This window comes from Balearica regulorum, chromosome 17, assembly GCF_011004875.1.
Source record: "Balearica regulorum gibbericeps isolate bBalReg1 chromosome 17, bBalReg1.pri, whole genome shotgun sequence".
In the NCBI taxonomy this organism is placed as follows: Eukaryota; Metazoa; Chordata; class Aves; order Gruiformes; family Gruidae; genus Balearica; species Balearica regulorum.
Genome location: NC_046200.1, coordinates 13283074 through 13422598, shown reverse-complemented (window position 1 = coordinate 13422598; position 139525 = coordinate 13283074). Strand labels below are relative to the sequence as shown.

Here is a 139525-nt window from a genome sequence, read left to right as displayed (position 1 = left end):
CTGGTAATCTGTGTTCGCGAAACGAGCAGCAGCCTCCTCCTGCTCCCGCGGGGAGTGAAGGTGTGTTTTCCCAGGGAGCGGGAAGCAGGAGATGCTCTCCTGCCTGTGCTGCCGCTTGCCAGGGATGGAGCAGAGGGCAGATTGCCCTGAGTCCAGGTCCTAGATTAGGGAGAGACCTTGATATATCATCTGTCCCTTTGAACAACCACAGGTTGGGCAGGCAGGTTCATTCATCTTCTCTTCCAGAGAAGGAAAGGAGCAAATTCTCTATGGTCTGGATTCCAGATGTCGGGAAGGAGGGCTTGTTTGTCGTGGCAGTACCTGGGGTGCAGAGACGATGTGTCTTATCAGAGCCCTCGATCTGGAGAGCACCGGGCGCTCCGTGTAACAGGAGCCAGCAGCAGCACGCACGCGTGTGTGGACGGGCAGCCGTACGCGTGCAGGTGGTGTGCACCGACAGACCGTGGGCTGTAGCGTGGAGGGGATCAGTCCTATCTCCTGGTGGGGTTACCACCCATCAGCCGAGCGGACATAAGTGGCTGCGCATGTGTTCCTTACCTGTTTGCAAATGTAAAGTATTATTTAAATGATTTCTCTGGCCGAAAGGCTTAAGCGGATGGAGTTAACTTCACAGCCTCGTCATGAAGGCTCAGCTACCAAGAGATGTCTCAGCTACTTTTAATTGTATGGACATTCCCTGAGCTCCCAGATGCCAGGCTTAGGCTTATTATGCTGCAGGAACTTGTTAGGCTGTCAGCCCTAAATGCTCAAATATCCCAGGTGAACCACCTCCCATATTAATTTAATTATATATCTATACTCGTATGTGTATATATCATCTTGTAGGTTAAAATAGATGACTTTGAAAGGAATGGATGTAAGAGTATGTTTACTTTGCCTTTTGTTCTTTAACCACAGATTTTTAAACCATAACCTACATTTTTAAATCATGTGCAGACAAAAAGTTTTAGGATTCAGTAACAGGCTCACGCATTTGCCGCTTGCAAGTCTGATCCATACAGGAGATGTGTTGAGCTAGTTAAAACGAGCGGGGTTTTTGCTCTGTTAATAAGTTTGATGTTGGGAAAGGAAACGTCATTCTGGTTCATAATTTCAGTGAAGGCTCTGGGAAGGGGATAAGGAGGAGTTGAGGGCACTGAACATCACCTGGTTTGGGCAAGGTGATATTTTTCACTGTCCTTCTCTGGAATTTATTGGGATTCTGCAATTAACACAAGGGAACTCTGCAGTTTTGTTCAAACCAAAAGCAAATGGAAATACTATTGTTAGAAAGCTTCAGAATGGCTTGGCTTGGGTTTTTTTTGTTTGCATGTACATGATGTAATCTTTTAAAACTTGTTTGTGTAAAGCACCGTATCTGCAGTCAGTGCGTTGCGGCCAAAGTGCTGTTCGGCTCGGTGGGTCCCCAGGTTGGTCCCTGCGAAGGAAAGATAAGGCCATGAGTTATGTTTCTACCTTTCAACTGTGTTTCCTGTTCACCCCAAATTAGCTGAAAACACCCGAGAAGACTTCTCTTGGGATTTTTTTCCTCCGGTTGCCTGTGAGCAGATACCCTGCCCAGACTTGAACGCTTAGAGCATCGTTGCTCATCGCTGTAAAGGCCAAGAGGTTCCCCCGGCTTTTACGGGGGACCGAGGGCTGGCTGGAGAAAGGGGGACTTGGAAACCAAGCACATTTCTTTTAACGCTGGCTGCCTCGGTCGCGGGTCGCTCCCTCCCAGCCCATCCTGTTTCAATCGCGCCAGCCCGGCAATGTTATTTCAGCAATCAGCTGCAAGACAAACCAGCTGGCCCCGTCAGCCGGCGTGCGGAGGTGTGGAAAGTCCACTGGGGGATTAAGCTGGTCTTACCATCAGTCCTCACTTGTGAAAATACAACCTACTAAGTTTTCCTAGATGATGCAGTTTTCAATTGCTTTTGTTTGCTTTTCAGACAGGTCTTAAATCAGGCTGTCAGTCAGCCTCCCTTCCTCCCCCCGCCTCGCCTCCAAGGCAGCTTCCAGGCACTTTCTGGGAGGACCTGTAATATCTTTCCTATCACCATTTATTTATGGGGCTTTCCCTTCCTCCCGGTAGGAAGGGAGGTGCTGCATCTCGCACGGCGAAGTGTGTGCTCTACAGCTTGTTGCTCGGAGCCCTCAAATCGCCGTCGGCCCCGGGGTACCCGGCAGCGATGCTGCATGGGGCAGGGGGGCAACATCTGTGGGAGGGACTAGGGGGGACCCTGCCCTGGTGCTCGGTCTCTTTGCATCGTAACTCCGACTGCTCTCCAACTTTCTGCTTTCGCGTTTGGGAGGCAGCAGACTTGAGAGGGTGGGGAGATTGTTATCGGTGTCCGACGAACCTCTCACCCCTCTCTTCACACCTGCGATGGGGGAATTCCAAAGAAGAGGTAGGGGAGAGGGTTTATCTGTGTTTCCTCTCCTCCCTCAGCTGTTACATCCATTTTCTTGGCTGCAAAAGATATTTGCACAGTGTCCCGTGTGTAGAGCAGAGCTGAAGACTTGCTAGAGCTCGTTGCTAGAGTTTCCTATCCTGGCCAAAAAGGGTGCCACGGCTGTTGGAGGATGAAGTACTGGCTGAGACATGGAGGAAGGTGGTCTGCAAGGTGCAAGGCTGCGAGTTCAGTGGGAGTCAGCTGCTCAGCTTGGCCCTGCAGCTCCGTCCCACCGGGCACATTTTTATATTTCTTTAGGTGCTTGAGTACAGTGCTGTCAACACATGGGAAAGGAGGTGGTCCTGTCTGCGTGTACGCAGCAAATCCAACACATCGCAGGCAGAGATTGACTCTGCTTGACATATGGAGCAGGTCGGTGCCTCCGGGACATGGCAGCCCCGCGGCAAATGTAACGCAGAGCTGCTCCGCGTGTGTTCAGGGGAGGTTGGTCCAGGGTTTCTCACCATCCGGAGCAAGCCCCGACCCAGGTCTCTGGGCATCAGGTTACTGCTCCAAGTCGTGGTGCAGAGGTCCCACTGGCAGAGGTGGCCGATCTCCAAGGACTTTTACAAATCTGGCCAAAATCTTTTAAGCAGCCATGGCAACATCTCTTCCCCCCACCCTGGCCTCAATGTTCCAGGTGTTTTCTTCCGCCTTTGTCTCATAACACAATACACAAAGGACAGACTTCTTCCAGATATGGGAATCTGTGCGCCAAGTCCACTCCCAGCAGCCCACTAAATCCTACCCCTCCACGTAATTTAAATCACAGCGGTTGTGCCTAGAGGAAGGTGGGGGAGGTTGCTGGATTTGAATGTCACCTGGTTAATGAACGTGCTGTGATACCTTTTTTCCTCCTGTATCTACAGCAAAAGTCAGGGGATGGAGGGGTTCTGATCAGCGCTGCTGGCTGATTCCTCTGGCAAAGCTGCTGTGGCTGGTATAACGCAGACCCGGTCTGCCGGCGGAGCCGGGATGACGATAGCAGACGGGGCTTGCAGCTCTCCCCAGGCTCCTGGGGGAGCACGGTGCTGAGCTGCTGGCAACTCTCATCTCAGATAAGGAGGAAGGCAGAGAAAACCCAGGGCACGTCCCTGTCCTGGAGGGGCTGAGGGCAAGCGGCAGGGTTTCTGCGTGGTGCAAGCAATGCAGGAGAACGGTCCCCTCCTGGCAGAGATGTGCCCTCCCACCTGAGCTATAGAAAAATGCAGGTGCTGGTCTAATATGCCCCATTGCAGCCACAGACACGCAAGGAATCATCCCCAAATATTTTGATTAGTGGAATGGATGGATATCTGTGCAGATCAGCAAGGCAAGGTACCCTGAAGATGTTTGAGGGTAGGGGAAGAGCTGGGTGTGCTTTGGGGGTGCATGACACCCAAGTGAGCGGTGATCCTCTCTGGCTGGCTGCAGGAAAGCAGCCGTGCTTGGCACTGCAGGATGAAGCAAGGGGCTTCACGGGCTTTCTTCCTGCTCTTGTTGGCTGATGTGCAAAAGTCTTGGGCAACTGGAGAGCCCTTGAGAGCCATTGAGCAGACGTGTGGTCCCCACAAGAAGGGGACAGAGGGTGCCTGCCTCTTTGACTTACGCAGCTCCTCGCTCCAAGCCTTGAACTGGTTTTACATCTGATTTTAGCCAAGCCAGAACAACATTGGCATCTAGATAAAGCTTTGTTTTCCTTTTCCTCTTTGCATCTCCTGCCAAGCAACCTGGAGATACTTGGAGAAAGCTGCATCGTCCAGTACTCTGGTGAGGTGAGAAGGACCCACATTCCTGGCCTTAATGTTACGTAGCCAGCCATAAATCAAACTGGTCTTGCTCCGGGCAGAAGGAATAAGGGTGAGCCAGGCTGAAATGTGAAAGTGTCTGGGCTGTTAAAGAGTCCAGCCCACGGAGAGAGGGGAAATGTGTTTTTACTTGGGCCAAAACAAGCTGAAGGACCGAAAAATCCCTCTCCTCGCAACCCTGATGTGAAATCCAGGTTGCCTCCCCTGCACACATCTGCAGCACTGTTTCTTCTGGTGCCTTCGGGAGAAAACAAGGCAGGAACAAGCCCTGCCAGGTGGTCTCCAGCACAGCGTGGTGCAAAGGCCTCAGGAGCTTTGCTGGTGAGGAAGGCAGGCTGTGGTGCACAGCACAGTTTGAAAGCCTTTGCGGGATGCTCTGGATGAGAGTCACCTTGCTGTCCTGCTAGCAGCATTGCTTGAATAGCTTCATCACTGGCAGCTTGAGTAGGGGCTTATCCAACAACGAAGCTCCCCAGGGCCATGGCTCACTCAGCTGTCTCAGCTCAAGGAAGGAAGAGCATCTGGCTGGTGTCAGGGCTGTTTGTGGCTGATAGAGCAATGAGAAATCACTGAAGTGTGCTTTGACTCAAGCTCTGCTGGATCTGGGACCTCCTGGATTCATTGACAGTCTGTCTGCTCTTGGACTGTGCTCCCAACCACTGCTGCCGGGCAAGGAGAGGGGATCAGAGGAAGTCCTTCAGGCTCTGGTGATGGGAGGCATGGGAAGCCATGGCCCTCCCTCATCCTGGCCTGGCTCTTTCCCCTTTGCATCTCGCCTCAGGGGGGTTTGAGGATGCCCAACTGGCAGCCTTTCAGCACATCCCTGCAGACAGGAGTGAGCTGCAGAGCAAGGCATCAGACCAAGAGCTTCCTGCAACCCCAGATCATGCACCAGCCTAATGATGAGGAACAGCATCCCCCCTTCTCCCAGGGCTCCCAGAGGAGGGATACACCGGCAGATGTCTGTCTGTCCATCTCTGGAGACTTCACTCCTGGCACTAGTGAAGCCCTGGCATTGGAGAGCATGGCCCAGAGCCTAAGTGGAAGATCTCACATCACCTGGAGCCATTTGGGTGCCTCTGCAAGATGCATGTTGCTGCTAACTTTGAAGCTTTTCCTGGTGAAGATAATGGCTGCTCTCTCTTGCTCTGCCCTGCCTAGGGAGAAAATGATGTTTGTAACTGGAAGTGGGGTTTTTTTGGCTTGTTTTGTCCTTTCCTCTTGCAGCCTAGGAAACAGAATAGCTGACTGATACCCTTGCAAAGCTGCTGGATTCATTAATGATATGTTACTTGGAAAATGCTGCTCAGGAGTCTTTATGTGTGAGCTTGGCTGTGGTTAAAATAGAAATTTCTCCAGTAAAAAATGGATTCCTCTAGGAACTCCAAAATATCTGCTGTGGGATGTTGAAGGGTTAATGTTTTAGCTGAACTCCTCCTCTTTCCATGCACCAGCCTCCCTGAGAAACAGGTTTTTAACCTGATACAGAAAAATTTAAAAAATGGCACACGTTTTATATTTGAGTGGGATTAACTTAGCTGGGAGCATCCGATGCCAGCACCATTTCTCAGAGGGGTCCTGTTGAGGAGAGCTGGAGGCAAACCAGGCTGTGATATGTACTACAGCTGGCATTGCTATCCTACTCGCTGGAGCAGGTCTTGCAAGGGGATTTTGGAGCAACTGAAAGCAGACCTGGTTGGGAATTGTTTTGATAAAACATGTGTTGGAGTTTCTTGCTCAGATGAAACTTCTCATAGCTATATGCGGTGCTGCCAAAGCTGGGAATGGCTTCCTCCATCAGCAAGGAAGAAAAAAACCCCTGGGTCCAGGAGAAGCAATGGCTTTGCGCGAGTGCATCCAGGCTGAGAGCGTTGGCCTCAGCTCTCTGCAGCAGTCAGAAGCACAAGACATAGCTGCCACTGACACTCCTTGCCCATCGACCTCTGTAAGACCTCTGACGCAGTGACGTGTACTGCTTGATGGCGTGTCCTTCTCAGCGATGTCATGTGTGCCAGAACTTCTTGTCCTGCACATGGTGTCTTGGATGAGCTGCCAGTTGGCAATGCTCCTTCAAATCCCCACCTGGAAGCAAACTCTTCAGTTTGGATGGTCCAACCCCCCTAAACTCTTCCTTCACCTTTCTCTTGTCAGAGCTAACAGAAAAATTTTGGAGGTAGCCCCTTCCATGTGGTGGTAAATAGGAAATTCTTGGAAATGTCCCTTTTCGGCAGGTGAGCAGCATTTCCGCTGCTCTCGGCATAGCAACACCGTCCGGGAAAGGCTGCGCTGATGGCGAGCTCCTTACAGCTGCTCCTCTGGTATAAATCTGATCCATGAGCTTACCCAATTCATTAGACACTGCCTGTTGAAAAGGCAGTAAATCAGCTAAAACCTCAGTCAGAACTGGCTTCGGCATGTTTTATGGTGGAATTAGAATAATGAATGAGGAGCTGGCTGTTTATGTTAGTTTTGGCTTGCAAGCTGAAGAAAAATGCTGGTGTTGAACTTCATGATAAACTCTCCGCACCAGTGGGATCTGAGATTGGAAACAACTTTTAAAAGCCTTGAGGGCCCAAGAGGGTGAGAGACTGGCACATCGCAAGCTGAATGAACACTAGGGCTTAGAGAAGAGGCATGGGCGTGTTTTGGGACATGGGGCAGGATAAGACCTTGCTGCTGGAGGGGGTCTCCAAAGTTTGGACACCTGCAGTCTTCTGCTCCTTGGGGTTGGTCTCCACACCACATGCTTGAGGAGCAAAGTGAATTAGCCAAACCTGCAAGTATCCAGTTATTTCCGTGCTCTGACTAGCTTATTTATACCTCGCTTGGATGCTTTGGGGTTCCTCCACACATTGTGGTGGGTCACCCATCATCTGTCCTTGGTGAGTTTCTTTCCAGCTTTGCTCTAATATCCTTAGTTGAGCTCAGCTATATAAAATGGACTTCGTGCTCTGAATCTGTTGGAGCTGCAGGAACTGGAGTGAACTTTGTGGTTTTCTCCAAGCTTTAACATGGGCCTGGATGGCTCATGGTGGAGCTGGTCCAGTTTTCATCTGACTAAGGAAAGATCCTCTGGAAAATGTGATGAGCGGTTAATGGGACCCAGTCCAGCTTGATGGATGGATAGAATTTCTGTATTAGTATTAATAATCCAATAATGCAGTTAAGATGCATTAGCCATAATCCAGGCATGCTGCAGCAAATTCCCGTTTTCTTGAGCACTCTGTGTCCGGGGAACCCTCTGAGGGTACTGGGAGGAGCGAGCACCCTGATGTGCTCCTTCCACCCCCGCAACTCAGTAGGGCTCTCCAAATAGCTGGCATAAGCTCCCTTTGCTGAATCCAGGTTTTCATTTCCTGGTGGACCTTTTTTTCCCCTCTGATGACTCTTGATGCTTGGCTCAGAGTGGGACACTCCTTTCACCGAAGTTTAGGACCCTTCTGTCACAATCCTTTTACCCCAGCCAGCAAACACTAAGCAGATGGAGCCGAATCTCTGTGGTTCCACATTTTTACCAATGGTCAAAACTTGGCAGTGCTCATGGTCTTATTTTTGCTTCAACAGTTAATTGACCTTTTTTCCAAGGGCACATCACCTTTCCAGCAGAGAAACCCAGCCCACCTGGCCTTATCATTGTTCATCTTGTGGCTTTTCCTGGATTTTTGAACTTTGCTTTCTCTTCTAAAAAGAAAGTGCACGGTTTTGTCACGGGAAATTACTTAGAGTTGCACAAAAGTCTCTTCCACCAGGTGGACTATGAAATGCAATTTGTAGAGCCTCCCCATTTACACACATTGCTTGGACAGGCAGGCTGAAGGCTTCATGGAGGGCTGCTTAGAGCATGGATTTTGAAGCATCTTCTGACTGAATTGATCTTACAAAATTTGTAAAGGGAGGAAATGTGTACAGTTTTTTGTGTACAGAAATGTGTGTACAGGAAATGTGTGCATCTTCTTTAAGTAATCCTGTGCAAAGAGTCCAGGCTTAGACTTTCACAACAGCAATCGCAAAATCTAAGGATGTGGTGGTTCTCTGCCGACCTATGACGTGACATGCCCTTTGCACATCCATTTTGTGCTCAGAAGCATAAGGCATGTACCATCTCAGTTCACCTCTCTCATCCATCCCTTGACTGTTGTCCCCAGGTAACAGAATGCCCCAAGGGCTTCAGATGAACTCAGCTGGAGACCATTGACTTCAGGGGACTGTGGATGAGGGTTGGTCCTGCAGGTCCAACCACAGCACGTCGTTGGCAGTCATGACTTTTTGTCCTCTTCTAAGCTGTTCTGAGCTCAAACTGTGCATACGCTTGCCTGGCAGGAGGAGCAGGGCTTGGAGGGAGAAGAACACAATGAGACTTTCCTTCATGTCACCCTCAGTCCCATTTGATATACGTTGGCCGTTGCGTATGCAGGTCAGGTAGCTTACAGGGAGAGCGGTCCTGGAGAAGGTGTGTCTGCGCTCGCCAGACATTTGAGTTCCACTTCATAGTAAGGTTTCAGTTATAAATAGTTTATCCAAGGCTAGTCGTTGGATGCGTAGGGAGTCTCGTCACAGATTCGAGCAGACGTCAGGGCTCAGATGGATGCCACCCCAAAGCACGGGGCTTTCCTAACAGCCCCACAAGTCATCACCCCCTGGATCCACCATATCCTTCTGCCCTCTCATTCCTCCTGTCCTACCATTCGCTGAACCCGACCGCGCTCAGTTCAGGTTGACCCTGGGTGTATTTTGTGGCTGGATTAAGCTCCCCGGGGCCGCGGCTGCCTCCTGGCGGAGTGGCTCGCTGGAGGGCAGCCACCCTCCTTTATCCCTTTGAAGATTAGGGGGCTTTAACATGTCTTTAAAGTGAATTTCTCCCCCCCCCCCACTCTCCTCTGTTTTATTATGATAATTGATGACCAGCAAACTTTTCTTTTCCTTTATCTCTTAAATATGTTTCTTTACCCTTAAAAATGCAATATTTCTTTTAACTCGGAATATGGATGGGTCTGCGCGTAGCAGGGCTGCCTTTGAATCATCTGTCAATTTGATTGTGTAAAGCCTCTGTTTTCAGCTGGCATCCAGTGCAGATTTCAAAGCTGTGACTCACCCGTTCTTGCAGAGTTAGGACTGAAAGAGAAGGTAAAATAATAAAAAAAAACCCCAACCAAAAACCCAAACATTTTTCAGGCAGTTAATTACTAAGTTTTATTTTGTGAGGTCTCTGTATCGAGGAGTTTTGCACGTGTGTGCACAGGAAGGATTAAAAGCGCTACAGGATTTCAGTAGTGAGGAGTGTAAAATGAATGGTTGCTCCTTGGAAAGAGTAGGTTGGAAGAAATAAAATGATCATAAATGAAGTTGCGAAGCCAAAATGCAAACTTTTTTTTCTTCTTTTGACAAAACTTAGGCGGGAAAGGGGGAAGGCACTTGAACAATTTTATATGTAGTCAAAACATTGCACTTATGTGTAATGTATGTATGCTTATGAGGCAAGTGCTCGAAACCGAAACTGCTTTTTCTCTCCATGCACGTCTGTATAAATAGCTAAAAAAAATCCACTTTCAGACAGAAAAGACCTGTTGAACTGAAAAACAGAACTTCCCTTTCCTCTGAAAATGTGAATATGCCTTTTTCTTTTAAGCAAAATTCCCCCCCCCAATTTACATAATTTTACCAAAAAAAAACTTTTCTTCCAAACGCCATTTTTATCGGCGTGATTGCTGCCCGATACACCACCCAGCTGGGAACCGGTCTGTATTTTCCGGGCTGGATCCCCGGGAGCAGGGCAGGCTGGGGTTGTGAAGCCCTGGGAGGTGACCGGGTGCTGTGCTCCGGCCGCCGGTGGCTTCTGTTACAGAATCCCAGGCTTTAACCCAGACGACTCTACAAATAGTGTCAAAAGAATATGCGCGTAGCAGCTCAATGTTTCCTCTGTTGTCAGATATTTTTATGACACCTTATCGTATGCATCTTAAATCCGCATGTAGAGAAAGCAGGCATTAAAAATGAACATTTGTAACCGACCGATGAGTGCCGGTGGTTCTCTGGGTCAGCAGCAGGATGCTAACAGCGGATGGGATGTTTCCTAAGGGCGATCCCTGCTCAGAGGTTGGGCAGGACTCGCCACGCTGTGAGTGACGGTGCCAGCTTCTAGCCCCGCTTAATTTAAAGCATCGTGCTGCAGGATAGGGCGAGCCCACCTCTCTGCAGGCTTTGCCCCGTTAGCTTTGGAGATGGAGGACGGGGTGATGTTGCTAGTGAGTGTGTGGCGTGGGTCCCACGGGTGTCTGCGCATCCAGCGTGCTCTGAGGGTCCCATTGGGACCACACTGCCATGGGAGCACCCGGGACCCATCAAGGCAGAGCCATCTCGTGGTTAAATACCACCTTATAACACCACTGGGGACCCCCGAGGGGCTGCGTGGGGCAGCGGGGCCGTGGGGGAACTGTGCTGTCAGAAGGTGGGCGGATCGCAGAGGTTCTCGGAGCACAGGCTGGTACCTTTGCATCTTTACAACGCTTTTGCCTGTGCTGCAGTGGAGCCCAGGAGAGGCTTGTGGTCAGTACGTCGTCTATCATTCTAGCTCCAGGCTTGGTGCTTCGTTCCTTCATTCCTCATTCCCAATGCTAATCTTAATGCTTATTTGGTGATCCCAGGCAAGCTGGGTTTGAGATAATGCCTGCTACATCATCTTCTGGAACACAACACAGTTTTAAAACAAAATTTGCAAGCAGCTGCTGATGCGGAGCGCTTAGTGGTGTCAAGCACTTGAAGAAGAACTGGGATCTGATGGTGGTTCATCCTTTGTAGTCAAGAGTAACACAGCAGCATAAGAGGAGTGTGAAGTGCATGGAGCTAGGTGCATGAAGCACAGAGCTCTCGTGTGTCCAACCTCATCTGCTGAGCTTACTTTTCATTGCAGCGGCCAGTTTCTGTAATCATTCCTTTCCTAAAGTGCTAATGTTCTCCAAAGCCTTTTCCTTATTGGCGCCTCCAGCCTCTCTTCTGGATCTGTGTGGGAAGTGCTACCTGACCAACTCTGCCCACCATTACCACGTGAAATGGGCCACATTGACTTTTCCCTTGCCGTTTCATTGCCAAAGGCTGTTTGGTCAAAACTTTCTTGGCACCAAGTTCCACTTGAAAGTGGCTTCAATGTTTTCTTAGCCAACAGCTGGCCACCAGGAAACATGTGCCAGGGGCTCTTAGACCATCCAACTATGGCCTTACAGGTCAGCCTAGAGCAATGAGGAGCTTAAAATTAGCACTTTCCAAAACCTCATTGTTCATCATGTGGTTGTGTCAGGCAACCCAAAACAAAGTAGGAAGTATGAGACAAGTTGGAAGGAGATGGTGGGGCAGACAGAGGAAGGAGGCCACTGGTGCTGGGTGGCCATTGACTATCTTCATCTCCAGAAATACAAGATTCATCCCAGAATACCCCAGAGTTAGGGTTGTTCTTCTGGCCTCAGGGTCTGACAACAAGAGCTTTGTGGTGACTCCAAGTTCTCCAGCTGCTACTGACACGTGATAGCGAACCGGCTGTGCCGACGTGGTCCTCCATGGCTTGGTCCTCTTGCGCACACCCATCTGCTCCTGGGAGAGGTGATGAAGATGGAAGGAGATGGTTTTAAAAGCAGACTCTGCGTCACTTGGAGCTGGGGAAAGGCTCTAAGCAGAGTAAGGAGGACTCAGCCATGCACCCACCACTATCGGGGGGCTTTTGGGGGCACCGCCAGCAGTAGCAACAACTGGCTCAGGCTGGATCTGAGCCTGTGAAGCAAGAGATGAAAAGCTGCATCACAGGTCCAGGGAGCCCACCCAGGGCCCTGCAGCCGGCCAAGCGCCAGGCGTGAGGATGGATATCGGGCCATTGAAAGACCTCATCCAGCGTATATTTGGTTTGCCTTGTGTGACACAGAGAACCTGAGTTATTATTTGATCCTGCTCTGAGTAATAACCAGATAAATGGGCCTGTGGATTTCCAAATAAACATTTTAATAAATGACGGGTGAATTAAAGGAGAGCTGCTCCCCTGCTCCCAATATTAATGTTCAAATGAAGGCAGGCAGTGTCTAACAGAGCCCCGTGTACTGTAAATACATTTCTTGCACTGTCACACATAAACACTGGAGAGACGGAGATCAAAAGGTCTTGCTGTGCCGAGCGGAGCGGTGTGATGAAGTGAACATGTTGCTTTGTGGCTGGGGTGGGGTGATGGGACGCCTGAGAATAACAGACTGGCTGGAGACGTAGGAGCCCAGAAGGCCTGGGGGGCCTCAAAGGGGGGAAAAAAAAAAAAAATCCCCACTAGCAGCAGGAAAAATAAATAATTCCGTTATCTCTGATGAATTTCTGCCTTTGATCTAGTTTTTCCTCTCCCTCGTGCTGCCTTTTCGTTCCCTCTTCTCCCCCCGTCTCGCAGCCCCCCCACCTCCCCCTCGGACACTTTTTTTCCCCCTTCCCCTCTTGCGGTTTGATTTATCCCACGGCCGGCTCGGGGAGCCTGACGGGCCCTGATGAATAGGCAGAGCTCGTCTGCCCGTAGCCCTGCCCCGGCGTCTGCCAGGACATCCCCGGCTTCTTTTCATTCCTCGAAACCCGGCGTCCCGCCGGGCAGCCTGGTGCAATATATTTGGTTCGTGGGTTCTGCTTTCCTCGGCCGCCTCGGGGAAGATGCTTTCTGCCTCTCCCGCTCGTACACGCACAAAGCCCAGCCTTCCCCATCCCGGGGTTATTCAGCTTAACCCTGACAGCTGCTAAATAATTGGGTGTTTCTTCCCCAGCCAGTACCTCCTTTCTGAGCCAGGGGAGGCCACATGGGTGCCTCTGATATTTCCCTGCAGCATTGCCAAAAAAAAAAAAAAAAAAAAAAAAAGTTAGGTTTTTGGAAACAGAGCAGAATGGAAGTGGTCCGAGTCGGGATGGTGGCACAGGAGGGGGAACAGCCCCCCGGGGGGATGGAGCGGGAGCGGTGATGGGAGGCGGTGGGTTTCCTCCTCCTCGGGGCTCGCAGAGCTGCTGGGCTGACCCTGGCAAGGAGAGGAGAGGGGGTAACACCAAAATGCTGCTCGCCTGCAGCTTGTGCTCGGCTGGGCTCTGAAATTCAGGTCCTGGAAAGGGCCCGAGCCATGGCACAGGTCAGCACTTCTGTTTCAGTGCCCGGATGAAGATGTTTTTTAAAAAAAACCCTGCTTTTTTGACTCTCCATGCTTGATAACACTATGAAAATCCATCAAAACCATACCATGGGCCTTTTGTCGACCACCGCTTTCTTCCTGCAGCTACGAAGTCTACAAAATTTTGTAGCTCAAGCTGGAAAAAGACGCCAGTGCGATGCTGTGTAACATCCCTCCCGGACCCGTCCCTGCCTGCTCCAGCGGTCCTCTGCGGTCCCGTTCCTCCGCTGGTGGTGGGACGGACCCTGGGTTGATGCGTCAACAGTTTCCCGTGGCTTGAAGCCAAAGCTCATGCAGTAGCTTGACCACTGGATTGTTAAAAAGTCCATTTAAAAAAAAAAAAAAGTCTTGTAACTTTGCTTTGAAATCTCCTCTCTCCCAGTCCAGCTGGTAAAAACTTTTGCTTCTATATGATGATTAATATTAACAATTTCCATTAAAATCACTGTGAAATATGTGCTTTTTCTGTCTGATTCAAGCCCACGAATCCAGCCCAGCTCCTTGGTCAGATTTTTTCCCCCCTCTCTATTTCTTTGTACCCACGGTGCTGTTCTGGTTGACCATTCCTGATTTTCCATCCCCTGGAGATGTCTCAGTAAGAACAACCTCCCCCTTTGGGCTTCTTGGCCCCAGCTGAACTCGTCCTTCTCCCAGAGGAGGTTAGCTTAAAAATTCATGCTCTGCTCTTGTTCCTACGTATTTGAAGCTGTTTTTTTATGTTGATAGAGAGGTCTGGTTTCTCCCATCTGTTTGCTGATCCACTTCTCTATCCTCTAATCCTTTTCTTTATATTCTTTCTATTTCTGTTTTAGATGAAACTAAGTTTTTTCATGGAATAATTTTAAGACTTTTTGTACAGTTGATATGTTTGTGAAGCCCGCTGGCCATGAATTACCTCCAGACTTCTTCTCCCCACCAAAAGGTACATAGCCCTTAAAAATTCATACATAAACAATATCTTAAAGCCCTAAAATCCAACCCACCCATCACGCTGAGCACGCTACGACCCATCGTGCAAGGTGTTCCTGCCCTAAACACTCACAGCCCGGATGAAGAACTGACAGCCAAAAAGCACCGAGAGATGAAATAACTCCGATATAAAGTTGCAGAGTGGGTCAGAGGCAGAGCTGGGAGGAGAAATTTGGTCTCTCAAGGTCTGCATTTCTTTTCCTCACCCGTTACGATGCCCACCCAGCCTGCGTCACTCACGGCTCTTGCTGAGAAGCCTGCCTCTGATAATTACGCATTTGCGTATTGAATAATCAGGAGCTCATACGCATCCCAGAAGTGTTTTTCTGGGGGCTGAGAGGTGAACGGTAGCAATCGCAGTGCCAGGGAAGGTCACATCCAGCCCCTGGGCTGGGTTTCAGGACAGGGCTCCCAGGGAGCATCCGGCCGCGCGCGGTTTGAAGACATCCAGAGATGGTGAATCCATCACTTCCCGTGGTGGGCTGTGCCAGCGGGTAATCACCCTCACTTAAACATGCGTGCCTCGTTTCTCACTGGAATTTGCAAGGCTTCAGCTTTGGAGTAGTCTTTCGCTTTCCCTTGCAGAACCGCAGACCCATCCACGGCTGGTGCACAGTGAGTTCGCAGCACTGGCTCAGCACCCTGATGTAGGACTCTGACAGTTTTTCTGGGTTTGCTGCCTGGGGTGCTTTATTAATTCACATTTTTCTATATGTCAATACCGAGCTCAGTCCTCATCTTGTGATCTCCTTTTATTAATAAGGAATAAACAATTGTGTTTCTATTATAAATAAATAGATATATGTCCTTATCCATGGATAGGAATTTAAAAAAAATATTCTGACTTAGAATGTATTTTTTTCCCCACTAAATATCCCTTAAATGATCATTTGCAAAAATCAATCAACAATCAAAAGGCTGCACAATAAGTAAGGTGTCCTCTGTGTTTCTGTAGCATTGTTTTGGTTCTTGGGGTTTCATTTGTCTATGCTATTTAAGTGTAATACATTATACTATATATGATAAATACTACATCATTTAAGGAAAATATTTTTAAGTATTATTTGACTTTCAGCCATACACTGCAGACCAGCTGTAGAGCTCCAACAAGACGACCTCCACTCTGATTTTAACAAAGAATGGGATGTACTGATCAGCACAGCTGGTAAAGACCCAGGAGTGAAGGAAAGAAGGATAATTAGCTGAACAACCTGCCGGTAATTAGAGAAAGGGCAGGACTTTCCCTCCCTGGGGTGGTAACTCCTATATAAGCCCCGGCACCACAGTCCCTGCTGTAATGCTGGAGGTGTTTGGGTGATGGCAAGGTGTGCTTTTGCCAAGGTATGTGAAATGGGTTTTATTTTTCCATCTTGGGAGAAGGATATATAGGGTGAGAAGGTGTTGTTTTGGGGGCAGCAAATGTTCTGCCCTGGGTGATGCTGGTGTCAAGGGAGCAATGTTTGGAGGGGATGTCCTGCTGTGCAACTGTGATGGGCTGGGCTGTGGCTGTGGACAAACGCTGGGGTGTGGAGCCCTGGGTGACCAAGGGGTGGGATTAAGTCATCCCCTCTTCTCTAGAGAAGATGATTACACTGAGTCCCTTCATCAGACAGAGGCTGTTTCATGCTTTTCAAAGGGAAGAGCTCCTGTTCCAGCTTTGGAGCTAACACTAGTGAATAATCTCTAAAAATCCTAAGAGCTGCTAGCTTGGGGCTTGGCTGTTTCCAGAAATGAAAGTAGGAAGGAGAAATAGATGTGTTGAGTTCTGGGTTTGGGTGTTTTCATTTCCTCTTTCTCCTAAAATGAGATGGAGAGACAGCTTTCAAGTGTTCTTAATGTAGAAGTGAGAGGTAAGGCAACTTCTCTGCTGGAGTGATGTTAAATGGAGAAAGGTAAGGGCTCAAGTGAGCCTGGTGTGGGTCATGCTCTGGTTGCTGGGTGCCTTGTGCCCTGGCTGCGGGCAGGAGGTGATGGACACCGGGGTAAAGGCTCATACCTTCCCTCCTGGCCTCCAGAGGGATGGAGGTTTTGGGGAAAGCTCTCAAATGCTTCAGATGGAGCAGCCCTTGGTGAGCAGAGCACTTGGAGTGAGGAGCAGGAATGGCAGCTACTGCCTGTTCTATGAAAATAAGTCCTCCACTGCAGTTTTCTTGGAGTTTTCAAGTTTTTAACTTGAAATATGTGAAGCTTTAACCCTGTAAACTTTTTGCTCTGTGCTTCAACTCTCTGCTCTTTAGCTGAGGGTTTGTTGCCTCCGATCTTGTCTGTCCAGGCTCCATCACGTGTTGCACAGCCTTGCACGTGGGGCGCAGATGGTGGGCGAAGGCTTTGGGACATGCTGGGGACCAGCTGAGCGGGCTGGAGCTCACCTCCCAGCACAGGGCGACTCGCTTGTAGCAGCAAGGTGAGGAGGAGGCCGTGGATCAAACACTTCTGGAAGACCAGATTTGTGTGTGCTTTGCTGAGTGACTTGCAGAAATAGCCCAGGCTGCCATCCCTCCCGGGGAGCGGCCGCGGCCGGCGATCGCGCCGTCGCCTTATCTTTCCCCCAAACATCAGAGAACTGATCTTGCTCCTGGGGCCAGGACCTGACAGCCTTGTACATTAGCACTTTTTTAAAGTGATGTCCACTTTTGAAATAGTACCTGTCCCGAGAGTGGTCACTTCGTTTGACAAATGCCAGTGATGACAGCTGGACGCCACTTTACAAACTCCAGCCTTCTGCTCGCCCTCGCTCCAGCCCTGCTTGTGGCTCGCCCGCTCCAAGGGAGGTGAGGGAAGAGAGCTGTGTTCCCCTTCGCCCTGCCGAGATATTTGTACATAGTGCCCTCTCTGAGCCTGCAGCCATGGGCTGAGGTCTGTTTGGACCTTGGGTGTGGGCTGTTCCCCCTGCGACGTGTGCCTGGACCCCACCGGCATCACCAAACAGGGCAGCTGAAGGCAGCGAGCGGGTAGATGGGGATTTTCTCGAAAGGACGGTGGGGTTTTGTCACCCTCTAATGTCTGCCCAGTGCAAGGAGAGAAGTGAGGCAGAGAAACCAGTTGTCTCCTCGCTATGCAGGAAGGTTTGGGCTGAAAACTTCTGGCTGAAGCTCCTGGACTCCTTGACTGTGCCAGTGCTTGGCTCAAAATCTGGACCTAGATGTGTGTTTTGCCCTGGAGAGACCTCGCTCTGGTGTCCGAAGGGACTTGCCCAGGCTGTCTCAGTGCCAAGCAGACAAGAGGAGATGGGGCTGAGGCTGCTGGTGACCACCAGCTGAGCAGAGCAGGTAGAGGAGAATTCACCCCCTTCTCTGCGGAGCCTGAGGGCTGTTGCTGGAACAAGTACAAGTCACCCCTAAAACCTGCTTCGAAACAACATTATTGAAGTGACAAATGAAGAAAAGCTGCGAAACACCAGAATTTGGGTTGCTTGATTAATTTTCCGCCTTTTATTTAAATAGGAGGCTAGATGTACCCATTGCCTTGGATATTGGGGTGCCCTGCTCAAGATTTCCCTGACACGTGCTGGATGGTGCCTGAGGGACGTTTGCATCGCACTTGCTGTGCGTGGGCAACTCGCAGCACCTACGCGAGGGGATGTGGGGAGCAGCTGAGATACGCGGGCAGCCTGCCTGCGCTTTGGGATGCCCACCCCGCTGCTGAAATGGTTGGTGGGCTGGAAAACTTAAATCACAGCCCTGAAATTCGATGGGAATAATCTGTGGGTGGGAAGAGCTGGAAAGGCACTGGCTGTGCTCATCGGGCTCTTCGCTGTTGTCTGTGGTTCAGCAAAGCTTTCGACTGTCTCATCGAAGCTTCCGACACCGGTCAGCAGGATTTCCTGGAGAGCAGCGTGTGCGTGTGGGCAGGTTGAACGCCGTGTTCTGGGCACGGGCAGCAAAGCTGGCATTTCCTAGTGTGCTTCGGTCTGATGCCTCTTGCGCACATCAGTGTGTTTGGATTGCAGCTGCCAGCGATGCTGTGGTTCGTGGGCAGTAAGAAGTCTCATTTGAGACCTCAGGGCAGCCAGAAACCCCTGAGCCTGGTAAAATTTTTCAGGCAGACACAGAGAAAATATATTTGGGGACTCAGGCATAGCTGAACTCTTCTCCTGCTGATGTATAGAGGAAAACGCACTAAGTGCTCTTTGGGTGGTATCTCCTCGGGCACTATTTCTACTCTATAGGTTAGTGTGTTAGCTTTCTTCTCGTAACTCTGCACTTCTCCATCATTAGGTCCCACCTCTCTGTGTGTTTCTACCCTCCTTCTCCTGCACGCCGCCTCTGCCAGTCCTCTCTCCCTCCCCGTAACATGAATCCTGTTGGACGGGGAAGACCTGGGTAGGCTGGCTTCACGGAGAGCCGGTACTGTGCAGAAGGATGGCTGTCTCTGCTTTTAAATGGCATGGGGAAGTGTTCCAGGCTCCTTCGTGCTCCTGGGAAATGGGGAGCCTCAGCAACTTGTTCCCAACTCATTGGCTTTTTGGCAATTGTGGGGTGGGACTAAACTAAGTAAATCAGCTGAATTCTCCTTTTTCTTCCCTGCCTGGGTCTTGAATGTTATCCCCAACCACCAACCTGCCTCCTCCTGGCCATCGCTCTGAGCCATCTCTCGGTGCCCACCTCTCCGTGGAGGTGACCCTCCCGTGCAGCTGCCATCTGTCCCTGCGTACGTCTCCCTCCACCTCCACGACTCCGCCGAGACCCAAGTTATGATGTGAAACTTGGACACGTATGGACAACTGGCACAGCCCAAGCTGAGCCTGCAATTTCCTGGCTCATAAAAACATGAGCTTCCTTCAGGCCCAGGTCTCCGCCAGGTCATACAGATCTGAGTCCTACACCTCTCCAAGACACCCCCCCCACCCTCAAAATATTTCGTGACACCAGCTAAGAGCTAGATGTTTTTATTGCTCCATATGTTGGAGACACATGGAAAAATGCATAGGAGAAATCCCCTTAGCGAGGGAGTGAAAAGCCACCGAGTTTACAGGGTGTTGCAAATAATCTGAGGCAAAACAAATGTTTAAGGCTGACTTGACTGCCAATTCTGAGTACATTGTTTTAAACCCGGAAAAACAGGCCAAGGGGCAGTTGTTAATGGGCCAGTAATTTTCTTCCTTTCTGGACACCTCAGAGCAACAAATATCAAATATTCCTTGGGAAAGAAATCAAGTGTGGGGGCTTTCTTATTTAACATATCAAAAGGCATCATTGGCTCTCCCTCATAGAGAGCTGCTCCTTCCAGCGAGGGACTTTAACAAGCAATAACCTGTTTGCGAAGCAAAGCAGCAAAGCCACGCAGCCAAGCTTGTGGCTTATTTTTGGTGCTGACTTTTATAAGACGCTGTGGGGGCTTACAACAGACGTGCTTTTTGTAAACCAGTCCATTAAACGACGCAACCAGAGTTAAACAGCGGTGGGGGACGGAGCCTTCGGGGACCTTGCTGAGCCGATCCCTCTGCTTCTGTAATAAACTCGGCAGCATCCCGCTTATGGCTCGAGCAGCAAAGAGCCTTTACAGAGAGGCTAATGTATTGCTGCAGAGAAGGTCAAGTATGAAAAGACCCAGGATGGGATTTTTCCAGAGCATTTGGTTGTTGCTACAGGGTCAGTTGGCCAAAATGCTGCTGGTCTATGTGGTTTTATTGCTGGTGGTGCTTCGAGGCTTCTGGGATCCCTGTTTCCCTTTCCAAGCGTTGCTGTGATCTCGTGGGCGTTACATTGGTCTGCGGCCCAGGAGAAGTGGCGATGTGCTGGGCAACGGTCCCCGAGCTGCCAGGGGACCACGGACTGTTTGTTGTAGCTTTGTGTTCCCATCTCTTGCAGGGCACGGCGTGGCTCTGGGTAGCTCTGCGTTACAATTTCTCCAGCTGCCGTACAGGGACAGAAGTTTTTCCTGGAAACTGCGCTCAAGCAGAGCCAGCATGAATTTTGATGATTAAATTATTTCTTTCTTGGGCTGCAGGAGAAGGAAGGACCTGTTGCCTTTCACTATTCAGTCAGGACTCGCGCTCCTCTGCGCTGCCTGCGTGCGGTGAGAGCGTGGCGGCACGGGAGCTCAGGCAGCAATGGTCAGGATCTCTGCTGGCACAGGGGAGGTTTCTGGATGCTCACTTGAACAGCATGGGTGGCAGCAGGGGCTAGCACAGATGATGCCATGGGGTTTGGATGAAAAATTCAGTTCTGAGAATGAAGTCTGAAATTTCAAAGCCAAAAGTCTCCGTGGTCTTGTTTGGACCAAGGAGACTGAGAACCCCCAAAGCTCGCTGCTGTCGGTACATCTTGTAGCACTTGGCGGCTCCTGAGCCGAAGAGGAAGGAGACAGGGAGGGCATTGCATGTATCACTTGTAACTGGCACTACTGAGCACGCTGCTGAGCTCGGCCTCCTCTGCCCCTCGCTGCCCGCAAGCCCCTGATGCAGCGTGTAGTGATGGTCCTGAGCGCAGCCCTGCCAGGGATTGTGTGGGTCCTGTTCCCTGGCTCAAGCTTCTCCGAAATCCCACGGCTCTTGGGCACTCCTCTTGGTCCTGGCACGGGCTCTGCCCGGGTGGGCTTTGGCCGCAAGGCAAAGCCTGTGTCTGCCTGCGTCTCTTTGGAAGAGCAGCGGCTGCTCTGGGAAAGCTGCAGCTCCGCGGGGTGCTGGGGTAAGGGGTGTTCTGGAGGGGTCGGAGGAGGGGGGGGACACTCACCTTCCTGGGGGGGGTCACAGGAAAGGGGCTGTGCTCACTGTCCAGGCGGGGACCACAGCCGGCAGCATGACACAGCTCTGCAGACCCTGGTGGCACGCGTTTGGGGACACCAGCTGCCGGATGTCCCAGGCTGGAGAGGGCAGCCAGTCCTTCGTTGAAATTCTCAAATCCTTTTGAGCTCTCAGTATCCATGGCTTGTGGCATGGTGTTCTCCAATGGGGTTGCAGGTTTAAAGGGAAAAATCTCTTTCCTGTTTAAAATCTGCTGCCTGCTCAGCACCTTGATGTCCTTTCCTTTGCACCTTGAGAAGGGTGAGCGGGTGCCCTGCCTGGCCTGGCTGCCCATGCTGTCGCTGGATGTGGATGAACAGCAAGAGCAGCTTTGGGTGAAAACGTGATGCTCTGAAAGCTGGGGATCTGCGGCGGGGGGGGAGGTTCAGGCTCCACGTTTGAATGCTGAGCTGCAAAACCAGGCTCGGTGATTGTGAGGTGGGAAATAACCATCCGGCGTCCCTGCCTGTCTGTTTTTGCTACAGACAAAGGGGAGAAGAAGGGATTAAGCACTCGCTGTTCCCAGCAGCCAGGAGAAGCTGTTGATGGGTGAAGCCCCTGTGAGCGCAGCCCCCGGCTGCCCTGGCTGCGTGCGAAAGGCACAGGCGCTTGCTGCCTTATTCTCTTTCTGGATCTGCTGGTGTTTTCTCAAGAAAAAGCCATCCAGAGCACTTAAAGAAGCTCTCTTCCCACCCCTCCAGCCTGTCTCCTCGCAGGCAGTGGGGTGGAAGTGCTGGGACACCCAGCGTGCTGCGTGCAGGGCTTGGGGATCACCTGGCTGTGGCAAAACTCACGGTGAACTTAAACTAGGGAGGGGGGAAAAAGAAACCAGTAATTTTGGCATTAAATTTGGCCTTGCTGAACCCCACGGGTGTCCTTTCTCTGCAAGGGCTGCGCTTGGTCCTCAGCTGCTATCACGGGCTGTGGTTTGAGCAGAGCTGTCCAAGGAGGCCGTAGGCAGCAAGGAAAGACCCGTGCCTGCTTGTCCTTTCCCTGTGCTTTTAGTATTTCACCTTGAACCTGAGGCTTCTACCTGCTGGCAGGTCTTCTACTCCCTGCCGAGCTGGGGGAGGAAAAAGGGGTCACTACGGAAAACGCTCGAGGCTTGCTGCAGATCTGCGTGCTAACACTGAGGTTGGCACCGCAGTCTTACACCAGTATTTTTAGTGGGGAAGAAATACAGACCTGGGAGTGTTGTGGGAGTACAAAGCTCTCTGGCATATTGCTTTAGAAAACTGAATTTCCCCTCGAGTCAAAACTGCTCACCTCTTTGTATTTGTAGAACAGTCCTGCTGTTTATTGGGCGTAAAACGATCTTTCCTTTCTGTTTTTTTATCTCTGATTTTGAGGCTCTTGTTCAAGTTGAATGAATTAATTTGGAGCAAAAATATCTCGATGAGTCTGTGCTTTAAAGAAACTTCTGATTTATTTACTTGCGAAAACCAGCGTGTTCTGTTCTGAGCTGGGTTAATACTACTCACAACCCCTCTGTACAAATTCAGCGGAACGTTTTCTTGCACAGATACCCACTGTGGCACTCCTGAGCCAGAAAGCTTATAAATATTAGTTTGAAAGCAATTTGTTCTCATTTTTGATCTGGCTCGCAGGTCTCTGGGTGGGTGAAAAATTTGAGGGGAAATGGTTCCAGTCTACAACGGGGTTTAGGACTGGGAGTGCGAGGGCCGGCCCTGTTGTACCGTGCTGAGCATCTGCAGCATCCCGTGGTCCAGCGCTGGTCACCGCGGGGATGCTGCAGCCAGGGGGTTCCCATGGAAACGGGAAGATACTGAGTCTAAGATGCAGTTCGGTCCCCACTGAGGAGGAACCAGGGGGATGAGGGGACGGGGGGACACCCACCAGCCCCTCGGGGCAGGCTGCCCTGGGAAGACACCCTGCGGGGGGCTCGGGGGGGCGGGGGGGCCTTGGGGCGAAGGGTGCGGGTGACATCTTGTGGTGGCGGCTCCTCGCCGGGGCTGCGCGGTGATGGAGCGGCGGAGGCTGCTGGGCTGGCCCGGCCCGGTGCCCGGGGAGCTGCTCGGGTCCCTCGGCCCGGAGCCTTCGCTGCCGGCTCCTTCCCGCATTGCCCGCACACAGCTCGGCCTCGGCGGGGAGTGGGGGTGAAGCTGATGGCGAGGCAGCCCCGGTGCCCTGCGGGAGGCTAAAATCCTTTATGTTCCCTTTTGCCCATCAGCATCTGTGCCAGCGAGTGAGAATTTCAGCCATCCCGATAAAGCACAGATGCGGCCAGGCTTTCCCGGGTTCGTACCTTGATGGGACGCGGGGTGCTCGGTGTAGTCCTTCCCGACGCTCTGTGGCAAGATCTTGTCGCACCCAGTGGACTAAAACCCAGTGGGGGACCCGTAATCGAATGTGAACTCGTTGCTGTGAGATGCCACGGAAGCCAGGAACGTCGGTGGGTTCGAAAGGGGCTGGAAACCTTCCGAAAGAGGAGGGCTGTCTCTCAGGGGGTGTTAAACACTGTGGTTTGGAGGTATCACGGGATGTCCCTAGACCACTGACCACTGGCAGCTGGGCCAGGAGTAACTTTGTGCATCTCATCTGCTCCTTCCTTGCCTGAGTGCCCAATGCTGGCTGGTGCGAGGAGGAGGAGGGTGCTGAGGTGTCTGGACTAGCCTCTTGTTGCTTATTTTTATTGATTTTGTGTCTTTTGGGAATTTGTTTCAATCCCAGATGTTGAGATATAATGTTGGGGCAGAGCTCTGGAAATTCATGGCACCCCAAACTGCAGCCAGTGCCTGTCCTTGCACCCTGGGGTGCGGAGGAGGGACTAGCACCCTACTGTCTTGGGAGATGGGGAGAGTTTAAAAGCGTCTAGCTCTGCAGAGCTTTGCTCTTGCTTCTTGTTCTGTGGAGGAAAAGGTTAATCCCTGGGCAGGGGTGATGGTTGGGACTGTGGTTCTGAGCAGCTCAAGGATTTTCTTATTCCCCTTGAGCATGGTTTGTCCCCTGGCTCCCAGCACCCTCCTGCCACCATCCTGGTCCCCACGAGCGACAGGGACCTGCCTCCTCCGAGGTGCCGTGGGAGCAGCCTTGACCTTCGCAGCCAGCAATGCCCAGCGTGTCGCTGGCGTGCCCGTGCCTCCTGGCAGAGCAGCTCCGGCAGCAAGCAAGGAGTGAAGTGACCCTGGGGTTTTGGTACCTGTAGGTCACTGGGCACCTGCTCTTTGGCTCGGACATCCCTTTCCTGACTGTTAGCAGCACGAAGCAGGGTCCATCTGCTCTGCGTGTGTGTTTTCGGTGGTACAAGGTCTCTGGTTTTGAGTCTCCTGGCTTTTTGGGGTAGGACCTTCTTGGTTCATACAGCTCCGAGTGGAAGCAGGGCTCAGGATGCAGCTGGGGTTTTGCATAGGATGGGGGGGCTGTAGGTACTTCAGTGCTGGAATTAATCAAGTGGATTTTGTAGTGCTGTAGAGAAGCAGACATGGGGTGAGCCCCTATTTTAGGGGTTGTGGGTCTCCCCTGTGGACCCGTGCGGGGGGCAGGCACTTTCCAGAGCACCTCTTTGGGTGGCTGAGTTGTCGGAGGCTTAATGAGTCGAGAAGGCCTCCTGCTTCCTCGGGGGATGGAAAGGTTTAACTCTACCCTGCCTCAGCCACCATTTTTCTGGTCGGGTGGGCAGGAGGCTTAAAATGCCACTTTGGCTGGCAGAAAGATGGGGGCCAGGGGAAGGGTGAAGAAAAAAGCTTTTACTTCCAAAAATAACTCTGGAACAAAATGAAGAGGTCGGAGGGGGAGCAGGGAAACAGAGAAATACCTTCCCCAGGGGCCAGCACTGAAGTTTTCATCCTCTGAGTACCCGAGGAAGGAAAACTCAGCTGTATTAACAAGCTGTGGCAAGGTAAGCGCAGGCGTGTGTGAGAGCAGCCGGGTGACGGTGGCACAGAGCGTCTTACTGCCCTTCCTCCCCGCCGCCTGTTGGGAGCGGAGCCTCCCCCAGCCCATCCTCTAACCCAATTTTTCTCCTCGGTGCAGTCAGAGCCGGGACAGGGTGGGACGTGGCACGGCCAGACAGGGCGGCAGCATCATGGCGTTGGCCGTGTCTCTGCCGGTGGGAGCTCTCCTTGCCTGGGTCTCCGGGTTTTGCAGGGTGATGCTGCGGCTGCGTCCCAACCACAGGACTCCTGTGACTGTGGCACAGGGCAGAAGGGGGGGACCGGGGGGCTCCTCTGGTCCCTTATCCATGTGTGTGCTGGCCTGTGCCTGGGCACAGGGCTGGCTGTTTTCGGACAGGGTGGGATCTTACGGTGTTTCACTGGGCTCTGCCCGCACCAGAGGGGGGATCAGCAGAGAGGGAGAAAGAATTGGGGTCTGCTGTGTATGACCCCAGGCAGAGGCATGAGGACATCTGACATCCCCGTAGCTGGGGACCGACCTCCAGCTCCCCTTTACGGAGCAGGGTTTGATTCGGACAGAGCGAGGTGCTGGGGCCGTGGGGGAGCTCTGGCTGGGAGTGTTACGGGTGGTGGAAGGAGGAACCTGCTGCTCCGTTGGCTTCCTCCCCGACTTCATCTAAGCACCCATGTCCCACCCTTACACCGAGCTTGGGACTTCTCAATGAAGCCATTCCCTCCCGGTGCTGAGCCGGTCACAGGGAGCGGCTGTGCCAGCAATCCCTGAGCCGTGAGACCCAGGAGCTGGCACAGCCCTTGAGCACCAGGACGCAGGGAAATCCTGCACCAAAGCAGAAAAAAAAAATCAGAATAACACCCCAAAGGGGGTTTCCTGGCCAAGAGCTGGCCATCCTGTGGCATCCCTTGCTGCCCAGGGCAAGGCGGGCACGGGGGCTGTCCTCCATCCCTGACCCCGGCACCCATCCCTGCCCCACGCGAGGGGCTTGCCTGTGGGTCCCAGCACCTGATGCTGCAAAAGCCACCTCCCGTGCGTGGGGCCCTTCCCAATAAAAAAGGATTTATAAAAGAAGATGATACAGGGGTTATTTCCCAGAGCAAGTGTTGGGTGGGCATTTTATCGCCGGTGGTGGCCGGTGTGCCAGGAAATGCTGTTATTTCTTCCCTTCCCAAAGCTGGGAGATGATAAACACTGGGGTCTGCCTCCATTCAGCTGCGATCCATCAAGGCGGGGGGGGGGACTTGCACCAGAGAGCGGGTGAGGGGAGGTCAGTGATTGTGTAAACAGGCACTTTAGAGTTCACCCCGAGCTGGTATTACTGTAATTCATTAGAGGTGTCAGCCCTCTTTGTAGTTCTTTGCTTGGAGAGCCCCTTGCCTGGCAGCTTCTAACATCCAGCCTTGCCAGCAGAAAAATAAACTGCACGGGATGTCTTTGCAGGAGACAAAGTTGCAGTTGCAGCATCACCTTGCAAAAAAAAAAAAAAAAAAGTGAGATTTAGCAGCTCTGCATGTTTTCAGGCCAGGCTCTGTTGCACTAACTCCACCTCCTGGTATTAAAGTCCTGTTTGCTCCTGCCAAGCTGATGCTGAGAGAGATGCAATGTGATGCCCAACCGCGCTGGTTGGGCAGAGCAGACGCGCTGCTGGAGTTACAGAAATTGCATAGGGAAAAAAGCATAAGGGCACTGAAAGCACTGTGCCAGAGCCAGGATGAGGGTTTGCTTTGGGGGACCCCTAACCCCCCCCCTCTAGGCAGGAGGCTGGGGAGCACGGGAGCTTGTTCTCGTCCCCTCGCCAGCTTGCTCTGCCACAACGCTTCACCCGACTTAAAAGGGCACTGAAATTCCCCCTCCAGCGGCGGGGAAGCCCAGCACGGGATATAAACTGCCCGAGGTGTCCGGTGAGCGGTTCACGTGACGGCTTACGGAGCTGCCAACACCGGGGAGGGCGAAGCGCCGGGGAGGGCAGCCCTGGGCTGCAGCAGCTCGGGTGGGTGCTGGCAGCACGGTGGTGATGCTGAAGGCCAAGCTGTAGGGAAAGGAGGGAGCGAAGTGGTGTTTCGCTCTGTCCGGGGTGTATTATCGTCTCCCAGGCAGGATGAAACTGCTCCTTCCGACCCAAATATCCCTGCAGGTGTGCTCGGTAAAGCAGAGGAAGGGACTCGGCAGATGAAAGCCTTGGCTGGCCGCTCCTGCGCGTTGCCGTGCCCGGGAGCTGCAGCACGCTCTCCGAAGAGCAGCTATGGGGGTTGACGGGAGATGAGCTGAAGTTTGTGTGTTCTCGGCAGGCAGGGCTGTGCCTTGCCGTGCAGGAGCTGTCCCCAGGGACCTGATAGCAGCAGGAAAACAAATGCAGAGAATTCAAATCTGCTGCCGCACCTGGGGAACCCCTCTAGGGAACCGGGCTGGTTCACCATCAGCCTGTAGACAATACAAAGCCGCGTTTTCTGGCTTTCGCAGCACCAAAGGGTTGGAAGTAACATTTCCGTTGGTACGGAACGGTGGAGATGCACACGGCGTGAGCAGTCGGGGCTGTACAAAAGGCACAGACGGGAGTGAAACCCCTGGCAGAAAGGTGAGATTTTTGCATCTCTGCAAAGCCCGGCGGGTCTGAGGCTGCAGCGGAGGAGCCGGTGTGGGGACACAAGCTAACGGCCTTGCGTACAATGCCCCCGAAATGTTTTTATATTCAGTGTGAAAATCTTCTCGTAGGATTTGTGTGTTTCTCTTTAACGCTTCAGGCTTGCATGTTTTCAGGCTGTGTTGCACTGACAGAGGTTCCACCTCCACTGGGGCACCTGCTGTCGAAGTCCCGTTTGCTCCCACCAAACCGACGCAAGGTGAGATGCACCGTGGTGCCTGAGCACGCTGCTGGGGCAGAGCCCACCCACTGCCGCAACTACGGAACTTACTTAGAGGGGAAAAAGAAAAAAAAAAAGTATGAGGGCACTGAACGCGCTTTGGCTTTTGTGAGGGTGGTTGGCTGTGCCGCAAGCCGACTGAGAGCCAGCGGTTCGGTGCGTCTCGCCTGCTAGAGCGGGGCTCCCTCCTAGGGAAGGGTCATGTGCTCGATGGGATGGGATGGGAGGAAGGACGGACTCTGGGATGCAGCGGAGCTGACATCGCTCGGGGTCTTTGCGTCAAGCTCTGCTCGGCGAGGAGGGTGAGCGGTGGGTCTGGGGCAGCCCCACTGCCCAGCACCTCATCTGGCCTTTAATGCTATGAACAAACCGCTATTAACCTAGATGACAATTCATGTTTCTCCCTTATTTGCCTTCTCAGCGCCACAACCTTATCTCCCGCCGTGTCTCCATCCGATGAACTCAATACTGCGGTGTCAGCGTGCCACCTCCCCAAATAAATCCAACCTCTCCTGCCCTGTTGCAGGGGGTGTGTGTGTGCTGGTGGGAGAGACACGGCTGCGATAGACCCGCTTCTGATGCTTTTGCGCTGGAATAAGAAAATAAGTGTCGGCTCCCAGCTCTGCAGTCGCTAATAAACCATCTGGCATTGCTTATTTTAATTGCGTTGTGCTCCGATGGAGGGTCGGCGAGGAGAGAGTGTGCCCTACATTCTTGCACGCGGCATTTGGTCGGGGATAATTGTGCTGTGCGAGCGGCAGGATCCCAGCGCCAGGGCCTTTGATTCCCAGCCAAGGGAGGCAGGTGCTTTCAATATTCACCCTGCTAAGCCTCTCTGATAGGGAAAAGTGTTTGCAAGATGCATATGGTGGAGGAGAGGCCAAGGAGGGAGTTCAGCCCGGGTAGGTAGCAAGTCCGTGGTCGGGGTTGCCCCATGGCCTCGTGCTGCAGCCGTCCCTCGTCGCGTCTTGCCCTTCCCGTGCCGCCTGTCGAGGCGTTCGCTGCGTGCGGCGTTCCTGAGCGTCAGCAGTGCCCGTCGCCCCTTGCCGCCGTGGAGCAGCTCGAGCGGTGCGCGACGCTTTCCCCTCCCTTCCCAGAGCCGCCTGCCCCATGCTGCCGCCTCTCCGCTCCCCTAAATCCGGTTTGCGCGTTGGGGCTGGGATGGGACAGCCGCACCCCTGCGCCGAGGGCTCTTTCTGCAGCTCGGGAAGCCTCCGGCTGCCTCCGTAACCCCTACAGAAGTGGGCGTTGTGTGTGGTCCTTGGGTTGCTCCTGCTGCTGGAGAGAAAACGGGCCAGGTATGGCAAGGGGAGGCTGCGGTTCCATCCCTGGCTGTGTCACCAGGCTTTCCCTTCCCCGTGCCTCGGTTTCCCTTTCTGCTCCTTGGTTTTCACGCTCAGCTTCCAGGTGCTGAGACGCAGGACTCCGTGCAGGCCTGGCTGTAGATGGAGGCTGCAGGTCTTCAGTTTGTTACCAGGCGAAGGAAAAAAAAAGCACTTTGTGGTCTGTGGGATGTTTTGGCAGGTAAATCCTTTGGGCTGGGACTTGCATGATGCGACCGTGTCCGTGGGGACGTGGCAGTGCCCATCAGGCTGTCCCTCCTGCCTTACTTCCCCTCGCTGGGATCTCGTTTTTCCTGCAAACCTCTCCCAGGGTCTGCAGCTTCACCCAGCACCTCCAGCCCCAGGTCGTGCAGGTACCAGCAGGGAGAATAAAGCGGGGTCTGGCACAGGGTGTTGCGTGGGGCACGGCACCGCCTTGTCCCACCAGTGCAGAACTGGGGCTGGGCTCCCCCCTTCCCTGGCTGCTGCCTGTCCTGCTCCAGAGTGGGACCTCTCCGATGTCCCCGCTCACGCTCGCTGTGGAGGCAACCGGCAGCATCGCGGTGCAGAGCATCGCCACTCTGGGAGTAAGCGGGGAGCGTAACTCTTGAGCTGCTGATCTGTTCCCGCTGCTTGTTGCCTCCCAAATCCTTCCCCCTTCCTCTGTGCTGACCCCACCAGCTCTTAAACCTGGAGCCTCCATCCACGCAAAAAAAAAAAAAGCTCGTCCCTGCCGCATCCCCCAGCCTGGTGCATCAGCAGACGTTCTCATGTCTTTATTTTCCCAGGGTTTGCTGATAAATCCTGTCTCCATAACTCCGGCCTTGATTGACTCATTATCAGGCAACGGCGTGACGAGGAAGCAACCTGTGACCCTGCCTGGGGAGACGGGGTGACCCCGCGGGAGTAACCCTTATCGGCACTTTTTAAAAGCTTCCCTTTTTAACAGGACAGAGGAGCCTCGGCCAAGCCAAGCAATACCGAAATAGCGATGGGGTAGAGGGAGGGGTGTGTGGGGGGGGTGAGGACAAGGGGGTGCAGGAAGCGTCTGGCACGCGGGCTTGGGATTGTTCCTGCTGGCAGAGTGTGAGAGGGCTTGTTGAGGTTGGGAAGAGCCTCTGCCGGGGTGAAAACATCGACCCGGCTCCCATCGGAAGAGCGGAGCATCGGCGCGGGGCTGGCTGCGGCTGGGCGGGGGGGTGAGCTCGCCCTCACCCAACATCTTGCCTGAGTCCACCCGCTCTGCGCAGACGGGCTGCCTGGCTCCCGCCAGGGTTATCGGGAGAAAGCCCACCCAGGGATAAGAGTGTCCGTAGGGGAAGGGGACATCGGACAGGCCCTGCGCTGGGACCAAGCCCACAAATCCAGCTGTCCTGCACGCTGCCACCCGTGTGCCTGGGTGCTGTCCCCAAACCCTGGGTGTCTATCGGGAGGGGGGTAATTTGTCTTTCCCTTTTTCTCCCAGCTGTTTTTATAGCAAGTGACCTTTCAACCCTCACCTCATCCTTGTGGAGATGATAAAAGCGTCGGGGCATGACTGACCCGCTTTCCCTCGGGCATCCCCTCCAAGGGGTTTGGTGTGTGCCGGGCCGGCGGAGATGCTGGTGGGGCAGGCAGGGCCGCCCGGCACGCGGGAGCAGGGGTGAAGCCACAGAGGGTAAAAGAAGAGGTGGAATCCCGTGGCTTGCCTTGTCGCAGAGAGGATAACGCCCTGCTTGGGACAGAGCCCCGTGAGACAAACGGGAGCGACCCTCCTGCCCCTCACCCTGCATCAGGGCACGGGTCTCTCCCTTCGATGGGCCGAGGGCTGGCTTGCCTGTGTGGGTCGCTGATCCGACCCCCCGGCAGGGATTAGCAGAGATGGGTTTTTGCCAAGTCCCGGCTGTCACTGTGTTCCCACCTTTGATCAGGAGTCGGCATTCCTGAAGCACTCCATCTCCCACATGTTGCGCTGATCAAAGGCAGCTGTTGCCCGGACCCTCCCCTGAGTCCATTTACACACCCCACCCCCCCACCACCCCCAAAATACAGAAATACAAAGGAAACTGAAGGAGGTGGAAGGGGTGATGGATGGAGGGGAGACCGGGCAAGGGGCAGCAGCTGGCAAAATCCCTCTCTCTGGTCTCCTCGCAGAGAGTCCCATCCGCGGCCAGCAGGAAGGCTGGTGGGGACTCTGTCGTGGGTCTCAGAGATGCTGAAGGCTGGCTCGGACACCCTGGGGAGGAGCTGGACCTTATCTGTCGTCCGGAGGAAAAGGTGTCACTGGTGGGTGACAGCAGCTGCCTGGGCCAGGTGCAGCTGTGGCAGAGCGCAGCCAGCATCTCCCATGGCTTTAGGTGGGCTCAGGAGGGAGGCTGCACCAACCTTTCTTTTAGGTCTGCTCTGATCTCAGCAGTTTGTGTGTGCTCAATGCCAAGGTCCATCTGGAGGACTGCGGATGGCTCTGCTAGGGAGAGATGTTGTGGGCCAGTGGTGATGTTCCTCACCAGCCCGTGGGCAGAGCGATTTCACCTCATGGACCATCTCTTCTGACTGTGCCAGCCACCACCATCAGCTGCTTCACAGGGAGAGGGAGGAGGTCTGAGACCTGCTCTGGTGGTGGCTCCTCTCCAGCACAAGTGGGGTCCCGTTAATTGTGTTTTGGCAGATGATTTATTGTTTGTGCACATGACTTACCTCTGCTCCCCAGCTCCTGTAATGTAAAGGACTTGGACTATCAGGGTTTCCAAGTCCTTTCTGAAGCGTTCTCCAAGCCTAGCTGGTGTCAGCAGCTCGTTTGTGCTTGGAGACGTGATGGGGAAAAATCTTTCCTGCCCTTTGTCATCCTCACACCCATCTGCCTGTTATTTGGCATCACAGTTTAGCTATCAGGCTTTGAAAAGACACCATCTCCACCCCAAAACTTCAGACACCAGAAGGGCAGAGGGCAGAACCACGGGACACGCGTGCAGACCGTTTCCTTAGCCGAGGCGGCAGGTTCAGGTGAGGCTTTATCTGGTCGAAAGCCCAATTCTGCTGCCCTCAGTGACACTGCCGCAATCACGTCCCTCAGGCAAGGACGAAAGCATCCTCTCCCTCTAGCAGAGGGTCCGGCAGACCAGGCTGGGCAGAGCCCCAGCTGCTCAGCGATGAAGTTCTTCAGAAGGGCGGTTTGTCCTCCTGCTCCTCCCTTGGCCCCCTCTCGCTGTGCAGCACACAAGGTGTGTATCGGGCACCGCGTTTCCGAGCGCCAGCTGTATCGTTAAAGGCAGCCTGCGATTTCCTTGCTCCAGGACTGGGCAGGACAATTTGTTCGTACGAGGAGGGTCCAGCCATCTCTGCTCCCAAAAGCTAACATCTCCAGCAGCAAAACCGAGGTGGTTCGGGCAGCATTTCCAACGGTGCTGTTAATATCGCATCACCCACGGGAGCAGAGCGCCTTGGGGAGGGGGCCAGCACGCCACAACCAGGCGATGAGTGTTGCTGGGTCACACTCATCCCTGTCCTCATCCGTGTCTGTGGGTTAATTTAATCAGCTGAAGAGGGTCCTCAGCCAGGTTACAGCCCTCTGAGGTCATCACCGGAGGTTGATTTTTGCTCATTATCCTCATCTAAAAGATAAAGGGAGGGACTCGAGGTCTGAGTGTTGAGAAAACTAAGCACCTCTGGTGTTTACTGCCATCGAGGGGTGCGGGTACGCCCAGAACCCCCCAACAGCCCCCAAAGCTGCCTGGCAACACCCTGCAAGCACTGGACCGGCTGCCTGGCAAGGCTGCCTGGGGGATGCTGTCCCAGCAAGGGTGACCCTGCCTCAGATGGATCTTACCTTCCCTGTTCACCTTCACAGCGTCCGGCGGTGGCCGAGGCGCTCCCGATCAGACAGGCATGAAGGGCTCCTCGGGGCTGCGCTCGTCCTTCTCGGGCAGGGCTGGCAGCCCGGGGCAGGCTGGCTTGTCACCGCTGCGGCCGTCCCGGCTCGGGGCCACAGCTCTGCCTGCCCGGGATGGCAGGAGTGACAGGCGGTGCTGTGCCACCCCGGGGGAACTGGGGACAAAGCTCCGACGCCCCTTTGGACACCGCGGGGGCTGTAGATCAAGAGCAGCATCTCTCCGAAGCCCGCAGTAGACTTTGCATCTGACCTCTCCCTTATCACGCCTGGGGATAGACGGGATCTGCGGCAGCTTTTCTTTCTCTTCTCCTCGACAGCGCTTTACCCCCTGCGCGTTCACCTCCCGGAGCACGATGTCGGGGACCCTTTACCCCTCCGCCCACACCTGCCTCTCCCCACTGAGAGTTACCCCCGACACTGCCGTCCCTCGCCCTCACCCCGCTTTCCAAAGTTCAGCCGCGTGGCTGGCCGGCAGCCCATAATACCATTTTACAGCAAGGTGACCCCTGCTCTTTGGCGCTGTGCAACCCCCTGTCCGGACGGCCGACGAGCCGGGCACCTAACGCGTTGTGACAGGTCGACTGGAGGGAGCTCACGGAGGGGCCACGTCTTCCCCCTCCTCTCGGCGGCGGTGGGGCTGACGCAGCCTTGGGTCCCCCTCGCTGCCCGGCGGGGGGGGGGGGATTGGGGAGGGGGGGTGAAGGGGTGCTCGTTGCCCGGCCCCTGCCACCGGCCCATCGGACACCCCAAGGCAGAGCTGGCTGGGGGGTGGGAGGGCAAACCCGGTGCTCTCTCGGGCTGTGGGTCAATGTGTCACCTTTGCCAGGCATGTCACCTCCCGGTCACCCTCTGCCGCCTGTTGCTGTAAGCCAGCGTGAGAAAGAAAACTTCAGCAGAGTTGCTTTTTCTTTTGCTTTTTCTTTTGCTTTTTCTTTCACTTTTTCTTTTGTTTTTTTTCTTTTGCTTTTTCCTTTTTTTTTGCTTTTTCTTTTGCTTTTTTCACTTTTCTTTCACTTTTTCTTTCACTTTTCACTTTTCTTTCACTTTTATTTTGCCTTTCTTTCACTTTTCACTTTTCTTTCACATTTCTTTCACTTTTTCTTTCACTTTTCACTTTTCTTTCACTTTTCTTTCGCTTTTTCTTTCACTTTTCACTTTTCTTTCACTTTTCTTTCACTTTTCTTTCACTTCTTTTCTTTCATTTCCCCACCCAGCTCCCGGCGTGGCTGCGTCCATCCCATCCGCTACTGGGGACCCCTCGTTGGGACCAGGTCCAGCACTGCTGTGGCACAGGGACACGAGTATCTCACACTGGCATCATCAAAGACAATATTTTCCATGGGGAAAAAAAAAAAACCCACAACAATTTATTCAGCCTCTTCCCCAGTCTCGGGAACACGGGCTGTTTGACCTGCCCCCAGCGAGCCATCCAAGCTGGCTGTGCAATACCCGGTCTGTCCCCAACCCACGCTGTGTGCCGGCAGCAGAAGGGTTAAGGATGAGCTTCAGGACAGATATTCAAGCACTGGGAGCTGCTTTCCAAAACCTCCTTTGAGCCTCCTCAAGATAAGGCCTCAGTTTCCCTCTTGTCTGCTCAGGGCTGGGATCTCTGATCAGAAACGAGCCTGCCTCGGGGAAGGACCTTCCATGGCGCAGCAGAACCACCTGCTGAAGGAGCAAGTCTCTTATCTCTCTGAGGCCCCTAAAATCTCTGGTTTTCCCGAAAAAGGATGTTGTTCCAACTCTCACATTTATAAACTTGAAAACTTCATCCTCCCTGAGGAGCAGGAATCACAAAGGAAATAAAATCTAAGGTTAGTATTTGTAAAGTTTGTGTTGCTGTATTGAATCTTTGCATCTGGGGAGTGCTAAAAGGTGTTGTTTTCAAAGAAGGGCGATTAGCAAAGCTGAGCATCTCCATGGGCTTTGTAAAACCTGTGTCCCCACGTGGACACTGAGGCTTCTTTGCTGGGATCAAGGGTCAGCTTGGGTATCTGGCTCAGTTAAGCACCTCTCTCCCAAGCCTCAGTGGAGACCTGGCTCTCTCTGGTCCCAGGCACCCTCAGAGGATGCAGCTGGGGCCAAGCTCTCACCTGGGGAAAATCAACCCCAGTTGCAGGAGAGGCTACTAGGGGGGGAACTGCAGCCCCAGGTGAAGTTGTGGCTGGAGGTGAGGATGCACTGAGAGCAGAACTACGGCCAGGGTACGTCTCTGTCCCAGCAGTGCCCGGTTGGGAGGCAGGAACAGGCAAGGACACTGCTGCCAGCTGCGAGCAGCAGGTGAGGAGGAGATGGGGAGGGAGAGGAGGGGGACAAGTGTCTTGGAGAGGACGGGAGTGACAAGGGCAAGGTCTGGAAGTGTTAGTGACGGTGCGAGTGTGGCCCTGTCAGTGCCAGCCTTCATCCCAAGTGACGGGCCTGACAGCCTGCCCAAGGACGAGGCAGGAGCAGAGGGCAAGGGGGGGAGGGAGCTGGGTCCCTGGTACCGTGACATCTCACGGAGACCCCTTTGAAGGGCCAGGGGAACGCGAGGAGGAGCATCTCCTCCTGGGTACCCCCAGTCGGGGCTGTGGGGTGAGAGGGGTTTGTGCTGCGCACTTTCCCTTTGAGCAGGGCACCAGATGGCAGTCCTGGCAGCATCCCACCCTCTCTTGTGTGCTCAGCCTGGCGGCTGCCCCAGCTCTCCTTCCCTGGAAAATGCAAATGTTTCCCTTGCTGCTCATTTCGGTGCGGGGGCGAGGGTGAGCGTGGGCTCAAGCTGGGCTCCCTAGCTAATAAGCCTGCATCCCAGTCCCACCAGGACACTGGGATGTAGCAGCAGTGCAGCTTGAGGACTGGCTCCCCCAGATAGCTTGCTGCTGTGTGCTCCCTGCTGCTCTGAGCCTTCGGGATGGGCTCAGCCGGCTGGATCCACCTCGGAAGGGCATTAGGAGATGGTGCCCCTGCGCACGCTGTTTGTGGGGTGGCAGACCTCTGTGCCAGGGTGGCTTGGGCTGGGCAGAGGCAGCCTCCATCCCTGGGGTAAATCAGGCGTGGAGCCAAACCAGGGTGGAAAAACTAGTGGGGGCTGTGCTGAAGCTGAGAGCTGTCCTGAGCATCTTCCTCTGGGAATAAAGGCGTAAAGCCAGATTTGAGGTCCAGACCACTGCCCCTCGAGTAAGACAGGCAGAGCTGGACTGCAGGGCTGTGAGCAAGAGGGGATGTTTGAAGGAGAATAGTCCTGCTTCCCCAAAACACACTTTCCCTCCAGCAGTGGATGTTCAGGGCAGGAGAAGACCCTCAGTGTTTTAATAACTATCAAGGGATTTTTCTTCCATGATTTTTCGGCCTCGTGGGAAGCCAAAAAGCCATGGGAGCTTCTGCAACCACAGCGTCCACAGGCCGTGTGGTTTGTTTAGCTGTTCCTTGGAGAGAAGTCGCTTTTGCTTACTGCCCTTACCCTTCCCTCCTTGCTGCTGCTGCGCGGGTTTTAGGTGGGAGAGCAGGGCGGCGGGGCACGCTGCGGTTTCCCCCGCGTTAAACCCAACTCCTCGACAGCCCTCGCGGGAGTTTTGCTCCCGTGGGCGCTGCCGTGCCCGGCTCGGGGCCGCTCAGCGCGGAGTGGGCAGCGGCGGGCGCGGAGCTCCCTCCTCCGGCCCCACGGAGCAGCGCGGCCGGGCCGGGAGGGGTGGGGGGGGGGACGACTGCAGCCGCACGCCCCCGAGAAACTCGGAGGTGGGCAGGGGGGTCCCCTCTGATGAGGAGGGGACGGCGTTACCGAGGGGATGCTGACAGCGGCCGGCAAGGGGCTGGCGGGGGACACGGGGTGACCCCCGGGGAGGCGCTGCCGGCTCTGCCCGCATGCGGCCGGGTCCCTAGTTCCCAGACCCTCCCCGTACACTGCCGGTCCCTGTCCCCTTGATGCTCCATTGATGCTCCCCGTTATCCCCCCGGGGTCCTCCTCCCCGTTGCTAGGGGCCTGTTGCTAAGGCCGTTGCTAGGGGGCCGTTGCCAGGATCCCGGCCCCGCCTCTGGCGCCTGCGCGTTGCAGCCCCTCGCCCACGTGACTCGGCGGGAAGATGGCGGCGCCCGCGGGTCGGCGTGTGCGGCGCTGAGCGCGGCGGGGCCTGGCCCTGTGGCGGCTGGTTTCTGTCGCCGGCTGGTTTCTGTCGCCGCCATGTCGCGGCTTATCGTGAAAAACCTCCCCAACGGGGTGAGTCCGCTGCGCGGTTGCGGCTTCTGCGGGGTGGAGGGATCCTTCCGGGCCTAGAGCTGGGTCTGAGGGGACACCCCGGGGGGACGCGGGGTCCCGGGCAGGGAGGGGCCCTGGGAGGGGAGCGGGCCCTCGGGGGTGAGCGGGGAGATTCTCTGGGAGAGAGGGTCCTCGGTTCCGGGGGGTTGGCGATATCCTGCGGGAAGGGCTGCCAGGGGTCAGGGGGTCCGTGTGGGAGAGCTGGGGGGCACCCGTGGGGGTAGGATGGTGGGGGGCTGGGGCGGGGAGTGCCCCAGGGGAGGGCAGGGAGATGCCCTGGGGGGGAGGAAGCAGAGTGGTGCCCCAGGAGAGGGGAGCTGGCAGCCTCCCCGGGTGGGGGAGCGGAGCTTGTCGTGGCCGCTGTCCCCCCCCTCGGTGTGCGGGAGCTGGGCACAGGTGAGCGCTGTGCCGCTCTGCTGCCGTCCTCGTCCCCCGCCGGGTCCCACCGGGCCTGTGGCAGGGCAGAGCTGCGGGGCCCTGGGCTCCCCGAGAGCCGGCTGCACCCTTTAGCTGCGGGGGCGTTGCAGGCAGATCTGTACGCGTAGCGGATTCATGGAGGAGGTGAAGTGATTTGGTAGCTGCTGTGTGGGGCTTTTATCGGGGTTGCCACAGTACAGCATGGTTCCTGTGGCACTTCAGAAGCCCTTTGACAGCAAATGTTTTGCTTTGGACACAAAGCGTCTCTCATTGCGTTGCTGATTTGCCTTCTTGTTGTCCTTCCTTGTTTCCCAGATGAAGGAAGATCGCTTTCGGAAGCTATTCGCCGCCTTTGGCACGCTGACCGATTGTTGCTTGAAATTCACCAAGGAGGGCAAGTTCCGGAAATTTGGCTTCATTGGCTACAGGTCTGAAGATGAAGCTCAAACAGCACTGAACCATTTCAACAGAAGTTTCTTAGACACCTCCAGAATCACAGTGAGCTGATCTTTAAAGATATTTTCTTTGGATTCCTAAGAAAGTTTGTCATTTTGGTAGTTTTAGGGGTGAACAGCCAGGGGCTGACAAAGCCTGGAGGTTAAGTCCTCTGCAGCAAACCAGCAAAGCCTGATGCCAGGGCTCATTGCTGGAGTCTCAAGCAGACACTTGGCTCAGTTGGGCTGTGCTGATGCACCAGCAGTGATTTCAGTGCTGCTTGGAACAAGTGTCGGGTTTTGAGCTGTCATAATCTGAACTTTTGTACTTGGGGATCATTTTCCATTTAAAGTCATTCATGTTGCTGGATGATTCATGATAAACAGGACAACTTACTTGACTCTGCTTAAATAAGCACACCAGACCGTTCCCCATGTTGACTGAACGTGTAGCCCTGCACTTTTAAAATGAACATCCGCATGGAGTTGCCTGTTCTTCTCCTGCACAGGCACCCTCCGTTCTGTCAGGATTATAAGAAGGATTTCTGAGTGAGGCTTATCCAGCAGGTACAGAACCAAAGTGTTGAACATATGTTTAATTAAAGATCTGAATGATTCTTTTCAGGTTGAGTTATGCAAATCTTTTGGTGACCCTTCAAAACCCAAAGCATGGAGTAAGCACTCTCAGAAGGCCCCTGCCTCAGAAAAACAGACCGAGAAACCTGTGACAAGTACAGCTCCTGCAGGCACAAAGAAAGTGAGTTTTGCTTCTTTCCTTGAGGCTCTGAACTGTGTCAGTGGCTTGGCAGAGAGAAGGGGACGGAGTAGCTGGGACAGCGGATGTTGGAGTCCTGGTTCTGGTATTTTCTGCCTTAGAATCTATGTTGTCTGTAGTATTAGGTTACATGAGAAATGATCTTGGCTGTGCTTCTAATAAGCCTTGTGAAAAATGGTGTTGGTTTTTTTTTCCCTAGGATAAAAAGAAGAAAGATCCAACAGAAAACTTAAAGGAGGTGAGTTGAGGTTAAATCACAATCCCTACGTTCTTGCTAGCTTGTATGAAGAGCAAGAGCTGAATAACTCTTTTCTGTACCGCTTCCTGTGCTGTTAATTCAGGCAAGGTGTATGATGTAACCAACTGCCTGACAGTCCAGTTCTACTGTAATAAACCATGATTTTAACAATCCCCACATCAGGGACCAATTTTTTTGTCAGCCACTCGTGTGAGCACAGCATCCAGGACAACCATTGTTTTGACAATTAAGGTTTTTAACCATACGTGAGTTTTGTCACGTTTAACTTGTACATTTTTTTCTTTTTTTAATGTTTTGTTTTCTTCTTTAAAGTACTTTCTAAACATGAATTACAAAAAGAAAGAGTAGGACTGAGAGATCTTGAGATGACTTTAGTCACTTTAGGTGCTCACCTTGTGAGTGTAAAGGGGACTCCCCTCTTAGGGATTTTTTTGCATTGCTGGAAATGAGGTGATATGTTTGAAATCAAACTCACTACTAGCTCTCCTGTGTCTGTCTTCACAGCTTGTCTGCTTGGTTTCTTTTTCAACAGCTGGAAGAAGATGAAACATTCCAGGAGTTCTTGGTGGTTCACCAGAAACGGTCTCAAGTGGCCACTTGGGCTAATGACACTTTGGCAGAGGAGCCCAAGAAGGGAAAATCAAAGCCAGCAGCCGATTATCTCAACTTTGATTCAGACGAGTCTGAGGAGCTGAGCGAGGAGGAGGAGGAGGAGGATGGGAATGAACCCTCTGAAGATGAGAGGGGAACTAAAGGTACCGAGAGGAACTGTCACCCTTTGCTTGTCTTTGTCTCAGTGGACGTGGGAGCAGGTGTGCTCATCGAACCGAACTCCGAGTCCTGCCTCCAAATGGAGACCGTGTAGTCGGGAAGGTGGTTTCTCAAGTGTGAGACTCGTTCTGCGTGTGGTGGATGTATGGTTGTGTTCTCAAATAGGGGGAAATGGGGGAAATGCAGCTTCTGGTGTTGAGGGGATGGCATTTGTGCTTTCCATGGGCCCTTAAGTCAATGCCTAGGAAAGAGTAGCAGGGCAAACATCTGCGTCACTCCTTTCAGTGCTCTCCTAGCCAACGGCTGCTTTCATCCCCAGGATTTCCAGAGCTGGATGTGGTTTCTGTTTATTTAGTAACCCGTAGCTGATGTCTGTGAACTGGTCTGGTCCGCCTTTGAGGAAACGTTGGTGTGTCCTTGGGCCCTGTCAGAGTTGATGGGAACAGACGGAGCTCAGTATCTTGGGTCTGGAAAGGAAAACTCTATCTAGTGGAGTAGTGGGATAACTTAGACTGAGAAATCTGGGCTGCAGTTTGGTGTCTGTCATCTCAGTCTCCAGTGTCTCTGCACCAGCAACAAATGTGGGTTTGGCGCCTTTCTCCCTCCTTGAATGGTATTTCCTTATGCCGTTCCTTTGGAGTGAACGGCGTTTCCCTGCTGCTTCTCACCTCTCTTTGGGTAACTAAAATGATCAGTTGATCATTAGTAGGGAGGATTGTTTTGGAGAAACAGCTTCCTGTGTCCCTGACCCTGCAAAACTAAACCGAACAATTGAAAACCTTCTCTGGCGTCTGTCTGAATTATTTAGTTAAAATTGAGACAAAATACTTTGCCGTGGAGTTCCTCAATCTCCTTTTTAATTTGTTTTATACATGAGCTGTTGCTTTGAAAAATAGTTGTCCAGACATGTCAGTCTGGAATTGCTGAGATAAAATTGCTCTGCTATTCTCGAGCCTTTCCTCCCTGTGAAAAGGGAAGGGTAGAGGAGAGGAAGGTGGTTCTTGTGATTGTGTCTGTTCTCAGCTTTTACCTGGTTGGGCAGAGAGCAGCAACGTGTGCAAAACCTCTCTGGTCTCTCTTCTCTGACAGCAAAGAAAGGAGAGAAGAAGGCAGCTACCAGCAAAGACCTCTCAGATATGGATTACCTGAAATCTAAAGTGGTGAAGGATTCTTCCTCCTCATCCAGTGCAGAGGAGGAAACAGATAGTGAGGAGGCAGAAGAGGAAAGTGAGAGCGAGGAGGATTCGGGCATTACAGAAACCATGGGCACCCACACAGATCAAAGGGGGAAGCCAAAAGCCCAACAAACACAGCAAGACGCGCCAGTGGAGAAGAAGAAAAAAGGATCCACGCTAGAGGTAGAGCTGAATTAGACTTTTGCCTTATCTAAAGCAGGAGGTTTACGGAGATGGTGTGTATCTGTCAGTCGCTCAGGGGATGAGCTGAAAGCCTGAAGTCTGTGGCACCCCAAGGTACCAGCTTTCTTTGCTCACTGGGCGGAAGCCATTTAAAAAAGTTTACTGGATCTCCTCCTAGTGCTGATTGAATTCCTCCCTGCCAAGAGAGCGCTTCCAAACAAGTGCTGCTCGTGCCCTTTTCTGAGGCTTTTCTGGTTTTCCTGTGTCCTTCTCTCTCTGCAGAAAACACTGTTCTGCAGAACTCAGTTTTTAGCAACTGGGTTTAACTATCCCAGCCAAACCTTGCGCCCACCTGCCCAGGCTGATGCAGTTGCAAGATTCTCTGCTTGTTGCACAAGACCAGCTTGTTGTGCCATGACTTTTGCTGGTTTTCACTCAACGTTTTTTCTTTCCCCGCCCCCGGCTTCTGTCCAGAACCAAGACAGCTCAGTGGAAGCCAGCACACCACACACGGTGAAACTTCGTGGTGCCCCCTTGAACATCACTGAGGTAAGCTTTGTTACAAAGCTGGGAATGGAGGCTTGGGGGTGTCTTCAGTGTGTAACTCAGCGTGATCTTTGCAGAGGTTTCTGTCTTCGCTTCTGGAGCTGTTTTGAGGGTTGTATGGGCCGTTGGGAAAACTTTTGAACTGGCTTTGTGCAGAGATGTTGTGGTGCATGTAGTGTTTTTACAGCATATATAAAAAACCTGTAAATCGGAAACTTGCTGCTTCCTCTATCTGAGAACTTATTTAAACAATTATAATTCTTCCTGCAGCAAAAGATTCGGGAATTCTTCTTGCCTCTGAAGCCAGTGGCAATCCGGATAGGAAAAAGTGCCCAGGGGAAAAATACAGGTACATGTGGAAGGGAGGTTGGATCTGTGAGTCAGAGGACCTCTCAATCACCCCTCTGCTCTTTTCATCTGCAGTTCCAAATTGCTGGCTCATGTCCCGATTGTTCCAGACCTTTCTGTGACTTTGCAGCTCACCTGCCCTAGTTGCTGTCCGTAGGATGCCGTGGGCAGAGGAATGTTGGCTGTGCTCCCTTAGGAGCAGCGGCAGGAGCCTTTCCTTTGGTCTGCCTCCAGAACTTCCCTAACCATCCCAAACCATGCCAAGGAAAGCTTTCTTCCCCAGGTTCACCTGCAGCAGTGCCCAGGGACTCTGCTGACCTGTGCATATCGGCTGCAGAGCAATCTTCAGCCGAGGTGGGTCTCCTGACAGGCTGAAGGAGCAGGTCCTCGGAGCTGACAGGGAACTCGGCTATATGCTGTTTTCCTTGCATAGCCTAACAGCAGATGCACCTTTTATTTGCTCTTGGAGACACCTGTGAAAGCCTCCTTCAGCTGTTAAATCGGGCTTTGGTTTGCATGTAGAAATGAGGTTTTAAAAGGCAGACTTCCAGTCTGCCGTGGCCATTTTCAGGCTGGATTGAGACTTGAATGGGAGCAAAATGCTTTATCTATAGGAATCCATATTAAAGAAAGTCCAATTCACCCTTAATTAGCCAATTAGTGGTTGTGTGTTCCCCACATGATGCTCAGTTGAACCTTTCCTTCCTCCAAGGTTATATCTTTGTTGACTTGAAGAGTGAAGCAGAAGTGCAAAGGGCCTTGAAGCGAAAAAAAGAATACATAGGTAGGGGCTGTTTGTTCCTTCTTGTTCTGGCTGATGTTGATGGCAGAGTGCTCAGCTGCTGAAGCGTTTGCTGCGGAAGTGTCTCCTGTTCTTTTAGGTTTTTTCCAGGCAGATGGTGGGGGTGGTTTCCTCTGCTCAGTTAACATGGGATTAACCAGATGATTTCTGTGTTGGGAGCAGCAAAGAACTGGCAAGTGACTGAGCTATGCCTGTTGCTCTTTGGCCCTTGGTTTTTGTCATGCTGCAAGTGTATCTTGATCTTGATATAAAAATGATATTGTTTAAATCTGGTTGGGGTAGTGTAGGGGGTTTGTACAAATTAGTTTGTAAGCCTGTGTCTGAAACCCGTTCTTGGCCTAGTCCTTAGCTGGACTACTAGAATTATATTTGCAAAAATCCTATGCAAAAATGGGAATATCCACTTGGAAGCCTGTGGACTAGGTTGGCACAGGCGGAAAGGCTGGAGCTCTCTGAAAGGAAGGGAGACTGTGGACTTGTCTAGCAAATGTTATCCTGGTTTTTATGAAGACTACTGCATCCTCGTCCCCTCTTTTTGTTTTATATCAGGCAGAGTTCTGCTCAAAGCTTGTGGAATTGTAATTGCTTGTGTCACTGCTGTAAGCCCAGGCCCTTCGTGCATTGCTATCAATTGCCTGTGGCCTTGGGAAGCAACTGATGTGCTGCTGTGTGTGTTTCTGGATTAGGTGGACGATGCGTTGAGGTATTCCGATGTGGGAATACTCCAAAAGAAACTGTTACAGCAAAACCTGATAACCAGCCATGGCAAAGAAGGAAGAGGGACGATGAGGAAGAAGAGGACTTGTCTGAATCAGGGAGACTCTTTGTCAGGAATCTTCCCTTTACTAGCACTGAGGAGGACTTGGAGAAGATCTTTTCCAAATACGGTAAGTATTTGTGGGACCGGGACTTGCAGGACTACGTCTTTCCTTCGTGTGCACAGAGGTTTTCTTGCTGGGTGTGAATGGACAAAGCTCCGTGTCCCACACCTCTCGAGCATGGACCGACTCCCATCGTCTTTGCTGCCTGGTGTGGTAGCGTGCGGCTGCTTGGCTTTGAAACGGGTGCCGGCTCCGTGCTCCTTTGCTCAAAGCGTGTGCTGCCGTGTGCATCTCTCCTCATCCCTGTTATCGCATCTCTGATGCGACGGTGAAAGCTCTTGCCGGTCAGTGTAGGCTCTGAGTCGTAGCGGGATGAGGAGAAGATAACCAAAAGTACCTGCTGCGTGAGATACTGATCACGCAGGAGATTTCTGAATCTCTGAGATACACCCCAAATTCATGTTCACGTTTGGCATATCAGGTGGAAGCTTGAAGCTCCCCTTTTCTAGCTCAAAGATGAACAAATTTAAGGTTGTCTTGGCATTAGAGTGTTCTGGGGTGGGAGAGAAGGTTAGGTTGTGGAAATCTTTATTCCTGACTGAAGGTAAACGCAGCTGCTCAGAGCTTGCCTGTTGTGTGTCAAAGCCCTGTGAGCTGCCACACGGTGCACAGCGGGACTTGGGGTGCTTTTGCTGGGCCTGCCTTGTCATTCTGCAGCCAGCAGCTCCTCACCCGGGCTGGCAGCTCGCCGCACACCCTCTGCAATGTCGAGAGCTGCTCTGCCCTCCCTGGCTTTGAGCAGGAGGTGCCAGTTCAGAGCGTGTGATGGCTGCGCGAGGGCATCTCTCACAGAAAGGCCTTGCCTTTTGCAGGACCCCTCTCGGAGATCCATTTCCCTATAGACAGACTGACCAAGAAACCCAAAGGATTTGCTTTCATCACGTATATGATTCCCGAGCACGCAGTGAAGGCCTATGCAGAAATGGATGGGCAAGTGTTCCAGGTACGGTGACTGATGTTTTTTCTGTGCTGTTGGACTGCAGCTCATGGGAATATTTGTTAGTAATGTGGCCAAATGTTTGCTTCTGTGCTTTGCTGAAAAGGTTGAGTCCCTTCTGCCTTGCTGTGTGGGAACACAGCTGCTTTCAGTAGAGCTGCCTGGTTTGAACAGCCTCGCAGGTACCAACATCTGAGCTAGAGGTGGAGGAAGGAGATCGGAGTCTGTCTCTCTCACATTGTGTGGCTATTCTGACTTGCAGTTATGTCTCCTTTGGGAGGGAAGGTTCCCTCCTTCCACCTAGGCTGCTTGACTAGGGAAGGTGCCAGAAAATTTCCTCTACTCTGCTTAGTTCATGAGCTTCTATGCGTTATTTCAGAGCTCCTGGACCTCTTCTTCCTTCCTTGTAGGGTCGAATGATGCATCTTTTACCATCCACGATCAAAAAGGAAAAAAACGAAGATGCAGATGCAGGAGAGTCTTCCTCCTACAAAAAGCAGAAAGAGGCCAAGGACAAAGCCAACAGTGCCAGGTACAGAGGTGTCTTGTAGCGGGGCAAGACAACACAACCTGCCCAGTTCCCAAGTGGCGGGAATGCCTGTGGGGTCTTTGGTAATCTTTACAGCAAAGGCAATAAAGCATTTGCTGTGCAGCTCTCTGTTTCCTTTCTCTCTTACTTACTTGATAACTCTGTCCAAGTAGCTCTGCTAGTTCAGTGAGCAGCATTTGAGAGAAGCATGGTTTTCACTGGCTTTGTGTATGAGTTTATTTCTCTGACGTCTAATAAAAAGTTGGTCTGATGCCGCAATTCTTCAGCGTAGCGATTTCAGATCAGTTGGATCTTTCTCCTTTACTTGGCCGCCTGCATTTAGAAAACTTGTAGGAACTCTATCTTTGTGTGACAAATTAGTTTGAAAGTGGCCGATACTTTCCAACTTGAAGGGAAAGGAATGCAACCTTACTCACACAGGCTTTGTGTGTTTAAGAAACAGGTTGAAAAAACCACGTTCTTCTGAACTTCCAGCTGTAACTGCAGACCTGTGGCCAGTGACCTGTAGGGAAGAAGAGCAAGGCTGCCTGCACAGCTGCCCTTCTCTTGCCTCTCCAGTCGTGTCTCCCTCATCCTGACCCATCTCTAAGGATCTTCAATCCTTCTTTCCCTCTAGCTTTTCATCCTGGCTGCTAATGGTGGCATTCAGAGCTGGTTTTTCCCCAGGACCATTGGATAGAGAGACACCAGTGGAAAATGGGACTGTGTGACCTGGCTCTTCTTTCTCTTTCCAGCTCTCACAACTGGAACACGTTGTTTGTGGGGACAAATGCTGTGGCTGATGCCATTGCTCAGAAGTACAATGCTTCCAAAAGCCGAGTGTTGGATCACGTAAGTTGTGTTGTTGATCAGCTGGCACGGGAGATCATTTTCCTACCTGTTTTCTCGTGCCCAGGGCCTGCCTGGTTTTTTGGTGCAACAAAAGCCTCTGTGTATCCATGAACACCACAGAGGCTGAGAGATCAGTGATGCAGTAGCCTTTCTGTGGGATCTGAGCATAACAACCCCTTTGTCACTGGAAGACAAAGTCATGCTCCCAGCTCTCCTGCCTAGTCTGCTTTTCTCTGACTGAATTTTGCATTTCTACGTAACTAGTGGTTGGGAATTTGCACCCTAAAGCTCACGTCCTTCCTGGAAACTTTGTTTTGCCTTGGGAAGCGTTCTGACTCCAACAGCAAAACTCCTAGCAGCTTCAGAGGAGCTGAAGCATTTTACCTTCAAGCTCTCTGCCAAATTCCTTTTGCATCTGCTTATGGGTGCAGCAGGAAAAACAGGTGCCTGGCACCTTCCTGGATCAGGCTCTTTACTTCCCTGTGTTGAGCTTTGTCGTGTTGTCAACTGATGTTCTTGCCTGCAGGAGAGTAAAGACAGTGTGGCAGTGAGGGTCGCTCTGGGAGAAACCGAACTGGTCCAGGAAATTCGCCGGTTCCTCATCGAAAATGGAGTCAGCCTGGATTCCTTCAGCCAGGTGAGATGCCCAGCTGAAGGCAGCAATGTGGACCTGCCTCTTCCATGTGATGGCCCAGTCCTATCGTCCTCAGCTGTCTTTTTGAAATTAGTAATTAAATCCTCAGCATCTTGCAGGATTGAACCCTTACATGGGTTAGGAAATGTTCTGTCCATTTGAAAATGCGGTTGTCCTTGGGATGGCTGAAATACGTAATGTGATGGCTTATGGTATGATGGGCAGCTTGCTGTAGGCAGGGAAGGAGTCCCGTGTCTATACCAGGGTGAATCTGGAGCTGAAACCTCCAAACACCAGCATTTGTGGAACAGGAAGGTTGTACTGGGGTGTGGATCTTCTAGGAAGTGTTTTCTAAATGGCTGTTGGTCCTCTTGGATTCTGGAAAGGGGTGACATGGAGTGAGAGAGCACGGCAAGTTGGATCTGAAATCTTCAGTTAGTAAGGTCCCAGGTTGTGCTTTTTTAAATCCAATCTCCCCTTTCTTCTCCCACTGAATGTGGCAGGCTGCTGGTGAGCGGAGTAAAACGGTGATCCTGGTAAAGAACCTCCCTGCTGGCACGAGCGTAGCGGAGCTGGAGGATGTCTTTGGCAAACACGGCAGCCTGGGCCGGGTGCTGCTGCCAGAAGGAGGCATCACGGCCATCGTGGAGTTCCTGGAGCCAACCGAGGCCAAGCAGGCCTTCACCAGGCTGGCCTACTCCAAGGTGAGCGTGGGGAAGGGTAGGCAGCTGCCTGGAGAGTGCAGATCTTGGCTAGTTGTGAAGCTGCAGAAAGGAACGCTTGCTACAAGTGTGAGGGGCAGAGGGCTTCTGAGGGAAGTGAGTTATCCCAGAGCCACTGCTGTTGCTCTCTATCCCTTGGATTTAGGGAGATGCCCAGTGCATCCTTGTGCAGGACTCCTCGCTTGCAGAAGATAGCTGAAGGAGGGGGCTATGCACATCTAGAAAAGCCTGGATGGCCTGGAGAGAGTGTCTTTCACCTTTTGCAATACCAGAGCGCGGTACGTGGTGGACTATGGTCCCATGTGAGGCTGGATACAGACTTTGCTTCAGTGAAAGGGAGTTTAGCCAGCTGAAAAACTTGCTCAGCTTTTCTACTGCTGTTTTCCATTACAGAGTGAGAGGAAAATAAAGCTGAGAGCAGAGCTTTTTCTCCAGGCTTTGCCCTCCACTTTTCATGTCTCTCCTGTGTTCTCTTTACAGTTTCATTCTGTGCCGTTGTATCTGGAATGGGCTCCAATGGGTGTCTTCTTCAGCCCAGCCCCTCAGAAAAAAAGCCCTCAGGCTGCAGAAAAGGAGGGCAAAGCAAGGCTAGTACCTGGTGAGAACTTTGACTTTGGGACGGAGGTGTATCTGGTTGTTTTGCCACTCCTTCACATGCAAAGTAGCAGCGCCGATATTCCTGACCCTTTGGGGATGGAACCAGCCTCACGAAGTCGTCTGCACAGCCCTTAGGGTCGCCTTGCTGGTGACAGGTTGTGGGTCCCTGTGCATATTTCTCCTGTGCTTTTGTGTCAGGCCCTGCTGTATGCTTTGTCTGGGTGATTTCCCACTGCAAGGACATGACCTTCCCTCCCTGAGTATAGCCTCTTTCTCCCCATCCCAGGGGCTGTAAAAATTACATCTCGCCTATATACTTAAAACCTTTCAAGATCCTTTTAAAAAAGAAAAACAGGACACCAAAGAAGAGTGGCTTTATTAGGTTTGTTTTGCTAGAAGGTATTTCAGGATTGTGAGTTTTTGGGAAGGGGGAGAAAACCTGATGAAAAGCCTCTTCCTGTGCTGCCGTGCTGCGCCTGGGTCACAGGGGAAGGCTGGAAGGGCCGGAGGGCTGCTTTATCTCCCCGTAACAGAGACCCACACCTGGAGATAAAGGGCTTTAAGTGCAGGAGCTCCTAGAAGGCTGCTCGGGGCTGATAATGGTCTCTGCACACCCCTGGTCCAGTGCAGGTTCCCCTCATATGAAATGAGGGAGAAATAAGCCTAGAAAAATCTCTGAGGGAGGTGTTAATGCCAAAGGGCGATGTGTAGTTTACCCCTTCTGAGCACAGGATCAGCTGTGCTGTGGGGGTTGAAGCTGCTCTAAAAGACAAGTGGCCTAGTGAGGAAAGGAGTTGGTAAGTCAGTGGATGAGAGAGGGCGAGAGAGCGCGAGCTTGTGTGTATTCTTCATGTCTAATAAGGGCCTCATCCCACTGCAGTCTCCGCTTCAGTGAGGCTCTGACAGGTCTCTCCTCCCCCCTGTCGCATGTGGTCAGTAGCTTTGAGGCCTCTTCATTGCGTTAAGTACAGTAGAAATTATTAAGCCATTTTAGAAATTGGGAAGAGAGGGAAATGGATGGATGGAAAGAGTCAAAATGGAGTTGCCAAAGCTTCCCTCCTGGCTAAGACCAACCACAAATACCAGCAGACTTGCCCATTGATCAGCTGTACAGATCCAGGTTTCTGTTAACCTCACAGCTCCATCGTGGGGCTTGGGTGCCCCAGAGGAAGCTGTTGCGCTGACCGCTGAATTGCAGCTTGATTACTTGGTTTTCTTTTTACAGATTTGTCTTTGCAGAATCCCCAAAGCAAGATTTGCACAAAATAGCGTGCGTTGCTGTTGACCTGAGTGAGGTTTGTGAGTCACGGAGTGTAAACCCGTGGCTCTGGAAGTGTTAATGCTATAGTGAAGCCCTTGAAGGCCACAGCCTCTGTGCTGGGTGCAGTTCTTCGTTGCCTTTCAGCACGTGTTTGGGCTTTACGGACCATATTCCTTCACTTGCTGACAGGGATGTTATTTCACATCTTGTGGGTACGTATTGGCAAGAGGTGAGGTTTCAGAGCAGTGCGGAAAGGTGCTCAAGGAAGTTTGGAGCCTCTTTGATTAGTTCAGCAGGTGTCTGGCTAGGTTTGATGTGAGGGTGCCTGAGTGCTGGGGAAGCAGGTTTGTGGAGTTTCTACACTCAAAGAATAGGTGATATTTTAATTTTCGTGAGGACGTGCTCATATACTGAGTGTTGAGCTTTCTTCAGTCTACGTCCACCCACAAAAAGCCAACAGAGATTTGGCCTGCTCCTGCTGGAGTAGTAACTATTAGCTGGAGTAGTGGACACACTCCTCCAAAATTTGGCTTTGTTATATGTTGCAAAGTTGGGCTTATTTTTGTTTCAGATGAGGACACTGACACAGCTGTAAAGGGCTCAGAGGAAACAGCAACACAGGAAGAAGAGGAGGAGGAAGAAGAAGAGGAGGAGGAAGAAGAAAGCATTCCTGGATGTACCTTGTTCATCAAAAACCTGAACTTTGCCACCACAGAAGAGACACTGAAGGAGGTGAGCCATAAGTGCGGAGGGGGGACTGGGATTCGCTCGAATGGAGCGGGAGGGGGTTGGGTGTGTGGCTGAGGGCCAAACTGAGATGTCAGGTGGAGTGAAACTCCCACTCCCAGCATGGGCTAGAAGAAAGGGCTCTACTCTGCTGCAGAAGGCGAAGGGCAGGATGTTCTCCACCTCTGTTGGGCTGAGGATAAAGTGCTTAAAGGAGGTAAATTGCAGCCAGTATGACCTAACAGGAGATGGGATTGTACCGGGACTGGGAAACTCTGCTTTGGGGTTTCAGGCATCAGTTAAGACAAACGTATCTGAAACAGTTTTGATGGGGTTTAATTCCACCTCGGGACAGGTGGAGGCAGTAGGAAATCTTATAAGATTTCCCGTGCTTTCTGTAATGCTTCTGCTTGGGACAAGCACTTGCGCAGCTGTGATACTGCTTTGTGTGTTACAGCAATGAAGAAATAAATGATGGTTTCACTGACATGTGCTTTTCCTCTAAGCTTCTACCAACAGTGAGCTGTCTGTGCTTTACCTCAGCAAAACACCTGGGAGAGAGCATAGCATTTCTAAAGCCATGTGGGATATTAATAGCAAAATAGGGAGAAGCAACTGGGAGTTCCACTTCTTGTAGCCATGTGAAAAGCCACATTTCGTGGCCCAAAAATGTTGGCGCAATGTCAGTCCACCCTGGATCTGTGCTCCTCCACCTTGGGACTGTGGTACTAGCAGACACCCTGGTCTAGTTGGGTCTGGGGACAAATATAACTGTTCAGAGGAGGACTGGGGCTTGTCGCCTCTTTCTGCCTTCTGGCAGCAGTTGTATGAAGGAGTTGAATAGATGGCTTGTCACTGTAGGGCACCCCCTGCTACCCTCCAGCCCCCACTACTATAGTAATCCGCGGTGGTGGAGGATTTCTGGGAACGCGTGTATTGATTTCTTTAAGAGTCTCTGGGGGGGGGGTGGTGTATATTTGTACAGAAATAATTTTATAAGACACAGCTGCACCGACTGCTTGTCAGGTGTGCGTTGGGGGGAGGTGGGCTTGCCAGCGTGCGCTCCTGGCTCTGGAAGAGGGCCATGTTGTCACTCGAGTTGAGTTGTAAGCCTGTGACAAAGGGAACTGAATCACGTGTCCAAATTCCTTGCAGACGTTCTCCAAAGTGGGAGCTGTGAAGAGCTGCACAATATCCAAGAAGAAAGACAAAGCAGGTACTCTAGATGTTGCTGTTCAATTCCTTCCCTCGGCTGGTTGCTGAGGGCTCAGGTGTGGCATTGCTTTAGCATTCATCTGGCTGAGCATTTGTGTTCTCGTTGGTGAAATCCTTATTATTTCTAGAAGTGTGCCTGTTGAAATGGCTGAAAGCAGCAACCAAAAATACCCCCGAGTTCAGTCTAGAAGGTTAAGCTCAATTGTGGGATTTGTGGAGATGTGGCCTTCTCTTGAGCTTAGGATAGAGAAGCCAACTCCTTCAGGATTGCAGAAGAGAGCAGGATGCAAGTTGAAAGGAACCAGTGCCCTGCGATGATTAAACCTGTTCACGACACGCTTTATCCGGGATCTTCAAGGATGCGGGGCTGAATACTGTGCTCTGTGGGCTTCGTTTGCCTTCTGCCTGCCAGATTCGAACCCAGCAGGCTGCGGTGACGAGTGGTTATCCCTGTTGCAGCGACTGCGCTCGCTTTCTGGGGGGTTGGACAGGGAAGAGTTTGCCTAAGGCAAATGCTAGCTAAATGAGCTGGGTCTTTCTGGATTTTAGGCTAGGGAGTTGCAGTCCTTTACAGGATTTTGCCTTACAGGGCTTCTCTCCCTGTCCTTGTCTCGACACATAAGCTTTTCGTTATACTTTTTCTCCCCTGTCTAGTGAATGAGGGGAGGGGTAGAGTGGCTCTGGTGGGCACCTGGCCCCCAGCCCACCAGAGCCAGGGTCAGCCCACCACAGAAGCTCAAAAACTCAGATCCACTGAAAGAAAAAGAAATAAAGCGAACTCTTCGGGACTGCTCAGGTGTCTGGCTGCAGGCGTGCTCATGACCAGACAGCACCGTTTGAGCCTAGGCTGATCTCATACCACCTACCATAGTGATCCCCTTCTGTCGCTGTGCGATGTCTCTGTAGCCTGCTGCCATTGAGGTTTTGAAGTTGGAAACTGGGCATTATGGTTTTGATGGTGGATTTTTCCTTTCCTCACCCGGCCTTAATTATGGCTGTTGTACGGTGTGGAATAGATGTCTCTTCCTTTGGCGTGGAACCAGCAGCTGCCCACCCAGGTTTATAGAAGTGGTTGCTCCTTTTCTGCCTTGCAGACCTCCAAGGTGTTTTGTGTCTCAAATGAAACGCAGGGCTTGCACTTGGTGGTCGTGAGGAATACAGCACGTGGAGATCTCAAACGCTCGGCTCCCAGCAGCGGTCAGTAACTGACTGCTTGTCAAGCGTGGGCCAAAATGAATTTCTGAAGGGCTTGCAGGTTAGAAGTGTCTCCTCCGGGGACCGAACTGCAACCTGCTTGTTGCTGTGCTGCAACAAAAGTCACACCCGTTTCTGGGTAGTTGGCAAATTTTCCAAAAGAAGGTCTCATTTCACTCCTGTGTGTAAACAAATGTTTGTGTATCCATGATGAGATCGCTTACCCTGACTGTGACCAGCAGTTGTTTTGTAGGACTTAGTGTTTTATTTAAGGAGATTGCACTGAAATTATGTAAAGCAAAAAAAAAATCTGTTTTGCATGCAGTGTTGATTATCTCCTCTTTGACATCAGCACCAAACCAAGCTGTTCCAGAGCGACGGCTTGCTCAAAACAAGTCAGTGCGGGGTGCTCATGAGGAGTGTCAGAGTCAGGGCGAGGGCAGGCTCCCCCTTTGCCTGGGGTATTGGTTTTTGTCCCCCCCCAATTTTGGCAATCAGCGCTTGCTTCTGATTGGTTTTTAAGTCTTCTGTGTAATATCATCGCTGTTTTCTGCTAGCTTAAATGAGTCCCCTTTTTCTTCTGACAGGCACTTTGCTTTCAATGGGCTTTGGATTTGTGGAGTACAAGAAGCCGGAGAGCGCGCAGAAAGCCCTGCGGAGGCTGCAGGTAAGTTAGACATTGTCGGTCCAGATTTCTTCCAGAGGTGGTGGGCAAAGGCTTGGATGAACTGTGAGGCTCAAACCGTAGCCGAGGATGTCAGTGCTGTGAGTTACTCTGTGCAGATGGAGAAGCCTCTAAAATGGGCCAGGTTTGTCAGGAAAGAGGGTGTGCGAAGGGACGAGACCTCATGCAGAAGAGTGTTTCTTAGCCCTGATCCGATACGGAGGTGGCAAGAAAATGTGCAGTGATTGAAACTTAATGGCTTTATTCTCCGAGGTTCCCTTTCCAGAGGTGATGGACACCCAGGTCCCTCCTCATAATGAGAATAAATATTGCTTAGTATTTAGTGCTGCAGAGTTCGTCTTTACCCTCTGTGACTCTGCCATTGCTTCAGGGTCTTGTAGCCTCCTGCCTTCCCCTTGGCACGTGCCACAGGGTTTTGCTGCACTCCGAAGGAATAAATCATTCCCTCTGCTGCCAGAACAACAGCCAAGAGTTTGGTCCGCGCTGCCGGGGTGGTGCAGGCCAGACAACTGGCGTCATCGCTTTCTAGGCAGATGTGAAGGAATTACTTTGTGTAGTCTGTGCATGCTCGGTGACCGCAATCCACAAGTCCCACCTTCAACTGGCGGTTATTTCACATTCCACAGCCTAGGTTGTCTTTGAGCAGATGTGTGTTCTCCATCCTTTTGAAAGGCAGAATCCTGGGGAAGAGAGAAATCAGGAAAACGGGTATTTAGTGGAGAGAGCAGGTAGCAGGGCTCCCATAGTACCTTCACATATTGTGTACCCGGTCAGGGCCGGAAAGGCAAGAGGCTGCTTGTTTTCAGTGCTGAACTGTGGGAGGCTCTTTGAGGCGCAGGAAGTGAGAGACAGAAAACTTTCTTGGCTACTGATGGCCAACGAGACATCCTTGGCTCATTCCAGAATAAATAGTAAGATGGTCACTGCCTTGAAGAGTTCGCAATCTGGAGGGAGAGGAAACCATAGCCCAGGGCAGTGAAGTGACGCGTCTTTGCCAGTTTAGTGGCAGAGCTGAGGTTGATGGGCAACTAGATCAGGGATATTGGCTGCTGCTTCAGTCAGTCAAGCTGTCTCCAACCTCGTATCGGAAGCCTTGCCTCGCATGAGCAGTGGTCAACAGAGAAAAACTTTGGCAGGGAGAAGGGGAGGAATATATGGGAAAGAGCAAGATGTGAAATGCTGTGTTTACGTCCCGGAAGCTTGGAAGCCGTTGTAACTTTTTGATTTTTTTGTTGTTGTTGTTCCTTTATTTTAACTTCTAGGGCTTTTCTGTAGATGGCCATAAGCTGGAAGTGAAAATCTCGGAGAGAGCTGTCAGGTAAAGCTATGTCTCACCTTTCCAGTTAAAATCCCTAAGCAGCATGCAGTGTGGTGGGAGCCCAAAAATGAGCCCAAAGTGTGAACCAGGCACTTGAGTCTTCTTCCACACTCAAGGAAAAGGCTCCTCTAAAACCTCTGCTTTGGTGACAGGTGGTCAGCATTGCAAAATCAGTCTGTCTAAACTGATAGCCTGAGTTCCAGTGGGTTTAAAGAGTTCTTGAAGACAAATATTCTCTGGGTAATGAAATCTTTTACCCTAGTTCATCAGGAAGAACAGCGGCTTGAAAATAATGTTCTGCTGCCAATTCTGATCAAATCAAGACAAATACAGGGTGGTTTTTTTCTTGCTTGAAAAGAAATTTGGATTTAACTTCTTTTTTTGGGGGCTGTCAGGTGCAGAGGAGGTAATAACTTGTGGATGAGTTTACTTGGAGTTCGAGTCTTGCTTTTTTAGGGTTTCCTTCCTAGTTTTTATTTGGCGCAGAATCTTAATCCAGATGTTTGAAGATGAATGTTGCCACCTAAAAACTGTCCTTTAGACACTTTGGAAACCCTACTGGAAGGAGGTTATCTCTGAAATGTCAAAATTTGTTTAAAAATCTGGTCCCTGGGGACCAGGAGAGTCTGGGGAGTCTGACAGCTCTGTGTCTGCACTTGGTTTGTTAAAGAATTGAAATACATTTTGATTTTTGAAATCCCTTCCGTAGGTATCCAACCTACAGCACGGAATGCTTTGCTTCATGAAATAAGCTGCTGTGTTTTGTATTAGGTCAATTCTTATCTTATTCAAATGCAATACAATGCTGAAGTAAAAAATAAAAATTCATGATCTATTTAAAAAATTCATTTGCTATTTTCAAGGCCAGTAAGAAAAAGAATCAAAATTAGCTGATGTTAAGCTTTTTTTTTTTTTTTTTTTAGTATATCAAATAGTATGTTCTCCTGACAATTGAATGGACAAGATTTGATGTCAAAATAAAAGTTAGTGACAAATCTGAGTGCAGGCTTGATGCCTGACCTCAACTGAGGTTGCAGTTAGCAAGCTGGAAACTTTGATTTTCGGATGTAGGATTTAAATCACTTAAATTCATTCTTTCTGGGTTGTCGCCAGTAAGATGCCAGTGAGGATGTCAATGTGAGCTAGCCAGCTAATTTTTCTGTATTCCCAATTTTGAAGGAGCCAGAATGCGCTGGGTGTTTTGCTGCGCAGCGGTCCTTACCTGCTCCTTCTGTTGACTTCACAGGCCTGCTGTGAAATTGTCCCGAAAGAAACAAATCGTCAAGAAGCAGACGACTTCCAAAATCTTGGTCCGAAACATCCCATTCCAGGCCACTGTCAGGGAAATCAGGGAACTGTTCAGGTAGGACAGTGCTTTCTGTCGGGTCTGTGGAGTGCTTCAGGCTAGAACTGCGATGATTTTCGTAGGGGATCTTGCTATCTGGTTGTAAATATTGTGAGTTTTGTTTTCTTCGTGGAAGTAAATGAGCCTTTTACTGATGTAAACACCAATGGCTCAGCAGGTTATACCAGTATAGAGATTCTGCCGGTGACACAGAGATCACATAGGCCAGAGCCTGGTGGCCTGTCACCGTGTAGCAGACATCCGCCGAGCTTGGAGATCGACCTGCATATCCAACAAACCACGTAGCGTTGGATATCTTTTTTTTTTTTTTTTTTCCCCCCTTCTTGCCTGAAAGGCGTGCAGCAGGTTTCCTGATGCTCGGCACACCTGGCTGGGGAGGAGCACCGAGAGCCGCTGCAGACAGCTGGTGTGAAAGGTTTTAGCTGGGGCTGGCTCCCTCCTCCATCTGTCTTGCCCACGTGATGGTGTAGCTCCTTCTCGTCATGGAGGGAGCACTTACATCTTGCTTTGCCTTCCACGAGTGTTTTGCTGCATGTGCCTCAGTGGGGTGTTGCCCTGTGGTTGGCAGCCCTGTGTCTGTAGGGATGCAGGACTATCCTGACTGTAATACCCTGTTCAGCAAGAAATACCTTGTCAGCCGTGAGACCTGCCCGGGACGGTGCTGAGCGATGAATAGGGATTTTAGGATCCCAGCCTGCATTCTTCTGTGCGCTGGCTGATCTCTGTTTTCTTTGTATCCTCGGCCTTTTGTGCAGTGACTCGTTAAGCCTTGTAATGCATCCCGGAAAAGAGGTGAAACTTTGTTAAATACATCTTTTCCGCTCCCAGGATGAGAATCTTTCGCTCGTTGACCCAGGCCATGGTCCCTGCTCTGCTGCTGGCTTGCAGAAGGAATTTGGGGGGGAATCGGTGTCCAGTTCTGCCCATCAGTTTTTCCCACAATAAGGGTGATAGCTCACATCTGCAGGGCACGGTGAATACTGTGTTAGGAGGTGGCTTTTCTGTGTGGGTCTGTCTAAGCAGAAGGCTGGTGCTTTCGTCATGTCAGGGCTGTGGTGTTTCTTTCCAAATGGACTGAGTTGAGGAATCACTTAACCCTTTGAAACCTCCCCAGACCACGCGGTGAAAACTGCCTTGTGAGGAGCCATGGGGCAGTGATTTTTTTTCTTGGCTGCAGGGGAAATGATGCATTTCCCTATATGCGGTGAATTCTGCCTTCTTTATTAGCTTGTGATGTTCTCCTGGCTTGACCCCAGGTAAGGACAGTGGTTCCCATGTGGCTCGTAGGCTGTTTCCTTGCAAGGTGGAAGGTGGTGAGGAAAGCTGTATGTAGCAACACTGTTTTGGGGTGGGCTCTGGGGATTTAACTCGATGCAGACTGTGACTTGACTCTTGGACACCCGTTGCTGGAAGGGTGATGGTAGGCACAACGTAAAAATCGCTGTAGAAGAGCAAAAGGTTTTTCTTGCTCATGCTGTGCAGCTTGGATGCTTTTGCTTCAGTGCTGCCCTCGGAGGCCCTGCTGAAACGGGGCAAACAACCTGGACTTCCAAGTCACTGTGCTGAGTTTTCTTTTCACGTGGGGCACTGCAAATTTAAAACCCAACACCGTGTGGCTACAGACGTGACCTTTGTAAAGCTGGAGCAAACAAAACCAGGGGGATCTATTTGCCTTCTAGGGTCCTGGGTTAAGTTCAAGGAGCTGGGAGGCTGATGTAGATCATGAGGATAGACAAACCCAGCAGAGACTGGGGGGGTTTGGTATGTTTTTTTCCTCCTGTCTTGTCTAGCACCTTGGTGCTGTGGAGAGGAGGGGTGGAGGAGCAGTCTGATTAATATTGCAAGGAACACACAGCTTCTAGCCGCGTGCGCTGTTGACAGCGTTCTCAGAGCGATGCGTGAACATCCGTTTCATTTACCTAGGATATTCAGAGATGTGGGTTTTATCCTCAAAACAAAAGCCAATGGCTTGGGGGGGGACCCACAATCCTCCCTCCACCCCTGCCATCCCTCCTTCCCTTCAGAGCAGCTAAAACAGGGCATGACGGAGCGCTGCTAAACACTTCATCCTCCTAGATTGCTTTTTTTTTTTGTGGTTTTAAATCAGATGCCTTTGCTCTGGAGCTTTTAGCTCTTTCTGCATTTAGGAACCTGTCTTACTTGTATTTTGTTATTTATTTATTTGAAATTGCAAACAATTGCTTGGCAGCGGAGGCGGCACGGACGGCAGGGCTGCAGAGGGCACTCTTAGCCTGCCCAGGAAAGGCTGGCTGGGGACCACAGTGGTGGGGACCGCCAGCCTGGGAGCAGCAAGGGACCACCGCCAGCCTGGGGACCACCAGGCCACACCGCTGGGCATCGCCATGCAGGGCAGCAGCCCTGGGCCGGCGGAGGTGGGAGGCTTTGCAGGGCAAATGTCTCCTCTATTGTTTCACACGCTCAAAAGCCACTTTCCAGCCCTGCAGCTGATGATGTCTCCCAACCTGCTTCCTTCTGTGCTTGCTTTTTGTCTTTTTCCATTGCCTGGGCAGCAGAAAAATAAATAAATAAACATACACACACACACACTGTATAGTGTGTGTATATATTACCCCAGACAAACAATACATTATCCAAGCATATATTTCCAAATATATATATATATATTACCCCAAACAAATATTTCCATGGTTTGAGCTTTGTCAGGGAGCTGTGTCTTCCTTTTTAAATGGACCTGCAGTAGGCGTTAATGACACTGGAACGGCAAAACACGGGAGCTGAGCCTTTTGAATACCGAATTTTGAAAGCTGTTGTACCTGTGCTACTCAGCACTGGCAGTTCAGGAAATCCTGCCCTGGTTGTCTTTACGCTTTTTAATATCGTTCTTTATGGATCCATCAGTTAAATGCTTAGACTTGCCCTGCGCCGTCATTTGTGATCTTACAGCAGCCGAAGGTAGATCGTGGCTGTTTTGTGTGTGTCCTCCCGGGCTGTTGCCTTTCCCCAGCTGCTTCGAGCGATCTGTGCAAACCACAGGGAAAGGCTCTGCGCCGGGTTGGACCTCGCTGGGGTTTGGAAGTGGCTGGTGACTTCCCATCGCGTGACTGCACGTGTCCTCTGCACCATGAGCACCAGCGGGTTTGGGGAGCCACGTTCCCCAGGAGTTTCCTCCTGCCCATCCTCGGTGGAGAGGTGGATCCCTGGGAGGAAGGAGGCCAGGCAGTCCCTTGGGAGAGGTCTATGAGCGGATGTAAAATTCAAATTGATTTATCCCCAAGCTCGTAGTTTGCAGGAGATTCAAAGCAAATGCATTTCTTTTAATTGTGGAGTTGTGGGGTATTGAGTTCTAATTCTTGAGCTAGAGAAAGGTGGTGCTTAATTTTTCTCTGTACAGCTAAAGTCCTCTGCCTGCAAAATAAATGTCTTGTTGCAGGGTTCCATGAGCCATAGGTGCTGCCCACCTTCTGCACCAGACCCGATGGCTTTGCTGGGGCGCGCGGTGCTGGTTCAGAGCCTGTCCTGCTGTCTTCTGCTGGAGGTGTTGGCCTCTCTCACACCGCCAAGGGGATTTTTTTTTTTTTTTTTTTCTGAGACCCAATAGGTGTTATTTTCTTCAGAGGGAGAAATGCTTTTCAATTACAGGGGCTGCTTTTGGGCTAGGTGTGAAGATTTAGCTTTTGTGGGTGGGTTCCCCCCCCCCCCATTTTTGTTCTTTATTAGATTCTACTCTTATCTTTACTACTTGGAAAAATAACAAAAGACAAATAGTCCTTAGTTCTTTCCAAAGAGCCATAGTTAGGGGAGGAGAGACAAAGGAATTGATATCCCATGAAGGCTGCTAATTTTTGCTACCAAACTGGGGGGCTTTTATGGCAAGAGTTTTTTTTCAAAAGGAACTCTAGATGTGGCAAGCTGAATTGGAGACCTGTGAAAGGCCACATTTTCACCGATTGGAGCTCTGGCAATTTCAGAAAATTAGGCTCCTTTAAAATCTATCGCATTAGATCCATGCAGCCTTCATTGGAAGTTCCAATTAACTATTTGTTTCATAGCATCCTCTTCCATCCTCCTTCCCTCTCTCTGCACCAGCTTTCATGAATATTAAAAATAAGGCTGTTTTGCAGTTGGCATATAATGTTTCAAGGAGATGTATGTTTTATTTTCTCTAAAGGGGGAACGATTAGATATAGAAAAAGACTTCTTAAAGGATTTCTGCCCAAGCAAATGCGATACAGATACTGTTGAGAGTCTGCCTACAGTCTGACATACCTGATGCTTGTACCACTGAAGGATGCAGTTGTTAGAATGGCATCTCAAGTAGTGTGTTTTGGAGCTGGCGTTTCCTTTTTTCCTTGCGAAAAACTTATCGTTGGGTCTGTACCTATAAATTCTCCTAAAATTGCAATGACCATCGCTTCCAGCCCTCCTTCGCCAATTAGTTGCGGTAGACACTAACTCTCAAAATTCAGAGCGAGACAGGTGCCAGCACTGTGAGTGTGGAAGGTGTTTTATTGTCCGACTGGCCATCCCGTGCCTTTCACCTGTAGGAACTGCAATCAAACGCATCGCGTAAAGCTTTTAAATCACCAAATTATTATCAGTTGAGAGACTGGACTTGAGTTTGACTAAAGCAGCAGCTAGCAGAAGAAGCAATCGTGAAAGGTATGTGAGAGCACAGAACACGTTATCTGGTGCGTTTATCTCCGTATTCTGATTTTCCTGTAAAGAAAGTAATGCTGCTTCTTGTGAAGACCTTCGGGGGTGGGTGTGTCTCTTAATTTTAACTCCTTTGCTGAGTATTTTCTTCGTCTTGACAAAGACATGGCATTTATTGCATCTGGCAAAACAAATGCCTGGGAGTGATTAGGAGAAAACAGATCTATTCCCTCTGATAGAGGGTAGAAGTGAAGACAGCCAGTGGGACAAGACTTTGGAGTCATGTCTCTTCTAGAAGCTAGAAGAAAAATCTCTGAAGAAAGATAACAGTGGATAAACTGGCAGAGATACTCTTTTTTTAAAGGCAGTCTTTATGAAGTTAATTTTATAAGATGATGCCTTTCACTTCTTCTGACCTATTATAATAAAGTGTAGTTATCAGAATGGGCTTTTCATTTCCCATTATAAAGGACACAGTGGTATAATGAATCCGTCTGCCAGACATGCTTGCTGTTCACACCTTTCTCCCAGTAATGGAGTCTACATGACTAGAAACAATTTCTTCTTCCCAGAGTAACATTGCCCTGTTGAAGCCGTGGAAATCTGCTACCGAAAGGTAGAGGAGGAAAAAAATTAGTCCCTTCATAAACCTGTGAGTTTGTTAAGCAAGTGCTGGGCAGTATTAATTAGAATATTCAGTGCAAGCAGCCCTAGGATGCACAATGCTGCAAGCATCACTTGCTCAACAATCACATTACTCTGCAAGTGATGCTTTTGCTTTTAAACCCCTAGATGTTGTGTTAGAAATATTTCAAAATCCATTGCTGCTCTCCATACTGTCTCCATGCAGTTAGATGGCCCACGAATGTGGGGGGAGCTGCAGAAGCCACAGTGAGCACCTCCTCATGGTGTTAGGGTGGGCTGGGGGAGATGAAGCTGGCGGGTGGAATGTTGGGGAGAAGCCCCAGGAGCTGCTGAGCCCACACTGGAGATCTGGTCTGGAGATGATGGGACAGGCTCAGCGATTCCTGGGTCTGCCTGTCCCTTCTGCCATCCTACCACATCAGCAGGTCTGTCCTGGGCCAGGTGTCTCCTCCTGGCTGAATCGCCTGCTTAGCTCCTTGCTGGGAGTGATGTCCCCAGTGTGTCCTGCACCCTCCTGTGAAAAGCCAAAGCGCAGATCTTCCTCCACTGTTCAACACCAGTCCGGATACCTTGCTCAATTCTTTGCTCGTGTTACTCAGGCCAGTATTGATCACCCACTTAACGACCTTTGTGGATTGGAACTTGGGTGCTTCGGAGAACAGACACAACTCCTGAGAAGGACTGGTAGGATAAGTGTATTAAAATAAATGCTCGGATGCTTCAGTAGCAGTGCTGTGCCCTGCCAGAAGGGATTTGTGCAGAACTGAGCTGCCGGCTCCCTTGCAATACTCGCACCTTTGCTCGTCCCAGGGTGCCGTGCTTGCAAGCTGGTGCACAAAAATGAGTCTGCACCAGCAGAAAGACCCCGAGGAAGCAGCTGGCATCGGTGGGCGCTCTGCACCCACCCAGCCGTCGGGTCGGCGTTGGATCCCAGCTTTCTGGCTTCCCCTGCGAATCGGGACGTTGGTGCCAGCACACGGAAGGGCTGTGGAACGTGTATCTTGCTGAGAAGCACGCGTTCGGGTGGAAACCTGTCAAAAACAGTTTTAGGAGCAAGAACTGGAACATGTCTTGTTACACATTTGTGCACTGACAGTAGTAATGATGCCTCTGAGTTTGGTTTGCTGTTGAGTGGGATCGCTGTATCGTGTTCTCATGGTTTAAAAATGTGACCGGCCGTTCTTTGAGCTCTCCAGAGCCATCCCCGAGGTTACAGGCACTCGATGGCGTGGTGGTTTGCATCCGAGTGCATGCTTAGGTGCGTGTATGTGCTCTGATGTCTTCAGCGGTGGGTGGATTCCCATGCCAACAGCGCTTTTACCCTGTTTTGGTCTATCCCTAGGGATAGAGACTCTTCCTGTTTGAAAGGTGCCTTCCCAAAACCGTGGTCCAAACCCATGGCCAGAGCACTGCAGGGCTGCACGCGTTGGAAGGAGCATCAGTGAGCTGGTTCAAGGCCACATCCTCCGGAGATGTAAACGCAAGCGGCTTCCGATGATGCCAGCAGATGATGTGGCGCTTTGCGTTAATGCTGGATTTCAGCTTCCTAATTAGGATGCGAGATCTGTGCGTTCGGCTGCTGAGCGTCTGAGGAGGAGCGTGTCTGGCGTGGGGGGGCTGCAGGATGCTGCTCTGGATCGAAGCTTTCCACCCTGGTGCTCCAGGTGCAGCCCGGCTCCTCTCGCCTGCTCGTTGTGTGGGCCACGTCTGCCCATGTAATTTGAAGGCGCTTGCAAAAAATGTCTTTGTTGCACGTGTTTTCTTTGGCGTGGTTAGGAAGCTGTTTGGTTGATTGTTCCCTCCGTCCTGGTTCTGCCCCGCCTGTGGATTTTTGGTTTGCAAGAAGAAGATGGAGTTTCTTTACTATTCCATTTCCACCCGCGTTCCAGCGCCCGTGGCATTTTCTCCTCCCTGCTCTTCCGATGCCTTTGGATCGTGCACAGCCTTGTTCTCCTGCACAGCCTGCCCCAGGTGCAGCCTTACAGCCCGGCTCAGCACGGGGGATTTACTAATCCCTGCATGCTCCCGTGTCCAAATTGCAGGTGCCCGGGAGCGGTGCGCAGGGCAATGTAGGGTGCGGGTGCTTTTCTAGGCAGCAACCTGCAGAAATGTGCACCAGCCTCCTGAGTTGAGAGCTCTGGATGAGAATGCAGGGATTTGCTGGGCTGCTTTATTTATTTCCCTATCTCAAAAAGCATAAATTAAACTTTTTTTTTGGTCCTTCTTCAAGCCTTTTCCTTATGTGCTGGAAACCCAAACACAGCGATGTTGGGCTGATATTCAGAGACCAGAAATGTAACTGGCCACTTTAATTTGACTATCCAAAATGAGCCATGGGGCGGGGGAGAGTGCAATAGGTTTTCAGCGCTGTTTTTCGGTTTGAATCATAAAGGTGTTTAACATAGATAAGGAAATGTTTAACTCTCTGTTATCTTGACAGGGTTGCTTTAAAAGGTGCATCTTCCCCAAGAGCAGAAGGAAGATTTTTTTTTTTTCCAGCACCTCTTTTTCCCCGTCTTGAATATTCATTGCAGTATTTGAATTTTATAGAGTTTTTTCCCCCTCTTCTGCACTCCACGTACTCCATACCCACAGGCCTCCTTTTCTGCTCGCCCAAAACCTCTGCCGAGGAGTTTTCGGCTGCCTGCTTTTGCGCAGTCCAGTTGTCCGATGCAAATGAAAGGAGTTTCTAGGCTGCTTCCTTCTGACTCCTGCCGAAGCATCTCTCGCCAAGGCACCAAGCCGAACCTCCCGATGGAACTTAATTATTTTTACGCACAGACTCCGTCGCTCATCAGCACGGAGGGGCTTAGGGAGGTGGAGAGAGATGGGGAAGGGGCTGCTTTTGAAATGTCTTACTGAAATGTAACTCTGAGGTTTTGCTTTGGGGTTTTTGCTGTTTTTCTGTGCCGAGTGGGACTGGCACGTGTGTGCATACACGTGGGATTTTGCTCCTCCATAAGAAATGAAAAACAAAGCTTATAGGAGCTGCTGTCTCCTGTAAATAACCCACTCGGTGCTATTCGTATTATAAGGTCTCCTTTCGTCTGAATTGTTAAGAGTAGTATGTGTGTGTCTAAGGAAGGAAAAACGTGGGGTTTATCGCCTTATGTTGTAGCCAGTTCTTGTTCATTTTCAAAATTGTCCCTTGAGGCTATTTTGGGGGCTGGCAGCCAGGGGTGTTGCAGGATCTGTGGTGTTGAAATTACGTTAGGCTCACTTTTGAGCTTGTGTCTTAGCCTTTACGTCAAGGAGCAATCAAGTTGATTATTTTCTGGATCTTAAAATTCTTCCCTCTGTTGCATTTCTTAACTAGAGTTCTCGCACAGTGACGTTGACCCATCCACCTTCCTGTCTTTCGCTAGCACATACGTGTGGCTATTTTTCAGTCTCACTTCATGAGAAGGTCCTGAACAAGCCTCTAATGAATCACAGTTTTCTCCTCAGGATGACACCATGTCCGTTATTTGCATCTCTGTTTGCGTTATTATTTTTTTTAACCTCAAGCCTGGTACAGCATTTCCACCTCTTCTAATCCAGTGGATTTTAAAATATGGTTACAATTAAGGATCTTTCATTGCACAGCCTCTTACCTCTCGGGGCAGACCCCTTGCCAAAGGGGTTTGACCCGTGTTGGCTTCTGATGGCACCGTGAGCTTTTCTGTCTGTGCTCCTGCCCACGCGTTGCTTTTCCTAAAGAAACCAAGCTAAGGCAGATCGGGCTGGTCATTCATCTTCTCGCTTCCCTTTCCTCCTCCCGCAGCAGTATCCTGACCGCTTCCAGGCATCTGGCAGAGTAGAGGAGATCTTAAATTTGAGAACTTGGTGCAATTCAATGTAGGAGGAAGCTCCTGAACCTTGTCTTCCCAGGAAGGCGGTGTTAGGGGATTGACCCTTATTAGACATCCAGGAGTTTACGTAAGCTGCTCTTGAAGATGGGACCTATTTTCTGACCAAGTTCTCATTTTTTTTGGACACCAGGAAAACCAACCCTGGGAAAGCAATCTCCTTTGTTGTGCTGCTCACAGACCCGCTTGTTAGCGGAGGGGCTGCCCATCGGTGGTCTGGGCACGCTGGGCTGTCCCCCTCATGGGTGCCCTTCTGGGACTTGCCCGAGGATGTTTGGAGGACAGGCTTGGTCCCCCTTCAGTGTGTGTGTGTCCCCCCCCGTCCCCCCCCCAATTTTTTTTTGACTTCTGCTTGTGGAGCCTCGCTTGGAAAGGCAGCAACGATGACTTTTCCAAGCCTAGGAGCGCTGATGCTGGCACCTCCGCCGGCTGGGCGTGATCGCAAGCAGCGCCGTTGGGATTTGTGCCGAAACCTGCCCTGCAGATTCAGTTGTCAGGTGGGCTGCGTGACCCCTCTCTGGTTCTCTTTAACCCAGGCCTGTCTTTTCCCACCCTTTGGTCCTGCTGCTGTGCTAGCAGCCGAAGGGTTAAAAGAGTTCAGGGGGCGAGGGGGTGGAGATGCAGTATTTCAGATGCTCATTACTCACTGCCAGCTTCCCCCAAAATCATATTAATTTCACGCTGTCACGCAGGACTGCGCTGTCTCTCCCGTCAGCATCCAGGAGGGTGATGGGGATGGGGGGAGCACGGGTCCCCCTTCCGCACCGTGGCTGTGATTTGGAAAGCTCATTTGTAGCCTCTTTCCTCGCTGCGGTACCGACCCAGCGGGACCGGGCTGGAGCTGCTCACCTTGCAGGGGGATCTGGGGAACTGGGGCTGCTTCGCCACGCGCTGCCTCCCGATGATCATTTTCCACCTTGCTGCTTGTGCAAAAACCCCATGAAATTAGGTCTGCTGCAGCGGGGAAGTCTCAGGGAGGGAAAGAAGGAGGGAGGGGAGCTGCCAACTGCCCTGCCCTACCTGTGGGCAGCGAGGATGCTGCTTAAAAGTTGGTCTTTAACCAGTTGCCTCCCTTTTCCTTTTTTAATCCAAGCGAGCGCAGCCTGGCTCTGCCTGCAAAGATCGCTTCCCCGCCCGCCATTGCCTCCTCTCTCGTTTCTCCCTCTTTTCGCCTGTTTGCTCACTGCATCTGCCAGAGCTGTCACCTCTGCAGGGACTTCTCACCGTCACGCGAGGTAGGGCTGGGACTGTGACAGCTCCCACGCAGGCTCAGCGCTCTGGAGCCCATCCTGGCTGGCAGCTCGCTCCCCCCATAAGGTTCTCTGGCGACAGGGATTCTGTTCTCTCCCCAGCAATTTTTGTTATTCTTATCCCTTGAAGATGTCTCAGCTTTTTTCCACGTGTGCTCTTGTATTTTTTTTTTGTGGGTTGGGGCTGAAAGGATCATCTCCTCCCCCCTTCTCTCTGATGGTGTCCCCTATGGCCGCACTTCTTGCAGCGCTTGGCAGAACGCAGCAGCAGCTCAGCTCTCCCTGTTTGCAGAGCAGAGGAGGAAATGCCAGGTTAGGAGGCACAGCTCTCGCCCCACAGCAGAGAGCTGATGGCCCATCCTGTTTGAGACTGAAAGGCTTTATCATAAATCCTGGGAGGGGAGTTACCTGCCTGTGCAGGAGGAGGAGTCCCGTGAGCCCTAAGGGACCTGTGACTTGTGCCTGCAGAGCTCTGAACCTCCTCTGATTCATTTCTGAGGTCCCCTCTTCCCTGAAAAGGCCATCCTCTGATGTGTGAACCGAGAGAAGTCTCATCCTACGTAGAGACATCCCTTGGGGACATTGGCATCTCTGTGGTGCAGTGTCTTCCTCCACCTTTGCATTGACCTTAGGAGCAGCGAGTGCTGGCAGGAAGGTTCTCTGAATTTCCTTTCTCAGGGCTAAAGCACCACACCTAAAGCTGACCGTCATCCAGCATGTTGTACGTGACCAGCCCACAGCGATGCTTCTTAGCTTTTACTCTTTCCTGTGTAGGAGATCTTCCGCTAGAAGCAGAGATGCTCCTTCTGGGAGGAATGTGGGACATTGTGGCCATTCAGAGGCAGATGATGGGAGGTGGTTTCCCAAGCCCTGTTGCTTGGTATCGCTGCAGGAGCTAGAGGAAAGCTCATAACTTGGCCAGTGCCTCTATTCAAGCAGAGCATCTCTTCTTGGGGAGTCATTACCTGCTCCCATTTCATCTAATCCCTCAACTCGAATATGGGCATAGCAGCTTGCATACCAGCTCAGAGAGCTGTACCTCTCTGTTTTGCCTCTAAAAATTAGGATCTTCTGTTGGAAGCCGCTGGCCTGGAAGCCTCGCAGCAAGGGGAAATGAGGTCCCTGCTCTGACTCCCGCTCCCTGCAAGCCGGGTGTCCCTGCCCGGGCAGCCAGTGGTCCAAAGCTGTTGGAAATGCCCCCTCTGGGAGCACAGGCTCTGGCCCTTTTGGACTCCAGTCAGCCCTGGCAGGTTATTTTTAGGTGTGCAATTGCCTCTTTTGTATTTTTTTCCTCCCAGCATCCATGCGTGCGTTGCAGCTCGCTCGGGTCAGCTGGTGCAGGCGTTTCTGACAGACGGAGAACAACATGGTTTCTTTTCCTCTTCTCTAGCCCCTTGTTTCTATCTCACGTTCACCTTCTCGGCAAGCCTGCAGCTGCCACGCTGTGCTGATGGCATCTGTCAGCAAGGTGCAAGCGTCTGCTCTTGCCTACAATCTATCGTGAACGCCCAGGGTGTCGTGATGAGCCTTCCTGAAGGTTTTTGGGGGGGCACAGCCGAAGGGGGATAATGGGGAGAGCTTGCACCCCACTGCACAGATGCCCCACTTGGCATTTGGCGCTGCCTTTGAACTGTCCTGCCCGACTCTGCCCTCTTTTGCGTTTTTCTGGCTCCTGCCGGAGAGCAGAGCTGTAAAACACTCAGGCTGTGTAGTTTTGTTGGGTGGTTTAATTTCTTTTATTGAAGAGGCTTTGAGTCGGGAGGGGGTGGGCAGGGCTGTGCTGGGGCAGGGGGATGGGGAGCACTGAAGCACTTAGCCTCGTCAAAGTCCATTTATTAAATTAGCAAGGTTGCATTGGCAGGATTCACAGCTGCCTGGTGTTTGCGTACTGATACAGCGAGGCGCTGGGCGAGGACAGTGCGGGGAGACACGTCCCCACCTCTGGGACATCTCCCTGCCTTGAGGAGGTGGTAAGTGCCCGGTGGTGGCTCACTCCTTGCAAAGGTCCATCCCCACAGGGAGGATCTGCCTCTGCTGCAGCGGTGGGATGTGTGTGCCCGGCCCCGGGGCAGCACCGATGAGCGTGGACTTCCAGCTTCCCTGTGCGTGGACACGCACGCTCCTGCTTCTCCAATTCATCTGCGCTGTTCTTGCACTGCAGCCCTACTGCACGTCTAATGCTCTTCCATGCTGAGACATAAATAAGGAAACAAAAAAAAGTACCCCAAACCCAACCAGCAGTTAGTTCCGCTACAGTTTTCTTTGCCCAGCAAGTCCCACGGTTGAGGACCAGCTGGGGTTGTTGACTTCCGCCGCGGGCTCTGCTGCTCTTCGCGGTGCTCCAAATTTCTCTCCTCTTCATCCTGAGGCTGCAACAAGCTTTCTGCAGAAATAGAGTAGAAATGTCATCGTTGAATCCCACGAGGGCTCAGATACCGCTTGCACCATGCAATTGCTCCCTGTCCTCGTCTTCTGAGAGTGTTCCGAGTGACCTGCGAAGATGTGTCCAACTGCGTAAAGTAGCCGCTGAGCTTGTTGCGGGGAGGGAAAGGGTGACCGAAGGACAGGGAGCAGGAAGAGAGCAACCATTATAGCTCGGCTAACAGCGGCACATCTGATTTTGGGGACCGGCTGGGTGAATTGGATCGTTATCGGAGTAAATCCGGTATGTCTGGAAATATTCCTCTGCTTACATCACTTTTCCAGTGCAATGAGAAAATCTAATGTTTTGCTGTTGATTGCATCTCTGGAGAGGATGGTGCTGGTCGGGGTGGTGCAGGTCAGGGGAGCACAACCCCGTGGTGGCTCCCAGCCTGCCTCACCTGCCTGTTTTTATTGCTTTGTCTTGTTCTGATCCCTGGCAGACTTGAGACGTGGTCAGGCTGGGCTCTTCAGAGACCAGCCTGCGCTCAGGAGATCTCAGCATCCTTATTGTATTTGAGTCACCAGAACAGAAGCACTTCACTTGAGCTCCCACATTCTTAATGCATTTGCATGCATTTGATCTTCCCTACGTGTTTCTCTGTTCTCCTGATGAAAATAATTAATCTGGTTATTTTTCTAAGTCATCCTGCAGCTTTACAGGGACAAGACTTAAATAAGGATTCTCTTTAAAGCAGAGCTGTGTTAAAATAGCTCTCTGCCTATAAATATCTCATTGCTTCTATATTTATTCTCCTCCAACTCAGTGCAGGAGGTTCTGCATTGGTATCTGAGATACTCTTTTATTTTTTTGCCTGTTGGTGCAGCCGGTGTCTTCACAGTAAGGCTTTTTCTCCTAAGGATGCCCCAGTTCCCCCTTTGGGGACCATGAGGCTTGGCTAACTCTCCCTTCTGTGTTTACTGCTTTGCCAGTTGTACAAATTTTCCTCTTGTCTTTGAAACAAGCTGACTCATAACAATCCTAGAGGAGCGGAGATTTGTACCAGGCCTTCCTGTGAGCACTATTTTTAGCATAACTTACTTTTGACCAGAGCTGCACTCTGATCAGGATTTTCAAAAGAGCCCAAGAGAGATAAATCCCCAAATCGCAGCGCTGTTGGAGCTGTGGGTTCCTTTGAAATCCTGACCCGCTGGTGATTACTGCGGTGATTTGGTGGCTCCTAAGCCCTGGTCCTGCAAGGTGCTGTGTGCGGGGAGAATTGCGGCTTAGGGGTGCGAGCTCTGCGAAAGGCTTTGCAAGTGTTGGGAGGTTCTTGTTGAAGTCTGTCCATGCAAGGATTGAGATTTCACGGGGTTTGGGTCATGGCTGTGGTGGTTTGTACATCTCGGTGAGAGCCGCCATGGGAGGGAGGTGGCGGAAGCTGTAGTTTGGTCCTGGCGTGGTCCTTGGAGGTAGGTGTGATGGGAGGCTGGGGAAGGCTCAAGAGAAGTCCTCTCTCAGCTCTCCTGGTAGAGCCGGTCCTTTCTCCACTATACTTGAATGTCTTTTCTCTCTCTCCCCACAAAAAAATTTAAAAATAGAGTAACATCTAGAAGAAAGCCGCTGGTTAGGTGAAATCACAGAGTTTGAGAGCGGAGCCTCGTCAGGGGCTGGCAGGCAGTGGCAGAGGAGGGAAGAGCCCTGTGGTGACCGGGACTGGGAGCGGAGCTCATCTCTGTAAGGTGGCAAAAGAGAGAAGCAATGGTAAAACCTAAATCATATTAGAGTGAGAATTTTGACCTTTCTGTTGGTTTTGAATGACTTCTTCAGTCCCACATGTCCAACAGCAGTTACTTTTATGTCCTCTGGGTCACCGACTCAGGTGCTTTGGACCAGCAGATGACTTTGAACCCCCAGCTCTCTTGCGGAGTTCAGTGCAAATCCAGCTGTGGTGTTTAAACCTGGGGCTTCCTAAACCTTACGGCGTTCCCCGTGCCAGCTCCGCGCCTTCCCCTGTGCCTTGGGAACTGGCTTGGAAATGTGGAGTGTTGGGATGTAAAGTTTCAGAAGGAAGTCTTGTTGTGTTTTAACTAAATAGTGAATCATCGTCTTGAAAGCGTGAAAATAAATGTGGATAATACACAGGTATCTTCTCCGGGAGGCGTCAACGTGCTCAGCAAGTCCTGGGTGGTTTTTCTTTGATCTCGCCAACTCTGAAATAGAACTATGACAAGAGGTAGATTTAAAAAAACGTCCCCAGCCTGTGTTAGACCCCATGGCACACGCTTCTCTGTCTGTGGGAACCAGCAAACACAGGCAGGACAGCCGCGCACAGCTGTGACTCTGCTTGCGCAGCACCCTGCGGGCAGGGAGGGACCTGCGGCAGAGCTGAGCTCTCGCTTTGCAGTCAAACCAGGAGGAAGATGGGAACAAATCGGGAGGTGGCCGTGGCCATCTCTCTGTCCGAAAGCCGTGCGGAGGCTGCCGCGTGGTTTTCTGCACGTTAGCATCTCTCGCTGCAGATACCCAAGGGCTGGTGCTCATCCTCCCCCGGCGCTCCCCGTCTTTTTCTTTTTTGCTGCGCTGCCCCATTAAATTCAGCCGTGGGAGCCAGCTCTGTAGGGCTAAATTACTGTGACGGTCGTACCATAGCAACTGTACCTGTCTGCTGCTGCCAGCTGCAAGCTGGGAAGCTGTTGAAAAATAATCATCGTTTGGGAGGAGCGCGGGACCGAGGAGCGGCGAAGGGAGGCCGCAAGACAACGCGATGCCGCTTCCACCGGCACGGCAAATCTGTGCCGACCGGGGAAGGAAAAGGCCCTTTTTAACATCAGCCTTTAAAGCAAATCTCTTTAAGGAACTGAATCTCTGGCACGACGTTAAACCTCGCAAAGTAGGATTAAATGCGGCAAAATTAAGAAACCAAACCTGGTTGCAGCACCTGTTTAAAAATGACTTAAGTGGAGGGATATTAAAATTTTAAGACCTGCCACTGTGCTGGTGATGGAGGATTTGAAAAATAATAATGACTGTTGTTTTTTTTCTTTTCTTTTTGCTCGGTTTTCAGAATTGGTTTCTTTCTGTTTAGCATGCAGCCTAATTGCGTAATTACACGATAGACTGGAGTAGAATTTAGTGCGTGTAATACCAGTTATAAAGAAGAGCCCTAATTATGTATATCTTCTCAGGTAAATAATACATCAGGGGCATGGAGTGGCCTAATTACTGTTCTGAAAACCTGCCTAATGACTAATTTACTTGGAATTTCAGAAAGCTTTTGATAAGGTCCCTCATAAGCAACTGTTAAGGAAAATAAATCGAGAAGGGGTAAAATGTTTTGCTACATTTTTTTAAACAAGCCGTTTAAGCGACGGGAAACAGCCGCTGCCTTGGGGTCTTGCGTCTTGAGGAGAGGGACGGTCCCGTGGCTGCCTGGGGCCGAAGCTGTCGGGTTTCTGATCCCGTTTCATCGTGAGCTCCAAGGGAAGCTGCTGCTGACTGAGCCGTCCACAAAAAACAGGACTTAATGTTAGCAAGAGTCCTGTGGGTAAGTTCACAGCTCCTTGGAAGAAGCACATCTATGTCCACGTAGTCTCTGGCACTGTTTGTGGTATTGAGCATCTAAATAACTTCTGAAGATCTGTGCCAAAATGCAATAAATCTAAAAGGAGCTAAACTCCCTCCCCAGGGAAGTGGTCACAGCACCGAGCTTGACTCAGTTCAAGAAGCGTCTGGACAACACACTCAGTCATATGCTCTGATTGTGCTGGTCCCGTGTGGAGCCAGGAGCTGGACTCGATGATCCGTATGGGTCCCTTCCAGCTCAGGAGATTCTATGATTTTAGTTTTCCCCATGCAGAAGACACAGGGAGCGAGGGCGATCCAAAAGCTGGACCAGCTTCCCCAGGACTGGTTTCTAGGTGGATCTCATGGGCTTCCTCTGCGTGCTGGAGCTGGGCCCAGCGTTGCCGTTACTCCGGTGAGCAGGGGTGGCACGTCAGGGAGACACTGCAGTGAAACTTAAATCAACAGCATGGATAAATGAGTGGTGGTCCCTGGTGAGAGGTGACAAGGGAGGGGTAGGAGATGCAAAGACTGCGGGTAGGAGAGAGGAGAGTCCCAGCAAAGACTTCAGCTGGGACGGAGGAACCCTGAGCCAGCGGGATGATGGGGATGGAGGAGGAAAGATCGGTGAGGGCTGGGCAGGGGGGTGCGATGGGGGGGTCTGAGCTGGGGCAGATGTGCCGGGCCAGTGTGGCGGCTGGAGAGGGGAATGTAGGGATGGGGACGTGGGGGCCTTGGAGGCTCTCCCCGCTCCACTCCCAGACCACACCACCCTGGATGCTGTGTCTACCAGGATGATTTTTTTTTTTTTTTTTTGGCATGTATTTGTGGCAAAGCATCACTTGATTCTGCCACAGGCACGGTGCCCGCCTCTTCCCCAGCTTCAGAGTTTTTAAACAAATAGATAAAATGAACACTTCATTTGCAAGACCTTCCATCGTGCATATCACAGTGGTCCATCTCAGCTCTGCCCCTCCGGCTCTCCTCCTTCAAGCACGGCTCTCGACATTTCCTGGTACAGGCAGGTTTGGCAGCTTGGGCTGGCTCGCCGCCACTGCCCCCTCCCTTCGCAAAACCCCCCCCGCTTCGCTTTTGGGTCTTTTCTGGGAGAAAGCACAGCAGTGTATTTCCAACTGGAGGAGCCGAGGAGACGTGGGGGGAGCGGCGGGAGGGAATTAGCACCGAAGGGTCCTCTGCCAAGCAGCCACGGTGGAGATAAAGCAAGAGGATCTTTGTGCCTAGCCGGCGACATGCTAATTGGCTTTGCTTCCCAGCAAACTTTGCAAACGATGCTCTTTAAGTCGTCGGCAAGATAAACAGTTGCTGTGGCAGGTGTGCCGAAAGCGCCGTCTGGATGTAATTAGACGCGTTCACGAGAGAGCATCCCGGAGACGTCGAATGGTGCTGTGCGTGCCGGGCGCATCCTGGGGGGCTCATCCCGCTCCCCCCCTCCCCTGTCAGGGGCAGGGCAGCTTTTGGAAAGTGTTGGTCGCTTCCAAATTCAGGGGGATGCGAGGTGGGAATCTGGCTGCTGTTCATTTCCTACAAGTCTAGTGGAAGTAAAGCCTGAGAAAAGGGGAAAGGTGTGATTTGTGCTGCAGTGGAGGAAAGGTGGGAAATTACAACACATCAGTCTCCATGTAGGATGGGGAGGGGATGGCCACCCAGGCTGGACACCACGTGTCCCATCTCCATGGTCCACAGAGCAAGGTGCTTCTTGTGCACCTTTCTCTGGCCCCAATCTCCCATCAAAGAGAAGACCCTAGGTGATTTCTCTGTCTTGCAAGGCCTGGTCACCCTTTTTCAGGACTTCCAGCTTTGCTGCTGCTTTTGCTGTGGGGCTTTTGCTTTCTGTCTCGTACCAAAGATGGTCACGTTCATGTTGCACTGCCTTTTTTTAAAATCCTGAGTCCCTCTGCTGCCTCTATGGATCGAAGCATCGTATGTCTGTGTGAGGTTGGTAGACAGCAGCTGTGGCTTTGCAGGTGGTGAGCTGTAAAAGTGGGAGAGGTGCAGCTTTGCAAGGTCACCTGTATGGGGGAGCAGAGGCTGAGCAGGACCCTGGGGTCCCCACTTGGTTCCCCAGCATCGCTGCTGGCTGCTGAGCTCCTCAGCAGTAGCTCAAGGGCTGCAGCATCTCTTGATGCTTGCTCCTGCCTCATCAGGACCCGATGGTCATCACCGATCCCGCGGCTCGGGGGCGTGTGTGACCTGTCCTGCCATCACCCAGCAGCGCCGGAGAGGGACAAGTGGGAATCACCCATATCCAGCTGCAAACGCGTTTGAACTCATGATCCCGTGTGAACTGAGGATACAGGCTTGAATAGCTCTGAAATCTTGTCGTGGTGAGGCTTCCCACAACTCCGACCCCAAGCAGACAGGGCTGTGCTTCGTTGAGGCACCCCACCGCATCCGCAGCGCGACCGGCGGCTTCTGCCTGGAATCGCTCAGCACCAAAAAAAGGACGATTTGTGGTGAAACGCTGCGGCTGAGCTCAGACACGTGCCGTCGGTCGGTGCTCGGGTGGCCAGGAGGGGAGCCTGGCTTTAGAGCTGCCGTAGGAGGCTCTTTGCTGCGTGGCCAGGTCTCCCCCGGAAAACTGGCCTGGAGAAGGGGTCCATCGCTTGGAAGCAGCTGAGCTCGGAGAAGACAGCAACGCTTGTCCCGGCAGCACGAGGCTGGTACTGAAGAACAGGAATTGCACGAAGCAAAACCTGCTCTTGCTATGGCAGCAGGTCAAGAGGCCTCCAAACAAAGACTATGCTCCTGGGCAAAGAGGAGAGGAAGCTGGAAAAACTTGATGATCCATGTAGTAAAGAACAAAGCACGCAGGTGGCTGTCCTCCTCCTGTGCACCGCTGGCTTTTGGTAGGAGTTTTGAGGGTGATTTGATTATCCAACGGGACTGTCCGGTGCTGCGGGAACGAAGGATCAGCTTTGCGGTTGGGCCAGGGCAGGCAAGGACCCGCTTTTCCGCTTCGCTTCATCCGTGCAGCCGTGGGCTGGGGGTCCCTGGGGCACCCGGTCTGCTGCAAGGTCCCTCCACCCGTCGTCTCCTGCCCCCGCGGCTCCTCCGGAGCTGGAGAGATGGAGGCAGCAGCAGTTTGCACTTGGTTCAGCGTGTCAGGAGGCTTCGCTCCTGCCTTGCCCTCCTGCCCATTGGTTTGCTAATTTTCCGAGGTTACCGAGGAGACGTTATTGATGATGATGATGATAATGGTAATAGGGGAGATAGGTGGCAGATTAATTCCTGAACTCTCTAACAGGATTTAAGCTAACAAGAGAGGAGGGCTTTTTTCCTCCCTCTCTCCTTTCCCTTCCTCCTTTCAGATATTTCCTGTGCTGGGGATAACAACACCAAGGAGTGTTAAATTGGCTCTGAATGTCCACCCCTGGCTGTCCACATTCTTGTAACGATTTCATTAGCTTGAATTATCCACGTTATTTTCTTGTAATGGGATTAGCCGTACTGGAGTCAGCTGAAGTCCTGGAGCGGGAGGCGGGAGGGACCTTCCGCTGCGTATTTCATTAACTCTCTCATGCAGGGGGTGGAACTGGCCACGGCTCAGCCCAGGGGCAAAACCATTTGCCAGGGTCCCGCATTCCTAAAGGAGAAAGAAAGAAAAAGGACTATTATTATTTTTCTTTTTTCCCCCCGCTATAATCAGCAAATCGGCGCAGAAGCAGAGACTGGCAGGGAGGTAATTTGTTGGGGGAGGGAAGGTCCTATTTGGGGGCGAGGAGGAAAAAAAAATAAAGACGACCATTGCAAAGCGGTTGAGTGAATTCTGCTGGGCTGAAGTGCGGCTGCAGCCTGCTGCTGGGGAAGAGGTTGAGCAGCAAGGGAAGGGGAGGACTTCTGTCTCTCTTGGACTCGTCGTCCCCTGCCCGGAGCCATTTCTGATGAGCGGTTACGCTGCCTGGCTCGTTTGCCTGAGCTCTGTCCTAGGGCTGCTATCAGTCACAAGGCGGGATTTCGGCAGCGGCAGGGCTTGGGGATGAGAAGGCAGCGAGGGGAGGGGAGGGGAGGGGATGGAGGGGGAGGAGGCAGTGGCAGTAGATGGCAACCCATGGGAGGGTTGGCAACCTTGCTAGAGGTTTTCATGATCGGTTTTTAACGTGGTTATGGCTGGCTTGTTTTTCTTGAAGGGAGATAAACCAGAGAGAGGGGTTTAGGACTGGCCCATGCAGTGGGACATCTGTACGTGTCTGGAGAGACCTAAGGGTGATTTTTTTGTTTGTTTTCCAAGAAGATCTGCTCTTCTGGCACTGGACGGCAGTTAGTCTTTCCAACTATGTGCATGGATTTGCGGTGTCGGTTGTGCTCTCTCCTATAGAACTTGGCAACCAAAGAGTGCTTGATCAGCTCGTAGCTGAGGGGACACCAAGATCAAAAGTGATGAACGCATCTTTGTGTGTGGGTCTTGAAAATAATGGTGAGGGCTGGACAGGTCTTGGTCTGTCCCAGGGAGCTTGCAGTTTAAATGCTCTGAGGGGACATTTCCCAGCTGGATTACTGTCCAACCTCATCTGTAGGTACCTGTCCCATGAACGAGAGCGTGCAAAGGGCCATCGCGGCTGCCTGGGGCAGCGGTGGGGCTGGACTTAGACATCGGGAGCTGAGCGAGGTGATGAGAAACATGAGAGGTGGTAGAGTCAGTGGCAGGAGATGGGGTTGGGACTCACGTGGCTGGAGATACTGGGGTGGATTTGGGGCTGTGCCTGCAGCAGGAGAGCGGTGGTGAAAGGGGAGGGAGCTGCAGGGTGGGAACTTGCGTGTCGCGCTGGCGAAGGAGGGAAGAGGGTTTCTGGAGACCACCTGTATCCCCGTCCCCCTCTGCCCTCCACCGCTTGGCCGTGTTGATGAAGGATGCGCAAGCACCTTTTAGGAAACAGGCAAAGCCAAGTGAGCAGTATGTTGTCTACCGAGCTAGAGTGTGCTCTCTTTAATAGCAATATAATGTCCTATAATTAGCAGGCAAAGGACTTGCCTCCCAGCTGGCCTGTGCCAGAAGGATATAATTACACTCCCAAGGAGTGATGTTCCTCTGACCTGCAGCCAGCTTGCAGCGTGCGTCTTAGAGCACGGAGGAGAAATCTCCTTATCTTCCCTCTCTTCAGCCAGGGAAGCGAAGGGATGGCCGCAGCACCACGGGAAGAGCTGCCAAAGCGTCGGGAGAGCGGCAGATACCCGGCAACGCTGTGTAGAAGTGCCAGATCCCACGTGGGTGGTAGGGAGGGGATCTCGGGCAACATCGTGTGTTTCTGCTGAGCTTGGAACTTGTCAAGGGAAAGGTTGTGGCTGTCTCTATTCCACAGCCGCGTGGATCGTTGCTCAGCCAGGACCAATACGGGCTTTTACTGATTTCCTCTCTGCCTTTGTAAATCTGGATCAGCACGAAACAAAGGTTCTCATTTAGGAAATATCTTAGTTGCAGCATTTGTTCGGGGCTGTCATCCCTTCCAGCCAGCGACGTGAAAACGCGCCAAGCCTGGGAGAGCGAGCGCAGGCGTGAGGACGGGTTTTGGCAGCCTGGCTGACAAGCTGCCTGCGGCACGTGGGGAGGCCGGGAGAGCCACATCCTGCAACCCCCCCCATGCCTGGCGTGCACTCTGCCCTCCCCTCCGGGCCCTGACCCCCGCTCGGGATTTCGGAGGACTGCCATTTGGACATCGTTTTTCATGAATATATGGGGAAGGAAGCCGGGAGGTGATGGAACAGCTGTGTGCATGGCAGCTCGCTGGGGGCTTTGCAAACCCACCGCCTCTGTGGCAAAGTTCTTGCTTTTGGCTTTTGCTCTCCCAAAACTTGTGTATTAATCACGAGCAGCTCCACGAGGAAGTTTCGTACATAAGACATTTCTTTTTGCTGCAGACCTTGGCTGCGCTCATTATGGATGAAACTGCAGCCTGGTATGGTGCCACCAAGAACCCTGGGGGTGCCTTGCCAGAAATCCAGCCCGGGGCCAGGCACGTGGGTCTGGCGGGGCCAGGATTCACCAGCAAGGAGGTTACAGTTGTCTGCAAAGTTACGCCAGGCTGACTGCGGAAAAGTTGGTGTCTAAAGAAGGAAAGGGCTTTTGCTCCCACAGCTGCAAAGTCCTTCAGCCCTCGTGCTGTGGCTGAGTCGTGGCACAGGGGCTCAGGAGCGCTTGGAGAAGATGCGGATGCCGGTGGTTACGAATCCAGAAACCGCTGGGGTTTCACACTCACGCTAACTCCGGGGACTTCCCTGTAAACCGTCGTGCCTGGGGCGAGGAGCCTGGCACGGTGCTGTGCTCTGTGCCGGCAGCGCGGTTTGGTGCCAGCGCTTTCTGATCTCCGTCCAGTTTGCTACGGAGAGAGGAGAGAGACTTCAGCTCCGAGGGGAACCCCCACCCTGGGCCATGTGCTGCGTTTTCACGCCGTTTGCGCCCATCGGAGCTGTGTGCCGGAGGGGGAAGGAGGTGGCGGTGACACCGGCTCTGAGCTGCTGTGAGCCCCCCTGCCTCCACAGCCATCCCCACCCTGGGGAATGTTGAAAGTGTGTTTGAAAGCAGCTCGGTGGGATCTTACAGGTGAGACGCAGTTAGGTGTATAAAAGCTGCTTTCTTCCTTCCCGTGTCATCTTGCTCAGATTTTACCCTGGCGATGTGCGGCATCCCTTTCCCTTCCACCATTCCCGCCCCTGTGGCTTTGCCGGTGGCAGCCGTGGTGCGATCCGTGCGCACCCGTCCCGGAGCCGGGAGGCTGCGGCGTTGATGCAGCTGTGGGAGGAACCACGGCAGCACCTGGCTTCTCTGGGAACTGGGAGCCTGGCACGGCGGGGGGTAATTGGGTTCCCTCTGCCTCTCTCCCCCCAAATCCAGAGGAAATAATTGGAAAAGAGAGGTGTGAGTCTCTGCCTGGCGCTGGAGAGGAGAACATTAAAGGCCGGGGCTCTCCACTTCATTCGCAGCTCCCAGGATGGTAATTGCTGTGTTGTGGTTTCTAATTAGCACCACAGCGGGAGGGAGGGTGTTTTACTCCGCAGCCCGGTGGGGTCAGCCCTGTCTCTGCCGTGCCCCTCGGCTTTCCTCGCCCCCCCGCCCCTTGCCTGTTCCCCTGCAGCTTCCTCCAACCGACCCGTCTCTCTGGGAGCCCTTGGTGGGCACCGCCAGCCTGCCTCCCCCCCAGCCCTCTCCCCGGGGAGATGCCTGTGGCCAGCCCCGCTCCAGATCGGCTCCCCACCGCCTCCGCACGTCTCCCAGCATGGGTGGCTCGAGCTGGGGAGGAGGGGAGAGCCAGGTTCTCCTGTCTCTGCCCAGGCTGATGTGGATCAGCACGGGTTCCCCAGGTCCCCTGACCCTGGGGTCCGTAGCCGTCTTGCTCCTGCCGGGCACCCCCGTGTCCTTTCTTGCCCATCCTGTGCGTTGAGTCAGTGTCAAAGGGAGACACGTGGTGTTTTAGTGCACAGAGTAGGTGTTGTCTGAGACCTTCTCCCTTTTAGCAAATATTCTGCTTGTATTCCTTTAGCAAATATTCTGCTCCCCCCAGGCAATGCCCATGATGTTTTTCACAGGGCGATAGGTTGGAGCAAGCACTCCCCTGCCCATGCAACCCACCGGCTGTCTTTCCTAGCTAGATGGTCGTCTCCTTGGGCCAGGACCTCTCTCATTACCTCTCCCTTTACCCCAACTGGGGCAGTCAAGATCCTGCAGGGATGCTGCAAGCGAGAAGAGCCGCCTGCAGAGCTCCCGGGACCCCCATCGCCCGCACCCCTTTGCAGGAGGACCCTCCTGCTGCTGGAAACCACGCGACTCTCCTGCTGCTCCCGGAGCCGAGCATCCCCGCCGGCCAAGGCTGGTCCCTCGTCTCCGCTCGGGTTTGTTTGTTTGTTTGCGTAGCGCCAGCTCGAAAGGGGCAGGAGGGAGAGAGGGAGGGAAAGCGCCGAGGAGGAGACGTGCGGATTCATTTTGAGGCTTCATAATGGTACATTTACACACCACGTTGCCTAAGGAAATTGGGTAGATGAATGCCTGGTCATGCTGCCAGTGCACCAGGTTAACTCCCAGGATTTAGCTTATATCATTTCACGAGAGCGTTTATGGCCTTTACTGTGTTTATTCCCAGGTGCTCTTTGGCACTGCTGCATCCCAGGCTCCTTTTGTGTATGCGCGCGTGTGTGTAGATTTTCAAATAAAATAACACATCTATTCAGACCCGGTCCACATTAAATATTTATTGCCTGCAGTTTGTGCATATGTGTTTGATAAATGGGCCCGAGGGGAGGGGAGGAGAAGGGGAAGCTGGAGCTCGGATGCAGAGAAAGCATCGGCTTTGTCTTGGAATTTCTGGGGGGGGGCGGCACTGCAGAGGGGTGTCCAGCAAGTGCTGCCTTTGGGTCTGTTTTCAGCTTTTTGAACAAGGTCCAAAGCTGGTGGGATGGCTCTGTGCTTTGGTGCTTAAGTGACAAATTTCTTCTCCAGGGGCAGGCATGCTGTGACAAGGTTTCTGCTGGGCCGTGTCCGAGCGCGGATGCTGCCCGCCCTGTCCCATGTCCTCCAGCTAAACGTGAACCTCTTTCCCCCCCCTTTTTTTTTTTCTTCTTCCCCTTCTGTCCCGTTGGCACTCAGAAACTTGTCTGAAACGCTGCTGGATCTGGGGGTTGTTGTGTGGGACTTGGGTCTGCTGGATTCACCTGTTTCCCTTTATACACTTAGCAAGCTTAAATACAACCAGTTTATTCTAGCTCATGAAAGAGGTCGGGTGGCTGGCGGCAGAATGGGAAATGCAGGTACCCAAGTGAAGTGTTAAAACGAGGAAATCCAGTCTTCGATGCCCAGCATCGACAGAGCAGAGGGATGACATCTTTGCAAACATGATGCGCACAACAGGCTCTGGGATGGGGGGAGGTTTTGGAAAGAGAGTAGCTCCCCGTGAGGCTGTGCTCTGGCTCATGCCCCTATCCTGTGCGCTCCAGCCCCTCTTCAAAGGTCAAATAAATGTTTTGATGGTGGTGAGGAGCAGTCCTGCCTCCTGGTAACCTGGAGATGCTCTTTGCCTGCCCTGAACAGGGTATGGCATGCAGGCTGGGTCCTTGGGTTCTGCAGATCTTCTGAAGGGAGGAGAAGCACAGCAGTTCTACTAAAGAATTTTTTTGCTTTATTCTTCCCTCGATCTCACAGTGTCTTTGCTTTTCCCTCTCTAATTCACAGCACCTTTGGAGAGCTGAAGACCGTCCGGCTTCCCAAGAAAATGGCAGGAACAGGATCCCACCGGGGCTTTGGATTTGTGGATTTCCTCACCAAGCAGGATGCCAAGGTGAGATGTAGCCCTCCCCCTCTGGCACGCTCCCAGCCCGGTCTCAGAGCAGAAGGTGAGGAGGGGAGCCTGGAGGCTCTGTCCCGCTGAGGCTTAGCCCAGATTTGGGGCAGGCCATTACTATTCACTGGCAAAGCTGCACTGAGGCTAAAACCCCAATGTGGGCAACCACCACTGGAGGTTACGTGACAGAAACAGCAACCTAAGCTGTACTGGGCAGAGGTTTGGTGCAGCTGACACAATGGCTAAAAGTTCTTGTGAAGTAGAAGGACAGGAGTTTGTCAGAAGCAAGGTGAGAAGCTGAAAGAGATGGTTTTGACCCAACATAACGCATCAGGAAACTTGACTACGTGTCCCACCTCCACCACTGCCTTGGCTTTAGGGGAGGTTTAGATACTGTGGCTCTTTGCTGCTTTGTAAGCTGCACGAGGTCTCTATTCATCAGTTCCTCCGTGTGTTTTGTGACCCCCACCCTGTGAGCAGCCTTACCCTGGTGTTTTTTCGGGTAGCGAGCATAACAGAGGAGCAGTAGTTATGAATTGGTCAAAAGGATGGGCAAGCAGGGAGGAGGGCCTGTGTCTGCTTTGCCTTGCTGAACACAAGAACAAAGATGTAATCCGGTGATTGTCTTGGTCCGAAGAGGGGAGCTCGCTGTGCTGGGCTGGCCAGGGATGTTTTCTCAGAGTGGTTCGCACTGGCTGTTTGACAGCAGTATGGAAAACGTCGGCAGCGGGCAGCGGTGCCTGGGAAACGCCTTTCTCAGCACCGGGAACTGAGCTCCTGACGCTTGCAGGTCAAAAGCACGTCTTGCTTTAACCAAAACGTGCAAAACCCATTGTTCCAATACCTTGACATTTTTGCAATCCATATGCACTTTATACTGCAAAATATTCCATAGCGTTTTAAGCCGGGATAGATTGCTGTTCAAAATGTTCTCCTTCATTTTTTTTTTTAAAAGCTTTCCTATATATTTAAGCTCTGTACTTGCAGAAGAAACAAGGGGGTTGTAGCCTGTCTGATAGTATTCTGCTCTTACCCTTTGCCAGCGGTGCAGAACAGGCTGGACCAGGCACGGTCCCTCCTGCGCTGGGCAGAAGAGGGTCCTCGGCCCTGCTGTAAGCTGCTGCGTGGGTGCTGCCAGCACCAGAGCAGTGCGGATTTCGGCCCCACCGCTGGCTCCTGGCGATTTGAGCAGCATCTGGAAGAGGCAGAGTTGTGGGCACAGGCCAAGGGATGTTGTTGCTGCAGGGAAGGGACCACACGGCTCCACTGACTCCCTGAGACTCCAAATTCTTGAGCCTGTGAGCAGAGATGGAGGAGAGAGGAGGGGGAAGGAGAGGTAGCCTGTGTTTATGTTTTTAGACAGGATTCATTGATCCCGGATCACAAGGGACTATTAGATCATCCATTCCAGTCTGACCTCCCGTATAACACAGTACACGGAGTTTCTTTGTTAGTCGTGTATCGATCCTCATTCAAACTTCCTTCCGCTCAGCATTCGTCCTCCCCTTGGGGGCCACCTCACTGGGCAGCGTGGGGTGCAGTGACCCCCCGAGGAGCGCGGTTCCCCTCCCTGCACGGTGGGCCGTGCCTGCGGCTCTGCTCAAACCCCGGCGCTGGGCAGCTTTGCTTTAACCTCTGCTTCGCTCCAGAGTCGTTCAGGCTTTATGCCTGGTTTTTGAATTAGTCTTTTCCTAAGGAAACTTGAAGCATTTGATGAAAAGGTGCGTACAGGGACCTGGCTGGTTCTTTACTGCTGCTCAGCTGCTGGCTTGGGGGCGAATGAGACAGCACCCACTTTTCTGCTTGGTTTCTGGAGGAAACAGGGCACGGGCTCAGTGTCTGCCTCCCGTCCCTCTCCAGCCTCTTGGGGACCCGGTGGCCGATTCCAGCTGCGTTGGACAAATAGAGATCTCAACGGTAGGAAACCCATCGAGCGCCGGCAGCCAGCCCGAGAGGAGAGAGCCGGGCAGGGCGCTTGCCTGGGGCGCCGCTCCCAAAGCTCGCAGAGGCCGCGGGAGGCGAGCATGCAGGGAGTGAGATGCCCTGCAGAAGATCGCTCGGGGCAGGGGGTTCTTTTCCAGCAAAGCAGCTCTTCTTCCTTCTTCTTTTTCTATTTTTTTTTTTTTCCGCCCTCGTCTCTTTGAGGGATTTAATTGTCTCACAAGTGGCACATCAAGTACACTCCATTGGCCGTCTGGAAACGGATGCGCTGTGTATTGATGAATAGGATCCTGAATATTGTAAACACGGACATAATTGGCTTAGAGTTTATTGCTAAGTGAAATGAGAGGAGGGGAGTGGGCCTGGAGACCTCTGAGCTGAATAGCTGTGACTATCAATGACGTTTTTGCTGAGAGTGGTAATCTGGAAATCGCTTATAAGCATCTTATAAAACATGATGTTTTTGTAATAGTATAGTTAGGGTGGCTTTGTTGGGCATTTAAAGCCTGTGACCTCCCGTGTTTGTCTTTTTCTCTGAGCCGTCACAGCTGCTGTGGGACTGCATAGGGAGATTTTCCAGAGGCAGGACAGAGATGTGGGGGCTCCCCCTCCTAGCTCCCCAATGCTGTGCCTGCAGACCAGTCCCATCGGGCTGGGTTTCATCCCCTTGGCCTCCCCTGATGCTCTGCCACCCGCTCAGCGAGCGCCAACCCTGCCAAAAGGTGCTGTCTTGGGAGAGGGGTGAGCGCCCGAGCCGCGCTCATCAGGCAGCGGGTCGCCTTGCTGCAGGGGAGGTGACGTTCTGGCAGGGCACGGGATGCTGCTGGTGGTAGCATCTTCTCCCCATCATCTGCTCGTCCTTCAGAGCCCCAGTCTCACACCTGGCTTTCCCACGGTGATGTCTGCAGCTGGGGCTGTCTCTTGGGTCGTTTGACGGCTCCCAGGGTGATGGATGGACCTCGACTGGGAGTGTTACACGGCCATCAGATGAAATTAGCAGTCGTCTCTCTTCTGTGTCGCCAGCATTTAACAGATCACAGCACGCGCAAAGCCAGGAAGCGGGTAGGAACCCACGTCAAAGACAGCAACAGGAGGGACAAAGTAGTGTTCACAAAGAGGGGTTTATGCCTGCCGATCAAGTTTTTGGTTTTACATCTCTAGTGCCAGCTGACCACTAGCAGGGAGTGCATGGAAGGGGATGAGTAGGGGAACCGTGATCCGCTGGCAATAACACATTAACCCCGGTTAAGGAAGTATTAACTGTTTGACATGTTTCCTGACGTTCCCTGTGCAGAATTGTTGTGGGATTGTTTTTATTTTTGAACTATTAACTGGAAGCCGAGTTTCTACTTTTTTCCCCTGTTGATATAAAAATACATCTGGTCTCCAAATAGAAATTGCCCATTTGGGAAAGACAGTCAACCCTTTAAAAATGCACGCGCATGGAAGGAAAAATCCTTGTGTGCATCTGGCATCGCAGAGAGCATCCTCAATTGGGACTGGCTCTTGCGAGGAAGGGAGATATATCAATCTCCTAATGTTGTTGACCCTTTGTCCCTCTAATGACTCCAGCCCGGAGGCTCTTCGGCTTGAGTATTTAATAGGGCAAGGGGGAATCTATAGGCAGAGCAGCACTGTCCTCCAAATTAATACGGCATTTAGGGATGGAGCTGTAGCACTCAGGGGTGACGGATGCAATGGTCCGGTCTCTTGATCTCTGCTTTTCCACCGCCCCGGCGCAGCAGGCTCTGCTCCAAAGCAGCGTCTGTCTTGTCCTGGCAGCCCGGGCTTCGTGTGAGTTTATCGGCCACCGCTTAATTTTGAATTTCCCTTTCTGAATCCCACAAACATTTTTAAGCTGCTGTTCCAGCCTCTCCCCTTCCTCTCTCCACTTTTTCTCCATCCACCGCCTGGGCTCTAGCCCAGCCCAAGCTGTACTCAGAGCTAGCGACAAAATCCTGCCGCACTGAGCCATGACGTTAAGCTCAAACCAAACTCTACAAAATCATACGCGGGAGGGTTCAGAAATGACATTTTTAAGCATACTCGCATCCTGTTTTCTAGTGGGAGAAGTCCATAGGGTTTTCATGCAACCCCTAAAGCATTCGGAAAGCAAAAGAGACCTGCGAGGTTTGCCAGGGCTCTTCAGCTTTCGGTGTTACCTGCCAGTGGGTGTATTACCAAATGCAGCAGCTTTAATTAAATCCTTTTTCGGTATTTAAGGATACCGAGCCTTGTGTGGTGGAGGCTCCTCTTTTCTTAAAGGTGTAAGATAATGCAAAGCCATCGTAGTCAGAGGTCTTTTCTGGTGAGTCTGTTTCTCGCATGAGCAGATATCACGCATCTCTCTATCCCTGGTTCAGATACAACTAAACAAACCTCTGGCCGTTCAATGCTTCGGTCTTCAAAGGTGTCCCGGGAAGGCGGACACTCAGGTGGAGGAGCCGTACCCTGAGAATAGCTCCTGCCTCCAGCCTCACTTTCTTTGAAAGCCAATCTGCTTGGCCTCATTTCATATTTTTCATGTAATTAAAATACAGTTTTTCCCTACCTATCTTTTCATTTGGAATAGCAGCAGTGGCAAATTTCCTCCTCTCGCTGGAAGATTTCCAGCAACGTGGATGTATGGGGATGCCATTTTTCCCTTTCATCCCTTTGTCTTTTAAATCATCGGTGGCTTCTCTTTTTTTTCCCCTGAAAAACTCTTAATTCCTCTCAAAGCAATGAAGCTGTAAGTTTTATTTTTCACCTGGTTTCCAAAGGAAATGCCATTTAGGTGTTTTTTCACCTGAAATGCACGGCTTCCCTTCAGCTGCCCCAGCTCCGGGAGCCCCTCTGGCAGGTGGGGACGTGGGGAGCACGGGTCCCAGCATCGCCTTTTCCACGGGGGCTGGAGGAGCGGTGGTGGGCTGGGAGGGTCCCTGCGATCTCACCCCGGCATCCCAGGCTTTGCTTCATCCTGGGTTCAAACCAGCTCGTTTTGGGAGCGTGTTCGGCTGGGAAGGGCCAATGTCACCAGGCTGCTGGCAGATGCGTCTCTCCCAGCGGGTTTCTTCCACGCAACACAACTTGATGGCAGCTCTTGCTCCGTGACCTTTCCCAGTGCTCCCCGCAAATCTAGGGCAGGATGCCTCACGCTGGACTGGGCCGAGCGGTTACGCGTGCCCGTTGGGGCGTGGAAGTAATCCTGCAACGAGGAGGACGTGGCAGAGCAAGCTGCTTTGAGGATGAGAGCCCACCAAGCGCCGCGCTTTGCACCACGACCGTGGGCGTATTCGGCACGGTCTGCCCTCCTCCGTGACCTGCCGCGGGGCACAGCCACTTTGCCGGAGTCGCATCCAGGCTTCCAACCTTCCTCTTCCTTGTGCTGCGGGAAGTGAGAAATTAAAAAGTATAAATTAACAAATGAGACCCGGCGATTAGAGCTGCAGTTGTTTGCCAGGCTTTGGAAATAGCTCTTTGTGCCAACGTAAACAGCCATCACAACTCCCTACTGCCACCTCCCCCCGAGTGTTTATTTAAGCCAACACATTGCTCTGCTAATTGGATACCATTCCAAGTGAAAATAGGCCTTTAAAACAACAGCAGCGGCAAATAAAAACAGCTGTAGCTGCAAAAGCACCAGCCAGGCTTGGAGCCCCTCAGAGGGGAACGCGCCCCCCCTAAAAAGGAGGCGCGCTGCCCCGCGGGGGTCAGCCCCGGGAGCTGGCGAAGGTGCGGAGGAGGAGGTGGAGCTGGTGTTCCTCCTTTCTCTTTTTTGTGTTGAACGAGAGTTATATGAGTGAAAGGGAGTCAGAAGGAGGGGGAAACGCAGGTTACCGAGGGCTGGTCACTGGAAATGGGGTTTGGTTTGAGTTTCGCAGCCCGGCGGCGGCTCAGGTGGTGTCGCGTCTGCCGAGGAGCGGTCATGGGCGGCCAAAGCCTCTTGCAGGCCGAGCCCCCCTGCGCCGAGACGGGATGTTTGGGCACAACCGCAGTGGTTCAGAATTGCCGTTTAGCGAACGGCTCGGAGGAGAGGTGTGGGCTTCTCCAGGACAACTCGGATGCTGTTTTGGGGGCCTCCAGATGGGAGGACACGTCCCGGGGGGACAGCGGGATGTGTTTCTGTGGTCCTATGGCTGCTGTATTCATTCCAGGGGTGCGAGTTTGCAGAGTTTATAACCTGACTTAATCCCAGCCTTAGTTGGGGTTTTTAAAAGAGCATTTTGGGCTCCTTTTCTTGACCCCTGTGCCCAGCCACGTGTCATACTGCTGTGGAGCACTTTGTGGGCCCCTGGGGATGAGAATGTTTGACCGGCATCTTGGTGTATTTGCATTATGGGCCCAATCCTGCTCAGTCCTGAATTTCCTTGAAAGTCTGTGGGGAAATAAAGACAAAGTCAACCTTCCCTGGATCGAGTCGCCGTCTCCTGAGTGTCTCTGCCGCTTGCCTACAGGCACAGAAAGCCAGCTGAGCTACCGTGCTGGCCGGCACGCTTGTATTCAACATCAGCAAGAGATGATAGCTGTATGGATGTCATTAAGCAGGATCTAACAACGAGGAAACCTCTGGATTTCTGTAATGTAGCAAACCACTGCAGGTAAAAAGAGAAGAGGACTCCTGCATTGGCTTCTGGCTGCCACGTTTGCTGCCACCGTGGCCAACAAATGGTTGGTGAGAGGAAGGCAGCTTTCCCCAGCGAGCTTGTGCTTCTTCAGACTTGTCGCCCCTGAGCAGAAAGCAACGTCTCTACTCACGTTTGAGTGCCAGCAGAGAACAGGGTGGGCGGAGAGTCGCGAGATTGCTCTGCCCCTGCTAACCCAGCGCTGCTGCGCTGCCCGTGAGGGTCCTGGTTTGCATTTGACCCGTCTAGTGCTGCCCAAAATCTCGACAGCCTTTCCAGGCTCAGGTGTGGTCCCAGGGTGATGCGAGGCTGCCGACAACCTTGAGCCGCTTGCTGTGCTGGATTTCAGCCTGCTCCCTAGCGAGCAGCAGCAGCCTGCAGGAGTGGCTGTGGGTATTTGCTCTGCTGCAAGTACGTAGAAGATAAATGATCGAGTCAAAGCCACTGATGGAGATGAATCCTGCCCCATCAGAGCAAAGTGCTCCAAGTAGGATGATCTCTGGGGGCCTTTTAGATTCAGGGCAGAGGGAGGGACGTCTTTGCTTTGCCTCATGTGAGCCTGTCTTTATTTTCTCTCTTATTATTTTTTTTTTCCCTCTTAATTCTGCAGAAAGCGTTCAACGCCCTGTGCCACAGCACGCATTTGTACGGCCGGAGGCTGGTCTTGGAGTGGGCAGACGCGGAGGAAACGGTGGAGGCCCTGAGACGGAAAACAGCAGACCATTTCCACGGTAACGTAGCAGCATCCTTCTGGCCTGTCGCTACGGCCCTGGCTGGCACCGTCCCATCTGGCACACGCTGCTGGTCCACGCCAGCCCTTTCCCTGCTGCTGCTGGCTTGCCGGAGCTGGCAGGTAGTTGCTGGAGCCTGACTATGCAAGCGCAGGGGGAAGCAGGAGGCATCCAGGCCAGGGCTTTGTCTGACAGCTCTCTGTCTGCACGTGAGCCAGTTAACTCTCCGTGTGCCGGCACAACCGAGGCACCTCGATGTCACCTGCAATGCTTTTGCTCCGTCTACCCGCACCCCAGGGTGCTCCGTAGTTGGGGACGGGCTCTGTGCACGCTGCACGCAGATTAAAAAGGACAAATAATTTGGCCGTCGGTTGAGATGTGGAGAGGGCTGTTTGGATCAGGTTCCTGAGAATGACAGCTCCGCAGATAACAGCACTGCAGGCTCCTATTGACAGCCATCGACAGGCACAAATGCATTGCTTGGCAAATATTTATGTAGGACGGGCTCCCCTGGGCTGGAGGGCTAAGCTGGAGATCAATGCTCTTCCTCCCGCATCCCCTCCCAACCTCCCCTCTGTCACGCACGTGCCCGTCGCCTGAGGGGTTGGCATAAGCAGTTCTGGGGCTGCACGTCGCAATCCTCGGCGATGGAAGAGCAGCAAGCCTTATTTCATGAACTAGCGTGCGCCGCGCTGATTATTGCAGGCTGGGGAAGCTGGCAGTGGAAGGGCTTGAGGGTGGATGTGGCTGGAGAGGTGTGGAGCAAAGGGGGATGTGATGGGATCCACGGGCTGATCTCCAACGTGGTGCCAAAAAGGAGACGGAAAGGAGCAGAGGGGTGTGTGGGTGTGTGGGGTAGCGCTGTGCTGCTGGGGGCGGGCGTGAGGCTGCAGGAAGGACAGGCACTGCTGGGCACGGACCCAGCGCCGGAGGGGACACACGTCCTGCTGGATCGCAGTAATGCGAGTCTGCACCCGGGTGGAGAAGGCAGCGGGTGTGATGTTTCACGCATCCCATGTTATATTCGGGATCTTCTTTCTCCTGTTCTACTCTGCTCAGTCTAGGGGTTAAAAACAGTCTTTGCTTTATGGTAGCTGCAGACTTGCAGCAGATGCTGGCTGCTGCCCGCGAGCTCTGTCGCTCCCCTCTTTCTCCCAGGCTCAGCTTGCTCCCCAGTTTCTGTCTGCGTTTGCTCCAACCCGCTTGTCCAGGGTCTTCCTCACCGAGCTGGGGGCTCTGGGAGGGCGACAGAAGAGCATTTTCACGTCCCACGAGGGATGCAGCCCTGAAGCTGTGGTGGCTCCAGGGCCTTGGCTGAAACACAGGAGCGAGGTTATCGCTCTCCATCTTTGGGGAGTGAAAGTGCGATCAAAGGCGGTAGTGTCATCGCTGATCGCTGCGCTCCAGCCCATCTCGAGGGGAGAGAAATAACATCCAGTGACTTCAGCCATGTCTGGTGCACACGCGCGTCCTCTGCTGCAGAGCCGCCGGTAGCTAATCCTGTGGCGGAGTGGGATCTGCCAGGAGCGGGTCTCCGTAACACGGCACGCCAGCGGGCACCGGGAGCTGGCTGGTGCCTGGCACCAGGTCTCAGCCTCTCCGCACCGCAGCGGCGGGGTGGGATTTTAGTTCTTTGGGAAATGTCCTCTCCTGATTTTGAGGCGGGCTTGCCACAGGGTTTCTGGTGCCCAGCATCCCCGAGGAGGGGAGGGAGCCGTGCCCCGTCCCTTTTGCTGTGGGTACGCAGAAAGCGACAGTGATAGCGATAAAGAGGGAAAAACTGCAGCTGCCGCTCTGCCTTCAGCCCCCCTGGGGATGCTCCTTTGCGTTTCCTGCCCGGCATAGCTGGAGGCTGAAGTTCCCACATGGAGTCGGGATGGAGAGGACAGAGAGCACGCGCAGCATTGCCGCCCTGCCTTGAATCCTCCCTGCCCCTTCAGCCTGCCGAATAGCCGGGCTGAGACCGTGCAGCTCATTCCACTGATGATGCAAACTGGATTCTGTAGACCAGAAACCAGGCTCTCTTTTTACTACGGATACCCATTTCCCCCCCACTTTCCTCCTCTCCCCACAGGTGCAGGAGCAGCTCAGGCATCCCTGCACTGTTCATGGATGTCCCCGTGAGTTTTTCTGTCCCGCCTTAGTGTGGGTGACTTGCGAGGGTCTTCCCACGGCTTTGTGGTCAGCTCCCTCTGGTGACCTTCTTTGCAGGGTTGAGCATTGCCATCCCATGGGAGAGTCTTTTTCCTTTTAGTTTTCTTTCTCTTAAAGTCTTCCGTGATCCTTTTGGATCTGGAGACCTCCAACACCACAAGCCACCCACGCTGTTTGGAGAGGCTGGTCTTGCTCTCGAGGCGTCGCGTGTTTGTATCGAGCCGTGTCGGCGGTGCTGTGCCGTCGGTACGGGGTGACGTGTGGCCTCTGCTGCTCCTGGCCCTTTTCCTGGTTGTCCCACAGACATAAAAGCAACCAGGGAGCCTGCGGAGGACTTTGCACGTACCAGAAGAGGTGAAAGTGTTAAAGGAGGACAAAGGACTGAGACTGCCCATCTCACGGGGCATTCAGACACATTTCTCTCAAGTTTTATTCAATCGGAATTTAATGTTTTTTTCATAGAATTCATTCATAGAATGATTAATAGAATCATTCTATGATTCTATTTTGAAAAGCTCCTCCTTTTTCTTCTTCCATTTCCTCTTTTGTATGCAGTTTTTGGTTTGCTTTGGGCACGACGGTGATGCACAGATGTTTCCACAGTTAGCACGCGGTGGATCTGTGTGCAGGAGAGGCTGCAGAGTGCTAACAGGGGGTGAGAAGATTGCCGCAAGGCCTTGGCGGGGTGGTCATCACCCACGTCCGGTGGCACAACGCGGTCACCCGTGCTCCCCTGGGTTTGATGGCGAGTTTGACTTGAGCGATGAGCTCATCCTGCTGCCCTCACAGCAGATTTCTGCATCTCCAGCTTTGAAAGAGCCACCGTCGTCTTTCGGGCTGGTGTCTTGCGTGCCAGAACCTCTCACCCAGTGGCTCCAGTGTCAGCCCCATCGTTTTTGTCTTAGCAAGGAAATACTTTGTAAAATCTAGACCTGGGCTGCGAGAGACACGTCCTGCTGCTGACTTCTCTCTGCTACAATTATGCACCTTATTTCTAGACACCGTTTATAGAGATTTGGCTTCCAGTTCCCAGGTCTCACTCTGCTGTTATTTGTTAGGTTAAAGAGAGGTCTGGTCTCCTAAATCTTTTCTCCGTGCAGGCGTTTGTCATGGCAATCAAGCCACTTCTGAGCCATCTTTTCAATAGGTCTAATAGATGCAATAAAATGGAATAGGCTTCCTTCCCATTTTGTGTAGTTTTCAGGTCATTCTTTATGGCTTGTTCTGAGTCTTTGTAATGTTCCAGGAGAAAGTGAAGATCCCAGCAGTGGTCACCGGCTGCCAGAGATGGTTTCAGTAATGCTGTCAGGAGTGAAACCACAGCCCAGCCCTGCACCCTGCGCTTGCTCTCCTGCCTCTGAGCAGTCTGTAAGAGATTTAAGTCTTTTTGCCCATTTCTGGGTGTACCTTCTCTTCGTCCTGGGGCAGGAGGGTCTCACATTAGGAAAAAACCCCACTTTCTTTGAGCTTTAATTGCACCCCACCATGCATTATTAATCTGTGGGACCTGCTGCTCCAAGGTGGCTGGAGAGCCCTTATCTAATTACTTATCATGGTAAGGAGAAGCCACAGAAAGGTTGGCCAACGGTTGGCCTTGGGGGCTCTAATCCAACCCGTGGTGTGGAGCAGGGTCATGGCAAACACTACGTCCCGCCACCAGCAGCATCTTGGCCCTCGTTCGGGAGGGGGATCTTCCCTTTGGAAAACGGGGATCGTGGACGTCTTCAAAACCAGCAGGGAGAATACTTTGGCTCCAATGAAAGAGAGACGAAGGGATCCGAATGCCCTGCAGCTGAACGTGCCAGCCCTGGGGCCAGGGGCAGATCTGAATCCGTGCCCTGCGCAGGACGGAGCGGTCTGAGATCTCATCCAGAGCCCCGGTGCAGACCTGTGCATCTCCTGCGTCCCGGCGATCACGTAACTGCAGCCCACGGAAGGTCCGTGAACGCCTCCGTCCCCCTTTTCTTCCCTCACCTGCCCGGCACGGGGGCAACAGTCACCGATGCGGCTCCACGCCGGCAAACCTCGCTGGGGGAAGATTTGCGAGCAAGGCGGCGATGCCCTCAGCGTGCGCGCGCTCCCTCTCTCCCGGGAGCTCGCAATCCGTGCAGGGAAGGTACTTGCTCCCAATCCAGCTAAATTACTATTGACTTGTGTTCTCTGCGCTTCACAAACATTGCACTCAGCCATCACCAGCGGGGCTGGCAGTATCCTGCCAGGGCTAACTTGGGAAGCCAGCTGTGCCGGGCCGTTTTTTCCTGCTCTTTCCCATCGATCAAAGAATTAAATTGACAGATGGGGAATTTTGCGCGAGACGTGGGAAGGGGAAGGAATGACTTCTGGGTTGGCTTTTTTTATAGGAAGGATGGGGTAAAAAGAAGGGATGCGGAGACTGCGGGGCGGCCGAATGAGAGAGATTGTGTGAGGAGGGGGTCTGCCTCGTGTTTCAGTTGTGAGAGCGTTTCCAGCGAGGGCCCCGGTCTCAGCAGAGGGCTGTGGGTGGGTGTAAAGCCCCACTGCAGCTCACCGCTGCGTATTTGCAGTTGTTTGCTGGCAGCGGAGGGTTTGCAGGGGAAGGCACGCTCCGCTCAGGACCCCATCCTTGTGCCCTCCCCGGCAGGGCGGGAAGAGTCTTCCTCATCCCTGTCCCCATCGCCTTTCCCGGGTTGCTTCTCCCTTGGCCACAGACCCCCAAACTGCTCCTTTTACCTCTCGGTTGCTTTCCTGACCCACCACGCTCACCCTCACTTCCCAGCCTTTTGGGCTCTATTTTTTTCCTCGTTCCTTCTTTTTCTTTCTTGAAAAAAAATATTTTTTTTTTTTTTTTGAGAGCATCTGTAACTAATGCAAACACATGCCGTAGCCGGAGAGTAAAACCCTGCAGGATTAGCGTGGCATCCGCAACCCTGCCACGTTCTAATCCCGTGGTAATCCCCCTCTCGGCCCACCCCCGCTGGCTTTGGCTATTGTTTAAAGGAAGCAAATGGGATCGTTAGCGGGCAAACCTTAACCAGCTTGGAGCAGCAGAACGGAAGTCGAACCAATTCGCTTCTCCACCCTCCTGGTTGGGTGGGTTCCCCCCCCCCATTCCTCCTTGTTAAGTGGATGTGGGGATGCTCTTGGTGCTCCCCAGCAGTGCCGTGGCTGAGCTGGTGAATCTGGAGTCCCCGGTGGGGGCCGTTTGCCCCACCAGCCCCCTGCCCGTGCCACGGCAGGGTCCCCTGGCTGCACCGCGCTGCTTAGGGATGCTCCCTTAGCACCCTGCGTCCCGCGTCCAGCATCCCCTCCACCGTGCAACCCCCATCGTCACCTCGGTGCAGGCTCTCTGCGAGGGGCACGTTGGGGTGGTGGGGAGGGGGTGGCAGGTGGGGGACGCGTTCTTCCCTGCTGCGGGTTTGGGAGCTGAGGCCGTGTTTGATGCTATTCCCAAGCCCCAAGCGCAAGGCTGGCCGGGAGGGCAGAGTAAAGGGGAGGGATAACCGCCGAGCTGGCACCTTCCTCCGGCATGGGTCGTCCCTTCTGCCTTTGGATGACTGAAGCAGGAAGAGCCGCTGGAGGGTCCCAGGGTGGCACCTTGCAGCCCCCCTCAGCTCCCCCGAGCTGGGCAGGGTGGGCAGCGGGAGGGGAGCGGGGGCTGCTGGCACCCCCGTCCCCCTGCCCGTCCCCACAGCCCCTGGTGGGGAGGGAGGTGGGTTCTGGCGCTCTGTCAAGGAATTAATTGAAAAATAAAATCATTAGATGGGAACTCCAGAAATGCAAAATTGTTGGGAGGTGGGGGGGGAGGCGGAGGGGGGGATGTGAGCTTTTGTCAGGTTAATTTCTTCTGTATTGATGTTTTGTGACATTTACTTGTTGTTTATCTCCCGCAGCAGCTGTAATACTAAAAGAAAATGCACAGCTTGTTCCATTTATTTATTTTACACCTTTTCTTTAGTCCTATGGTATGTTTGTTTGTTTGAGAAACCCAGCGAGGCTTTTGATGTCTGAAAGCAGGATTTAAACAGCTGTTCTCCATGTGTGGCTCGCAAGCGAGAGCCGCTGGCTGGGGAGCGAGCAGGGGGAGAGGGGGCTGCACCACGGCTCCTGCCGGGAGGGCACTTCGTGCCCGGCAGAGAGGAGGCAGCACCGACGGTGGCCTCAGCACGGGGACCAAATGTCTTTGTCCCCCCCGGCCCCGGGTGGTGGTGCGGGGTTAGGATGCTCGCTCGCGGGGGTGCTGGCACCCCCCCGGGGGTTTCTCGCCCTCCCGCAGGCTGTAGCATCCACGAGGAGGGATGGGCGCACGGTGCTGCCCCACAGCGGTTTTGGGAGGGTGACGATGCCGGGGGGGTCACAGGACAGTGCTGGTGGTGTGGGGCAGGAGAAGCGAAGCAGGGACATCCCTGCCTGGCTCTCAGGGCAGAGCCAGCCTCTTGCCCTCACCCGTTGCCAGCGGAGGTGGGAGATGCAGGCAGGGCCAGGCGGCGACCTTACGTCTCAGCAAGGACGTTGGTGGGTCTGTGTCCTGCCAAGAGCCTTCTTCAACCAAGGCTGGTGTCTGGGTTGGTCTTGCGACCGCTCTTGGACAGGGGATGGGTGAATTGGGGTCAGTGGGAAGGGTTGGCATTGCTGGGGCTGTTTGCTTCCAGCAAAGCACGGTGGTAGGTACGGAGTCACACCTCCGGCCGTGGTGTCCTGCCGGGGCGTGCCTGGTGAGGAGATGTGAGTGATAGTTGAGGGGCTTTACCTAGGAGGGGGATGAGGGGGGCTGGAGGGAGCAGGAGATGAGCTGGAGGCAGTCGTGCGTGGACCCGGGTTGTAATCTTTGCTTTTCTTCTTCTCCTACATCTCCTTCGCTATCGCCTGGGCCTGGACAGACTCCCCAAAGAAGAGAAAACGATCAGAGGTTTTGAATGAAATCCTGGAGCATCTGGAAGAGGAGGAGAGCAACAAAGACGAGGCTATCTAGCAGCTGCCTGGCATCTGGTGAGGTGGGTACCGGGGCCGTGGTGGGCACAGCCGGCCCCAAAGGTCAAAATGCCTTGGGCTACCGCAGGGACGGCAGTGCCAGGAGGAGGAGAAGGTGGCATTGAAAGGCTCAGCAGCCTCCGAGCTGGGGTTCCACCCGCTGCCTCTCCTCCCTGTCACCCTGCAGGCTTGTAGCCGTAGTCTCATGCCCAGATTTAGGCTCGGTTTAGGCTCCGCGTCAAAGGGAGTGCATGCACTGCTTGCGTTTCTCTGTGCTCCCCGGTGTGTTTGCTTTCCTACAAGGGAAGCCAGCAGAATTGCTGTTGCAGCAGAAATCGCTGTCGAGTTGCGAATTGGCCCTCTCTGTGGTTGGGGGAGAACAGATGGGCTGCCAAAAAAAAAAAAAAAAAGCGACTGTTTGGAGACCAACCTGCAGCTGCCACCGCAAAACAGATAGTTTGGCGCAGGCCTTTTCCCTGCTAGCACCCGCAGTCTCCACGGCCTCGCTCCCTCCAAGGGCACCGTGCACCTCAAGGTCCAGTTCCTGAGTCCCGCCTGGCATCGCTCCTCCCTGGCGCGTGTCGTCTTGGAGTAGCATCGCGGGGTTGGAGAGTGCGGGATGGCAGGGGTTGGTTGGCAGGAGGGAGCCGGGATTAAATAGCTCCCTGTGGTCAAACACCGTGCAGTTCAGCCAGCCCCCACCTCCTTTTGAGACCTCCTGGCAAACCCCGCGCCGGTTCAAGAGAGGTGAGACAGGCTCATGGATCTCCTTTGCGTGTTCGTGGCCACGGTGGAACCCCCGGATTGCCGGTAGGAAACCTGTTTGCCAGCCACAGCATCCGGAGAAAGTGCAATAAACACACCAGGGCGGCTCCTAGGTCCCTTTGAACCCCACTCTGCCCCCCTTTTTCCACCCACGGAGGGACTTGCCACCCACCTCCACGGTGATGAAACCCCGTCCTGTGCCGAGAAACTCGGAGAGACCAGTGCGTCGTGCCGGCGCGCTGCCCGTGGGGAGGTGACTCGGGGCACTGGGGTGACAAATCCTTCGTGCTGGGGAGAAAGTCCCTGCAGCGCTTTCTCCAGCAAGGCTGTATTTGCTCAACACCTCCAAGGGAATGATTTTGACATGTTCTGGCTCCCATTTTTACAGCCACAGAAATGATGCCGGTTCCTAAATCTCCTCCAAGTGGCCTAGGGGCCCCTTGGTTTTTGGGGGGCTGCTAGTGCTGTGCGATGCGTGCATCCAACGTGTCCCCGAGCCCACCGTGCCGGGGGGAAGCCGAGGCTGTCCTCTGTGTATCAGCGCCGGGAAGCCGCCCCGCGCTTGCTGGCATGTGTTTGTGTGCACGACGCACATTACTGCTGGAGAGGCTGTTTTCCTCTCGGCAATATCTGCCTATTGCTGCGAGGCGGTACCCAATACACCTAGCAGTGGGACGCTCATAACCTTACTTATTACCGGACTTTTGTTCAACCCACAACACCGCTGGCCGCCTGAATAGCGAGCGCATCTGGGCCTGCAGCCGACCAATAACCCTGCTAATACGACTGCCTTCCCGGGCTGCTGCAAGCACCGGGCGCGAGCACAGCGCCGGGGCCCTGCTGATGAAAGGGAAGGTGCTTACGTGACCGCAGGAATAATCCGAGTTGGGTTAAATAACTGCCTGCTTCATGCAGTGCGTCTGCAGCAAGTGCCGGGGTCTCAAGATAACATTCGCTCCCTTGGAGCAGCTCTGATTTAAGGATGCCTCCAGGTGTATGGGCTCTGAACACCTTCTCCAGCAGCCAGCCCGAGGATGGAGCTGGAGATGGGGATGGAGCTGGAGATGAGGATGGAGCTGGGATGGAGCTGGGGAGGGATGGAGGTGGAGATGGGGACGGAGCTGGGGAGGGATGGGGATGGAGCTGGGGAGGGACCGAACTGGGGAGGGATGGAGCTGGAGCTGGGGACAGAGCTGGGAAGGGATGGGGACGGAGCTGGGGGGGGATGGAACTGGGGAGGGATGGAGCTGGAGCTGGGGACAGAGCTGGGAAGGGATGGGGACGGAGCTGGGGAGGGATGGAGCTGGAGCTGGGGACAGAGCTGGGGAGGGATGGAGCTGGAGCTGGGAAGGGCAGGGCAGGCAGCATTGCTCAGAGCCCAGGCAAGCCCCACGCTTTCAGATGCATCCCATCCCAGCTCCTCTGCAACCAGTCCTCCCATGGGGCCTGGGGCTCAGCACCGGTGGGCTCGAGGCTCACCGGCTCCCCGGCTCTTCGTGCAGTCCCCGGGGAGGAGGCTGAGCGCTGCTGCTCAGCGCCCTGAGCTGTAACACCCGTGCCGGTCCCCCAACCCACGGCGCAGCCCAGGAGCCTCGCTGCTGCCTCCGTGCAGCCTCCTGGCCCCCAACACTGGACTTTGCTGCTGTTGGGACCTGGGGCTGCTGGCTCAGGGGACAGACCCCCAAAATTCAGGGGTGCACCCTTGGAACCCCTGTGGGGCTGTGGTGTAAAACACTTGTCTGCCCTTCGCTCACTGGGTAAACTGAGGCACAGGTGTCAGAGCAGCGCCGTCAAAGGGGGTCAGCCAAAATGCTGACAAGCTCACCAGGGATGGGGGAAATCTTTTTTTTTTTTTTTCCCCTCCCCTCTCCCTCCGCTGCTCCCCCCTGCCTTCACGGGGGGTGGCACGGGGGGTGGCAGCAGCAGGACCCGTCGGTGGTCCTGGGGTCTCTCTGCGGCGGGGGATCACCGCGGGGCTTCACCATCCCGGGGGTGAAGGACCAACCGGCAGCGCTCAACGCGGCCGAGAGCCGGCACAGAGGAGCCGGGCAGGATCCCTTCCAGGCACATGCATCGCCCAGCACACGATTTAAGCGAAGCTTTGCGGGGTTGCAGGTTGGGGTTGGATTTTCCTGGGGGTTTTTTTCCTGTTCCCCCCCCCACCCCACCCCTTCATTGTCTTTTGTGGCGGGGCAGGTTTCTTGCTGAGCGTCTCTGAGGTCTGCAGCAGCGACGAAAAGGATTAGCGCAAGCAGAGCATGTAGGCTTTAGAGAACAGAGCAGAGTTTGGTTTCAACATCTAATTCAATTTGTTCTGCCGAGATTGAAATATGAAATGGTTGCCAGTCAAACGTTCAAAGGGGGAGGAGGGAGGAAAGAAGAGAGGGAGCCTTCTCAAATTTAAATTTTAATGAAAATTAATTTAACCCTTTGATATGTTTTAAAACATGTTATTTCCCTGTCTGGAAACAGGCTAGAAAACATTCATGAGGTTTTTTTTTTTTTTTTTTTTTTTCCGCCGCACCTTCAAACACAATGAAGATTTTCTTTTTCCCTTAATGATACTTATCTTGTTGAGCAGTTTGACATTGGTTAATTTTTCAGGCAATTTGGTATCAAGGAAATCTGTTTGATGTGTGCGGGGGGGGCTGTGTATGTGTATACAGATATATATATGCCCGTACATTAATTATGAAAGTGCTGATCGCAGCTCTGGAGAGCAGTTTGAGTTAATTCCTACTCCGCAAGCAAAGACTTGACTTCTTTGTTACGTATTGAGAATCCCACATACTGCACCCCTAAAATTACAGCGAGTTTAATGTGAGTTTTCTGAAAACGAGCATATACCTGCTAATTACCCTGAGTTAAAATGAATACCTAAGTAGGTCTGCAGGAAATTCATCACTCCCCACTGCCTTATTTATTTTTTTTCCAATCCGAAACAATCCTAATGATAAAATAATGCAAACTGTCTTAACCGTCCACGGAGTTAAACCCAGGAAATAGTCTCCCACCAGTCCTTAGCCCCGGCGGTACTTCTGCAGCTGAACACCGTCGCAATACGCTGATTTTGTTGGGGAGCGGTAGCAGTAACAATTACTCGCAAAGGTTGCGTCTATAACAAATGATCGCACGCTAATTGTTGTAATTAGGCTATGATAAGCTGTAGCCCTGGTCCCCTCGTTTTGCTGGCTCTTGATGCGGCAGGGTCGGTGTCGCCACGTGCGCCCGTCACCCCTCAGCTGCCCCGTGCTCCCGGGGGAGATGCGGGCACTTCTAGGGCGCGATGCTCATCCCCTCTGCATCCCCCTTTTTGGGGCGGGTGCGTTGTATCCGGGCTGTGCTGAGGGCAGAGAGGACGAGCAGCCCACTCCAAGCCCCTGCCCGGGTCGTCGCTCATCACTCTGCGGGCCAGAGCTGGAGGTAACAGCGGCCTGGGGGCTGCATGCGTTATTTCGGGCTCCGGCAGATGAGCTCTGGGCTCGTGCCAGGCGCGTTCTCTCCCCGTCGGAGAGCTGAAACCAGTATTTCACACTCGGTCCTTTCATCTGCCAGCCCCGGGATACGGTGTGTGGTCCCCACGGGGTCTGCGGAGCCCGGGGTGAAGCCCGCTGCTTTTGCCACGTTGCGACGGCTTCGTCCGGGGCGATCCCCCGGCGAGCTGGACGGCAGCGGGAGCTGTGACGGCTGTTCCCCGGGCACCCGCCATATCCCCCTCCCTGGCTCTGGAATTGGATTAGGATATTATTCAAATGCAGCCTTTTTACTGAATTAGAGGGTTAACGGGTTTTAATGTAAAACTAGCTTTACTTTATTGCTGCCTGTTGCCAGAGGCCTGCGTGGGCTGTTATCTACTTAAGGGGACAGCAAGTAAGCCAACGCGGAGAGAATATCCAGCGGGCCCCGGTTCTGCTCAGGGCTACGAGTCCCTCCGCTTCCAGGGCTGTGCGTCTCCACGGAGCGATGCTTCCCACTGCTCTCGGAGCCACGGTGCCCTCTTTGATTACTCCAAGTGACTCGTCGCCTTTAGAAAACTCTTGACCGCGCTCTATCTGTGTTGTTTTCCTCACCGTCCCACGGGAGGAAGCAGGGGACTCGGCGCAGGCATGGTCGGGCAGGTAGCATCCCGCTCTGCGGGCTTCAGTTGCTTCTGACGTCAGCGTGTCCCCATCCCTCTGCCCAGCCACGGGTGATTTCTTCTCATCGCCGTCCCGCTGCTCCTGCCTACGGCAATGGATCATGAATTTCAGCTCTTCTCATCTCTTTAATCCCATCCTGCCTTTGCAAAGTCTTCCTCCCGTTCCTGCCATTCGCCAGCCCTTTGCCCGGCCTGCAGGAAGAGCTCGCATCCCCCTGCATCTTTCCAGCTTCTTTCCAGCCCCTGCCAGCTCCAGGCAGGAGCTCTGGGATCTCAAGCCTTTCTTTCTGCCTGTTGGCGTTGGCAGCCATCCCCTTCTCCCCGGCAACTCTACCGGCTTTGCTTGTCTGCTCGCAGAGGCGATAAGCGCGGTGCCTGTGCGTGCTTGAAGTTGTCTTCCTGAGCAAGATGTGGCAGGAAACACACAGTATGGGTTTGGGCTTGAAAAAAACACCCCAGCGCTTCGGTTGCTGCTCCCTTGAGATGGAAGAAACAGCACGAAGGTGAGCGTGCTGCTGGCGGAGCGGTGCTCTCCCGCGGGGACCTTCCCTCGCTGCCTCGGTTTCCCCGTTTGCAAAGCCCGGCGCAGACCTACAGGTGGAAGCAGCTGTGCCCGTGCCCCTTCCCGCATCCCTGCCGGGAGCAGCCCGGCTCCCTGCCGGGCGTGCAGGTGTGCTGCAAACTCCTGTTTTCACTGGCAGTCAGGGTTTGCTTTTCTTCAGCTCCTAATTGTCTCCTTTCCTCCTTCCACCAGCCCTTTCCGATTGCAAACCCCGTTTGCTTGCTTCTCCCCTGCCGGAGGATTAGCCAAGGGATGCCACTGCTGCCGCCCCATCGTTTCCCCGCCTTGCGCGAAAACCTCCTTCCCTGCAGCCAGCATTAAAATATTCTGACTGTGTCTAAGGGGTTGGCCGAGTCGCCGCTGGGTAACTGATTGCCACGGCTCAGCCATAGCCAAGGTGGCTCCCGGTAGCTGGACCCCATCGTGGAAGGGGACGGCAGCAAACTGGCATCGCCCCGGGCTGCAGCCGCCCGTGGGGACGGTTCACTGGGATGCTGGCTGGAGATTTGCTCGGGATTTGGGGAGCACGAGCTTCTCCTTAATACTACAGAATGGTTGGACCTTACCCTAGGTCATACCATGACCAGTGTTCAGCACCACCACCTTCCAGCTTCCACCACCACGCTCCAGTTTCCACCACCACCCTCCAGTTTCCACCACCACCCTCCAGTTTCCACCACCACCCTCCTCGCTGGGAAATAAAACAGGAGAGCGAGGAGGCAGCGTGCAGCTTTCCTTTCTCCGGAGCGCGGCTGCGTGTGACTGAGACGCGCTGCCTCCTGTTTTCCCTAAATATATGCATTGGAGAGGGAGAGAAATCGCATGGCAGGGCTTGAGATTTCAGACATAGCCATTCATGAATAATAATCAGGCTCAGTAATTCACAGTAAATGGGTATCCAAATTGGCTAATAAGGGAGGCTTTCACCCCAAACTGGAGCTAGGAAGGGAGGCAGAGAGAATATCAACAGACGTTGGCTGAGGCGGGTGTGCGCACGGTGTGACCTGAATCGGTGAAACACGGAAAGCGACGCCAGCGCGAGAGCGGGGAAACCGGAGAGCGGCGACGGGGGAGGACCCCGGAAAAGGGACGGTGTCCCACCTCCCCTGCCGTGGGACCTGCAGGAGCACGGATCCCTACGTGCCGCAGCCTGTAATTAGGCTGTAATTTAGTCACGTCGTTAGGCTCAGCTCTCTCTTCAACCCCCGAACCGTGCTGGGCTGATGAGCGTTCGCGTGCTCGGCCCGTGCGTCCTGCCAGCGCTCCTGGAGCTGGAGTCGTCACGTCCCCGCGCGTGATGTGCCCAGCTCAGGGCTCAGCCGAGCAGCTGGGACAGCGGTGGCACCCCGTGCTCCCCGTCACGGGGAATACGAGGAGGAAAGCAAGAGGGAGGTCTGTGGCGTGTGGCAGGAGAGGCGATCTGGGGGGGAAAAAAGGTTTTCTTTGTGTTCGCTTGACTAAAATTCTGATTTTGCTTTGTCCGCCGGTTAATTTTCCGCTGCGAGAGCGAGCGAGGCGGCGGCAGGAGCTGCGTTCCGGCGCAGCGAGGGGGGCTGTCGGTCTGCCGGCGGCAGGCTCTGCGGGGAGGAGGTGCTGCCCCGCCGGCACCCCCCGCTCCTGGGAACCGGCTCCCGAGTGCCGGACACCGGACGGAGCAGCAGCAGCGGGAGCTCGGGAGGTCACAGAGACCTTCTCTACTGCAGATCAGCTGCTGCTTCCCTACAAATGCTTCTCTAGCAGCAACTTCAGGTGATGTTAGATAAAGTTAAGACGGGGAAAAAAGAAAAAGAAAAAAAAAAAAGGAAAAGCACCTCTGCAGCTCTCGGTCTGTGATTCGGGCTGTTTAAATAGGCAGAATAGAAGCTCAGAATGCAGCTGATGAGTAGCTGAAGGAAGGATGCCCCTCCGAGGGCCGGCTGTTGCCAGGCGGTGTTTTGCAGCTGCTAAATGACTTTTTAAATTGAGGAGAAACCTACAGCCACTTTTACAGTCCCCTTAGCTCCCTTATATAGGGCAGCGCAACGGCTGGAGAGCACCGTGCTGCCGCTTGGCTGACTTACCAGATATTACAGTCCCGCTGTCCTACAGCAAGGAATCGCAATGGATTCGAAATAAACCGCAGCAACTCTGGCCAAAGGCGATTTTCCTCCTGCCCTTCCACTCCCCCTCGCCACCTCTCCCCTCCCCGCGCCGCTGGATTGAGGACGCTCGCAAAATTTAGCACGCTGGGTGGCACGGAGCAAACAAACCCTCTTCCCCCCCCCCCCCATTGTGACTTGGCTTATTTCAGTGTGTTGGAAGGTGGTTTTGGGGTGTGCAGAGTGTTTTTCCTTGGGGTATGATGGATGCTGTCAGGGTCCCAGCAGCTGCAGAGCTGGTGGCCAAAGCCCCCCCGCCTCCCTGCATCCCTCCTTCCCGACAGCTTTAACAGTCCCTTATGGCCCAAAACCGGAGGTGGGATTTAGCAGGTGTAATGAGGACAGCTTTATAAGCCACGAGAGATGGAGAGGAAATCGTGCTCCTGCCTCTCCCGCATTTGGTGACCTAAAATCTTTTCGGAGTTAAGCGTAGCCCCTGCGAGCATCTGTCCCGCTGATGCAGATGGGGCTGGCGAGGTGCTGGGGTGCCGCGCTCTGACCAGTGCCCACGTTTTCTACTTTAGTGTATGGCCAGGACCGAGATTTCTCATGGCGCTTTGGTTAAAGGTTTAACTTTGCATTTTGTGGTCTGATTTCTAAGCCGATGAAGTAGAAAACCTTTTAATTTCTTTTTTTTTTTCCTCCCCGCCAGGTTCCGGGTGGGTGTGCGGCACGAGCAGCCGCCGCCGGCTCAGCCCGAAGCGGGACCCCCCCTTCCAGCCGCTCCGCTGGCACGGCCGCCCCCCCGGCTGCCCCCGCCACCCCGCCGGGGCTGGGACCGTCCCACCCGTGTCTGAATTAACCCGGGTTATTTGGACAGAGCCGAGGCAGGCAGAGACAACCCATGTGGTGGTGCTGGTGGCTCTGAAGGCTCCGTTACACCTGGTGGGGAGGCAGAAACAGGCAGATTGCAGGCAGGAGCCTTTTTAATTTCATTTTCAGCCGAACACAGCCCAGCGTGTCAGCCTGGGGTAAGAAAGCCCTGGGAAACAGGAGGACGGACTGTCCCAGGAGCAATTTTAAGCACATGTCAGAAGAAGTGGTGAAAACCACCCATCTCTCGGCCGCTGCAGATCTGCGGAGGGCTCACCATCGTGTGTCCCCCCAGCAGGATAAACAGGACAGGCAGTTTGCCCCCAAATAGATGCAAACCAGGGCAGGTGCTCCTCCCGCCAGAAATTGGGGCTGAAAAAATGAAATCTGGGAAGTTCTTGTAAATTTAAAACCAAACCCCACCCCACTCTGTGTTTCAGCTGGTCTGCCTGGAGCCCCGCGCGCCCGGCAGCGAGCGCGGCTGCGGGAGGGGGGCAAGGGGGGCGACGGCAGGCAGGAGCCTCGGACTTCGTTAGGATTCAGCCGTTAGATCTCTCCTTTCTCTCTGATGGCTGAGTGTGATTGACACTTACAAATTACCCAGCCAAAAGTGTCGAGTCTTTGACCCCTGAGTAACATCTTTGGCAAGCCTGAGATTTGCCAGCATTTTGTCATCTAATTACTACAAATCCCTTGAAAATTCACTGGCTGGTGAATTTTTAATGCGGGACAATTTCAATGTGATGCATCGCCCAGATGGGCACACGCGCGTGCTCCTTCCCTCTCCCCCCGCTGCCTCTTCTCCTTCCCTTTCTTCTCCTCTTTCTCGCCTTTCTTTTCTCCGCTTCCTCCCCCCATCCCATTTCTTACCTCCCTCCAGCCCGTGTGCATCCGTATTCAACGGGAAGCCCCCCGGCATCTCTTCCCCTCCCTGGGCTCTCCATCCCGCCGGAGGAGCCGGCCGTGCCCGGGATGGAGCCTGGCACTTCGTGCCCCCCCCCAGCCCGGCAGCCGCGTGCTCGAGTCCCCCTCGCTGTCTCACCGACGGTGCCAGGGAGCTGCTAAATGGCATTAATTTTTTATTTTTTTTTTCCCATCTTCTCAGGTCTCTCGCTGATGGATGCAGAAGGAGAAGCCTCCGCTGGAGACTCGGAAGCCAGCACACTTGTTGCCAGCGGAATCCGCTCATCCTGTGAACCCGAGGGCTTGATTTATGCCGCGCGTCCAGGTTTTGGTATTCCCAGCCTTTTAACCAGACCTTGAATTTGGAGCGGGAGGAAGAGCCCTTGTCTGCCAGCAGCTCCTGCCCGAGAATCGCCTCTTAAATCCAGGCAGGGATGCGATTTCCCTCGTCTCAGAAACCGCCCAGCCTGGTGGCACGGACACCTGGGGAGATGGACACTTCCCCTGCGGACCCCAGGGACTCCGGCAGAACCTGCTCGTAATGTCTGAATTAAGTGATAATTTCTGTACATTAAAAACCACACGTATATTTTCAGAGTTTTCCAAACTGAGTCACATCTCAGGTTTTTTGGATTAGTTTGTTTAATACATATTCGCCACAGCGAGGTGGTTATTTTGGTCTGATAGGGAGATAAGCATATTTTAGGAGGGAGGCCTGGGGTTTGCTGCGTTCGGCTTTGTGCCTGTGTCATTTCTGTCCCTGCTCTCAGGCAGTCGCCTCCCGTCTCTCCCTTCCCGCCTTTCAAAGGGAAAGAGGCTTTGCTTTTCAACCAGGGTACCGCTTTACATATGTACGCAGCTGATAAAGTATTTTCACTTCGCCCCTTTCCCCTCTGGGAATCGCTGTCTTACGGCAAAACTGTTTTGTCTGACAAGGGCTGCAACAGATTACACGTGTTGGCTGCAAACACAGGGCTTTTTTTTTTTTTTTCCTTTTTTTTCTTTTCAAGAACCGCATACCTTTAAAAAAAAAAAAAATCTCTATCTCTGCACTGCCACGGCGAGCTCTGCATTTTGCCTCGTGTCCCCCGGAGCAGCCCCGTGTTCAGATCTGCTTGTGGCATCAGACCTCCCGGGGTGACGCACCTCTCCGGGTTGCGCGTCCAGATTGTTTTTCTCACGTGAGCTTAATATGAGCCTGAATCCACAAAAATGCCGCTGATTCTGTCGGGGCTGAGCACTTCGGTTGGTCTGGCCTGGGGTTTCGGCTGCGGTTTGGGGTGGGATTTCTTAGGAGCCCTCGGCATCGGCATCCGCGGCATCCACGGAGATCAGCGGGACTCGGAGGAGCGATGGATGCCCTCGTGCTGCCGAGGACCGAGCGCCAAGTTTCACACCAGCAGCTGCAGCGGGGGACCGTGTGTGATGGACTTAGTGCCTCGGGGACATCCAGGACACCCCTTTCCGACCCAAACGTGGGCCATAGATTCCTCCCATCTCCTCTAACTAGGAGCCAGCTGGGAAAGCGGGGGGCTTTGCTTTTCAAACAGGTTGTTCAGGCGTTAAAAGGAAAACCTTAAAATCCTCAGCTGGCTCTAGCGGGAGAGGGGCAGAGCCAGGAAACCCCTGCCCAGAAAGGGGGTCTGTCCCCCAGCTCCATCTCCCGAGCTGCCCCTTCCAGAAAGGTCCCTTGTCCTCCCAGCACTGGCACCCAGAGGGGAAGGGCTGGGAGAAGGGGATTTTAGGCACCGAGGATCAAGGGAACACCAGAATTCACTGACGTTGCACCGTTCGAAAGCTGCGCGACAGGGCTGAGATGTGCCCGGATTTCGGAGGGAGAAAAATGAGGAGACCGCAGTGTCTTGGAGAGGGCACCCAGAGCTGGAGGGGTCTGAGGGTGCCTCGGAGGAGAGGAGCTGTGGTGGGCTGGTGCCACGGGAGGGGTGCGGCGTGCGTGCTCATCGCTAACTACTCGAGGCAGTGCCTTGCGTGCTTTAAAGGGACAACGCAAGATGTTCAGCGATGTGCATGAAGAATTAGGGTACGTCACTGTAGATGGAAGGCAGCTCAGGAGAAGGGTGTCCTCCAGGAGGGATACTGGCCGGGGGGTGCCATCTGAGCCAGGGAACCCCGACTAGGTGCCATGGGGAAGCGTGACCTGCTGAAAGCGTGAGGTTAAGACGCAGGGTTTGATTTATCTCCAAGCAAACTGACACCAGAAGCCCCTCGTTTTGCGCTGGGTTTCGCGTGTCGCACACCGGGGTGCTGGAAGGGGCCCGCGGTGCGAGCAGCTCTCCCCGTGCCACCGCCGACGGACGCTGGTCCTGCCCGCTCCCGAGGACGGCTGGTGACCCCGGCATTGAGCAGGCTTTGGCCCCGGGCACCGTCCATGAGTTGTGTCACCACTGGGGATGCTTAGAGCCGGGGAGAAGCCGTGGCTGCCTCCGGGGTGGGTGATCTCTCCGGATCCACCTGGCCTGAGGGGTTCTCCCTGCCGTTTCTGGGGGAGAAGGTCCCACCAGCAGCACAGTCTGACCCCAGACTGAGGACATCGTCCTGGGCACCTTGTGATGGGCACTTTCATGCCTGAGGACACCCAGAAGAGATGATGTGAAGCCTAACCTCTTCTCCAAGTTACTGCTCCCTTTTTTCCCCCCCATCTCTGCATCTTCCCTCATGAAATCCCATCGAAGCAACAAGTCCAAGGAATACTTTGCTTCCCCCCGAGTTGTTTGTGGAGATAATTAGCTGCGTGCTCTCTTGGCTGAACCCTGCCATGGCTGCACTGAGCAAAGGGAGCCCGAGGCCTGCGGCGTCGACGGGGGATGGATGGGGGAGAACCACGGCTGGAAAATACGCAGAAGGAACCAGCTGAGAGCGACCCTCACTGCGGCCATTGCCCGGGTTGGGACCAGCCACCAGCCAGGGCTGTCTCCTCTCCCGGTCTGTAATTGTCCCTCAGCCCAAGGTCACTCAGTTTTGGGGAACATCCTTTTTTTTGGTCTCGGTGCCTGTTCCAGCTTCTCTGTGCCCCGTTCGAGCCGGGGACGGACGCTGCATCCTGTCCTGCAGATGTGGGCGCAGCTCTGGTTTATACCGTGACATAGCGACGATCCTCCTTGGTCCTTTTCCTAATCTTCCCATCTTTTCCCAATAATTTCTGACCTTCAGCCTCCCGTTACTTCACCCCACTCCTCTTTCTTACAGAGCCAAGTCTGGTGGCCTGGAGATGCTCCCGGCGGTGGGGGGGGGGACACGGCAGGTCGCTGCCGGTGGGTTCAGCTCAGGGCAGCTGCCTGCTGCGTGGGGTGACGCTGCCGGTCCGGTCTGGGCCACCTGCACCCCAACACCTCCCCGGGGTCTTCCCAGGCCTGGAAACGTCCCGGTGCCCACCGGCAGCCCATGGCACTCCATAAACCCCCTGCTCCGGTCGCTCTGCGACGCCTGGGTAACTGAGAAGTAATTAGTGCCGCTTGCTACAGCGAGTAAAACCCAAATGTCAAAGAACAGCAAAGCTATTAAGACCTGCTTTTACTACACATTTGCAGCTGAAGCGTGGGGGGGGGTGGGGGTGGGGGGGGGTGGGGGGGGGTGCTGAAGTTTGGGGGGTGAATCCAGCCCCGAAGCACTGGGCCAAGTCCCTTCCCCTGGCTGTGCTGCTGACCCGGCAGGTCAGTCCCTGCTCCCTGCCTCAGTTTCCCCTCCATCACCTCTGCTATGCCTTAAATAGAGAAAACCACATAGCAGTGTGGATGGGAGAGGCCAGATCCTGCCCGGATTTGGGGGGTGCAAGGCAGGGTATCACCAGCTGGGGCGGGGGGGGGCACAGGGTGGCTTGGCAGCTGCGGGGAAACCTCCTCCAATTTAGATCTTAAAAATCGGATGGGCTGTAATGAGTTGGAGGGCTGTCCCTGGCTGGGCACCCACCCGGGTGCTCCCATGCTCCCAAACCTGCGTGCTGGATGCCACAGACAGGTTTTTGGGGAGCGGGCAGCTTGGCTGGGTGCAGACAGGGCGGCGGGTCCCGCAGCAGGACGGCGATGCACCAGCCTGCTCCCGTCCCTGCACCGAGCGGGAGAGGGAGAGAGCGAGAGAAAGCGGGAGGGAAAGGACATGTCAAATCAATCATATTTAAACAAAAGCCTCTTTGGCCCAAGGGCCCTTTTAAAAGCTGCTTATTTAATTAAAAGTCCCATTTTCCATATTTATGGCCCTTATTCAGTTAAATATTAACCGCCTGGGCCAGGGCTGGTTTATTCTTTGGGAAGAGGCAGAGTTGGGAGGTTCATTAGGGGTTTATCAGGCAGCCGAGACGCCCAGCAGATGGATGGATGGATGGATGGAGGATGGCTGCGGGACAGCGCACGTGGGCTCACGCTGGTACCCAGGGACCACGGGGACGGCACCGCCACTAGCCTGGCTCTTTGGGGCCAACCCCCCAACGTCTTCTGGTGCGATGCAGGGAAACGGGGTTAAAAATAGGGGAATTGGGACTGTTGGGACGGTGTGAGGGACAGGCAGGCACAGCCCGTGCCAATACATCGGCTCCTGTAGGAAACAGCCTGAAACCCAACCGCCGGGCACAGCTTATCCCCCTCAGTGCAGAATAATCATAAAAACACCCCAATTTTGCCCCGGGGTCACGGGACCATTGCTGTCTCCCAGCCAAACCCTTCCCAGGGCAGTGGAAACAGGGCTGTTTTCCCCCAGAATACCATTCCCAGCGGCTCAGCGGGCAATCCTTGCCGGCGTGTGACAACCAGGGCTGCGCTGGACCTGGCTCAGCTGGGTTTTGACAGCTCAGAGCTGTGCAAGACCTCACTGAAGGTTCGTCAGCCAGCCATGGTGTCAATGGACCAGCCTGGCCTGTGGGAGCTGGAGGCAAGGACCTCTGGGTGGGTGGAGGTGGGCCTTACTGGTAGACACAGCTTGGGGGAGGCCCAAAGCAGCACAGCTGGCTGCAATGAGTTGGCAACACCTTCAGAAGATGTGGGAATGAGGGTCACCTGAAGCTTAGAGAGGCTCCTCCCAAGGGGAAAGGGATAAGATGTGACTCCTGAGGTTCAGTTGGGTTGTTGGTGCTCTGAGGAGGAGCAGAAGGTCCTGGCTGTGGCACAGCAACAAAAGCAAGTGGAGTGACCACCACGTTGAGGAGAAGGTGCTGGGTTAGGGAGGGACAGTGCTGAAGGCTTTGTGTGTAGGTGGTGGCTGTGATGTAGCTCGTGCTGTGCGAGGTGTCAGTGCTCTTCTGCTGGTGGCTGTTCTCCTTGGCTGCTGGTGGCTGTTCTCCTTGGCTGCTGGTGGCTGTTCTCCTTGGCTGCTGGTGGCTGTTCTCCTTGGCTGTGTTAGACATGTGCTTGGCTCAACATACCTGTGGCCTTAGTGAAGCTTGTCTGATGACTTGATGATGTCTAACTGCTCCAATGTGTTCCCACTTGGTACTGTGCAAGGGGCAGGGGGGTGCTGCCTTGCTTGGGTGGTTTGTAGATCATTGTCAAGTGGCTCTTGTATGTCATTTTACAAGGCAGTGGTGAGGTAAGAGAGTTGACCTGGGCTCCGTAGCTTTGCTGGAAGCAGGGCTGGTTGGGAGAACGTGGCTAGGCTCACCACGTAGCTGTGGAGCTGGCTCAGGAGCTCCTCTCACGGGCCAGTATAACTGGGGGGGGAGCTGGAAGGTGTCTTAGGCCAGAAGTTCCTTTGTGCAAAGGTGTTCTTCCTCCATGTGCTGCTTGTTTTCCTCCAACAGACGCATGGGCAGCTCTTGCTAAAGCACAACCTGCTGTAGATGTGCTGGGGGTGCCCTCAAGGGGGGAAGGTCTCCTGCAGAGGCTACAGGAGAGTGGGGCTCACCTGGGCAGACACAAATGCTGCCTCTGAACTCTGTCCACCCTTCTTCTCGTACTTTTTGGAAGACAGCAAGTAGCTCTGTCCGGCCCCATGGCACCCTTGTGTGCCGATACCACCAAGTACCATGGTGGGGGGGACACGGAGGGACGATCACCCCCTCCACCCTGGCACAGTCAGCACAAACCAAGCCCTCCTCTTCCTCTCCATCCACACCAACGGGACACCGGCCCAGGCAGCAGAGCCCGGAGGGGACCCATGTTGGGAGGGTGGCGCTGGCAGGGCAAGGAATGAGACGGAGCCGGCGATTTCCTGCGGTGAGGAGCGGGCTGGAGGGGGGACACGGGGGGGGTGGAGGGAGAGGGAGAGACACCGGGTTATCAGAGAAGTGTGAAGACAATAATGCAATCTGACATTTCTGAAATGAGACCCCCTGGTTGCCCTGGCAACGGCTCACGTGGGACCAGCTCCCGGGAGACGGCTCCGAGATGTGCTATAAATGATGTTTGATTAGAATTTAAATCATTTAGGCGGAGAGAAGATAGGCCTTTTGTCAGCGCGGGGACCCGCGGAGGTCAGCCACCCAGCAGCTGGCTGGGCGCGCGTCGGCCCTGGGCAGCGTGGGGACCGGGGCGAGGGGTCGCCCCGGGGTGTGGGGGGGTGTGATCGCTCCTGCCCTCCCCTCGGCCGGGGGGTGCTGACCTTTCCAGCCAGGAGAAGAGGGAGCCCGAGGCCAAAGCAAACACGGCAGGGGAGGGGGATGCTGCAGCAGCAGAGCCCTGGGAAGGTAGCTGGCATCTCGGCAGCCACAGCATCGCCTGGGTTTTGGGGTTTCACCAGCTGGTGGGAAGGTACTGAGATCCTCCCGTGGCTTCCACCAGCTGGGTACCTGGCCCTCAGCTTTTTCAGTGGTGGCAAATGTGCACTCTAATTAAGATGATAACACTTCAGAATCAATTCTGCCTCCCTAAAAGTTTCCTTGAGGAGCAGGGAATGAAGCATGTTATTACCTCCAAGTGGAGTGCCCTTCCCAGGAGAGATGGGCCCAGGTTGCCTTCAGGACCAGGTCCATGATCTCCCCACCACCTGCAGACCATGGCCCAGGTAGGCTCTCCAGCATCCAGCCCTATTTGGGGCAGGAATCATGCTGGACAACTGTACGCTGGGCATTTCTTGCTCTTTCCAGCTCCTTGATGCATGCAGCGCAGTCCTCTTTGCTGTACAGTGTCTTCCTCATGATGAAATATTTTGCCTGGGTCCAGGGGCTTGGAAGATTTCACGCACGGAGCAGCTGAGATTGAGGTGGGGTTGGCAGCTGTGGTTTATGTTCCTGTCATGCCGAAGCTGCAGTTACTGGGTTTATTGAATGAGGTCACCAGGTGGTGGTGATGCAGTGCAGGGAAGTCTCAACGCGGGTGCAAGGTCTTTGCTTTGCTGCTGTCTCCTGGTGCAAAGGGGTTGTGGTTCACTCTGGTACTTGGTGGCTGAGGACACCACTCAGATCAGCCTGGTCTTGCTCATCCATTTCAGTTAGAAGATGACTTAAAAGTGTCTGGACCTTCTCATGGGTGGTGCACAGAGATGGCCACCATCAAAGCCAGGAGGCAACCCCATTTCAGGAAGGCTGACTCCTTGGAGAAGGCTCCTGCGCTGCCTTGCTCTCGTTACCTACCCACAGGAGGTGCATTGGGTGGGGAACTTCTTGAAGGACAGTTGTTGGTTTGAATGCTGTAGAGTGACAGAGGCTGGAAATGCTCCATCAGCTGAGCACGGGAGCTCCATCACCCTGAGCCTGGCCGAGGGGCTTCACCACGGGGAGGGACCCAGTGTCGACTCCCTCCACTGAGCATCCCACCGCCGAGCCAGCTGGAGGAGCCAGTTATTTGCTTTAATATTAACACTCCTGAGCCCTGGCCTGGGGTTGGGTAAGGAAGAGAAGTGGCAGATTTCCCAGTTGGCGGGAGAACGGTGTTAAAAGCAAACCGGCAACTGGGCACGGACTTTCTTGGAAAACTTTTAAATTGCTTACTCTTTAATGCTGTGGTTTAGGTTCAATGAATCTTTAGAGCTTGCTTTTCAACTTCCTGAAAATGCCATCTGATCATGAAATTAGAGCTAAACTAATAAGTCTCAACAAATATTAATCTAATGAATTTAGCTTCTTTCTGTTTGTTGACCAGCAAAGAGGGAATTGCAATGTTCTCATATGTATTAATTATTTGAATGTATTCAACGAACCTTTCCTGACCGCTTTAAGTGTGCGGCTTGGTCATGAATATTCTAACTCCAAGTTTTGTTTCTTAGTTGCGATCACCCTGTAAATTGAAGTACAGTTGCCAATCGGTTTGGGCAAAGAAGTTGATCGATGGGAAGGCTGGGTCTTGCATGCAAGCTCTGAGCTCTGCAGGCTTTCCATCTTCTGGTGGTCTTTCATCTCAGATGGACTCTGAATGTCTGCAGGGTGAACTGGGTGGGAAAAGGTACTCTGCAATGTTTCAAGTCCTGGATCTGCAGGTTTCTTGGTGGTAGCTGGGGTGAGGGATGCACAGGGCTTGGAGGCTGGCAGATGCTCCTTGATGCCTCTGGGTGGTTTTGGTGGGGCTCACTGTGATCATAAATGTTCGGGGTGTCTCTGGTGAAGTCTGGGGCATCGCACTGAGTTGTTGGGTTTGCTGGCTTATTTCCTAGATATTGGAGTCAGAGTGGTGTCAAGGTACCCCTTAAATGTGAGATGCGGCACAGCTCTCAGCCGGGCAGAGCGGTGTTTGGGCTGGTCCCCAAACTGCATGAGCAAGCTGGGAGCTTTGCCAGCAGCGAACCCGCTGGTCCTGCGCTTGCATACAGCTCCGGAGCCAGCGTAGCTGGGGGGTTCAGGTGGGTCAGACCAGGACCACAGGAAACCTGGTCAGCTGGAGCCTTCCTCCTTTCACAGCTCGGCCTCTGCTGATGAAATGGGGTTTGGAAGCCAGAAACTCCCTGGGCAAGATCCCCACTTGCTTCCCTGAGGACCCAAGGGGCAGAGCTGTTCCTCACTGGATCAGGGTGGTATTTTAATTAATATGTGCCTTGCTCAGCTTCGGAGCATCGTCTTGGAGGAAGCCTTGGGGGGGGGGGGGGGGGGGTGGCAGAGCAACCTGGGTGCTTGCCAGGGGTCCAGGGGGCTCCCACCAAGGGGCTGTGGGGATTTTCTTCCTCCAGCCCATCCTCTGGGGCTTGTGCACCCCCCTGCTCAGGGGGAGCAGCTGGTTTGGCTGTGCAAGAGGGTGGTGCTGGGAGGCAGGAGATGCTGGGGAGGGGGCAGCTCTGGGCCCCAGCTGCGGTGCTGGCAGTGAGACCCCTCTAATTGGCACACATCAACAGCGCAAACCCGCTGCAGGAACGGGCTTGTCGTTGGCAGGTCTGCGCCCGCTGCGCGGGGAAGGTGTCCTGCAGCTCCGTGTGCCTGCATCGCCCAGCGCTCGCTGGGTTAGAGCTGCTGCAGCTCTCGAACCCAAGGGTGGAAGCGGTCAGCAGAAAAGTCGATGCAGTGGTGTGCCAGAGAGCCCCCCACCTGCCCGTCGCCTGCTGGGGCTTTGCTGGCTTCGGTGGGCTGGTCTGAGCATGCCGAAGCTGTCGGCTTGAGGAGGGAGGCTTGATGAATGTGTTGCTTTTTAAATTAGCACTGGATTGATTTGGTTTGCGATGGGGTGGGAACTAGATGGTCCTTAAGGTCCCTTCCAAGGCGTTCTGTCGTTCTGTGCCTGGCAGGCTGGCTGTCGCCTTGCATTGCCCCGGTGGGGATGCCCAGGGCTCTGGAATGGTCTTTGCTGATGTCCAGCCTGGGAGGTGTCGGGGTGTGGGGTGTGTGTTTGACTAGGGACTGGCTGCCAAGCAGGGGTGCTGAGCCTGGCTTTGCAGGGTCAGCACCTCCACCCAGAGCAGGAGGTGGGACAGGCAGGGCAACCCACCCGTGGTCTGTGTGCTCAACCCAAGGGTTTGGGCCCATCATGGGGGGGTGGAAAGGATGCTCGGGCATCCCTGCTCCCCCACTGCGGTCGGATGTGTGCAGGGTGAGCAGCCGGGGCGCTCCCTCACCAGGAGTGGGACCAGGCACAAGGGACCCAGGAGAGGATGTGCCCCTTCTCAGCAGCCTGGTAGCCTGGTGAAAGGCGCAGAGACAACTCAAACTGCTGCAGGGTCCTGCTGCAAAGCCCCTCTCGATGCTCTCCTACAGCTGCTGTCCCCAGGCAACCTCCCTGCTTTTTGCCGAAGTCCCTTTTATCACTGATGTTGTTTACCCTGCTGCCCTTCACCCATGTCCTGAGCTGTTAGTCCTCAGCTGGCATGGTGGCATGGCAGCCCTAAAGGCACTTGTGCCACCGTGTCCTGCGCAGGTCTGCCCCGCTCATGCCGAGCTGGCTGCTGATGTGCTGCATGGAGAGCTGCTCCCTCCTCTGCAAGGGGGCAAGAGTCCTCCATCAATCCTCCTGGGGAAACAGCCTGACACTTAAATCTTGAGATCGCCCTTGATGGTGTTTGGAAACACCCCCCTGTCCCCTCCCTCCAAACCAAACCACTTGGCTGGGCAGTGAGAAGGGTTAATGACAGGCAGCTCGCCCTGCAGCTGAGTGGGACTCGGCTGATGGCAGTGTTTCAGTCATGCCACAGGAGCTCTCACTAGGGTAATTTCTCCTGCCCCTTTCGTTAGTGCTGGTGCAGGTTGCTTTGCTCCCCCCCCCCCCCCCGAGATAACACAAGGGGTGTCTTGCTTTCTGCCTGTCCCCTGGAGCCAGGCTGGGTGGGGAGGACAAGTCCCAGCCCTGGTGCCAGAGATCCCGCAGTGGATGTGGTGGCTGGCGTGGGCCAGGGATGCTCTGTGACACAGGGATGCTCTTCTGCACCCTCCATCTCCTGGAAGTCCTCTGCCTGGTGTAACTGAGGGTGGGCTGCTGGAATGGAGCAGGGCTGTGCCCCCAGCTGAGGGACTCGAGCCATGGTGTCTCCCTGCTTTCATGCACATCTCCTGCTCTCCATCCTACGTGGAGGGCTGTGAAATGTGCTGGGTGGGAGAAATGAGGGGAGTCACCAGCATGCACAGGGGCTGATCTCATGCTCTGCCCTGGTAGAGCATCTCCAGACTGCTTTAGATGGTTCCTCCTGCAGCATTCAGCCCTCTTCATGAAAATACTTGAAATGCAAGGTTTCTAGCCTAGCTCCTGCCCCGTTTCCCTTGGCATGTCACAAACCGTGTGCCCAGGGTTCCCCCGGTCCCTCAGCCTGCCTGATGGAGAGGACGTGATGGCTGGGAGCTCGTGCAGGTCTGTGGGCCTGGGGGTCCCTGGAGAGACACTTCTCATTCTCTCCCCAGGACATGAGACCCCTCAGCGGAGGAAGGTGGGGGTCTCTTCACCAGCTGTCCCATGTGCTGGTGGAGCCCAGGACCCTCCTCTGGAGTTTGCAGACCACCTCCTCCTGTAGGGCATCCTGGAGCAGAGCAGGTCCCTGTGCTGATGGGGGGACTTCAACCTGTGTCCCCAAGGGATGGCATGGCAAATGTCAGACATGGCTTTGGTAACTAGCTGAAGTTCTCAGCTGTGTGTTCCTCAAGTGAGCTATCACCTGAAATGCAGCAATCTAGCTGTGGGAAGCCATGCAGAACCCCTCCAGGGAAGGTGTGCTTCTGGTCCCTGATGCTGGCCCTGTGACCCACCAGCTCTCCCTGGGAGCTCCCCTGGCAGGGGCGGTTACTTTTAGATGGGGCTGGGAAGAAAAAGTAACTTCTTTTGGTTCAGATCAGAAGTGAATTAAAGATCTTCTCTGATGGATCCACCACCAAGCTTTGAGTCATTTGACAAATTTCCTTTTTTCCTTCTCTTGCAGTGCCTTGCTTTCAGGGCTCACCCTCTCCCTGCAGCAGGGGGTCCCTGGGGTCCCCCCTGCATCCTCCTGGGGTGCTGATCCCTGGCAGAGCATTGGGGAGCAGGTTCCTGAGCTGAAGTGGCCCAAAGCAATAAAGATAGATGCAGAATGGACATAAAACTGAATATATTGCTGTGTCTGATTAAAGACAAGTTTTTTTTGGCAAGTATTAATGTTCTGGCAGGAGCCCCTTCAGCACTCCTGGGAATATTTTTTTTCTTTCCTTGTAGGTCTTCGGTTTGATATTTAAAACACCCACCCAGCTCCGGTGCATCCCTCCATGGGAGAGGCCACCCGGGGCTGGGGGCACGGCCGGGGTGAGGCAGCCCCTGCCACCTCCCCCTGGCACCAGCCCCTTTCCTCGCCTGTAACGTGGGTGTGGGGTGGGGGCAAAGCTGTGTTTGCAGCTTGGGCAATGTTTGAAGCATCTGCTCAGGCTGGGCTGCCTGCGGAGAGAGCTTTCCCGAGGGGAGAACAACCGTGCGGGGAACGGGAGAGGCCAGTGGCTTGGTTTTTAACCCAAACCTCTCGACTGTGGGGAGGAGAGCTGCTAGGTGGGACGGTCTGGCCAGGAAAAGCCGGGCTGTGGCGTCTGTCGCCGATGGCTGTGGGATGGTGCTGCTATGGTGGTGCGAGGGGATGGAGGCGGTGTGGGTTTCCCCGTGCCCTGGCTCCTCTGGAGTTTGTATCTTGGGGAACCCCCTCTGCTTCGACGTAGCGGGGGTGAATCCAGCACGAGCGCTGGGGAGAGGACTTGGCTTGCGGGGGGAGCTGGCAGCTGCGGAGGAGGCGGCGCTGGAGGCTGATGGGGATGGCGTGGGCGGTGGTTTGCTGGGTTATACCACGCGGTCCTGCTGCAGCCGGGCATGGTGGTGCAGCGGGAAGTGGCTCTGCTGTCCCTGACTCTGCAACCCACCCGTGCAGGAGATGAGAGGTCCCAGCTCTGCTTCCAGGAAGGCTTTGATCATTGTGCGGGGAGCCGGTGTCGCTGATGGCTGGCAGCGCCAGCATCTCCCTGGCCCATCTCCGCTTGGCCTCGTGGAGTGCCAAAGCCTGTGACCTCCTGCCAGGACTTTGCTCCTTCTCGCCCATGATGTCTGCGGGAGGAGGAACAGCCATCTTCCCCCTTTGTTCGGCTCCTCGCAGCCGTGGCTCCGGCAAGCTGCAGCGCAGAAATGACTGATGGCGGGGAGGGAGGTGATGCCGGACATCGGGATGCCCGGGGTGGTCAGGGACCGAGCGGAAGGGCTTCACGGCATCGCTCCGCTCACCGGCTGCTTGACTGAAGCTCTTCTGCTCCCGATGTCTCGCTCCCATCCATACCAATTTCCCAAAGCGATCCTGGGGTTTAACCCTTTCTGCACCCCAGCAGCAAAGCGACAGTGCCTGTCGCATCAATCTCCCAAACCCTCCTGATTATTTTTTATTATTATTTTTTTTTAAATCTCCAGACATTTGCTGCTTTCCCTTGTATTAATGGAGGCATCTTCCATCACCAAAAAGCCCCCAGGGCAGAGGCAAATGGCATCAATAGCTCTGCAGCCTGTCAGGAGCCCGTGGCTGCCAGAGGGCACCGGGAGGAGGGACAGCGTGACACGGGGAGCAGATGGGACCAGTCCCCCTCCATTGCCCCTCGCCAGCAGCAGCCTCGGCCGGTCGGTGCCTCCTGCTTCAACCGAGGCTTCCCCCACCCTCACCTCGTGCTGCCTGCTCCGACCCTCCGGCACCGTGCCCCCCCCAGTAATTCCTCTCTGTTTTCCCCTTTTCTGTTTGCTGGCCCAGCTGCGTGCTGCCCCATCTTCCCCCTGGCTCGTGAATATTTAGCGTGGGAGCCTGGGTTTGGGCTAGTCGGTGCTTGGAGAGCATCGCGCGCTGCGCGAGCCATTGACCTAGGGATGCGGCGGGCTGGGGAGGGAAGCGATACAGGGCAGAGAGGAGGGAAAAAGCGGGTGTCTTGCGAAGAAAACCCATTTATGCAATTGTCTCGCAGCTTGAGAGAAGAAATACCTTCATTTCTCCGTGGGAAACCAGGAGATGGCTCCGTGGCAGAGCTGTTGGCTCCTGCTGAGGCAGCTGTGTGTGAGGAGGTGTAAGATCAGGGTGTTTCGGGGGGGGGGGGTGGCCCTACGCCTGGTAGTGACATAAGGAGGTGAGACCAAGCACTGATTTCTTAAGCCGGATCTGCAGAAAGGTCACTTGGAGCCCAGCTATCTGCCAGGCGCTGATCCCGCTGCCCCTCTGCCATAGGTGCTGGGGACCTGGAGGGGGGCACGGGGGGCTTCTGGTGCACCAGGGGAACAGGAGACCTCCAAAACAACCTCCGGTCCGTGGCAAGGTGTGTTAGCATAGCCACGCTTTGATGCCTCCAGCCCCTCTCCAGGTGAGGGATGCCCCTTAGTGTCTCCCACCTGGTTTTCCCCGCGCGCGGGGGGCCGTCGTGCCGCAGCCGCCGGTGTGGTTGCGGAGGCTCCGAGAAGGTACGATAAACAACCAAAGGTTAGCGAAGCTGTTCTGCCAAATTTACACCCCTTCCCGGCGAAGGGAGGGGGCGGCAGGAGCCGCGGCCGTTCCCCCTTGATAACCGCATCTATCACGGTGTATAAATGGCCGCGCTCTGGAAGGTATCGAGCGGCGTTCGCAGCGATGGTGCCGGCTGTGTCGGCCCCCACCTCGGCCATCACGCAGCCGGGGAGGGCAGGGGCAGCGGCCGGGAAGAGCTCAGGGCTGCTCTGGTAGCAGCAGGACCCCCAGCTCTGCCTCCTTCCCCCCCCCACGCCGTAGCAGCCCGAAGGTGACACGGGTGACGTGTCCGCGCAGCCTTTGAAGGGGAGTTGCGCGGCGGCTGCTGCCAACTTCACGGGGACTCGGGGCCGGCAGGCAGCTGGGGCGGCAGCAGCATCGTTCTGGCTCTTCGCTTTTCTTCAAAGCCATAGTGCCTCCTTCTGTCTTCCAGCGCTTGTTTTGTCTCTGTTCCCGTCTCCTCCTTGCACGTACAATTCGAGTGGCTCTTGTCTATTTATTTTCTCTAATGGCATCAGGCTACAAGTGGCTGAACAGTTAAAATGAACACCATCAGGCTTTTTTTTTCTTTTTGCTTTTTTCTTTTATTCTTTTTTCTTTTTCCTTTTTTCTTTTTTCTTTTTTTTTCTTCTTTTTTTTTTTTCTTCCCCTTACATTCACTCGGGAAATGGGGATCTTTGCTGGGTTCCCAAGGGACGGGCCCTGTCCCCCCTTCGCCCTGTCCCCTTCTGAGCCTATTGACTTCTACCGAATTCGGCGAATGCAGGCAGGCCGTCCAGCGTGGTGCTGCCGTGCCCTTGGGGGGGCAAGCAGGTGGCTGGAGGGAGGGAGAAGATCCTCCCCTGTCTTCGCCAAATGAAACCGTGGGAGAAGCCGAGCTGTCACGGTGCTGGGGACGGGTGGCCACCGCTCCTGCTCACGTAGAAGGGGGAGTCAGACTGAATTCTGTGCCGCCGGGAGGGGTTTTGCGTGGATCCCGCCTATTGCGTCGTGCTCCTGGTGCTGCCCTTGCTTTGGTTGCAAACCCCCTGCAGCCCGCCCTGCTGGGATGGAGGGGGCCGAGCTGCGCTCCTGCCTCCCGCCGGGTCTGCGCTTTCCTGGCCCTGCCTGCGGTGGGAACCGGGACAAGCCCTGTGCCAGACCCGGGAGCGCAGCGGGATGCCGAAACACAGCCCCTGGCCGGGTTCTAGGGGTGACGCGTGTGCTTTGGGGGAGATGGGACGGGATTTGCGGCTTGAAACCATCCCTGGGGCGTGACGGGTGCCAACGCACGTGCTGCCGTGGCCCTGAGCTCTCCCTGCGCCGTCTAAATCCATCCGTACCCCCGCGTTACAGCTGCCTTAGGAGCAGCCATCAATGCAGCCCGGCTCCTCCGAGTGTGTTCCTCAGAAGTTAAATTGACCCACTTCAGTCAAAAAAAAAAAAAGTTATTTCCCCCTCTCTGAACTATTTTTCTGCGGCGCTGGCAACCTGAGCATCCCAACAGCTGAGCACCGCGGGGCCAGCCCCCCCCCGACCCCCACCGGGAGGGTGACGGATCTGGCCGGGCTGAATGCAGAGCAAACGAGGGAACAACAAATGAGATTGCAATCAATCCGCTTGTAATTTGTGGGGTTAATAGAAACATCACAGCTGGGTTTTAAAGAAATATATAGTATTGCCAAGCCAAAGCTTTATGAATTAAGTCCCCTGTCTGCCGTTTCTCCCTTCTCCCCCCTGCCCCAAAACGAAAGCCGCGATCGACTTCCCAGCCAGGAGACTTTAATACACTCAAAATTAAGCGATTCCCGAATCCGGCGTGTGTTTGGGTCGTGTTTGACAAAGGAGAGCGCGGGAGACGGGAGCCAGCTGGTGAGGTAAACTCCAGCCCATCAATCCAGCGCTGCCTCGCCGCAGCTCGGGGCAGAAGCTGTGCCCGTCCCCGGTGCCGGCGGGTTGGGGACCGTGCCCGAGGGGGCGGCTGCCCGCCGGGCTCTCAGGCGCCTGCAGGGCTCTTGCGGGATGGAGCCCAGAGCAGGAGTGAGCCCCTCACCGTGGCCTCGGGGTCGGTTTGGGAATTACCGTAGGGTGATGCTCCGGCCCCGTTGCACAGCAGGCACGAGCGCGAGTCCTGCTCCATTGCAGCGTGAATGGGGTTTTGGGGCTGGGGGGGGGTCCCCAAAGGTGCCCTGGTGTCACACCACCACAGCCATGGCCCTCGCCATGCTCTCAGCTCGTGCTCCCCAAACCCCCCCCCCCCCGGTTCTCGTTGTGTGTCCCCGGCACCCCAACTCCTGCCGCCGTCCCCACATCCTGGGGCTGCCCTGCTGCGGGGCGGGGGGGCTTCCAGGCGGGTACCCGGCCTGGGGCGAGGGATGCTCCGAGCTGCCCCCCGCCTCGTGCCGCCTCTCCCGCCCCGCGCCGGCGGTGGCTGAGCACGCTCCATCCCCGTCCTCCCCCACGGCTTGCTTTCCTCCTTCCCTCACAGCTGCTTTCTCCTTCTGCTCCTGCTCCCCTCTCGCTCCCTCCACTCTGCCTCAGAGACATACATAACTCTCCCGTGAAATATATACAGTGTAAATATATAAAAAGCCGGCGTTTGCCTGCTGCTTATGTATTCATGAAATAGTAAATAAATTTTATGGGATAATGTGAAGGCTGCCAGGGAGCAGGAGGATGAAAACTAACCCCTAATGAGCCTCCGTGTCAGTTTGGCACACTCGGGATCGATCTGCTGCTTCCATTTAGCGCCCGAGCGCGGGGGTGGAGGAAGCGCTTCCTCAGCGCAGCCCCGAGCATCGCTGGTGCGACGCCGCGGTGACGGTCGCAGGGTCACGGGCTCAGCAGAGCAGGGTGGGGACGGTGGGGTGGCGGGTGGGCTGTGAGGGTGGTGGTCTGGATCGGGCTGGGGTTTGGGAGGATGCGAAATGGTGAGGGGGGGGGTGTGTGTGCCTGGGGAGGGGGTGCCCAGGCTTGAATGGGGGGGTGCAGGTTTGCATGGGAGGGATGCAAGGAGGGGTGCAGGGAGGGGTGCAGGCTTGCGCAAGGAGGGATGCAGGGTGGGATGCAGGGCGGGATGCAGGGCGGGATGCAGGGCGGGATGCAGAGTGGGATGCAGGGCGGGATGCAGGCTTGCACAGGCTGCTGTGTTGCAGCGAGGCTGCTTCCCTCGGCAGGCAGGTGAGGAGAGCTGGGGATGACAAGGCTGGCAAGTGGGCTGCAGAGGTGAGGGACAGCCAAGCGTCGTCTTTCCTGCCAAGCCTCCATCCCTGCTGCTGATTTTGGCTGTGCGGGCAGCTCCATCCCCCCACCAAGATGACCCCTCCACAAAAGGCAGCTCCTGGTGCTTGCCTGCGAGGCCGGCCGGAGGAAGAGCCGGTTTTCCTCGAGGCCTGCAGCCCTCCCCAGCAGCACCAGCTCCCACGGAGATGGGGGTGGGCAAAGGCTGCCCCGGCCACCGTCACGCTGTGGGGCCTCCCCTCGGTCCCGTTATCCCGTCCTGGGGGGATGAACAGGGACACAGGGCATGGGGAGCGCTGCAGAGGGGGAGAATGGTTTTACCATCCCAATGGCTCGAGCTTTGGGAGACCCCCCGAGCCCGGCGGGGCTCAGCCTTCCCGCAGGGTCTGACCTGCGGTGTAAAGTGGGGAGACGCGTTTGGGGGGGGCTGCGGATGGAGGGCAGCGGAGTTTGCTCTGGTGCTGGGTCTCCCACCTCCATCTGCAGCGGCAGGTGAGGTTTTGGGGTTATTCAGGGTATGAAAGGGTCTTTCCTTTAATTCATTATATGGGGAGCAGAGTAATATAGAATAGGGGAAAAGTACGAAAACTAAACGCATGCTTCCAAACACCTGGAGGTATGATGATTACTACACACCCCTGCACACCCGTGGAGCTTAGAAATAAAAATATGGGGAATCCACCCACACCCAGGGAGGAATTTTAGGGGTTTTGTAGCTAAAAACCAGCCTGGGTTGGAAAGAAACCAGAAACGTTGGACTGGTTGAGGCGCTCGGCTGGTCGCTGGTCAGCAAACATGGCAGCACCGTCTCGGGCGCTGCGCCGCAGCATCGTCCTTCCCGGTATCGCGGCAGAACGTAAGGCTTCCTTTAGAAAACACCAAAACCTGCTGTTTTGGGGAACACAGGAGGAGCTGAGAAATATTTACGCGGGTAAATACGTCGAGGCTTTATCCTCTTTGGCTCATCTGCTTTTGAGGCCACCTTTGGGTGCAGCACGTGGGAGTCCGGCCGGCGCCACGGGGTGCAGGATGCCAGAGCTGGTGGAAATTTGGCGCCAGATGGGGTTTTTCCATCAAGAACCGTCAATTTGAGGGAAAAGCAACATTTCCCAGCAGAGGTTTCTCCAGCTCGTCAAAGCGTCGCGTTGGGGTGATGCCGCAGCGTTTCCCCTCCGTCGTCGCCCGCCGTCTGCCGTCGTCTTGGCGAGGCTGAACTCGGGAAATGCCTCCTGCAAACCACTCGCTCGGCACCGGCGCTCAGCCCCGCAGCGCATCAGCTCCTTTTCCCCCCCAGCCCTTCCTGCTCCCACCCATGGGTGCTGCCACGGGTGGGACGGGCTCCAGGCACCGCCGGCTCCCCTTGCCGGCGCGGCTCCCCAGCCCTTCCCTCCCGCGCCGCCTCTCCCCTCCCTCCCCCCTTGTATTTTTTTTTATGGAGGGAATGAGATGGAGAAGTAAAAATTATTAACCCCGAGGTCAGCACTGGCTGCCTCATTCCTCTCTAGCTTCAAGCACTTTCTCCCTCATCTGTTTCACAGACAGCAATGTTCAGCTCAACACATTTGCATATACTTATTGCATTTTTTTTTTAGTCTTTATCTATTTATTTATTTTTAAAGAGACAGAGCTGCTCTGGCCTCTTTTTCTTTTTTTTTTTTTTTCTCCCCTCCCCTCCTGTGAGCTTTCACCAGCTGCTGGTTGGGATTTGATTCCCTCCATCGGCACGGCTCGCTGACGGAGGCAGGACGTGCGTGGTGTCGGGAGGGATGCTGGGCTTCACTCTCTTCCTCCCCCCCGCTCAATTTCACCACCGTTTTCTCTGCGTTTTCCCTATAAAATGGCCGAGTTGACCCTCTGGGCTGCTGGGGGAACAGGAGCACGGTGGAGGATGGCCATCAGGGATGCGTCCATCTTGCACTTCTGGGAGATGTCTCCCCCCGAAGCGCTGGTGGGGATGGGCAGCGGGAAGCTCCCGGTGGTCCCACGCTTGTCCAAAGCAGGGTGGAGATGGAAAACCCTCTCCATTCCCGAGGCTTTTCCTGGATTTTCCATGGCCGAGCACAGCTCGGTGCAAAGGGAGGGACCGGCCGGCTCCTCCGAAGCCGTCGGCACGTGGCAAAACCCGCGCCCTCGTTTTTAGCGGCACCCCCAGGCTCAGCATCCGCCTTCTCTTCGGCACGGCGAAGGCTTTCTCCTCCCATCCGCCCTGAGAAATACTAAGGGGGGGGCGGGGAATTAAAAAAATTAAGCATGTTATATCTTAAGCTCAGCATCTCCAAAAAATCACTCGCAGATATTCATAATGGTCCGGCAGCTATTAGAGGCGCAAGAAGGAGGGAAGGGAAGGAAATGAACGCCGGGTGAGAAGAGAAAATTCATAGCCCCGCTGATACGCCATGATAAATAATTATGAGTTATTAATTTTAAATTACATCTTTAATGCGTTGCATGATTTTAATTCCCACCACAGTATTAATATAGGGACTCTGGGTTTGATTAATTTAAAGCGGAACAGAAAGGTGTCGATTCCCGGGGCTGCCGGGGACCTCGTGGGGCTGCGTGGGAAGGGGGTTCGCCCCGGGATGGCTGCTCCTGCGTCGCGGTACGGAGGAGAGCAGCCAAGGATGGGGTGGACCGCAGCGGGGTGCTTCGGAACCCGCAGCCGTGTTATTTTGGGGGGGTCGGGTTGGGTCGGGGGAGAAGCTGCGAGGTGCTGCATTGAGGGGGGGAGAGCGTCGCAGCCGGGTTCAGAGAGCTGGGGCACCCATCCTGCACCCCACCCAGCGGCTCCCCGCCGAGGCGGATGAAGGCCACTGGCTAGCATCCCTCCACCGCTTCACCCCAAGTCCTTCTTAACAAAACCAAAACAGGGACCGTCATCGCCGAAAGCCGCTCGGCGCGTCCACCCGCACCCTCCCGCTGCAGGGACACCCCCCCCCCCAACCACCACTCCGCCGGGGCCGGGAAGCTGCTCTAAGTTTGCTTTCCGAGTAAACTTCCCCTAAGTGTGACAATCGCTTTAGCTTCCCAGCGAGGATTTACCGGGCTTCTCTTATCTCTTTGAAAGTCGGAGTTCTCCAAATGGGCATGAGAGAGCAGCCGGAGAGGTCAGAGCCAGTTAGGCTGCCCAGCCGTTCAAAGCCCCCTTCCAAGCGGCATTAAAGACGGGATTAAGTCTAAGAGGGTTATGGAGGGAGGAGTAAAACAGCCTTGTCCTGCACACAGCGCCGAGATAAGGCTCTGTTCTCTAGGTGTGAACTCCCGCGTGTGCAAGCCCAGGCACTCCGGGGTTTGCGGCAGAAATTGGAAGGATAATACCAGAGGCGGGAGGGGGGGGGGAGATCAAGCCGGAGCCGAAACGGCCCCCTCACAGGCGGTGGGGTGGGGTGGTGCCGCTCGCAGCCACCCTGCTATTTATAGGATTTTTTAATCTGGGGAGCGATGGCACAAGCAGCCTGATTTTCCGCTTGTTCGGCCCCAGCGCGGGCCGTGCGACGGCAGGGGGCCGGGCGTCCCTGGGTGCAGGGCTGGGGGCTGGGGTGGGGGGCACCCGGAGCCCCCTGCTCCCATCCCGCCTCCTGGGTGAGCCGAAAGGAAAGGCCGGGGCTGGTTCTGGAGGCGAGACCGGGTTGGATGTTGTCCTGAAGCATCACGTTGTCCTGCTGCATCTCCTTGTCCTGCTGCATCTCCTTGTCCTGCTGCATCCCGGTGGCCAACACGGCAGCGGGGTGTCAGCGGAAGGCAAGGTGCTGCCCCCACCCCAGAGCCCCAGTGCGAGGGTTTTCTCTCCCTTTCCCCCCCTCCCGGGACTGGGAGCGGATTTAGAATGGCTTCGCGCATCCTCCTGCATCTCTCCAGGCACTGGAGCCCGCTGCGACCCTTTGTGCCCTGTGTCACGCGCCGCCGGCGAGGGGACACAACCCCCAAATCCTCATGCATGGAGGGGGGGTTGTTCGGCTGAGGGGCTGCAGTGCTCTCCCCTCCGGCCCCTCCAGCTTCATCCTCCTCTGCTTGGTTTAATTCATTCTCCTGCCTAACGGTGCAGCAGCTTTGGGCGATGCTGAGACCTGCCCAACTCGTCACAGGTCCCATGCAGCCCCAAAAGCTGGTGAGCGGAGGGGACACAGGGACAGCCACATCCCTCTGCTTGCCCCCCCCCCCCCCCAGCCAAGAAATGAGCGGTGGAGCATCCTCTGAGGTGGCTGCCATGTGTCCTTGGGGACAGCCCCAGCGTCCTCGGGGACATGGCGGGGGGGGGCGGCAATTCGGTGCTTACACTAAACCCAGGGATTTTGCTTGGCCGTTAAATTCCTGCTCTTGGGTTTTGGGTTTTGGGTTTTGGTTTGGTGGTGGGTTGGGTTTTTTTTAATCAATAGGAAATGTTGGCAGGAATTTTCTAGGCTTTGGGGATTTTGCTGGGAAATAATCATTTTGCAGATGGTCCCTTTTGCCCCAAGTGGTGATATGGGGGTGGGGGGGGCGTTTGTGGGGGGGTGTGTTAAATGTCGATGGGTTAATTTTGTTATCTTGACACAGGGATCCAAGAGACCGTTAAAAAATGTGGGTTTGGGGATGGCAATTTTTCACATTAAGCCCCAAGCGGCAGTGGCAGGCGGAGTGGCACCCGTGTCCTCAGCTGCCCCGTCCCAGTGCCGGGGGTCCGGGCTGGACACTGGGACGAGCCGGATGAAGGGACATGGCCAAGGCCATGTGGGCAGGCAGTGGCAGAGCAAAGCCTAAGTCTTCTCCTTCTGGGCTCTTCAGCTCCTCTTCCTCACCACGTCCCACCCTCTGCCTTGTCGGGATCGCTTCCCTCCGCTGATAGTGCAGAGAGCCCATGAGTCTGCAATTAGCAGCCGTTAATTACCACTGTGCCCACTGGGCCATCCCTCGACAGCCACGCTGTCCCTATGGAAAAGGCGACCCATATCGCGGGGGACACCTCAGGGACGGGCTTTTCCTTGGTGTTCATCCCTGTGGCAGCTGAATATTCGTTGTTTTAACCACCTCGCAGCGTGGCCAGATGCAATGCTATCGTGCCAGGCCTATGGGGAAACTGAGGCACGGAGACACCCATGCAAAGCCGTTGATGGTGATGCTCAGAACAGACCCTCCATCGCCTGATCTTTCCGGGTGCCTTCCAACGTGAGATATTCTATGAGCCTATGATTTCAGCCGGGACACAGTCATGGGATGGGATGGGGATGCACCGGCTGCCTTTACCCTCCCAGGCCCTGAAAACAGCCGGGCCGGGGAGGGGGGGACGCTCCTCACCAAGCACCCACCAAGGGTGGTGGGCTCACTCCTGCTCGCTCCCACCACCCTTCGTCTTGCTTCGCCACGGGGCTTCGCAGCCCCAGGAGCCACTGCCGGCAGAGGGAGTGGGAATGGAGCGGGATTTGAGCCTCTCCCAAGTACAGTATTTGCTCTTTTCCTTTATTGGCTGGGTCCCGAGGCTGCTCTCCGAAGAGCCAAGTGACAGTGTTATGTCTGCATGCTCAGAGGCTGTTAAATTAAACAGCTCAGGGAATTAACTGCATGCCACGAGCTGCAGCAAACCCGCTCGCAGCCAGAGACGGCTGGATTTGCTCCTCGCCAAAAAAAACTAGGAAAACAATGCTAATAAAGAAGGATAACAGAGTCCCTGCCCGCTGCATGGAAGCTTTTATTTCTTCTTTTGCCTTTTTTTTTTTTTTTTGCCTTATTTTTTCCAGGTTTGAGGGCTCTGTGGTCAGCATGCCGCTCCCTCGGAGCGGGGGGAGACGTTGGTGGCTGGGATGGGGCTGCCCAAAGCCGCAGCTTGGCCGAACCATGGGCTGCTGCCTCCCTGCTCCTCCGAGCCTGCGAGGGGATTTGCCAGCCGGTTGGCAAGCAGGAGCGCGCTGGGCTCGGCCACCAGCTCAGCCCAAGGTCAAAGCTCGGCTGGGTCTGCCCAAAGGCAGACAGAGCTCAGCTGGCCGTGACCGAGCGCTGCGTGTGTGTGTGAGGGGGGGGATGTTCCTTCCCAAATGCGCCCCGTTGCTTCGGAGCATCTTCACGCAACGTCTGCTCATCGCCCCGCTCAGGGCCAGGGACCCCCCCCCCCATTCTGTACCCCAGTGTCCGCAGAGCCGGGCAGAGCTCCCGGCACCGGCAGCCCCTGCTCCCCGCCGTGGCTTAGCAGGGTGACGGGGCTCTGCTGTTCCTGGGGTGCTCTCCCCAAGACACGAGCGGTTCTGCCCCCTCCCCAGGCAGGGGGCTCGCCCAGCGCCGGGTGCCTCTCGCTTTGTGAGAACCGGGGGCGGCTCTGAGGGGGTTTTCAGCTCCCTGAGCAGCCGCTCAGCCCCTCTCTGGCATGGCGTTGCACCAGGAGCTCGGCGCAGGGGCCCGGGTGGTGTGGGGGGGACCCCGTTTCTCCTATTCACCCCCATCCCTCCAAGGCTTCTGGGTGCACAGAGCATCCCCGTCCTGCCAGCCCGCAGGGCAGGGAACCGTACAAGCTGATTTTATTTTATTATTTTTTTTTTTGCAAGGGAGCTCGGTGACACTTTTCTACTTATATTTTTTTGCCTTTTCTGCAAAGGAAGAAAATAAGTGAGCGAGGAGGAGGAGGAGGAGCGGTTTCACACCCACGAGGGAGGTTTCCAAGGGCTGCTTGGGCACTGGTGCTGCCATGGGATGGAGGAGCCAAACCCCGGCCGCTTGGCTAATGCACCCCTGCCTCGACACCCTTTTTCTGCACCCAGGGGCTTTTTACGACCCCTCTCCCTTGCACGGCCAAGGATTTCCAAGTATTTGGGGTGACGGGACCGTTTGAGCTCCCTGCTCACCGGCTGGGCGCTGAGCCCCGGGTTTGGGATCTCTCCCAGCCTGGCCGGCGTGGGCTCCCTCCCCGCGCCGCTGTCAGGAGGAAGATGTAGAGCAATCACAGCTCTGTGCTGCAAATATTAATTATCCACTAACTGCTCTCCAGGCAGCCATTAGATCTCAGCTCTCCGACAGCTGTTCCCAGCCGCCCGCCCGAGGGATGCTCCGGAGGGGGAGCAGCCAGGGGGGCGGCGGGGGGGCCGGGAGGGAAGGGGTCCCCACACCGCTGCCCTCCCGAAGGGTGGATGAGCCGGCGAGGGGAGGGAGGATTTTGGCACCGGCGCTTTTCTTTCCCTGTAAAATAGTCCCATTTCAGCATTTGGGGGGTCCATCCTTCCCGCGAGCCCTCTGTCCCTGCCGCAGGAGGATGAGGAGGGTTTGCTGTCCCGAGGATTTTTTCCACCTTTTCTCATCACTTGGCCTCCTGGCTCGCTGAACAGGGTCGCAACATCTCGCTGCCGTCACTTGCAGCCCCTTCATCCTTTGGCTTATTTTTCCAGAGAGGCAAAATTATTCCAGTTCGGCCCCATCTCCCTCCTTCCAGCGAGGGGTCCCACTCCCACCCTCACCCTGCTGCATCACAAACATTTCCCATTTTCCTACCTTTTGGACAAATCCTGCTGCTTTTTTTTGTTTGTTTGTTTTTTTTTTTTAATTGAGGCTGTTGGCTGCAGACAAAGGCAGGCCAGCCCATCTCACTGCCGAGGCCACATCTAAGGGCAGGTGCCCACAGCCCCTCTCTGTGCCGGGACCCTCCCAGACCCAAACTCCTCTATCACCGCTCAGATATTTCAGGCTCCGGTTGTATCAATGAGCTGCAGACCCATCGGCGGCGGGGAGGGAGGGTAAATCGCTCGGCATCCCTCTGCCTCAGTTTCCCCATTTGGGAAGGGGATGGAAAGCATTGCCCAGGTTTCCTGGGGTGCACCGAGTTGTCAGGGCTCAGCAGGATGCACACGCAGGGATGCTCCCCACCCAAACGGAAGCCCCCAGCCCGCCACGCACCCTGCACGAGCATCCCTCCTTACGCCCGTCTTCCCCCAGGCAGAGCGGGCAGATATACCAATAAGGAGCTAGTTAACGAAATAAATGAGTGAGGTAGGCCCGCGCACATATAAATCTCTCTGAGAGAACATTTAGACGTTCCATATTTGAGCTGGCTATCATTTAAATTACCGCTCTGCCTCCCCTCAACGTAGCCCCTTATTACCGTGTTTTTAATGCTCAGGGCTTAATTGCAATCGCTTGCGGGCTCCCCCTCCAAGCTCTTGGTGGAAATGAACTGCCTCTCCTGCCCGCTCATTATCCACCCAACCCAGGAGGCTCCGATGTGGTCCAGGGAGAAGGTCCAGGCAGCTCCTGGGGGTTTTCCTGGGCTCCAGGGGAAAGCCCCTTATGAAGGGAGCTGCCTGGAGCATTAAAAACAATGAGTTTTAATACTTTCCCCCAGCTGCTCCCCGGGGAGCAGCTGGGTTTCAAGGGCCGGAGAACATCTGGAGAAGCTGTTGCAAGGAGAACAGGTCCTCTTGGAGATGTTGACCTACAACGATGGCTTGCACCCTCCTTTCCCCACCATTTACCCTCACATCCATTCCCCCCCCAATCCCTCCCCTGGGGGGTTCACTGCCACCCCCCACCCCCCTTATCTACGGGAGAGAGGAGTAGTCACCCGAGCATCTCCATCCTTTTCCCCCCAAAAAAGAGGTGGGAAAGTGGGAAGGGTTTGTGATGCAGCAGGGTGAGGGTGGGAGTGGGACCCCTCGCTGGAAGGAGGGAGATGGGACCGAACTGGAATAATTTTGCCTCTCTGGAAAACGAGCCAAAGGGTGAAGGGGCTGCAAGTGACGGCAGCGAGATGTTGCGACCCCGGGAAGGTAAAACCAGTCAGCGAGCCAGGAGGTCAAGTAACGAGAAAGGGTGAAAAAATATTCAGGGAATAATACATATGTTAAAAAACACTATGTATGCTCATCTGTTGAGGGGGAGGATCCAGACAGAGCTCAAAATTCAGGTCAGCTTTGTCAAAGGCTTCAGTGCAGAGGGCAACTAAAAATATTTTTCCCCAGAAAAGTGAAAACGTTTGGGGTTGGTCATTTTCCAGAGAAAATATTTGCCCGCGTTGTTGCAAAACGAGAGGTTTCCTTTACCAAACCGGCCTCTTACCCAACCAAAATCAAACCCAACCCAAACCCAAGTGGCCCCCAAAGCCCATCGGAGATGCCACCAGGTCCTGCAGAAGCCCCGGGGGCAGCAGAAGCACGTGCTAAGTGACAAGACCAAGGCCAGGCAGCACGCAGGTGGCAGAGGACAGTGGGACCTCTGCGGGGGGCGGGGGGGGGGAGAGGTGGTCCAGGGGGTCCCAGGGATGCTGAGCCCGGCACGTCGGTGCCTGGCGCGGGGAGAAGGCATCGGTAATTGGCAACCTGGGCTCGGCTGCCCTTTCTGCGGCATCTTGTTTAATTGCACTGGCTAACGGTTCAGGGGAAGAGCTGCTCGGGGGCCTTATCTCTGCTTTCACCATTTTTCTTTCTGGGAAATGAAGTTAAAAATCCCTTCACAGCAGCTCCAGCAGAAAAAAAAAAAAAATTAGTCCCATATCACTATTTAACATGCACTGCTAAAAACTAGATAAACACAGGCCGTCACTTGGAGATTAGCTCCTCACATGACTAAATGATTTATTTAGAAGATTCCTTCTTTTCTCTCCCGCTCCCTTTCTCTCTCTCGCTCTCCCTTTTCCTTGGCTAAGAACATATTAATCAGAAATTAGAGGCAGACTGAGGGATGGAGAACAGACTGACAAAGAGCAAGCGGAGAGGGAAAGGGGGGAAAGCGAAGCCGGAGGGATGCGAACAGGGTAGGGGAGAAGATGGGGTGTGGGAAGGAAAGGGGAAAGGGTGGAGTGGGACAAAAAAACCAAAAAAAAATTGCTAAAGAGGGAAATCTGAGAAGGCGGAGAGAAAAGGAGGTTTGGAAAGAAATGGGGACGGGGTGGGGGGATGCGCTGGGGGCCAAGCGGGGGAGAGGGGGCTCCCGCAAAGGTGAAAGGGTGGAGGGCAGGAATGAAAGCGAGGGAAAAATGTAAAGAGGGAAGGAGAAAGAGCCCTAATTGTGTGCGGCAGGAATGTGCAGGGCTTAGCCCGCACCCCGGGGGACTCCTGGCCCTGAATGATTACGGTACTTATCGGGCGGGCGAGCTCCGGAGGGGCGCGGGAGCAGCCCCCAGCCCCTCTAAGCCTCCCTCCCGGCCGGGGCTGGGGGGGGGATTTGTGCCCCCCAGCCCCGCTTTCCCACTCCAGGTGTTGGTGATAAGAGCATCCCAGCGCCGCTCAGCCCTCTCGCATCCTTTCTGCCTCCCTGCTCAGGCGTGAAGGGAGGGGAGCGGGGCGTGGGGGGGGGGGCCGGGGGCTTCTCGCTGGGGATTTGCAATGGGGGGATAAAGGGAGAAACAACCCTGGCAGGATTAAAGGGGAGGGGTCTCTGCTGGGATAGGTGCTGTGCAGTGTCCCTTTTCTTTTATCCATATAGATAACCAGGCCCCGAGGCTGAGGCCTACAACGATAAGGAGATTAGGCGGATTGGCTCATTTGTAGTGAGATCCTCCAGCAGGGATATTCGGCTCTCTATAGACCCACCAGAAGGTTATCTAAATAGGCTAGACTTGAACTAACCCCGAGCCGGGCCCTGGGGGAGGCTCCTGGGACAAAGCCGGGACAAGGCGGGAGGGAGGGAGATGGCGAGAGGGATGCTGCGTTAGGAGATGGTGGCCAAGCAGGATGCTGCCGTTAGCCGGGGACCGGGAGATAATGGCCAAGGGGACTGGGAGATGATGGCCAAGGAGACCGGGAGATGATGGCCAAGGGGACTGGGAGATGATGGCCAAGCAGGATGCTGCTGTTAGCTGGGGACTGGGAGATGATGACCAAGGGGACTGGGAGATGATGGCCAAGCAGGATGCTGCTCTTAGCTGGGGACCGGGAGATGATGACCAAGGGGACTGGGAGATGATGGCCAAGGGGACCAGGAGATGATGACCAAGGGGACTGGGAGATGATGGCCAAGGGGACCAGGAGATGATGACCAAGGGGACTGGGAGATGATGGCCAAGCAGGATGCTGCCCTTAGCCGGGGACTGGGAGATGATGGCCAAGCACAGTGATGCTGTTAGCTGGGGACTTTCACATCACCCAGTCCATGTCCAGCAGCAACAACCTGGCTATTCCCTCCAGCTAACGTGGGAATGACCCAACTCCATCCGAAAGGGCGGCTCAGGATGCTCTGGGTATGATGACTAAAGCGTGGAGGGCACCTTCGTCACCAGGCTGGGGTGCTGGGAAAGCCGATGGGATGGAGAAATTCAGCATCCGTTGGCATTGGGCTGGGTCAAGCCGGGCACCTGGCCGTGCGCACCCTCACCGGGTTCACCCCACACAGGGCATCGCTCCCCCGGGGTCCCACGGCACCGCGATGGCTGTGCCGGGCTCTGGCTGGCCCCATGCGCTCGGTGCCGGGTGCGCGGGGGATCCCTGGGGTTTCCCCCCCAAACACAGGCAGTGGAAGGGATCACGTGGGTGGTTATTAATTCTTCCATCCTATCGAGCACTGGTTAGGTGGGAGCCGGAATTCAATTAAACATGTGTGAAAACAGAACTTTACAAATGTTTTTTTAATATATTAACAAAACCTTAAAGAAGCTGAATACATAAGAAAAAAGGTCTTACATTTCCTAAACATTAGTTTTCCCTTTTAAATAGACTCTTGGAAGAGTGGAGGTGCTGTCTGCAGTGAGGGACCTGAACTGATTGCCCCCTCCCCAGCAAACTTCACCTCTCAGTGGGTTTATCCTGCAGAAGTGGGAAGACAAAACCTACATTTTTCCTGCCTTTAACCTTCTAATTATTCTCCCAACTTGGACCAACCAGGCTTTGAGCTGCGCCACTTGAGAAAAACCGAAAGGAAGGAAAACCTGTCTTTGCAGATGGGATGCTATAAGGAAATAACCACTCCAGTAATTCGGGGTTTAAGTATTTAGCGGCTGACTCGCAGTGATTGGGTAATGTAACTTTCTTTAAAACTTCAACAGCAAATATGTACAGCTATCCTTTTATATATGTCTATAAAATTGTATATATATATTTAATTTAAATGTGAATAGATTATACTAAATTTAGGCTTTAACATAGGTTTACCATAACGTTAACTTTAATTTTAATTTGATTAAGTTTTTAAGGCAAAAAATAATTCATTTAAATTAACAAGTCCAGCTTCAGCAAAAAAAATCTGATTTTAATTAAAACATCCACCTTTTAATTTCTTTTTTGTAATTGACTTTGATCCTCCTTTTGCTCAGAAGGAGGAGCACCAGCCTTTGGCTGCGGTCACTGGGGTCGGGCACCCTTTGCTGGCGGCGGAGCCAGGCCACCCTCAAGCCACCACCGTCCCTCACCTTCACCGGACGCCGCGGTTCCTCAGTCCCACACCCACGGATTTGGGAGGGAGAGCAGGAGTTGCCGGCTGCTGGAGGAGCTCAGCGCCGTCGCGATGGCTGGAAGGAGCTCAGGTGCCTCAGCAAGGTTGGGTTGGCAGGTGCCCGCGTGCAAACTCGGCACGCGCGCCAACTCGGGCGTGCAAACTCCTGCACGCAAACTTTTGCATGCAAATCACAGCGTGCAAAGTCCGGCAAGCAAACTCATGTGTGCAAACCCTTGCGTGCATGCAAACTCGGGTGTGCAAACTCCTGCACGCAAAGCTTTGCACGCAATTCCTGCATGCAAAAAAGTCACGTGTGAAAATCTTTGCACGCACCCCTCTGCGTGCAAACCCCTCTGTGCATCCCCTTGGGAGCCAGGAGAGCAGACACATGGGTGGCTCTCAGCCCCACCTCGGTAGGGAGGTGTAAAACAGCCCCCCCACACCCCCCACACGCCCCTTTGCCCCCGTGCAGCGCTGGGTTACCCTTCTGCAGCCCGTCCCGCAGGAGGGATGCTTGGTCAGACAGTGACCCCCCCCCAGCTGGGCTGAGCCCCCACTTTCCGTACCCAAAAGGGGCCAAATGCTGCTGGAGCTGCCCCCGCCGCCCTGCCGGGTGCACGGACATTGGGAAGCAGAGGCAGCGCTGGCGTGCTCCATGCCATGGTCCCTGCTGCCCGGGCATGGGACACCCCCCCCGCAAGATACGGGCAGAGATACACAGCGGGAGACATTATCCCCCAGCCCTGCGCCTGATAGCCTCCGTCTCTGTGCTTATCTCCACCTCTGACACCAGAAGCCTGAAAATGATTTTTTTTTCCATGTACACCAGCCTTTCTATTTCTCCCGTGGTGGTTTTCCTGCTCCCCCTCCCCGTAACGGCACCAGATCAGAGCACAGCGATGCTCCCGCAGCCTGACAGCTCGCACGCAGCATCCTTCCTCCTCCCTCCCCGGCCCCCGACGCTTTCTCCTCTTCCCTCCTTTCCCTTTTTTTGTGTGTATATATATATATATTTTTTTTTTTCCCCCCCCTTACACTTCTTTCTTCTTCCTCTTTATTTTATCTCGATTTGCCACAAATCTGTTCCTCTACAAAGCAGCTGCCATCTTTGTTCTTTGCCATTATCAGCTGCGGCACACGGGCCGGGCCAGGCTGCCTGGCAGACAATTGCTGACTAATAGACTGTCTGAGAGCTATTGTAGAGTGTGGCCGAGGCAGATCTATCACCGTGTCCTATCACCCGTGCCGCACTGACACCGGGGGAGAGCGGCGGGGAAGGGGGAATGGGGAAAGGGATGGGAAAGAGGGGGGGAAAAAAAAAAGAAAGAAGGAGGAGGGAAAAAAAAGGGGAAAAAAAGAAGGGGGAAAAAAGGGAAAAGAAGGGGAAAAAGGCAATAAAGAAGGGGAAAAAGGCAATAAAGAAGGGGAAAGAAGAAGAAAAAAGAAGGGGAAAGTGTAAGGGAAAAAGAAAAAGGAAAAAAGAAGAAAAGAGGAAAAAAGAAGAAAAAAGAAGGAAAAAAGACAAAAAATAAAGAAGGAAAAGAGAAGAAAGAAAGAAAGAAAGAAAGAAAAGAAAGAAAGAAAGAAAGAAGAAAGCAAGAAAGAAAGAAGAAAAAAGAAAAAAGAAAGAAAGAAGAAAAGTAAATTGAAAACAAGAAGAAGGAAAAAGAAAAAAGAAGGCAAAAGGGAAAAAAGAGGAAAATAAGAAAAAAGAAAGGAAAAAAGAAGGAAAGAAGAAGAAAAGGAAAAAAGAAGGGGGGGAAATAAAGGGAAGAAAAAAAAAGGAATGAAAAAAATGAAAAGATAAAGGAGAATAAGCCCCAGCCCGCCAGGTGATGGCCGCTCCTGGACCACCACGCAGGAGAAGCTGTGGCCCACGCTTCCAGCAGGCCGGCGGCAGCGGGAGGGTTCGGAAGGACGGGTTGGTGATGGAAAAGTTCCTCTCACCAGCAAACGTGAACGGCTGCGGCTGTGCCGGGGGGTTGCCCAGGATTTTCTCCCTGCAAATGTGGCTGCGGTATGTGGGAGCCAGCCCACGCTGCTGGTGGGGGGGCTCCCAGCTTATGGGGGGACCGAGCTGCTGGTTTGGCTTCTCTGGTGGATAGTACAGAGCTACCCCACACGTGCCGGCGCTCTGCCTGGCTGCCAGCACCCGCCAGCCCTGCAGGAGCATCTGGCCTCTGAGCCCATCGCCGCCCTGGCAAACAGAGCTGGAAGGGGTGACGCACCCACGGCCAACCTCACCCGTAGCGAAACCAGGCTCAGCCGTCGGCCCGGGAGGTGTTCGGGCTCCAGTTTAGGGTGAAACTTGGTGTCTAAGACAACTGAAAGTCCAGGGAGGGAAGCGTGGTTCCAAGGGCGGCAAGAGGGGTCCTGGGGGTGGCCCTGTGCTGCCCGGCACGCTGCGACGGGGTTCTTTGCCTGCAGCCCGGAGCAGACGCAATTACCCGCAGCCGTTAACGAGGTCTTAGTGCCTTATATGTAATTTTGTGGCAGAGAAACGCCAAGGCTCTTCACCCAGCCTGCAAACGCCCCTCCCGGTGTCCTTAGGGGCTGGCCGCAGGGCCGGGCACCCCAAGCCCTTCCGTGGCCGAGCCGCTCAGGGGCTTCATGCTGGGGACCAGGGACAACGGGCTGGGGTCTGCCCCGGAGGCGTGCGGGTAGCGGGGGGCACAGCCTCCCCGCAGAGCCCCGTTGGTGCCCCCAGCATCCCCGCAGCGGGGCGGGGGGCTGTCCCACACCCCAGCTGGTCCCTGCTGCCTGAGCTCGCCTCCTTCTGCAAAGAGGGCAAGAGGGAGAGGGAAGCGGCGGTTTGGGTTGAGTTCTTTGGAGTTTGGCTCTTCCGATTCCCCTCCGCACGCCGTGGGCCCAGAAAAGGAGCAGCTCGGAGCTGGGTGCGCCAATGCTGCCGGCTCTGCAAGAGGGATGCTGGCCGCAGGGAGGGAGCACGGGGCTCCACGGCACGCCTCCCTCCCCCGAGAAAAAGCAGAGGCAGAGCGGGGACGGAGGGCACAGGGCACCCAGGGGCACCCGGGGCTGCTGGAGGGGTGCTGTGCAGGGCGGGGGTACGTGCTCCCTACGGGATGCATCCTGCGGGATGCGGCTGGGGCCAGGCGGGAGCGGCGAACGGCAGAGGGGGCTGCAGGTCAGGAGGAGCGGGGACACGGCAGGGACATCGCTGGGGATACTGGTGGGGAGCAGCTCAGGGCTGCCCTGCCGTGGAGGGGGGGTGCTGGCAGGGGCCCGGGTCTGCCCTGGGCTGGGACGCAGCCAAGGGGGGTACGGAGGGCAGCAGCACCCCGGGGTGATGCCACCCCTCGCCGGGAAACGCTGGCCCCGGCGCTGACATCTGTCCCCCACCGGGACCCAGGTGGCTTCCCCAGGGTGGAGTTTAACCCCCAAAAAAAGCACCAGGAGATCCAGGGTGGTCAGAGCCAGCCCGGGGCGGCAGCTTTATTTTAACCAGGCTCCCGCGCCGCCTGATCCATGCGTGTGCACACAAGGTGAGAGGAGCTGAATAGTTGATTTCCCCAGTGGGTTTTGCTCCCGCTTGCTGTAAAGTTGTGAACAAAATGCCCGGCCATGCATTGAACGGGCTTACATCGCTCTCCATATGGAAATGAAGATAATCCAAGTCTCAGCTTTGTGTTCGCCGGGAGAGAGCGAGGAGGGAGCAGGGGGCCGGGGGGGATGGGGCAGGCTCGGAGCTGGGGGACGTATCCTGCCCCGATGCCTCCCTCCTCAGCGGGGCTTCATCCCGAGCCGGCATAGCCTCATCCCTCCTCGCCCCGTTGGGGTGACAAAGATTTTTTTGGGGACAAATCAAGCAGCTCCCGGACAGCCCCGATTAAAGCTAAGCCCAACTTCATGCACGTGCTTAAATTGGAGCCTCATGCCCTGAGATCCACCTTGAAATATTTAGTTGCATAATTCTGCTGGCAGGTTGGGCTCTCCCTCTTGCACACACTTACACACACAGCTCGAGTCTGCTTGTTTCAAATAATAATGGAAAAGGATTATTCTTCCCAAACAAAGTATTACTAATTAGACAGACTTTTTTATTTGGCACTTGTGCTAAGACCCTTGAAGTGCCATTAGCAACGTCTAATTTAAGAAAGACCAAAAAAAACCCACCACCACCAAGCAAATAATTACATGATTCGAAATTATCTCAAAAATTAAACCATTCTTCACTGGGCACATTTTAAGGCTGCAGCTTTTGAGTTTGCTTCTGGTCGTTGGTTGGTTTGCTTTTTGGCGAGGACAGCATCCTGCAGTAATTGTGTCGGTTGTAAGGACTTCGTCATTTGCGCAGCTCGGCCTTAGTTCAGTTCATCTCTTTTGGGTCTCTTTTTGCTGCACAAAACACGCAGACACTTGGTACTGACATCAAGGAGAACCATTGGGTCGGGCTGGAGGAGGAGGAGGGTGTCTGGGGGACGGGACGTGAAGATCCTGCCCCGCATCTGGGTTATATTTCCTCTGGCCACCCCACCAGTGACTTTGGGACCCCTCACTGCCACCAGCGACCCTGCTCCCGTGCTGAATAACCCCATGCAGCGA

The 139525-nt window shown here is 54.0% G+C and overlaps 1 protein-coding gene across 2 annotated transcripts; it reads left to right on the top strand.

Annotated features, from left to right (window-relative positions):
• Positions 1 to 37056: 37056 nt before the first annotated feature.
• RBM19 (RNA binding motif protein 19) lies at positions 37057 to 105770 on the top strand. Of its 2 annotated transcripts, none has more exons than XM_075769389.1 (25): positions 37057 to 37213; positions 37985 to 38167; positions 38729 to 38860; positions 39078 to 39116; positions 39670 to 39892; positions 40998 to 41266; positions 41741 to 41815; positions 42083 to 42161; positions 42873 to 42944; positions 43649 to 43849; positions 44656 to 44786; positions 45191 to 45312; positions 46065 to 46161; positions 46688 to 46798; positions 47299 to 47499; positions 47998 to 48115; positions 49947 to 50107; positions 51257 to 51317; positions 53098 to 53177; positions 54458 to 54513; positions 55760 to 55876; positions 81359 to 81464; positions 88623 to 88743; positions 95754 to 95867; positions 105366 to 105770. In XM_075769389.1, the coding sequence occupies exons 1-24, from the start codon at positions 37178 to 37180 to the stop codon at positions 95843 to 95845; spliced, it is 2883 nt and encodes a 960-aa protein (XP_075625504.1). In that variant the 5' UTR covers positions 37057 to 37177; the 3' UTR covers positions 95846 to 95867; positions 105366 to 105770. The 2 variants fall into 2 exon arrangements, with proteins under 2 accessions (XP_075625504.1, XP_075625505.1); XM_075769390.1 differs by having other exon boundaries at positions 95754 to 95862; positions 105366 to 105504.
• Positions 105771 to 139525: the final 33755 nt, after the last annotated feature.

Coding starts and splice junctions, on each gene's coding strand:
- RBM19 (XM_075769389.1), top strand. CDS start 37,178: ATGTCGCGGCTTATCGTGAAAAACCTCCCCAACGGG. Junction 46,162..46,687: donor AAAGCCGAGTGTTGGATCAC/GTAAGTTGTGTT, acceptor TCTTGCCTGCAG/GAGAGTAAAGACAGTGTGGC. Junction 48,116..49,946: donor CAAAGCAAGGCTAGTACCTG/GTGAGAACTTTG, acceptor TTTTTGTTTCAG/ATGAGGACACTGACACAGCT.